The sequence below is a fragment of the Homo sapiens genome, chromosome 18 (assembly GCF_000001405.40).
Source record: "Homo sapiens chromosome 18, GRCh38.p14 Primary Assembly".
NCBI lineage: Eukaryota > Metazoa > Chordata > Mammalia > Primates > Hominidae > Homo > Homo sapiens.
This window is the reverse complement of record NC_000018.10, coordinates 51,134,238-51,277,189: the sequence shown is the minus strand read 5'-3', so window position 1 is coordinate 51,277,189 and position 142,952 is coordinate 51,134,238. Positions and strand designations below refer to the sequence as shown.

Here is a 142,952-nt window from a genome sequence, read left to right as displayed (position 1 = left end):
AATTGACACTGGCAAAATGAGTGATGTTCAAGGAATAAGGTTGCCATAAAAATTATCCAGGCCCCTTGAAAACATTAATGCTAAATAAGCCAGACACAAAGGGACAAATATTACATGATTCAACTCATACGAGGTAGTTGGAATAGTCAAATTCATAGAGACAAAAAGTAGAATGGTGGTTTCCCAGGGCTGGGAGTAAGGGAGAAAGGAGAGTTATTTTCTAATGGATATAGAGTTTCAGTTTGGGAAAATAAAAAAGTTTTGGAAATGCATGGTGGTGCTGGTTGCACAACATGATGAATGTACTTAATGTCACAAAACTGTATAGTTTAAAACCGTTCAAATAGTAAATTTTATGTATATTTTATCACAATGAGAAAAATTTACGCAGACCCTCCCATGCCTACATGAATGAAGTGCAAGGAACAGGCAAGCCCAGGATCTAATACCGTTGGAGAAAACATTAGAGAAAGTGTCTGTCCCCACAATTTAGGGACTCCAACCAATATCTCATGTTAACATTTTAATCCAAAGTGGCTGCAATGATGTACGATAGCCAGGATGGCCAATCTTAGGCTCTGGGATTGACTTGACTTCAAAGTCATCAGAAATCATAGCATCCACCTCTAAGTAACCCTTTGATGAAGTCAGTGAGAGGGGCCTCCCCTGAGTTTAAGGAGCACAATGTGTGACTATTTTTATGCTTGTATATCTGGCAGAATTCTGTCAAAAATGTGCTTTCACTGTAACATCCCACCATTGGCCAGGTTGTGGAGAACGTTTCCCCCCTAATCTCCAGAGGCTGCTACTCTTCTAACCAAGGAACCTGACAATTGCTGAACAGGCCAGATTCGCCTAAGCCACTATCCAAGTTCAGAAGAAACTCAGCCTGGCCTTCAGCCAAGAATGCAGCAAAACAGACAGTAGCTCAGGCCTCCAGCCTGGCCCCAGCTGAGCCGACAGCTGCCCAAAAACTTCACCCTGATGGGATTGCTTTGACTTGGAGAAAAGCCACAGGATTTTTGAAGTCCCATCTTGTCTCCACCCAGACTCAATAAGAGAAACTGTAGCCACACCAAGACCAGTTGCTGGGCAATATAAGGGAAAAAAGGAAAAAGACTACTTAATTAAGGAGCTAACTCAGTTATCTATCAGGAAAGCTAAGTGCATGCTGCAGGATAGATAAATATAGACCTTAAATGTAAAATATTACACCGTATCATAACTAAGTTAAAGCTCATAAAGATTAGAAAATTGTTAATTCTCAAATTTCAGGAACATTGCATCATAAAAGAACAAGGAGTGAGAAACTGAAACCGTCAACACAAGGTCCACCAACCCAAATGAACTTCAGATATGAATTAGTTAGCTCTTTCAGTTACCAGTAAATATTTACTGAATGCGTCCAATATACCAGACAGCTCTGAGATAGCATGCAGGAATAACAGTGGTATGGTCTTTTTTTTTTTTCCTATTTCCGTAGGAGCTTATGGTTATTAAAAGGAAGGCAGAAACACAAAAAAAATAAGTTAGTGGTTAAAGGTTTTTTTTTTTTTCTGCAATACTTTGGTGTCAGAAACAAATATGAGGATTTTCCATACTAACAGTCAATTCTCCAACACAAACTAGGTGGCCTACAACTCAACTCAATTCAATGCTGACATTAACTACCCGGACTCCACAGGTTTAAGGGCTGAGATCCACAACACTGTCCCCACCTCAGGCGCCAATTGCAAGTATTGGGTTTCCAGGTTACCCACACTTCTGTCCAACTCGGCAACAAAGTTCCAGGTTCCCATAAGCCCATTTAATAATGTGCCAGAACAGTGGGCAGAACTCAGGAAAGCAATTTGCTTACATTTACCAAGATACAACTCAGGAACAGCCAAATGGAGGAGATGCATAGAGCAGGATAGGAAGGGGGCGGCAGGGGTGATGCACAGAGCTTCCATGCCCTCTTCAGGTGCGCCACCCTCCCGGCACCTTGATGAGTCCACCACCCAGAAGCTCTCTGGATTGTTCAGTAGTGTTTATAGAGCTCAATCTCCAGCACTCACCTCTTCCCTTCCCAAAGTCGGTAGGTGAGGCTGAAAGTTCCAACCCTCTAATCACTTGCTCTTTCTGGTGACCAGCCCCATCCTGAGGCTACCTAGGGGTCCCACTGTAAGTCACCTCCTTAGCATAAACTCAGGTGTGATGGAAAGGGGTTTGTTATGAATAACAAAAGACACTCCCCTCACTCAGAAAATGCCAAGGGTTTTAGTGGCTCCGTGCCAGGAACTGGGGACAAAAACCAAATATACTTTTGTATTAATCCACAGTGGTCAAATAAAATATTCAGGGTGGGTTCTGTGGGGGTGCAAAGAAGAACGAGATAATTTTATTGAGGGTGATGAGTTGGAAAAAGCCTCAGACAGGAGGCTGTGACTATGTTTTAAAAGGCAATAGGTGTTCACTGGGCAGACAATGGAAGGAATGGCAAATGGACCAAGAAGAAGGAAATGGCCCAGTGCCGCACACTCGAACTCCTGACCTCGTGATCCGCCCGCCTTGGCCTCCCAAAGTGCTAGGATTACAGGCATGAGCCACCACGCCCAGCTAGCCAGAGGAACTTTTAAAAACTATATCAAATGAGCTGAGTGTGGTGGCTCATGCCTGTAATCCCAGCACTTTGGGAGGTGAAGCAGGCAGAGCATTTGAGGTCAAGAGTTGGAGACCACCCTGGGCAACACGGTGAAACCCCGTCTCTACTAAAAATACAAAAATTAGCCAGGAGTAGTGGCAGGCGCCTGTAATTTCAGTTACGCAGGAGGCTGAGGGAGAAGAATCACTTGAACCCATCAGGCAGAGGTTGCAGTGAGCAGAGATCACGCCACTGTACTCCAGCCTGGGCAACAGAGGAAGACTCTGCTTCAAGAAAAAAAAAAAAAAAAAAAAAAAAAACTGTCAAATGGCCGGGCACAGTGGCTCACATGGTGGAAGGATGATCACTGAAGGCCAGGAGTTCAAGACCAGCCTGGACAACATACTGAGTCTCCCAACTCTACAAAAAAAAAGATTTTTTTAAAAATTTTTTTACTTAAAAAAAAAAAGCTATAACAAATTTTATCACTCTTCTGCTTTCAACCCTCCAAGGATTTTCCATCCCACATTAAATAAACTCCAAACTCTTTACCCTGGTCAGCAAGCCCCTATGATCTTCCCCCTGCCTATTTCTCTGTCATAAAGTAACTATGTTTTTTCCCTTTGTTGGCTCTGTGAAAGATGCAGATACCAGGATGAAATTGCGTTTGTCAGACCCAGGCAAAATAGGGCCAGGAAGAGAAGGTATGAAGGAGAGGACTCCCGTTTACACATCTGAGATAAGAACTCTTTCCAAGGACTTTCTAAAAACCCCATAAGAAACCCTTTCACATCCTTTATGCATCTCCTGATTTGATAAAGTTTATCACTAGACACTCTGAAGGACTGCAGTAATTCAGATAAGATGTTCTCTGAAGAACACTTGCCCAGTAACAGGATCTCTACCAATAAACTGACAACTCTGGCTTTGAACCTCAGGAACCAATGAACTCTGTTTCTAAGCAGCTTATGTAAATCTCTTTTTGCTAATAAAAGCTCCTCTTATCCTTCCCTCAATGCACTGGTGGTTTGCCATTCCATGCATTCTGAATTATAATCCTTATTTCTTATTCCTGATTAAACTCAACATATTTAGGGATAATTTTCTCATGTCTTTTTTTAGGTTGACAGCTCCATTCTAGCTTAATTGGGCCTCATGACTGTTCCTCAAACGCGCCATGCATTTTCCCATCTCACTGTCTTTGTGCTTACAGTACCCCCAGTTAGCAGTGGAGGACCTTGTCAATGGCACAAGAAGTTTGGAGGCAGGATAATGAAGTGGTTGACAGCACAGACTCTGATTTCAGATTTCCTTGGTGCAAGGCCTCGCTCTTCCTCTTATTAGCTGTGAGAAATTATTTAACTTCTCTTTGTCTTGCTTTCCTCGTCTGTAGGATAGAGACGCTAAACAAAAATAGCATTTACATCACAAGGTTATTGAAAAAATCAGATAAGTTAATTCATGCAAAGCATTTAATATAATGTCTGGAACATAACATAGATGTTAGATTACTTCTTTTTCTACAGGTGAAGGTGGAACACATTGAAAAATTTTGTTTCATTGCTGTTGTTGTTTTGGTTTAGTTTTGGCTTTTTAATTCTTTTTAATTTTTTGAAATAGAGTCTCACTCCATTGCCCAGGCTGGAGTGCAGTGGTGCAATCTTGGCTCACTGCAACCTTCGCCTCCCTGGTTCAGGCGATTTTCATGCCTCAGCCTCCCAAGTAGCTGGAACTACAGGCATGCACCACCAGGCCTGGCTAATTTTTGTATTTTTAGTAGAGATGGGGTTTCGCCATGTTGGCCAGGCTGGTCTTGAACTCCTGACCTCAAGTGATCCACCTGCATGGGCCTCCCAAAGTGCTGTGATTACAGGCATGAGCCACTGCGCCTGACCTCTCAATTTTTAATTTTTGTGGGCACATAGTAGGCACATATATTTATGGGGTACATGAGAGTTTTGATATAGGCATGCAATGTGAAATAAGCACGTCATAGAGAATGGGTATCCATTCTCCCAAGCATTCATCCTTTAAGTTACAAACAATCCAAATACACTCTTCTAGTTATTTTTAAATGTACAGTTAAGTTATTATTAACTGTAGTCACATCGTTGTGCTATCAAATAGTATGTCTTATTCATTCTTTCTATTTTTTTTTTTTTACCCATTAATCATCCCCATCTTTCCCCAGCCCCCCACAACCCTTCCCAGCCTCTGGTAACCATCCTTCTACTCTCTATGTCCATGAGTTCAATAGTTTTGATTTTTATATCCTACAAATAACTGACAACATGTGATGTTTGTCTTTCTGTGCCTAGCTTATTTCACTCAATGATCTCCAGTTCCATCTATGTTGTTGCAAATGACTGGATCTCATTCTTTTCTGTGGCTGAATCACACTCCATTGTGTATATGTACCACATTTTCCTTATCAATTAATCTGTTGATGAACACTTAGGCTACTTCCAACTCTTAGCTATAATAAACAGTGCTGCAACAAACATAGGAGTGCAGATACCTCTTCCATATACTGATTTCCTTTCTTTTGGGTATATACCCAACAGTGGGATTGCTGGGTCATATGATAGCCCAATTTTTAGTTTTTTGAGAAACCTCCAAACTGTTCTCCATAGTGGTTGTACTAATTTACATTCCCACCAACAGTATATGAAGTTTCCCTTTTCTCCACATCCTCACCAGCACTTGTTATTGCCTGTTTTTTGGATATAAGCCATTTTAACTTGAGTGAGATGATATCTCATTGTAGTTTTGATTTACATTTATCTGATGGTCAGTGATGTTGAGCACTTTTTCACGTGCCTGTTTGCCATTTGTATGTCTTCTTTTGAGAAATATCTATCCCAATCTTTTGCCCATTTTTTATTGAATTATTAGATTCTTTCCTGTAGAGTTGTTTGAGCTCCTTATATATTCTGATTATTAATCTCTTGTCAGATGAGTAGTTTGAAAATATTTTCTCCCATTCTATGGGTTGTCTCTTCATTTTGTTCATTGTTTCCTTTGCTGTGCAGAAGCTTTTTAACTTGATGTGATCCCATTTGTTCATTTTTGCTTTGGTTGCCCATGCTTGTGGGGTATTACTCAAGAAATTTCTGCCCAGACAAACATCCTGGAGATTTTTCCCCAATGTTTTCTTGAGTAGTTTCATAGTATGAGGTCTTAAAGTCTTTAATCCATTTTGATTTTATTTTTGTACATGGCTAGGGATAGGGGTCGAGTTTCATTCTTCTATGGATATCCTGTCATCCCAGCCATGGTTTATTGAAGAGACTGTCCTTTCCCCCAATATAAGTTCTTGGCACCTTTGTAGAAAGTGAGTTCACACATTGAAGCATTCTGAACAAGAGTAAAATAAGGTCAATTTTCCACTTTATTATGTCTGTGATTTAGAGTGGAGGGAATGGAGGATAGATTTGAATAATAAGGAGTTTTTGTATTCCTTTATTCAGCAAACTGATTCCAGGCAATGTGCTAGACGCTGGGAGAGTTACTGTTATGGTTTTGGATTCAGGTTCAAGTACCAAGCATGAACAGTTTCCCTGCACCTGTTAAAACTGCATTCAAAATCGGCCCCTCCAAGTAGATAGGCCAAATTCTAGGCCTGGGTTCTTCTTAATTAAAAAGTGGAAAAGGATATTCAATTGGAAGTTGAGACCTAGATTCTGATCTTCATCTGAAAACGGGTGATATGGTTTGGCTATGTCCCCACCCAAATCTCATCTTGAATTGTAGCTCCCATAATCCCCACATGTCATGGGTGGGACCCAGTGGGAGGTAACTGAATCATGGGGGTGGGTCTTTCCCATGCTGTTCTCATCACAGTGAATAAGTCTTGTGAGATCTGATGGTTTTCTAAAGGGCAGTTCTCCTAGACACAGTCTCTTGCCTGCCACCATGTAAGACATGCCTTTTCTCCTCCTTCACCTTCTGCCATGATTGTGAGGCCTTCCCAGTCACATGGAACTGTGATTTCATTAAACCTCTTTTTCTTTATAAATTACCCAGTCTCAGGTATTTGTATTTCTACATCACAGTATGAAAATGAACTAATACGGCCGGGCGCAGTGACTCAAGCCTGTAATCCTAGCACTTTGGGAGGCCAAGGCAGGCAGATCACGTGGTCAGTAGTTCAAGACCAGCCTGGCCAATATGGTGAAACCCCGTCTCTACTAAAAATACAAAAATTAGCCGGGCATAGTGGAGCACGCCTGTAGTCCCAGCTACTCAGGAGGCTGAGGCAGGAGAATCACTTGAACCCGGGAGGCAGAGGTTGTGATGAGCCGAGATTGTGCCACTGCTCTGCAGCCTGGGAAACAGAGGGAGATTCTGTCTCACAAAAAAAGTAAGAGAAAATGAACTAATACAAGAGGGATGGTCATACCTTCCCTAATGACCTCACAGAATTGCTGTGTATATAAAATAAGATACTTGACATGGAGGCCCAAGGAAAGACTTCATTCTTATCCTGGATAAGTTGCTGTTATTTTGGGGTTTTTTAAATAAAAGGAGTATATCCTCATGGACAAAAACTCAAATAGTGTAATAAGGTAAAAAATCAGAAATTAAAGTCTTCTTTTTCCTGCTCAACCCATCCTTAACCCATGTTTTCTCTACCCAAAAAGTAGTCATACTTTAACAGGTTTTTTGTTTTTTGTTTTTTGCTTTTTGTTTGTTTGTTTGTTTTTGAGATGGAGTTTCGCTCTTGTTGCCCAGGCTGGAGTGCAATGGCACGACCTCAGCTCACCACAAGCTCCACCTCTCAGGTTCAAGCGATTCTCCTGCCTCAGCCTCCCGAGTAGCTGGGATTACAGGCATGCACCACTATGCCTGGCTAATTTTGTATTTTTAGTAGAGATGGGGTTTCTGCATGTTGGTCAGGCTGGTCTCAAACTCCCGACCTCAGGTAATCCGCCCACCTCAGCCTCCCAAAGGGCTGGGATTATAGGCATGAGCCACCATGCCTGGACCCACTTCAACAGTTTTTTCTGCAGCCTCTCTGGAAGAAAAAAAAAATCTTGCACATATCTGTACTTTACATGTGTGTGCCTTTAAATTTTTACATACCTGGGATTGCGGAGGTTTTAAAACATAAACCCTAAATTATTTGACACTCTTTGTATCAAGAGGCAAAGTCTAAATTCCCTCCCCTTGAGTCTGGGCTCACTGACTGCTTAACTCAAGTTCAAATAGAATATAGTACAAGCGATGCTGTGCCAAGTGTTTGGACCAAGACCTCAAAAACTGGTAGCTTCCATTTCCTGTGCCTTAAGATGTTTGTTCTCAGAACTCAGCCACATGCTGTAAGCAAGCGGGACAACCACATAAGGATGCCCCATTCAAGGCAACAGCCAACATCAACTACAAGATATGTGAACAAGAAAGCCTTCACATGATTCCATCTCTAAACATTAGGTCGCCCCCAACCTCTAAGCCATCCTGCTAACTCCAGGTGGAATAAGACAAGCTGCTCCTGCCAAGCTCTCCCAATTTGCAGGTTTGCAAGCATAATTAATAACTGTAGTTTGAAGTCACTAAGTTTGGGATGATTTTTATGCAGCAATAGACAACTGGAGCAGTGATCATATTTTACCCACTGCTCTGAATATTACATTTTTGTTTTTAATAAAATACCTTGGAGATCTTTCAGTAATAACACATACATATCTAAATAGCTTATTTTAATAACCTAGCCTTCCATTGCATGGATGTTCCATATTAAATCAATCAATATTCTATTAATGAGCAGTTAGATTATTTTCAGGGTTTTAGCATTACAAACAACACTGAAATGAGCATTTTAACGTATTTTGGAATATATCTGTAGGATAAATTTCTAATAGTTAAATGCTGGGTCAAAAGGAATAAGCATTTAAAATTTTGATAGCTATGAGCAAATTCCATATCCCTCTCCCCAAAAATAATAAAGGTTGCATCAGTTTATGCTCCTACTTATTTTTCTATGTCTTTAGCACTGGATTTATCAGATTTTTGAATTTTTGCAAATCTAATATTTTTTAGAAAGTTACCTAATTATTGTTTTGTTTGCATTCCTTTAATTATGGTTGAGAATATTCTGGTTCAAATTCTCTGAAGAAGCACAAACCAAATTCAGTTTTAGTTCATTTGGAGGTTCTTTCGGTTTGTTTGTTTGTTTGTTTGTTTGTTTGTTTTTAGAGACAGGGTCTCACTATGTTGGCCAGGTGGGGTTTTGTTTGTTTGTTTGTTTGTTTTGTTTTTGAGATGGAGTCCTGCTCTGTTGCTCAGGCTGCAGTGCAGTGGTGAGATCTCGGCTCACTGCAACCTCTGCCTCCCGGATTCAAGCGATTCTCCTGCCTCAGCCTCCTGAGTAGCTGGGATTACAGGCAGATGACACCATGCCCGGCTAATTTTTGTATTTTTAGTAGAGACGGAGTTTCACTAAGTTGGTCAGGCTGGTCTCGATCTCCTGACCTCGTGATCTGCCCGCCTCGGCCTCCCAAAGTGCTGGGATTACAGGTGTGAGCCACTGCGCCCAGCCTGCCAGGTGGGTTTTGAACTCCTGGCCTCAACTGATCCTCTCCCTGCTTGGCCTTTCAAAGTGCTGGGATTACAGGCATGAGTCACTGCTCCTGGCCTTAATTTTGGAAAAACAGCCATATACTACTTGAGGCTTGGAGGAGATAGGATTGCCCCAAAGGAACCCTAAAGGCTTCTCCTCTTCTTCCTTCCTCAGAGAACCCCAATTTGTTCAGGTATTGGGGAACCTTGTGTTTCAGGGGAAGCTGGGCTTATACCTACCCAGAAACTGACCTTTGATTACCCTAAGCCAGATGTTCTCAAACTTTTTGATCTCCACATCCCTTTAAACGCTTAAAAATCATTGAACATCTCCAAAGCACTTTTATGTGGATTATACCTATTGATATTTACTGTACAAGAAATTAAAACTGAGAAATTTTAAAGCATTTAATTCATTAAAAATAACAGTAATAAACAAATTACATGCTAAAATATTTTATGAAAAATAACTATAATTTTCTGAAGAAAAAATGTAGCAAGAAAACAGACATTGTTTTACATTTTTGCAAATTAATATCTGGCTTAATAGAAGACACCTGGATTCTCTGCTTCTGCATTCAATCTGTTGCAATATTGTTTTTGTTGAAATAAAGAGAATCTAGCTTAATTCAAATGTAGAGTGTTTTAATAGTTTTTAAATAATTGTGGATATTCTTCCCTAATACTACACTAAAATTTAATAAGTAATATATTCTTTTTTTGCCTTAAACAACATTTATTTTCTCAGAGTTCTGGAGGCTGGAGGTCCGAGATCAAGGTGCTGCAGAGCTGGTTTCTGGAGGGGCTCTCTTTCCAGTCTGCAGATGACTTCTCACTGTGACCTCACCGGGCTTTTCCTCCCTACACACTGGACAGCAAGAGCCCAAGAAGTGATTTATTCTTAGCAGTTAGTAGTGATGTTGAATCAGAAACCAAATCACTAAGCTTTTCATATGTGTTACATTAAAATCTACTGCTCTGTCCTGAACTTTGAAATTTTTATCCATGCATGTCTGTGTAACATCACGCTTTGGTCATTCAAGACATCAGCTTACTGAATGACTCAGATCTAATGTTGATGTGTTTCATTACACAATATCAAAAAAACCACAATTTACTTACATCACTACTATTCTAAACATAGGTCTTTCAGGTTTGGGAAGTTGTCAAGAATACAGCGGCAGCTATAAGTTTTTTGAAATTTTTTTTTTTTTTTTTTTTGAGACAGACTCTCGCCATGTCACTTAGGCTGGAGTGCAGTGGCATGATCACAGCTCACTGCAGTCTTAACCACCCCCCAAGCTCAGGTGATTCTCCCACCTCAGCCTCCCTAGTAGCTGGGACCACAGGCACACACTACCATGACCAGCTAATTTTTTTTATTATTTCTGTAGAGACAGGGTCTCCATATGTTGCCCAGGCTGATCTCAAACTTCTGGGCTCAAGTGATCTTCTCACCTCTCAAAGGGCTGGGATTATAGGCATGAGCCACCACACCTGGTCTTGAAATTCTAATTGTTGCTTAGAAGTCTAATTCTTGGCCAGGCACGGTGGCTCATGCCTGTAATCCCAGCAGTTTGGGAAGCCAAGGTGGGCAGATCACTTGAGCCCAGGAGTTTGAGACCAACCTGGGCAACATGGAGAAACCATGTCTCTACTAAAAATACAAAAACTAGCTGGGCGTGATGGTGCACGCCTGTAGTCCCAGCTGCTCAAGAAGCTGACGTGGGAGGATCACCTGAGCCCAGGATGTGGAGGCTGCAGTGAGCTGAGATCACACCAGGTCACTGCACTCCAGCTTGGGCCACAGAGTGAGATCCTGTCTCAAGAAAAACCCTCTAATTTTCATTGACAATATATATTTTTAGTTGTTTGCCTCTTAATTAATTGTATTGTGTATATTTAAGGTATACCACACAATGTTATAAGATACATATGTAGTAAAATGGTGACTACAGTGAAAGAAGTTAACATAGCCATCACCTTCCATAGTTAACCTTTTTCTTTTCCCTGTGGCCAGAACAACAATAATCTACTCCTTTAGCCAAAAATCTGGATACAATACACTATTATTAATTATAGTCCTCATGTTGTACATTAGATCTTTAAACTTGTTCTTTCTACATAGGTGCTATTTTGTATCCTTTACTTACATCTTCCTATTTCCTGTCCTCCATCCTGCCCCTGATAACCACTGTTTTATTCTCTATATCTGCATATTTGACAGTTTTTTTAGATTCCACATCCATGTGAGATTATGCAATATTTTTCTTTCTGTGGCTGTCTTATTTCACTTACTATAATGTTCTCTAGGTTCATTCATGTTGTTGCAAATGGTAGGATCTCCTTATTTATTTATTTATTTAATCTTTTTTTTTTTTTTTTTTTTTTTTTTGAGACGGAGTCTCACTCTGTCACCCAGGCTGGAGTGTAGTGGTGCAATCTCAGCTCACTGCCACTTCCACCCCCTGGGTTCAAGCAATTTCCTGCCTCAACCTCCTAAGTAGCTGGAATTACAGGTGCCCACCACTATGTCCAGATAATTTTTGTATTTTGTTTCACCATGTTGGCCAGGCTGGTCTCAAACTCCTGACCTCATAACTCTCCAGCCTCAGCCTCCCAAAGTGCTGCGATTACAGACGTGAGCCACCGCGCTCAGCCTAATCTTTTTTTTAATAGAGATGGGGGTCTCAGTATGTTGCCCAGCTTGTCTTTAACTCCTGGGTTCAAGTGATTCTCCCACCTCATCCTCCCAAATTGCTAGGATTGCAGATGTGAGCCACCATGCCCGGCCTCCTCCACTTTAAAACTGAATAATATATGCCTCAGTTTCTTTGTCTATGACAGACACTTATGTTGTTACCACATCTTGGCTGTTGAGAATAACGCTGCAATGAACATGAGCATGCAGAAATCTTTACAAGGTGGTCATTTCATTTTCTTTGGGTATATACTTAGAAAACGGGGTTCTGAGACAAATGTTAATTCTATTTTTAATTTCTTTAGGTACCCCATAGTGTTTTCCATAATGGATGCACCAATCTACATTCCCACCAAGAGTGTACGAAGGTTCTCTTTTCACTCCAGCCTTGCCAACACCTGTTCTCTCTTACCTTTTTGATAACAGCCATTTTAACAGGTGTGAGGTGATAGCTCATAGTGGTTTTCACTTCCATTTCCCTGACAGTGATGTTGAGAATCTTTTCATACGTGTACCTGTTAGCTATTTGTATATCTTCTTTGGAGAAACAGCTATTCAGATCCTTTGGCCATTTTTTAATCTGGTCATGTGTTTTCTTGTACTTGAGTTATACAAGTTCTTTATAAAGTTTGGATATATTAACCCCTTATCAGATATATGATGTGAAAGTAATTTTTCCCAATCTGTAAGATGCCTTTTCATTTTGTTGATTAGTTAGTTATTTTCCTTGAAGTGACAGGCTGACTTTGTTCATTTTTAAGAAAATATCTGCCAAATGCCCAAGTCTGAATAGCCATAGTTTGTCTGACATTTGTTCTTTCCAGTAAAAATGGTGTTCCAGGAAAAAACAAACAAACAAAAAACAATGGCTAGTCTAGCTGGTGACTCAAACAAATGCAAAAGTGCTCTTTCTTGAGACAATCACCACACAGGTTGTTCTGTCTTGGTTTGCAGCAGAAGTGCTGTAATGTTTAATATTTAAAATATGTGTGTGTTCAAAGGTTGTAATTTATTAAAATTAGAGTTTTTGCCACTTCATCAAGGAATTCATAGGTGGAATTGGCTTTTTTAAAACTGATATAGCTTGAGGCCACTACCTTGACTCATGATAAGGTACCAGCTTTATCCACCATTGATTTTGAACCACCAGCAATAGTCAATACAGTGGAAAAGTCATATTATAATGGAAAAGACAAAATAATATATTGTGAAAAATTTTGTACATTGCAGATCCCCTAAAATTGTCTTGGGATCCCCAGAGGTATGCAGACCACTGATCTAAGCCAATCACAGTAGATCACTTTGCCTTGCTACTGATTTGTGCAATTCCAGCCAATGAGATGTGAAAAGAAATCTGGGGATTCTGGGAAAGTTCTCCATACTCTTTCCATGCGGTTCTTCTTTCTTCCTTCCACGTGGTTTTGATGGGACTGCCAATCAAAAAATGGTCTCAAGAATGGGTTGGGGGTAGGTTCTATTCCAGCCTTTGGTTGATGGTGTGTGCAGATGAAATGCTTAAAGCCATCTTGAAATCATGAGAGGGCAAACCTGAGGTCAAATTTCAACACTTCAAGAATAGCAGAGCAAAAAGAGAATAATGGAAGAGACTGAAACTTTTATAACATTACTGAAATTCTAATCAATCCTAGAGCCTCATTACCTCCAGTCTTACTATGTAAGATAACAAATTTTTTTGTTTGATAAATATTAATTGTGCTCTTCTGTTACTTGTAGCTAATACCAAGAGGAAAGCATCAGAAGGGCACATGATGGGCTAGGCCCCTCATTCATGATGGGATCTTGGAAAGTCATTTCATTGCTCTTCCACTGTTCAAGGTGGAAGTTGGATTAAATAATATCAAGGGACCCTTCCTATGGCTTTTAACAGGTTTGCCATTACTTCAGCTAGAGATTTGGTAACTTAGAGACTTGCAACGTACTTATCTAAGCTAGCCTTTTTTGGCTAAGTCAATAAGGGAGTTATTCCTGTTAGATTTAGGTAGTTTTTCTTCCTGCCACTGATGTTCCTTGAAACTGCTCTGAGGATTGACCTGCTTTAGAAGGCTTGAGATAACAGGTGTGGCTACCTCATGTCAGAGTGTAGGTTATGTTATTAAAAGGCCTGTTCCAGAACTGATAAAAGCTGCCTCTCCACAAGAAATCTCAGAACTTCTGTGAGTTATAGCCCTTTATCTTCCTATAGGGAAAGTTCTCAGACCTAAAGTGTTGAAGGCTATAGCAAGCAGAGTGCTTGAAACATATGCTTGGGGAGGCGTGTGCATGGGTTAGGCAACAGTAAAATAGTTAAAGGATTGTAGACCTTAGAGAAAATGGTCCTTTATTACTAGAACAAACTACTCAGGTCAACTTCACTCTAAATCACTTTTGTTTTTCAGTAGGAAATAAGTTTGCTTAGCCGTGATTGCCTTTGGTTAGTGTTATTATAAACCATATTCTTTCATTTTTATCTCTCAAGCAGGTGGTCCCTGGAAAATTTCTAAATTGAATATGAATTCCAGAAGATGATGTCTCGTGGAACATTGGCCAAGGCCATTGAAGTTCTATAGGAGGGCACTTGGTTGAGAACAGCATTTAAGAAGCAAGATCGATCAAACAATTGGAGCATTATAAATGCTTGGTGGTTGACAAGCTTAGTGCATTTTGCTAAGAAATTCTCCTAGCAAATCAGGAATGATTGACTCTTGAACTTCTGGACATAGCAGTTCATTCTTGCAGTCTAGCACATGAGAGGTGATTAAGAGATTTCTTAATCAGAGAATCCTTGGAATTTTTATAATCTTCCCTTACCAGAGGGAAGCTTTGTCTGAATAGATGTTCAGTATCTCTTTGAGCTGTCTTCTCCCCATTCCCCCACACCTCCCACCCAGACTTTACCAGAAGGGCAGAAGGACAGCTAATTAGCTTTGTTGTGGCTGGAATCAGAAGGAATGAAGACGATTCTTATTTTCATGGTAGCTCCCAGCTTCTTTGGAAATACATAAAGAATTCTATTTTTAAAGTTCCTGCAGTTGGGCTATTCTAATAATATAAGATCTTAAAAGCTGATTCCTACCTTAATTGTCTACTTGTCTATCTCCTCCACCATATTGAGTTACTGAATGAGAGAAACTACCTTTTATTTCTATGACTGGAAGTATTTGGTCATAACAGAGAATCAATAGATTTTTTTGAATAAATAACTGTGTCTGAATGAATTAATGAATTAAAAAGCTAATCAGTTTCTTTTTCTAGAGACAGCTCTCATTTTCTTGTGCCTAGCATTTTCTCTTTATTTCAGTAGCAGCAGCCCTCTTTCTTCCTTCCATGTGGTTCCGATGGGGCTGCCAATCAAAATACCCTACTCTCCAACACTACCACAGGGGTGCACATCATCCCCTCTGGGTAATCATGCTATTCCCTGTCACTAACCACAGAAATTGGTCCAAGGAACAGGTAGATGACTCAAGTAGGACCAATTAATTCCCCAGTGTATGGATCGTGGGAGAAAGATTCTGTTCCTTGCTACTGAGGCTCCTAGATTACTTATCCTTGGGAATGCCGGTGTTCATGTTTTCCTCCATATAAAAGCAGCCTATCCAGAGTAGAAGAAAACGTGGAAAGCACAGAAAGAATCAAACAGGTGGAGGGGAGAAGATGAGAATAAGAAAGGGGGAGAGAATGAGAAGGAAAGAGAACCAATCATATTTCTTGTAACCCTGACCCCCTCCCACCCCATCCATCCCATGTCTTGCATCCGGTTTTTCCCTTTATAGTAGTCAGTGTTGGAGTCTCGACTAATATGCTCCCAAGAATTACACCCTCTCTTTACAGCATCAGAAGCTTTTCTCTAAAAAGATAGATTACACCGCATAGCTGTTATGGGTTGGCTCTATTCTGATTCACAGAAGAAAACAATGAGTACATGGCATAGCCCTTAGCTTTCATTCATTAGACTTTTGTAGAAATCACACTTCTTGGCCAGGAATGGTGGCTCATGCCTAGAATCCCAGCACTTTGGGAGGCCGAGGCGGGCAGATCACCTGAGGTCAGGAGTTTGAGACCAGCCTGGCCAACATGGCCAAACCCCGTCTCTACTAAAAATACAAAAATTAGCCGGGCGTGGTGGCGGGCGCCTGTAATCCCAGGTACTTGGGAGGGTGAGGCAGGAGAATCACTTGAACCCAAGACGTGGAGGTTGCAGTGAGCCGAGATTGTGCCATGGCACTCCAGCCTGGGTGACAAGAGTGAAACTCCGTCTCCAAAACAAAACACACTTCTTTCCACCTTAGAGACAGGCCAAAATCACCTTTCATGCGACTCTGAGCCATGGTAGAATCACACTGCCTGCCAGTCCCCAGTTCTATCTCTAAACACTTCAGTCTGTGTCTACACAGCAATGTTTCAGTGCTTGTTTGGATTTTTTAACGTCTATAATTTTCTAATGACTTGATTAAGACCAAGTTCTAATCCTTGTGTAGAAACAGAATATAATCCGAACAAAGGTGAGAACTGTTAGCTGTGCTTAAAATGGTGACTAAGAGAAAAACTTTATGTCCCATTAGGGGTAAAAAAAGAATAAAATTAAAGAGCATCCATCCTACATGCCACAAAGCCAGAGCTGGCTGCCACGGTGGCAGTAAAGACACAGGTGAGTAAACACAGGCACAGCCCCTGCCTCAGTTTATCTGTAGTCCAGTGCTAGAGACAAATATTAATGAAACAATCACACTGTGGCAGATGCTGCAAAGGAAAGGACCATGGTGCCAGGTGTGCTGATTATGAGGGTACTGACTACCTCAGGGAGGTCTGGGGGTGCTTCTTGGAAGAGGTGCTGAACTGAGATCGGAGAATGGGTAGGAATTAACTATTAGATGAAGAAGGGGTGCGTGGTGAAGCAGATGCTACCAGTCCCCTGCTCAGTTCCCCTATCACCACATTCCTGGGCAGTAGGATAGCTTCCTACTGCAAACACATGTTTTCCCCAAGGGCTTTCTCTGGCCATGGGAGTGGCCTCAGCCCATGCACAGGACAGGCCAGAAGTACCAGGAAAATGGCAATCCCAGGAGTAGTCATCAACCTATAGTCAATAGGAATTAGAGTACAAATAACTCACCTTCTCACCCCTCAGGATGGACAACTCAGAGGCATGTTCTGTGCCATTTCCCAGAAGGCCTTAGTGAGTCTCAGCCTCAACTGCCCTCTCTAGGACTCTGCTCATTACTGTACCTGTGCTGGCTTCCCCTTTTTCCTGACTCACTGTCCCCACTCCCTCAGCAGTGCTTTCTGGATCACCTTTCCAATAAATTACACAAACTCAAGTCCCAGTCTCAAAGTCTGCTTCTGGGAAAACCCAGTCTAAGACAGGGAGGTAGGAGTAAGGATAGTGAGAGCATTCAGGCTGGAGGAAAGGTCTGTGCAAAGGCACTGTGGTAGAAAGGAGCATGAAAAGTTCCAGGGACTGAAAGATGCTACTGTCATTGGAGTAGAAAAAATGAGGAACAGGTGGGATGAGATGTATTTGGAGAACTTGAGTGGGTAGGAGGACAGGAGGATGAGGGTGGGGAGGGAGGTAGATCATAGACCATGTAAAGCAGTTTTGCCTTTATCCTCAGCAGAGTGAAAAGCCATTGAAGAGTTTCATCCAAGGGCCTGATGTGATCTAATTTGTGTTTTGAGACAGTGACTTATATTGTATTTCAATGTGAAGAGTAGAGTGGAGGGGACCAGGGTAGATGGGTTTGGAGTGGTTAAGTGTACATGACAGTGGTCCAGGACAAGGTGACAGTGACTTGGACTGCAGTTATTGAAAGAGGTTGAGTTAAGGGGTAGATCCGCAGAATATTTCAGAGGCAAAATTGATAGGATTTGGAGATGGATTAGGTATGAGAGATGAGAGAGAGGAAGGTTATCAGAGATAACACCTAGGTTCCGTCTTTCCTGTTTGGATACCAGCTATATTTCTAGCATAGACACGCAAGAAATAAATGATTAAAGATTGTGTCTTAAATGCTAGGTATACATTAGAGATGTTATGCTTTTGTTTCTCTGGGACTAAAACCTACCTGAGCAGTTATGCTGCTGTTTTACTTTTGCATGTGAAACTTCTGTACAAGATGGAGACTGTTGGAATATGAAAGAATAAGAAACAAAATCTGACAGTGGCTCAAAACTTAAACTAAAAACTAAACATCACCTTATTTTAATACTGAACAGTAGTCCACCCTTCCCCAGTCCCCAGCTTACATAATTGGCAGGGAAGTGTTCTCACATGGACTCAAAACAAGATGAAAGCCGTCTGGCAGCAAAGGCCTAGGCCGATTAAATGTCTTTCTCCTTCAAACCAGCCTGATGCCACCCAGAATTTAAACCTTGTTAAAATGTATATGCCTCTTAAATTTGTCCCGGGTCATGATGAGACAGGGAAAGAAGAGGACAAAGAATGCAAGCTTGGGAAGAACAAACTATAGGACAAGGAAGAAATTAAATAAGCTCTTTACAGTTTTATCTTAGGCCCAAGCCCACGAGAGAGTGAAGGGCAAAAGTGATGAGATGGAAGGAGTTGTGGCATTTTATAGATGGTAGAAAACTTAGAAATCTAAGATTTCTCAATGTCACCACTATTGACATTAGGTCCAGAAAATTCTTTCGAGAACTTGGAGGGTGAGGGAGGGACGGTTCTATGCATGGTATGATGTTCAGCAGGAACCCTGGCTTCTCCCCATTCGATGCCAGTCACACCCTCCCCTGCTAGGACAACCAAAAATGTGTTCAGACATTGCCAAAGGTCCACTGAAAAGCAAAATTGCCCTTGTTGAGAACCACCCAACTAGTCTAATGCCTGCATTCTACAGATGAGGAAACTCAGAGCCATCATGGGAAAGACTTGCCCAAGGCTGCACAAAGTCAAGACAAGAATCTAGATTGTTCCAAAATAGTATGATCTTTCCATTTAAAAAAATGTTTGCAGACAAAGACTTCTGTTGTTTATAAGCCTGACTATAACTTAAAATCATTAAAGAAAAATCATTAAAGAATAATCAAGCAATATTGGGAACACATCCAAAGGTAAAGAAAGCCATCTTTAGATGCTAGTGGGTGCAAGGCAAATCTGCCCAAAGAGTTTTTGCATTGTTGAGGGCACCATGAATTAGAGCAGCAATGGGTGTTGAGACAAAATACATGAATTTTAATTTTATTTGTATCAAACTCAGAAAAATTCTATTTAGAATACAAATCAAGGAATATTATTCAGCCTTAAAAAAGAGATAAATCCTGTCAAAGTTGGACACTATGCTAAGTGAAATAAACCCATCATAGAAGAAGAAATACATACTACATGATTTCACTTATATGAGGTATCTAAAGTAGTCAAACTCATAAAAGCATAAAGTAGAATCGTGGTTTCCAGGGGCTGAAAGGGAAGGAGAAATGGGGAATTGCTATGCAATGGATATAAAGTTTTGGTTATGCAAGATGAAAATGTTCTAGAGATCTGCTATACAACCTCATGCCTATAGTTAACAATACTGTACTGTACACTTAAAATTTTGCTAGTAGGATAGATTTCAATGTTATGATTTTTTAACCACCAAAAAAAAGAAAAAAGAAAAAAAAGAGCACAAGTCAAGGACTGTTACTATTCTTCTCCCCATTTCCTGCAGAGTCAACTCTTATCTGGAAATGTTTCCAGTGTTTGATTGACGACAACCTGAGAAAGGCTGGTCCCAAATCCCAGTCCTCATTTATAAAGCTCAAGTAACCACAAAGTTGCAGAATACAAAACGCCTTTTAAATCCAGTGTTAATTATCACCAAAGACCCATATTTTCAAACACAAGTGCAAATCTCACTTTTTATAGAAAGCTGGTTTTTAGAAATGTCATAGAATGTTAATGCCTAGACGGCATGTTGGCCAAATCCTTCTTGTTAGAGATAAGGGCCTGAACACTCTGAGTAGCTGTGATTTGCCCAAGGTCATCCAGCCAGTTAGCGATAAAATCCTGCTTGAAAACCCAGGTCTCCCAAACTCAGATCCAAGGCTTCCTCCACTTTACCAAACTGCTTTCCTGCTCCTCCAGGGACTCCAACTCCCCAAACCCATTAATATGAATTATTGAAATGTTACCGTCATCTCAGAGAGGAATGAAAGAACACCTAGGTTTTTCAAACTGTCAAGCAATGTCAAAGCAGAGAGAGATGTGATGAAAAAAAAAAGCAAAAACTGCAAAATTTGTTAAAAAGAAAGAAAATTCAAAAGATAGAGAAGAAAAATACCAGAGAAAAAAACAGCCCCCAACCCCTGCCCCAAAAAAAGACATTCACAAAGATATGCTTCTAGTTATTTTTGGTGCCCTGAGAAGTGTTTGAACTGCTGCCAAAATTGCTTTTGACCTAAATGGAGAATAAAAACTATTTTCTTTATCTATTGAGAGTAAAATCAAATTTCATGTTAGGAAGCATTCGTTTGGATGAGGTAAGTTAAAATGTTAAGAAATAGAGTATTCTTATCCAAACCTCACAAACGTGGGGCACTCAAGAAATGTTTGTTGCTTAAAAGAATATCCAGAGTTTACTAATTTATATGAGGATAGCACTGAACATGAAGTTTATTATTTTAATCTTGCTCCTAAATAAACCTCCTCATGACCCTCCTCCCCCCACCACCACATTTGTACACACAGTCACTATGAGTTTCCTTTAGCTTTGGGCTTTTACACACACACATACACGAACTCTTTTTCTAATTTGTTTATTTTATATGGTTACAGATACATAATAATTGTACATAATACTATTGTTATGATTATTATTATTTATTATATTAATATTAATAATAGTATTATGTAGAATTGTTATGTATATCCACATATATAGAGTACATATGATATTTTGATACAAGCATACAATGTGTAATAATCAAATCAGGCACTTGAGATAGCCATCACCTCAAACATTTATCATTTGTGTTAAGAACATTTCAGATCAACTCTTCTAGCTCTTGTGAAATAGATAATAAATTATTGTTAGTTATAGTTACCTTATTATAACTTTTTAAAACTTTTTAAAAATTATTATGGATACATATTTATGAGACCAATCCTTACCCTCTCCCTTCTTTCAGTCATTCCCCCTTATACACCACCCAAGTTGAAATAAACTGTAGAAAAATCATTTCCACTCCTACATCTATTTCCTTTGTTGGTATATGTATTAGGTACGGTGCTCTTGGTTGCAAGGAAATGCAATCCCAAATAAAATTATCTTTGAAGAATAGCTACATTTATTATTCCCCATAACAAGAAGTCCTGAGATAGCATCATCACCAAGCACAGCAAATATTTGTTGACTTGGATTGACCTGCAGCACTTTCTCCGGAGAGGATTTAAAAGATATATAAACTGTGGTTCCAGGAGCTTGTAGTCCAGCTGGGAGACACATGTTCACAACCCAAAAACAAGGCAGTATAATACACACTGAGTAATTGCTAGGCTATGCACGGTCTTGCAAGTGCTGAAAGGGAGGAGAGCTCTCTAGCTGGAATGGAGAAAATTCACACACAGAGGATGTGAATGTGCATGAGGTTTTTAAGATTGGGGCAGATTCTGATAGGTGGAGATGTTGGTATAAAGGAGCATTCAAGGTGGAGGAAACTGTTGAAAGAAGAAGAGAAGGTTGATTTTTGAAGCATGCATGTAAACTGGTTTGATTGGAGCAAAGAATTTGTTCCTCCAGGCATGGAGAGAGGTGAAAGGTGGTAATGTCCATATCCAGCCATGAAGACCAGGATCACAACAAGTGAGAATCTCTAAATAGAGTGGAATTGGGAAGGCCATGCCCTCACGTGGTCCAAGGAGGCCCTGTTGAGTGGGAGGCAGACTCTCTCCTAAAGGAAGCCAAAATTCCTCATGGGACGCCCAGACTCTGTCAAGCCTGAATTGCTACATAAACAGAAAATAGAGAACAAGAACTGAAGTCCTTGCCCAGAAGAGTCTAGAGCTAGGTGGAAGGAGCTGTGAGTATGAGTCAAGAGAACACTTCCAGGGCATTGAGATGCTACCTTTCTGGAGTGTCCATTGGCCTTGTAGAAGCAGAAACCCTACTGCAGAGGCCCACAAAGGGAAGGAATGAGGAGCAAGTCCAGGATACAGTGGGGAGACTTGAGCTTTTCCGTAGTTTTAACTCTCGTCTCCATTTCCTGAGGGGGCAGGCAGCTGAGGGAAGGAGGCCCGATTCAGTCAAAGAGCAGCTATTGGCCACATGCAGCGGCTCACACCTGTAATCCCAACACTTTGGGAGGCCGAGGCGTGCAGATCACTTAAGGTCAGGAGTTCGAGACCAGCCTGGCCAACATGGCGAAACCTCATCTCTACTAAAAATACAAAAATTAGCTGGGCATGATGGCAGGGGCCTGTAATCCCAGCTACTGAGTCAGGAGGCTGAGGCAGAAGAATCACTTGAACCCAGGAGGAGGAGGCTGCAGTGAGCCAAGATGGCGCCACTGCACTCCAGCCTGGGCAACAGAGCAAGACTCCATCTCAAAAAAAAAAAAAAAGAAACAAAGAACAGCTATTGTATCGGTCAGCATGCAAGTAATGGAAGACTTAAGTAATTGTGAATTTGTAAGTTTATTATTTAGTCATTTGTTATAGATTACCATATAATATATTTATATTTTATATAACAATAAGTCCAGCTGTGGAAAGTTCCAGCGCTGGTTGATCTGGGTTGGTGATATCTGGCCTGTGGGGCAGCTTCTCTGGGATTCTTTGGCCTTCTCCCTCAGGACTGCGAGATAACTGCAGCAGCTTCATTACCAAGTGCTCATGCCACGTCCTCCGAAACCAGGAAGAAGGTGGAAGGGCCTCTCTATGTACATCCCTCTATTTTAGAAGGAGAAAAACCAAAGCTACCTCTATCCCCCACAGTAGGTGTCCATGGGCATCATCCTGACGGGCAGTGCTGGCTCACAACCCTATGCTCTGGGTTCAACTGAATGGGAAAAGAGAGCATTTAGCCTTTGCAACCTCTCTAATAGGTTTTGGGCTCTGCCAGACAGAAGAGGAGGGTCAGGAATGCATGTGAGCAGGCAAGCCACAGTGCCCTGTCTGTCGGGGCATGGAAGAGGGACGGGAGATGACATCAGAGCAGGCTCCACTTGGATCACAAAGCAAGGGACCTGCAGTGCCTTGCTGAGGAGTTTAGAGTTTATTTTATTACTCTGAGAACCCAGCATAAATTTCTGTGGTGGGGAGGAAGGCCCTGATTGGCACTGACTTTTGGAAAAATAACCCTGGAGGCAAAGGTGGGAGAAGATTGGGAAGGGGTTGGGCAGTTCAGGGTAGGGCATGGATTGGGCTGACTGGGACACTCTGGGACTCTTGGGGGAATTAGTAGACTTTCCCCGAACCTAGGAACATTTAGGTAGATTGTTCAGGAATAACCAGTGTGCAGAGAGTCAGGAAACTCGATTCTAGGCCCGGCGGTTCCATTAAATGGTTACTGCACATGAGGTCACTGCCCCTCCCTGAGCCTTAGTTTCCTCATCTCTAAAATGAGATCACTGGACTAAATTCTCCACATCTCTCCCTCCTTCAACAATCAACAACCCAAGGGTGGCTCTTTGTTTATTTAAGCAGATGCTGTCTACGCACTTTATAAACAAAAAAGCTGGGCTGATCTGGGCTGGATTGTTTGCACACTGCCATCAGCTGAGTGTGATCATGGCTTTTCCCTCCAACATCTGCAACATCATCAGTAGTGTCTATACTTCCAAATACAATGGGGTTTATTATCATTAATGATAGTTATTGTTATTGAAGAACCAGAGAACTTTAGTCTCATACTGATATTTTGTTTCATGTCTCACTGAATCTCCTCTTCCTAACACATCTCTATTTGTTTTTTTTTTTTTGAGACATCATCTCTCTCTGTTGCCCAGGCTGGAGTGTAGTGCAATGATCACTGCTTACTGCAGCCTTGAACTCCTAGGCTCAAGGGAAACTCCCGCCTCAGGCTCCTGAGTAGCTGGGACCACAAGTGCATGCCTCCATGCCCAGCTAATTTTTTTTTTTCTGTAGAGACAGGGGTGTCCCTGTGTTGCTCAGGCTGGTCTCAACCTCCTGGGCTCAAGTGATCCTCCTGCCCTGGCCTCCCAAAGTGCTGGGATTACAGGAATGAATCACCACACCCAGCCTCTTTTACATTTTAAGATGAATATAGGCTGGGCACGGTAGTTCACACCTGTAATCCCAGCACTTTGGGCGGCCACCGTGGGCAGATCATGTAAGCTCATGAGTTCAAGACCAGCCTGTGCGACATGGCGAAAACCTGCCTCTATAAAAAATACAAAAATTAGCCAACTTGGTGGTGCACACCTGTAGTCCCAGCTACTCAGGAGGCTGAGGTGGAAGGATAGCTTGAGTCTGGGAGGTGGAGGTTGCAGTGAGATGGCACCACTGCACTCCAGCCTGGGCGATAGAGCAAGACTCTGTCTCAAAAAATAAATAAATAAAAGAAAATAAAAAAATTAAAAAAGCCGGGCGCGATGGCTCACGCCTGTAATCCTAGCACTTTGGGAGGCCAAAGTGGGTGGAACATTTGAGGTCAGGAGTTCGAGACCAGCCTGGCCAACATGGTGAAACCTCGTCTCTACTAAAAATACAAAAAAAAAAAAAAAAATTAGCTAGGCGTGGTGGCGCATGCCTGTGATCCCAGCTACTCAGCAAGCTGAGACAGAAGAATACTTTGAACCCGGGAGGTGGAGGTTGCGGTAAGCCGAGATCACACCATTGCACTCCAGTCTGGGCAACAAGAGTGAAACTCCACCTCAAAAAAATAAAAAATAAAAATAAATAAGTAAATAAATAAATAAAATCACATGAGGTTTTTTCAAAAGGCAGATTCAAGAACCCCAGTCTAGATTAGAGCATCTGTATTTCTAGGGCTGGAGCCTGGCAATGTATACATTGAAAACCCTACCCAGGGAGATTCTGATGGGCCCCCTAAATTCTCTTTATTCATATTGGTCAATAGACATTTATTCAAGACCTACTGTGGGCCAAGACTGAAAGGTCTAGAATATATAGAAATAAAAAATTTTGTTCGTGCCCTCAAGGAATTCAGCAAATTATGGGGAAAGATAACCATGAAAACAGACATTGACTAAACAGTATAAACTCTTTGAAAGACAGAGGTACTAAATGTGATAGGAACACAGATGAGGGGCTTCCAAGCATGCCAGGCAAGAAGCCTTCCCAGAGGAGGTAGCACTTGAATTAAGCTTTAAAGACCATCAAAAGTTTCACAAGGTGGGAAGAGGGAAGCCACAGGGAAAGGCCAGGACTTCAGAAACATAGATCTTACAAGTAAGGTACAGAGACTGAGCAGGCAGAGACCAGGTAAGGGGTAAGGGGAAGTGAAAGGGGAATTAATAACAACAGAAACTCCTCCCTGCCTCAAGCACCCCTTGCATCTGTGTCTGCAGACTGCCCCTATCTTTCTCTTGACTTGCTGTGCCAACCCTGGGGAATCACAGACAGAACTGGCTGTTGGTTCAGGGGTGTGAAGTTGAGGAAGTTGAGAAGATGCTACTGCAAGAGCCAGATGGGGCCAGGCACTGTAGCTCATTCCTGTAATCCCAGCCCTTGGGGAGGCCAAAGCAGGGGGATCCCTTAAGTCCAGGAGTTCGAGACCAGCCTGGGTAACATGGAGAGATCTCATCTCTACAAAATTTTTTTTAAAATAGCTGGGCGTGGTGGCACATGCTTGTAGTCTCAGCTACTTGGGAGGCTGAGGTGGGAGGATTGCTTGAGCCTGGGAGGTTGAGGCTGCAGTGAGCTGTGATTGTGCCACTGCATTCCAGCCTGGGTTACAGAATAAGACCCTGTCTCAAAACAAATAAACAAGCCAAATAAACAAAAAGAACCAGATGAGTTGGGAGGGAGTGCTACTCTGAGCTTTTACTGAAAATATGTGAAACCGCCCCTACAGAAATTAGCAACTAAAAAAGCAGAGGGCTGGGCTCCGCAGCTGGGTCTGGGATCTTCCTCCCTAGCCTCTCCCCACATACCCCTTAAGCTGCACTTGGCCTTGGAAGAAGTATCATCCCAATTTCCCTTCTTTCAAGGCTGGCCCTGGATGCACAGACCGATGACACCTCATTGGCAAATATATTGATTATGGGGATGGGGATGAAACTCGCAATATGCCTGCAACCTATCCCTTGAGGGTAGCCAAATCTATTTAAATTGACCTGAGTGGTGCTCTTTTCTGAAGAGAAACTGACTATACAATCCACAGTTTTCCCTCTCTCAAAAGTGTACCCTTGGCAGTTACCTGGCTCTGTGGATTCATTTCATTCAGCTTCCATTTTGTTGAACACACTTCAAAATCCTGCTGCTTCTATCCCTAATGCTCTATTTAACAGGCGCCACAGTGCACCAGCCCCTCACAGTGAAGGCTCGCCTAATCCTGACACACGTAGCCTAGAGCAAAGATGAGACCTGTTAAGAGTTTAGACTAAGATAGTCTTCATTTAATGATTTACAGAGTCTCCCTGTCTCTCAGAAAAAAGTTTAGAGAAAATGCTTTTTATGTGAGTCAAACATCAATCTCTCCCAGAGCTTCAAGACACTCATTAAGCACCACTGTTTACAAGGTAGCCAGCATGAAGATATTCAAGGCCAGGGCAAATACAGACAAATAGAAATGCTTGCCTGAGGCTGCTGAAGTTTCTAGAATACAATATTCAGGGTAACCCATAATGAAGAGGCTGCTGAGCCTGCTGTGGTCTGTTTCCCAGACCTCAGCTTACAAACAGCAAAGGGCAGCCCCTTTGTGTTCTACTGTCCAGATTCCTTTGAAGGAAGAGTTTGCTTTCAGGAAGAGAATTCAAAAAGGTCAATAAGGCGAGATTGAGAAAACCTAGGGTAGCCTAGGCAGGGAAAAGATGTGTTTTCTTTCCTGTGTGGCTAAAAGCTGATACCATCGGTTATTTGCGTGGGTGAAGGCTAACAGTTGCTTGCCTATCCTGGCATATCACAGCTGGAAGGAATTCCAGAGACCACTAGCCCAGCCCCATCACTGACAGATGATGGGAAACCCTTAGGCTCAGAGAGTGAAGTGGTTTTCCTGAAGTTACACAAGTTAGCCGACTAGAACTAGGTTCTGGGTCTCTCCTAGGGATTGAATGCTTGTGCCCCTCTCCCCTCAAAATTCACATGTTGAAACCTAATTCCTAATGTGATGGTATTTTGAGGTCAGGACTTTGGGAGGTGATTAAATGATGAATATGGTCATGAATGGGATCAGTGGCCTTATAAAAGAGACCCAAGGGGCCAGCTGCCGTGGTTCACGCCTGTAATCCCAGCACTTTGGGAGGCCAAGGCAGGCAAATCACTTGAGGCCAGGAGTTCGAGACAAGCCTGGCCAACATAGCAAACCCCATCTCTACTAAGAATACAAAAAAAAAATTGCTGGGCACGGTGGCGCATGCCCGTAATCCCAGCTACTCAGGAGGCTGAGGCAGGAGAATTGCTTCTACCCAGGTGGTGGAGGTTGCAGTGAGCTGAGTTTGTTCCACTGCACTCCAACCTGGGCAACAGAGCGAGACTTTGTCTCAAAGAAAAAAATAAAAGTAATAAAATAAAAGAGACCCAAGGGAGCTCATTCCACCATATGAAGACATAGCAAGAAGGAGCCATCGATGAGAAAGTGAGCCCTTACCAGACAATAAATTTGCCTAAGCCTTGATCTTGGACTTCCCAGCCTCCAGAACTGTGAGAAATAAATTTCTGTTGTTTATAAGTCACCCAGTCTATGGTATTTTGTTGTAGCAGCCCAAACAGATTAAGACAGACCCCAAGCCCATTGCACCACACTGTGTCCCTCCCTACACCACATCCTTGAAAACCGACCCTGTTTTCAGCCAAAGAAATTGCTGGTGCTGGATGTTACAAAATAAACCTTCTATTGAAAAATATTTTTCTTCGTTTTCCAAAAACCTCAAGTTTGCCCGTGTGTGTGCTGACACCTACGTGTAGTATAAACTCACCTGTCTCTGAGAGGGGAGAGATTTAAAGAGATCATCTTGCCAGGTCTACAATTGCAGGCCAGGTAGGTTAAATGATGGCCACAGCTAGGAGCTAAAGAGGAGATCAGAGGACTCTGACATTTCTTTCAACCTTGAGTATTCCTGTTTTCCCACTTCCACTCTGGGAAAAACAGTGAACTGAATCACTATGGAGTTGATATCCTGCTGTGTTTGGCTGCAGACCCTCCAATTCCAGATAAATGCACTCTCAGTCCTGCCCATCTTCCAGTAAACAGAGAAGCAAGAGCAGAGCTCTGCTGACAAAACACCTCTAGGCTGCGGCCATGTTCCATCTGCTCTGGGGAGTGGCCAGAAGGCAAGACCAGAGTCCAAGGTGACTCTGCAGTTGGGATGGGGGGAAAGGAGAGTCAGGAAGGGCTGCTGGAGTAACAGCTGGGAATGCTGACTGACAAGCAGTGGGATAAACCATGTTGGAGAAGGGCAGTTGGGAAGGAAGAATGTGATATGGTTTGGCACTGCGTCCCCACCCAAATCTCATCTCAAATTGTAATCCCCAGGTGTTGAGGGAGGGACCTGGTGGGAGGTGACTGGATCATGGGGGCAGTTTCCCCCATGCTGTTCTCATGATAGGGAGTGAGTTCCCATGAGATCTGATGGTTTTATAAGGGGATCTTCCCCCTTCACTTCCTTCACATGCTGTCTCGCCTGCTGCCATGTAAGACTTCCCTGCTTCCCCTCTGCCATGATTACAAGTTTCCTGAGGATCAGCCATGCAGAACTGTGAGTCAATTAAACCTCTTTTCTTTATAAATTACCCAGTCTTAGGCAGTTTTTTGGTTTTTTTGTTGTTGGTGGTGGTTTTTTTTTTTTTTTTTTTGAGGCAGAGTCTCACTTTCTCACCCAGGTTGGAGTGCAGTAGCGTGATCTCGGCTCACTGCCAATCTCTGCCTCCCGGTTTCAATAAATTCTCCCACCTCAGCCTCCCAAGTAGCTGGAATTACAGGCATGCACCACCGCACCTGGCTAATTTTTGTATTTTTAGTAGAGATGGAGTTTTGCCATGTTGGCCAGGCTGGTCTCGAACTCCTAACCTCAGGTGACCCACCTGCCTCGGCCTCCCAAAGTGCTGGGATTACAGGCATGAGCCACTGGGCCCAGCCAGGCAGTTCTTTATAGCAGTGTGAGAACAGACTAATATGGGGTATGAACCAAGCTATTTGGAATGAGAGTCATGAAGGAACAGTACCCAGCCCAAGGCAGTGGTACTGGGATTAAATTGGACAATTAAGAGATAGCAGCAGTACTAAAGACAGGAATCCAGGTAAAGGAACATGGGACAGAAATATAGATGAAAATGAACTCAACATTAAGAGCCTGTTTAGTCCATCATCCCATCTTCAGGCAAGACTACAGAACACGGCTTTCATGAGGGGGCAGATTATGTTGGGATGGTTTAGCAACACCAAGGTTAAGGCCCAGAAATGTCAGCATGTGCAATTGGCTACAACACAGCCTGTCGGCATTCTATGTGTTCAGCCTCGAGTGAAGATGGTTCTTACACAAGGGACTCTTACACAAGGGTCTAGTTGCAGCCCCTGATTTGCTAGATCCTGGGAACCCCTTGGGAAATTTTTTTTCACTTGGGCAATTTTTTGAGTCCAACCAGTATGAAGGATTCACATATGTGTGGATCTGCTGGCCTGAGACACCCAGTAGAAGCCAGAACACAAGGACACAGAGGCCCGAGAGAAAAATCTCACTGGATAGGGTAGAAGTCTAGAATGTTGGCAGGGTGGGGCAGTGGGGGCGGGGACCAGACTGAGCAGTGAGTGCTGAATGGGAGTGATGGGTTCTATACAATATGAGGTCATTCTCCTTCTTCACCTCCTCGGCCCCCATTCCTCTTGCTCCAGAGTGCATGTGCCTTAGGAAGAAGACACCTGAATGGTAAAACTCAAGACCTGGATCACCATGGGCTTCAGCCCCTATGCCTGAGGATCCCTATAGTGAGTGGCTTCTACCCTTCACCCATCCCTCAGAAAATAGACCTGGGCAATTTGCAGAGAAAGACACTTGAATCAGAGAAAAAGCAAAACAGAAAGATTTACATGAACTAGAGAGAGATGGTGGCAAACCCCAGAAAGCACCAAAGAGCAAACCCCAGAGACTGAGGTCCACTTAGTACCACCACAAGGACAATTAGCAACATGCAGTTTAGAGTGAAACAGAGATGGAGTTCTAGCTCCTCCAATCACCACCTCTAATTAGTCAGGGTTCTCCAGAGAAACAGAACCAATATGATATTGTCTTAGTCCATTTTCTGTTGCTTATAACAGAGTACCTGAAACTGGGTAATTTATAAAGAAAAAAGATTTATCTCTTATACTTATGGAGGCCAAGAAGTTCAAGTTCTAAGGGCTGCATCTGGTGACGGCCTTCCTGCTGATGAGGACTCTGCAGGGTCTTAAGGCAGGGCAGGGCATCACATGGCGAAGGGACTGAGTGTGCTAGTTCAGATCTCTTGGTCTCTCTTCCACTTCTTTCTTCTTCTTATTATTATTGTTATTTTTTTTTTAGATGGAGTCTCCCTCTGTCACCCAGGTGGGAGTGCAATGGTGCGATTTTGGCTCACTGCAACCTCCACCTCCCTGGCCCAAGCAATTCCCCAGCCTCAGCCTCCTGAGTAGCTGGGATTACAGGCACTCGCCACCACATCTATCTATTTTTTTTTTTTTTTCAGTAGAGATGGGGTTTCACCATGTTGGCCAAACTAGTCTCGAACTCCTGACCTCAGGCAATCCGCCGGCCTCGGCCTCCCAAAGTGCTGGGATTACAGGCATAAGCCACCGTGCCCGGCCTTCCTCTTCTTATAAAGCTACCAGTCCCATTCCCATGATAACCCATTAATCTATTAATCCATTAATTTATTAATCCATTTATCCATGAATGGCTTAATCACTTCTTAAAGACCCCACCTCTCAATACCAACACACTGGAGAGTAAATGAGTCTTGGAGGGGACATGAGTTTTGGAGGGGATAAATATTCAAACCATAGCAGATACATAGAGATACATGAGAGAAAATTTATTATAGAAATTGGTGTACATGATTATGGAGGCCAATACATCCACAATATGCTGTCTGCAAGCTGGAGAACCAGGGAAGCCAGTGGTGTAAACTCTCAGTCCAAGGTAAAAGGCCTGAGAACTTGGAGAAACCACTGATGTTAAGTTCCTGGGTCCACAGGCCCACCGATCGGGGAAGCTTTGATGTCCCAGGGCAAGAAAAGATAGATGTCCCAGCTCCAGAAGAGAGCAAATTCACCTTTGCCTTTTTGTTCCATCCTGGCTCTCAATGGATTGGATGATGTCTGTCCATACTGGTGGGGGCAATCTTCTTTTCTCAGTCTACCAATGCAAATGCTAATCTCTTCTGGGAACATCCTCACAGACACACCCAGAAATAATGTTTTACCAGCTATATGGGTATCCCTTAACTCAGTCAAGTGGACATCTAAAATTAACCATCACACTACCCATCTGCCCTCGGGAAATTTATCTAACCTCTCTGAGCTTCAATTTATTCATCTATTCGTCTATAAAATCAGGCTCTTATAAAGGCTTAATGAGATCATTTCTGCAAAACACTTAGCACAGTGCTTGATGCATACTACACTCTCAAAGAGGTGGTAGACTACATCATTATGGTTGGCTAAACAAAGGACTAGCAGCATTGAGAGTAGGTGACCAGAAGGAAATGAAAGTATGGAACTCTAGATGGGGCTGGATGGCAACAGATACCCAAGAAAGTCAGAGGTGAAAACTGGGTCAGTACAATGGAGGCTGGTGGCCAGAGTGATCAACTGGCTATGGCATTTGTCCATTAGCAGTCTGAGACAAGTGAGTTTAGTAAGGGAGAAGAAATAGCAGGAGCAAAGAATGACAGAAGGATGTGCAGGGGCTGAGATTCCCTCTGTTCAGGGGGAGTTCTTACAGAGCGACAAAAAGGGGGAACTCTTGTCCAATCATTCAATAAACATCATTAAAAGGAAAGAAGGCAGGGTCCACCCCATTGGCAGGAAGCTACTAACATAGCTCATCTAGGGACAAGCTAGCCCTTTCCTAGGTTCAGAAGGCCCAGAGGACATTAAAAATACTAATGGGTTGGGCCAGGAGCGGTGGCTTATGCCTCTAATCCCAGCAATTTAGGAGGCTGAGGCAGGCAGATCACCTGCGGTCAGGATTTCGAGACCAGACTGGCCAATATGGCGAAACCCCGACTCTACTAAAAATACAAAAGTTAGCCAGGCATGGTGGCACATGCCTGTAGTCCCAGCTACTTGGGAGGCTGAGGCAAGAGAATCACTTGAACTTAGAAGGTGGAGGTTGCAGTGAGCCAAGATCGCACCACTGCACTCCAGCATGGGTGACAGAGTGAGACCCTGTCTCAAAAATAAATAAATAAGTAAATAGTAATGGCTCTTGAACATATGAAAATATATTCAACCACACTGTAAAAAGAAAAGTGCAGGAAGCTATTATTTATACATCAGAAGTACAAAAACCAGCAAGTTTAAGAACACAAGAACAAAACTGGCCAAGTGTGGTGGCATATGCCTGTAATCCCAGCTACTCTGGAGACTGAAGCACAAGAATCGCTTGAAGCAGGGAGGCAGAGGTTGCAGTGAGCCGAGATTTCACCACTGAACTCCAGCCTGGGTGACAGAGTGAGATTCCATCTCAAAAAAAAAAAAAGAAAAAGAAAAAAAGAAAAGTAAAAGAACACAAGAACAGTCCTGTACATAGTTTGTGGGAGGTTTGCATTATCTATCAAAATTACAAATCCACATACCGCCAGACCCCACAATTCCACCTCTAGGAATTTATTCTTGAAGTGGAATTTGTACTTATCACTTCTGTTCGAAATGATGTATGCCCATGGTTTTTCACTGAAGCATTATTTCATAGAAAAAGAATGGGGGCTGGGTGCAGTGGCTCATGCCTGTAATCCCCACACTTTGGGAGGCCAAGGTGGGAGGCTCACTTGAGGTCAGGAGTTCGAGGCCAGCCTGGCCAACATGGTGAAACCCCATCTCTACTAAAAATACAAAAATTAGCCAGGCATAGTGGCGGGTGCCTGTAATCCCAGCTACTCGGGAAGCTGAGGCACCAGAATCACGTGAACCTAGTAGGCGGAGGTTGCACTAAGCAGAGATCATGCCACTGCACTCCAACCAGGGCAACAGAGCGAGACGCCATCTCAAAAACAAAACAAAACAAAACAAGAATGGGGAAAAATAAACTTAAATGCTAAGTAAACAAATTAAGCTACATTCATTAAAATAGAATACTGTATAGCCACTAAAAAGAATAACAAGATGTTCTATATGTTCTGATACAGAATGATCTCCAAGGAAAAAGTAGAAATTGTGAAAAGGAGAGGGGAAAGTTGGCCACACACACACACACACACAAATTCCATCTAGTAACTCAATCTACACTATAGCAGCTGGCACAGAAAGAACAATGATTGACCAGTACCCTAGTGCCACCATTTTCCTCTGAGGCCTTGAACATTCAGTTCTCTAAGCTCCAGCCTGTGAAATGCGTTTACACATGTAAACTTATGTGTTTTTACATTACATGGTATTATTATGTTAAATTCTTGTTAGAGAAGATCAATAATAGATGGCCAGTATCTCCTGTATGACAACCATTTAAAACATTAACTATGTAATTCTTCACTTAAAAAAAAAAGCCAATTTAGGAGAATCACTTGAACCCGGGAGGCAGAGGTTGCAGTGAGCAAAGATCATGCCCACTGTACTCCAGCCTGGGTGACACAGCAAGACTCTTTCTCAAAAAAAAAAAAAAAAAAAAAAAAAAAAAGCCAGGCAGCATAGCAAGACCCCATCTCTACCAAAAAAAAATAAATTTAAAAAAAAAAAAAAACAACACTGGGCACGGTGGCTCATGCCTGTAATCCCAGCAATTTTAGAGGCTGAGGTGGGCAGATCACCTGAGGTCAGGAGTTCAAGACCAGCCTGCCAACATGGTGAAACCCCATCTCTACTAAAAATACAAAAATTGGCCGGGCATAGTAGTGGGTGCCTGTAATCCCAGCTACTCGAGAGGCTGATGCAAGAGAATCCCTTGAACCCAGGAGGCGGAGAATTGCAGTGAGCCGAGATTGTGCCACTGCACTCCAGCCTGCACCACGGAGTAAGACTCCACCTCAAGAAAAAAAAAAAAAAGCTATTTTAATGGCCCTTCTTTTTTAAAAAACCAAATACAATTATTTGTCTTTCTATTTTTCTCAACACTATCTTTTTCATTGCATGGCTGTACGCTTAGATCAAGTTTTCAACCTGCAAAGATGCTAGAATTATGTAGATAATATGGCATTTGGGAGAGAAAAATACTAGTAAGACATGGGAAAAAAACCACATCAGGGAAGGCAGTGATCAGTATTCTATAAAAATAGGATCTAGGAAAACATCCATGCAATGTCACCAACTCAGGTGTTGGCACGAGAAGAGGGAGTCTAGCCGATTTTGTTCCTGATTACAAATATACTCCCTAGGCTGATGAGGACCAAAAGTAACAAGAAACATTAAGATGATCAGGCTCATTTTCAGTGATTAGTTTTCCCATGGGAGTCAACCTTCCAGAAGCACCTGGCCCATCACAACAAACAGCCGCTTAGGGCCTTGAATACTGGTAAAGTCAGGTTACCTGGGAGTAGCAGCTGTCTCCATTCCTCTCATTTACAACATTGCTGGGGAATGGGGGTTCTTTAAAGAAAAAAGTTAAAATGGGAGACAGCATGATCTATTTTCAGGCCTTTTCCCCCAGGAACTAGTCCACTGCCAACATTTTGCCTGTCACTTCTAGGTTGTTGACTCTTATAGTCAAATCCTGTCTTCTTTCCTGCCTAGGATATGTTTCTGTATGAATTGCACTCTTTTCTTAAAATGAATGTTTTCTTAAAAAACACATTATCATCTTCCAAAATAGCTTCCTCACCAGGCTTCCCGTGTCCATCAATTTTTATTATTTTTCTCTCCCTCTTTTCCCAATCATGCAAGCTCCTAACACCGGAGTCTGAACAATCACAACAGCCATCTACATGATCATCCTGCCTCTGGTCCCACCCACCCTTTAATGAATCCTGCATACAACAGCCAGATTAATCCTCCTAAACATGACCTTCATCATCCTCTCTACTCAAAAACCTTCACTGGCTTTCTAATGGCCTGTAGAATAGTCCAAAATACTTGTGGGACATTAAAGGCGTACTATAAGGTGTGCTCCTCCTCCTCCAAATCTATTTCTCACTGTCTCTTTACAGCAGCATTTCTCAACCTCAGCTGGACATTTTGGACCTGACAATTATGGACATTCTGGACCCGACAATTTATTGTCGGCGGCTCTCAGGGATGTGGTAGAACTTTTGGCAACATCCCTGGCCTCTACTCACTACATGCCAGTAGCACCCCCTGTATCCCAATTATGACAAAAATGTCTTCCAACATTGCCAAATGTCCCCTCTGAGGGGCAAAATCACCCCAGCTGAGAGCCACCACTCTATAGGAAGCTCAACTCTGTTCTCCCACCCCAAAAATAATAATAAAAATAGACATTCATTCATTCATTCATTTGTAGATGTATGATTGTGCCTCTTTGTTTTGCCATATTACTTATCCTACTAGAAGGCTTTAAAAAGCTTAAAACCCTTGCAGGAATGGGAATCTTAAGTATTAGAGAGATAAAGACCAAACAGATCTCTAACTTTGGTACACAAAGCCCTCCAGCATCTGGCCCCAGGCTTATCTCTTCCCCATCATCTTCCACCAGCTCACCCTCACAGTCTTTACTCCATGCAAAAAGTTTCCCTGGAAAACACTGGTTTCTCAGCTTCCAGCCTCCCGCAGGTTACTCCCTCTGCCTCTCTTCACAGCTCGGGGGCCACAGATTCTCTTAGTCTGGGCCTCAGGGTCCTGAGTACCTGCTCCGTCTGCACAGCCTGTGGCCCTGTGCACACCTCTGTCAATATCCTTAGCACACTGTATTGGCATGTACATCTATTTCTCTGACTCCCCAACTAGACTATGAGCAATTTAAGGGTTAACTCTGTATAATACTTACCATTGTTTCTACAAAGCCAAGCACAATGCTCTGACATGTAGTCAAAATAAAGATAGCTCACATGTATTGAGTGATAACTGTATTGAGTGTTGTTCAAAGCACTTAGCATGTTTTTATTAACTCAATTATGCTTCAAAAAACCCATAAAATATACATATCATTATCCTCATTTTACAGATGAGAAAACTGAAGCTTATACTAGAAAATAAACCTAGATAGGCTGGTTTCAAAGCCTAAACTTTTAATCCACCACACTAATAGATAACTAATGAATTTTTTTCTTGAATGAATGAATGATATTACATCTCAGTGAGAATATCAATATATACTGGGCTTTGTATCAGTCAGCATTTTCCAGAGAGAACCTCTGGATTTCAAGACCAGCCTGGGCAACAAAGCAAGACCTTATCACTAAAAAATAAAACTTTTTTTTTAATTAGCAGACACAGTAGCATGCACCTGTAGTTCTAGCTACTCAAGAGGCTGAGGCATGAGGATTGCTTGAGCCCATGTTTCATATATATGCTTTTGGGTCTGTTCTCTGGAAGAACACTGACCTAGATTTTTTTTTTGAGACAGAGTCTCACTCCATCACTCAGGCTAGAGTACAGTGGCATGATCTTGGGTCACTGCCACCTTCATCTCCCAGGTTCAAGTGATTCTCTTGTCTCAGCCTCCTAAGTAGCTGGGATTACAGGCATGATCCACCATGCTCAGCTAATTTTTGTATTTTTAGTAGAGACAGGGTTTTCCCATGTTGATCAGGCTGGTCTCAAACTCCTGACCTCAAGTGATCCACCCGCTTCAGCCTCCTGAAGTCCTGGGATTACAGGCCACCATGAGCTACCTGACTCGGCCTGACTGAGAATATTTTTAGATATATATATCTAGAGAGAGATATTTATCTTAAGGAATTGGTTCTTGCGATTGTGGAGGCTGGCAAGTCAAAAATCTGCAAGGCAGGCCAACAGGCTAGAGCCCCAGGGAAGATTTGATATCACAGTCTTGAGTCTGAAGACAGTCTGGAGACAGAATGCCTTCCCCTTCGAAGGTTCTTTTCTCTGAAAGCGTGCAACTGATTGAATGAGGCCCATCCACATTATAGAAGGTAATCTGCTCAACACAAAGCCTACTGAATTACATGTTAATCACATCTCTAAAATACATTCACAGCAACATCTAGACTAGCGTTTGACCAAACAACTGGGTATCATAACCTGGTCAAATTGACACATAAAATTAATCATCACAGGCTTACCACAGATGAGCAAATCTGGGGCAAATGAGAACTGGTATATTCCACAGCAATCATCCCTCCCCTGCGCTCAATAGCAATAGTTATCTATTCTACCCATTGAGGTATATTATACATTGACTTGCTTTATTGTTTATTTTTTATTTCCATTTGTCTTGTCTCACCAACTAGACTAAAAACTCTTTCAGGCAGGAAGCATGTCTTCTAATTCTGTAGAATCACAATGGAGATAAGCACACAGCAGGTACTCACAATGTGTTAGATAAAAGAATAAGTTTTAAGAATGATGATAAAAATAAATAAGCTAAGAAAACCCTCTGGATAGATAAATCAATAGTGTTAACCTCACTGCCCTGACTGAACAAGGTTTGATCAACTGCCAGAGATCCCTTCTTTTAAACACAAAAGTAAACATCTTCATCTTCTGCCCTCTTGAGTTTAAGTTTGTACTCCCTAGAACCACTTAAGGTTTTTGAACATTGTCAAAGGGATGTTTCTATTTGGAGGATCTGAGAGTGGAAGCCATGTTGGATGAAGCAGAGAAGTCTAAGGTGGTTTGAGGCCCAGAAGGTATCAACAAACTAGGAAGAGTGATGGAGATTATGTATTTATGTATTTATGTATTTATTTATTTATTTATTTATTTATTTATTTATTTATTGTTGGAGACCAGGTCTTGCTCTATCACCCAGGCTAGGCTGGAGTGCACTGACACCACCATAGCTCACTGCAGCTTCAAACATATGGGCTCAAGCAATCCTCCTGCTTCAGCTTCCCAAGTAGCTAGAACTACAGGAGCATGCTACATGCCTAGCTATTTTTTTTTGTGGTGATAGGGTCTTGCTGTGTTGCCCAGGCTGGTCTCAAACTCCTGGATTCAGGCAATCCTCCTGCTTTGGCCTCCCAAAGTGCTGGTATTACAGGCGTGAGCCACCATGCCCAACCAGTAGCCATATTTTAAAGAAAAACAAAGTCAAAGCTATTTGAAGTATTCCAGAGTATTTTTTCAAATGTATGGCAGGGGGAATGTTCTAAATTATATTTTAAAGCTAGCATAACAGTGATAACAAAGCCAAACAAAGATGTCATGACAAAACTTTACACCAATCTCACTTTCAGTATCAATTCAAAAACTTAAATATAATAAATACAATAGCAAACAAAATCAAGCAGCTCATAAAAGAATAATACGCCATGACTAAATGGGGTTTATTGCAGAAATGCAAGGCTATTTTTCTATTAGGAAATGTAATATATAATTTACCATGTCTGGCAATGAAAAGAGAAAAGTCATATGATTATTTCCATGACTGCTGAAAAGAGATATGATATTTGATAAAATTGCAGTGTTTATTCTAAATAAAATCTGTTACTAAATAGCTTCTTTTATTTTTTATTTATTTTTGAGACAGGGTCTCTCTCTGTCACCAGGGTGGAGTGCAGTGGCAAGATCTCTGCTCACTGCAACCTCCACCTCCTGGGTTCAAGGGATTCTCTTGCCTCAGCCTCCCAAGTAGCTGGGACTATAGGTGCATGCCACCGTGCACGGCTAATTTTTGTTTAGTAGAGATGAGGTTTCACCATGTTGGCAAGGCTGGTTTCAAATTCCTGGCCTCATGTGATCCACCTGCCTTGGCTTCCCAAAGTGCTGGAATTATAGGCGTGAGCCACCGCACCAGGCCAAAAATAGTTTTTTAAATTCAATTAAACAAAAATTTATTAAACATTTACTGTATGCCAGGGAGAGTTCTAGGCCCTCAGGCTATGGCAGTGAATAAAACAGACAAATATCTCTGTACTCTTGAGGCTTAAATTTTAGTGCTGGACACGCACAATAAACACATGTCATGATTAAGTAAATTGTAAGAAGACAATAAGTCATATGGAAAATAAAGTAGAATGGATAGGAAAATGAGGAGAGCTCAGAGTGGGAGGCAAGAGTCATTTTAAATTGGGTGGTCAGGCCAGGCACAGTGGCTCACACCTGTAATCCCAGCACTTTGGGAGGCCGAGGCTGGTGGATAACTTGAGGTCAGGAGTTCAAGGCCAGCCTGACCAACATGGCAAAACCCCATCTCTACTAAAAATACCAAAAAAATTAACTGGGCATGGTGGCAGGCACCTGTAATCCCAGCTACTCAGGAGGCTGAGGCATGAGAATTGCTTGAACCGAAAAGATGCAGGTTGCAGTGAGCCAAGATCACACCATTGCACTCCAGCCTGGGTGACAAAAGCAAAACTCCATCTAAAAAATAAAATAAAATAAAATAAAAAATAAAAATAAATTGGGTGGTCAGCATAGGCTCAGTGAGAAGGTGGCACTCAGCAGATAGTTGAAGGAGATGAGGGAATGAGCCAGGCAGATTTCTGGGGGAAGAGTTTTTCTGAGCAGAAAGAACATGCCAGTTAAGTTGAAGAAACAGCAAGGAGGCCAGTGTGGCTGAAGTTTATTTTAGTATAAGGAGGGAGGTCGGGTGTAATGTTTGAAGTTATGACAATGACATGTTCACAGAACTACATCAAAAGGCAGAAAGGACAGCATCTTGTACCATGTTTCTTCTTATCAGAGAGGAAAGTATGTCCTGAAGCTCTATAGCAGACTTCATAAAACTGTCAATTCTCCCCAAATTCATCTATACATTTGATGCAATCTCATTTGTTAAAACCAACAGAATTTTTTAATGTGTAAGCTGATTTCTCAAGTTTATATAGGAGAGAAAGAAGAAAATACCAAGACAAAAACTCCAAAATTGAAGGACAAATAAGGGAAATACAACTTATCTGCTAGTAAAATAACTGGACAGTCATCTGAAAGAAAATAAAGTTGAATCCCTACCTCACATCTTAAACTAAAATAAATTCCAGATTGGCCAAAGAGGGAAGAGACTTTAGAGAAAACATTGAATAGAAGACTAACTTTCCACTGTAAACTTTCTGTCATTTAAATTGCATAGTGTATGCATTGTCAATTTAAAAATCATTGTATTTAAAACATACTCAGATTCTTACATAAGCAATATAGCATACTAGAAAGCCACAGACCTGAGAATCTAGTTGTGTTTTCTAGTCCTAAATTTGCACTAATAAAGTTACAACCTTGGACAATTCATCTTCTTTTCATCTCTAAAGTGTATTAGGTCAGACGGATTCCTGTGTCTTTGGCTCTAAAACTCTCTAACACGTTAAATTTAAGCTTATAAACTGACCTATGAGTACTTTTTCTACTGTAACTGGTTTTAGTGGTTTTCCTAATAAACAACAGATCCTTTGTTGTGGAATTTAGCTTCAAACATTATTCAGTGCCCACTCCAGTCACACCATTACCACCAATGAAGACAGCAGGCAAAGTGCATTTTAGGGCTCAGCCAGGAGTTTCTGGCCTGTCAGTGGTTGGCCCTCTCTCATACTATACAAATAGATAAGGAAAGGATTGCCTCATGGGATTGAATGCCTTGGGTGGTGAAGCCTGTGACTCATACCAGAGATTGCCGAAGGGACTCTACGGTCCATAGCCAATCAGCTTCCATGATTCAGAGGCCCATTGTCTGGTTTGAGGCTTATTTGGATCTTTAGCTTTTTTCTGTGCCCCACCTTTTGACTATCCTACAAAATACCTCCACCAAAAAAGGAAAAGAATAAAAACATAAATCAATCTACTACTTGTTAACAACTTTACCAAAATAATAGCAATTGTTAGCTACCATAGCCAACAGGCAAATAATTTTATGTGTTTCAAGAAACTTAAAAACTGAAAAGCATCTTAGCCATCATCTAGTCTAAACCACACATTTTACAGATGAGAAAAGTGAGGTTTAGTGAGGTGAAAATGACTTGCTTAAGGTACACAGCCAGTTCCTGGAAAATCCAACCCCAAAAAGTTCATGTGTTCCAGCACCTGGTCTGAAGCTGTTTCCACCTGTTATCTTTCATCCTTAAATTATTTTCAAAACTGTGCTGATATGCTTGTGTAAGAACATCATCAGCCTAATAAAAGTATGTATTTTTTTCCTAATAATGGTTTGGCTTCATCTGCTCTATCCGGACTCTGATATTGTTTAGACCTATGACCTTGGGAGTAGAGCTTCTAAGCAGAAAACTGAGGGAAGAGACTGAAATCTAAGAAAATCTAAATGCCAGTTTAGAACTGCCCTGGAGGGTGTATTTCTTACCCAGCCCTCCCTGCCACCATCAGTTTCCAGTCACATCCCCAGGAACACTTGTCGTCAGACTTTTTTTTTTTTTTTTGGTAACATTCTGTCCCTCCCTTTCCACTCCCATCTGCAGCCAAAATGATTCTTAGAGCTTATCTCAGACACATGCCCAACCTAATTCTACCCAGGAAATAGCTGTCAGCAAATTTCCTTGGGGGTTTGTAATTCCCTTTAACTTAAGTAGGTCGTTGCACTAAAGGAAGTATAAAGATGGAATGAATGAGAATAAGCTGCTGGATGGGGCTTGTGTGAGATCTGTGAAAATGGAGGGAAGATGGGCAGAGTGGCAGGGTGAGGCCAGCAAGGGAAGTCCCCCTGGGAGCTTTTGGATGACTCAGACCTCACAGCCTTACTAGTCAGACAGGCTGACAGAGTCAGAAAGAGTGAATGTTTAAGGGACCCTAATCCTAACGACGTGGAGTCACTGTTCTGCCTGCGTCTATACATATTTCTTCTCAAAGAAAGAAGGGCTCCGAAGAGCACAAGAGACAAGCTATATGGGAAGATGCCATTTTGCAAGTTGAGAAGAGGTGCTTGGGGCTGAAAAGGTGGAGATGGATGACCTGCAATGCAGAGGTCTTATTAACATAGTTGACTTGCTTCCAACAAAAACCAAATGATCCCTTTCTCACCAAGCTGCCCGATCTCCCTTTGAAAAGTCCATTCGGATAAGTAGAGACCTAAAATCCACAAAATAAACATCCCCGGTTGGATGCAGTGTCTTGGGTAAGACACCTTGTGGGGTTAGGCTGAGTAACACCAGAGTAAAATGATAAGGATTATCTTTCAGGGAGAAGGAGGGAGGAGTCACCAGGGGGAAGAAACATTGTGGGAAAGTGAATATTGCTGACAGGCACAACCCTGGCATATTCTTACATGAGTGCCCTGAGACTCTCTGACATAGATGGCCTTGACCTTCTCTCAAAACCTCCTAGAAGCCTGCTTCCTGTCAAGTGCAGCAAAGCCTACCCCACCACCCCCAGCACACACCCCACCTCATCACAGGATATGGTCTTGTTTGCCATTGCTTAGCCACGGCAACTGTACCTACCAGGCTATAGGTATTTTACCTGTGAAGAGATAGAAACAAGCTGTCTCATTAAACGTGGGTTTACCACTGTTGCCCCTAAAATTTTGACTCTTAGGATACATGGTGACATACGCTAGAAATCTATTGATAAGGTGAGGTTGCTCCCTAAGACTCCTCTGCTCTGTAGTACACACACATCCAGGCATTCATTCATGTATTAAAAATTGTGCAGTGCTTATTAAGCAACAGGCAGTGCAAGCAGGAATATACAAGGGTGAGAAAACTGCCCTCTTGAACCACATACTGCAGTCAGGAGAAGCACTGTCCCGGAGAAATAACAACGTGAGTCATACATGTAATTTTTTTTTCTTTTTTTGAGATGGAGTCTCACTCTGTTGCCCAGGCTAGAGTGCAGTGCCACGATCTCGGCTCACTGCAACCTCCACCTCCCAGGTTCAAGCGATCTCATGCCTCAGCCTCCCAAGTAGCTGGGATTACAGGCACCCACTGCTATGCCTGGCTAATTTTTGTATTTTTAGTAGAGACGGGGTTTCACCATGTTGGCCAGGCTGGTCTCGAACTCCCGGCCTCATGTGATCCACCCTCCTTGGCCTGCCAAAGTGCTGGGATTACAGGCATGAGCCACGCACACCCAGCCTAGTAGCCATGTTTTAAAAGGATAGAAAGAAACAACTGAAATTGATCCTAACAATATATTTTAGTTAATACAATATACCCAAATTATTATTGTGTCAACATGTAATCTATATTTTAAAGTTATTAATGAGACAGATTACATTCTGTTTTGTACTGAGTCTTTGAAATCCAGGGTATATTTAATATTTTTACTTAACAGCCTGTGACAGTTACTATTAGGTGTCGACTTGACTGGATTGAAGGATGCCTGGATGGCTGGGGAAGTATTATTCCTGGGTGTGTCTGTGAGGGTGTTGTCAGAGGAGACTGACATTTGAATCCGTGGACTGGGAGAGGGAGACCCATCCTCAGTATAGGCGGGCACCATCCAATCGGCTGCCAGCGCGTCTAGAACAAAACGGGCAGAAAAGGGGAAGAAACAGCTTCCTGAATCCTCTCCCACACTCTCTCTTCCTGTGCAGGATGCTTGCTTCCTTTCCTCCTGCCCTTGGACATCAGACTCCAGGTTCTTAAGGCTTTGGACTTCGGGACCTGCCTGCACCAGCAAACTTCTGGGGGCTCTCAGGCCTTCAGCCTCAGCCAGGAGGCTGCCCTGTTGGCTTTGCTAATTTTGAGGCTTTCAGACTTGGATTGAGCCATTCTCCCAGCTCCTCTCTTTCCCCAGCTTGCAGATGACCTACTGTTGGACTTCACATTGTAATCCTGTGAGCCAGTTCTCCCTGATAAACTCCCTTTTATTATATACCTCTGTCCTATTGGTTCTGTCCCTAATACAGATTTTGGCACCAGGTGTGGTTCTAAAGGAATAGAATTTTAAGGATGAATTTCCTTCATTGGTTTGGGGTTTCTGGAGTTGGCTATCGAATCAAATTAAACCCAAAAATGCTAAAGACTCTCATTTCTAATAGTACAGACAGCACTGATAGTTATTGGTGTAAGCTGTTTAGAGTTATACAAAATAAATGCATTTGATATTCCTGATTCCCTGCTCCTGAGAGGCAAGGAGTTTAGTGACTCTATAAGTGATACCTTTGAACATTTGTGGAGAACCAAGGAATATAGTGAAGTTGGTTGATTGCTCCTAAGTTCACTGGGCAAAATGATGAAAGAAAAGGATAAGCTCAGGGATTCTATCTCCAGGCTCCAGAAGCACACACTGAGCTCAAATCTTCTAAGACTGCCCTGGGTGAGAGTCTGCTCTTCTGTAAACAGACGGCTGAAATTGCTGAAAATCAGACACAAGCTGTTACTATGCAAGTGATTGACCTGCAACGAAAGGTACATGCTCAGCCTCACTGGATGTCTACTGTTAAAGGGAGGACATTGATTGGAAAAGAGTGGGACCCTGAAAGTTGAGATGGGGACACGTAGAGGGGCCCTAATGAAGCTGGGAATACTGAGATAATAAATTCTGATGAGCCTTTTTAGCAAGAGGGAATCGCCTCCCCACCCCCAGTGGTAGAAACATGCCCTTGCCCATCTACTGCAGTACCAGGCTTTCCGTCTTTGAGATTAACCCTGCATTACCCAGGGAAACAGTGATGGCCTCCCCTAAGGCAGATGCCAGGAAAGACAATGCTGGTTCTCCCCCCACCTGTTTGCCTCTGTACTCTAACTGGACTCCAGACCCAGCAGGACCCTAGAGGTAGGATTCAGGGTGTGACCTATGAGAAGGCATGCTACACTGAAAAAGGTCTACTGAGTTTTCTAATTTATATAAGCAGAAATTCGGGGAACAGGTATGGGAATGGATATTAAGGGTGTGGGATAGTGGAGAAAGGGCCATAAAGTTGGATCAGGCTGAATAAATTGCTATGGGCCCTCTAAGCAGAGACTGCCTTTAATGTTGCAGCTCGGGGAGTTAAAAAAGGTTGTAATAGTTTATTTATTTGCTTGGTTAGCTGAAACATGGGTCAAAAGATGGCCCACTGTGAGTGAACTGGCGATGCCTGATTTCCCTTGGTTTAATATAGAGGAAGGATCCAAAGGCTTAGGGAGATTGGAATGCTAGAATGAATTTGTCACTGAGGACCTACTCATCCCAAGTGGGAGGGTCCAGAATACACAACTTTCACCAGTATCTTGCAAAATAGATTTGTGAAGAGAGCACCAGCATCCTTGAAGACCTCTGTGATTGTTCTTTTCTGTATGCCAGATCTTACAGTGGGAACCACAGCCACCCAACTGGAAAACTTAAATGCAATGGGAATAATTGGATCCTGAGATGACAGAGGCCAAGTAGCAGCACTCATCCGTCAAAGGCAAGGTGGGCATAGTTAGTAGTGGACAGCAGAGGCAAAGTAGCAATCAGAATAGTCTGACACCTGTAAAGCTCTAGGATTGGCTAATTAATCATGGTGTTCCTAGAAGGGAAATCAACAGGAAGCTTACCACCTTCTTACTTGATCTATATAAGCAGAAAACTTCCAGGTCAAGTGACCAAAAGTCTAATTTGAATTATGAAAACAGAGAATCATGGCCCTTCAATCAATTTCCAGACTGGAGCCAGCTTACAGATCCAAAACCCCTTGAATGAAGGGGAGGCTGGGTCCTCTTGAGGAAGGACCCCACTACACTACTGAAATTTCATACTGTTAATCATTCTCCCAACCTTCGTCTGGCCTTTTAGCAGGGTAACTGTGCATGGAGGAAAGGAAATTAATCAGAACTTTTGGGAACTACTGGATACTGCCTCTGAGCCGACATTGATTCCAGGGGACCCAAAATACCATTGTGGCCCTCCAGTTAGAGTAGGAGCTTATAGGTGTCAGGTAATTAATGGAGTTTTATCTCAGATCTGTCTTACAGTGGGTCCAGTGCGTCCCTGGACCCATGCTGTGGTCATTTCTCCAGTGCCAGAATGCATAATCAGAATAGACATACTTAACAGCTGTCAAGGTCCCCACATTGGTTTCCTGGCCTGTGGGGTGAGGGCTACAATGGTGGGAAAGGCCAAATGGAAGCTGTTAGAACTGCCTATATCTATGAAAATAGTAAATAAAAAATAATATTGCATTCCTAGAGAAATTGCAGAGATTAGTGCCACCATCAAGGACTTGAAAGATACAGGGGTGGTGATTCCCACCACATCTCCATTCAGCTCTCCTATTTGGCCTGTGCAGAAGACATAGATCTTGGAGAATGACAGTAGATTATCATTAGCTTAACCAAGTGATAACTCCAGTTTCAGCTGTTCTACTAGATGTGGTTTCATTGCTTGAGCAAATTAAAACATCTCCTGTTACCTGGTATGCAGCTATTGATCTGGCAAATGCCTTTTTCTCCATCCCAGTCCATAAGCCCCACCCAGCAGCAATTTGTCTTCATCTGGCAAGGCCAGCAATATACCTCAGGGATATTCAACTCTCCAGCTTTGTGTCATAATCTTGTTTGCAAAAATCTTGATCGCTTTTCCCTTCCACAAGATATCACACTGGTCCATTACATTGAGGACATTATGCTGATTGGACGCAGTAAGCGAGAAGCAAGTACTCTGGACTTACTGTGAGACATTTGCATGTCAGGGGATGGGAAATAAACCTGACTAAAATTCAGGGGCCTTCCACCTCAAAATTTCTAGGGGTCCAATGGTGTGGGACCTGTCGAGATATTCCATCTAAGGTGAAGGATAAGCTGTTGCATCTGGCCCTTCCTACAACCAAGAAAGTGGCTGATATTGTTTGCCCATGTCCCCACCCAAATCTCACCTTGAATTGTAATAATCCCCATGAGTCAATGGCGGGGCCAGGCAGAGATAATTGAATCATGCAGGTGGCTTCTCCCGTACTGTTCTTGTGGTAGTGAATAAGTCTCATGAGATCCGAGGATTTTCTAAATGGGAGTTCCCCTGCACATGTTCTCTTGCCTGCCACCATGTAAGACATGACTTGGCTCCTCACTTGCCTTCCACCATGATCGTGAGGCCTCCCCAGCCATGTGGAACTGTGAGTCAATTAAACCTTTTTCCTTTATAAATTACCCAGTCTTGGGTATGCCTTCATTAGTCGCAGGAGAACAGACTAACACCTAGTGAGCCTATTTGGATTTCCAAGGCAACACACTCCTCATTTGGGTATGTTACTTCAGCCCATTTATTGAGTGGCCCGAAAGGCTGCTAGTTTTGAGTGGGACCCAGGACAGGATAAGACTACACAACAGGTCCAGGCTGCTGTGAAAGCTGCTCTGCCACTTATGCCATGTGATCCAGCAGATCCAGTGGTACTTGAGGTGTCACTGGCTCCAGATAGAGATGCTGTCTGGAGCCTCTAGCGGGCCCTCCTAGGTGAATTACAGCAGAGGCCTCTAGGATTTTGAAGCACAGCCTTACCATCTTCTGCAGGTAACTAATCTCCTTTCGAAAGATAGCTCTTGGTCTGCTACTGGGCCTTGGTGGAAACTGAACATTTGACTATGAGTCACCAAGTTATCAGGCAATCTGAGCTGCCTATCATGACCTGGGTGCTTTCTGACCCATTTAGCCGTGAAGTTGGGCCTACACAGCAGTATTTCATCATCAAATGGAAGTGGAATATATGTCAGTGGTCTCAAGCAGGTCCTGATGGCACAAGTAACTTACCCGAAGAAGTGGCCCAAATGCCATGGTCCTCACTTCTGCTACCCAGCCTTCTCTCTCCCAAGCTGTACCTATGGCTTCATGGGGAGTTCCCTATGATCAGTTGGCAGAGGAAGAGAAGAGAAGATGGTTTGCAGATGGTTCTGCGTGATACCACCTGAAAGTGGACAGCTGTAGCACTACAGCCCCTTTCTGGAACATCCCCCAAGGACAATGATGAAGGGAAATCTTCCCAGTGGGCAGAACTTCTAACAATATACCTGGTTGTGCACTTTGCATGGAAGGAGAAATGGCCAAATGTGCATTTACATAATGATTAATGAGCTGTAGCCAATGGTTTGGCTGGATTGTCAGGGACTTGGAAGGATCATGATTGGAAAACTGGTGACAAATGTGGGGAAGAGGTATGTTAATGGACCTTTCTGAGTGATCAAAAACTGAAGGTATTTGTGTCACACATAAATGCTCATTAAAAGTTGCCCTCAGCACAGGAAGATTTTAATAATCAAGTGGATAGGATGACCCAGTCTGTGGACACCACTCAGCCCCTTTCCCCAGCTACCCCTGTTATCGCCCAATAGGCTCATGAACAAAGTGGTCACGGTGGCACTGATGGACATTGGCTCAGCCATATGCTCAGCACATGAACTTACACTCACCAAGGCTGACCTGGCTACAGCCACTGCTGAGTGCCCAATCATCACCAGCAGAGACCAATACTGAGCCCTCGATATGGCACCATTCCTCAGGGTGATCATCCAGCTACCTGGTGGCAGGTTGATTATACTGGACCACTCCCATCATGGAAAGGGCAGTGGTTTCTCCTTATTGGAATAGATTCTTACTTCCGATATGGATTTGCCTTTCCTGCACACAATGCTTCTGCTAAGGCTGGACTCATAGAATGCCTTATCCACAGCCATGGTATTCCACACAGCATTGCTTCTGACCAAGGAACTCACTTCACAGCCAAAGAAGTACAGCAATGGGCTCACACTCATGGCATTCACTGGTTTTACCATATTCCCCATCATCCTGAAGCAGCTGGCTTGATAGAACAGTAGAATGGCCTTTTGAAGTTGCAATTATAATGCCAACTAGGTGACAATACTTTGCGGGATCAGGACAAAGTTCTCCAGAAGGCTGTATATGCTCTGAATCTGCGTTCAGTATATGGTACTGTTTCTCCCATAGCCAGGATTCATGGGTCCAGGAACCAAGGGATGAAAGTAGAAATGGCACCACTCATCATCATCCCTAGTCACCCACTAGCAAAATTTTTGCTTCCTGTTCCTGGGACATTATGTTCTGCTGCCTAGAGGTCTTAGTTCCAGGGGAGAAATGCTGCCACCAGGAGACACAATACAATTCTGTCCAACTGGAAGTTAAGACTGCCACTGGCTACTTTACTCCTCATGCCTCTAAGTCGACAGGTTAAGAAGAGAGTTACAATTTGGCTGGGGTGATTGACCCAGACTGTCAAGATGAAATCAGACTACCACTTCACAATGGAGATAAGGAAGAATGCCTGGAATTTAGGTTATCCCTTAGGGTGTCTCTTAGTATCACCCTGCCCTATAATTAAAGCCAATGGGAAACCACAACAACCCAATCCTAGGAAGACTACAAATGGCCCAGACCCTTCAGAAATGAAGGCTTGGGTCACTCCATCAGGTTAAAAACCATGACCAGCTGAGGTGCTTGCTGAAGGCAAAGGAAATATAGAATGGGTAGTAGAAGAAGGTAGTTTTCAATACCAGCTACAATCATGTGACTAGTTACAGAAAAGAGGACTGTAATTATTATGAGTATTTCCTTCTTACTTTGATAAGAATAAATTTGTGCATATATATAGTTGTATTAAGCAGGTATCTTTGTTTTATTTCCTTTCTTATTCCTTTATCATGTAACATAAGATTTATTGACTTCATATCAGCATTTAAGTGTTAATTCTATGTAATAGTACTTAAGGATTAGTGCAAGTTTGGTTGTACAAAGGATAGTTGTATTATGTTAGGCATAATTGTGACCTTATTATGATCTTTATTGGAGATAAGTATGATTCAAGGACATATGTATGGGTGCCATGTTGACAAAGGGTAGACTTGTGATGGTTAATATAGGTGTCAGCTTGACTGGATTGAGGGATGCCTAGATGGCTGGGGAAGAATTGTTCTTGGGTGCGTCTGTGGTGGTGTTGCCAGAGGAGACTGACATTTGAGTCAGAGGACTGGGAAAGGCAGATCCACCCTCAATGTGGGTGGGCACCATCCAATTGGCTGCCAGCATGGCCAGAATAGAGCAGGTGGAAGAAGGTGGGATAGGTTTGCTGGCTGAGTCTTTTAGCTCTCTCTTCTCATGCCAGATGGTTGCTTCCCCTCCTCCTGCCCTTGGACATCAGACTCTAGGTTCTTCAGCCTTTGGACTCTGGGACCTGCATCAGCTGCCTCTTGGGGGTTCTCGGGCCTTGGGCCACAGACTGAAGGCTGCACTGTCAGCTTTCCTGGTTTTGAGGTTTTCAGACTTGGACTGAGACATGCTACTTGCCTCTCTCTTTCCCTAGCTTGCAGTCAGCTTATCATGGGACTTCGCCTTTTAATCGTGTGAGTCAATTCTTCTGAATAAACTCCCTTTCATATATACATATATTCTATTAGTTCTGTCCCTTTGGAAAGCCCTGACTAATACACAGCCCATCTCTATTTAGACACTGAATTTCATCAGAAATATTTGGCCTGTATCTAGATTTCATAAATTTTACAGTTGACAAAGTAGATTCACATCCCCAAGTAGTTCCAAGCATGCTTACAAATTTTCCAAAAACGTTATTAGTTCTTAAATTTAAATTAATAAAAAATAAGTAAAATTTAACATTCAGTTCCTCAGATATGTTAGCCCCATTCCAAGTGCTCAGCACCCATGTGTGCCTGGCGGCTACTCTATAGAATAATGCAGCTTTAGAGGAGACGACACACAAGAATCAAACGCTCTCATTAACAGCTCTACAGCTAAAATTATAATAAGTAACAGGAAGTATAGATACATAGTGTTAAGAGGTTGTAGAATACCTGACTTTGCCTGAGGGTAAGTGCTACTTAAGAATTCTGAAGATTAATTCTTCAGAAGGAGAGCACACTTGGGAAGAAGGGCTTTCCTGGCACAGGAAGAAGCATTTTCAAAGGTCCGAGGCAGAAGGGAATTAGTCATCATCTTGTGGGGAATCAGATGGCCCTTTCAAACTGGGTAATTGTACTGGTGTTCAATAAAGGACTATTTAACAACAAGAGGCCAAGCCATAGGGAAAATAGTACAAGATAGTGCAGTACCCTAGGCTAGCAACAGCAAGGAGCCATTAACCACCACACCACCCAGCTTAAAGGAGGAAGGGGATAAAACAGTTATCAGAATGTGGAATGGGTGTGGTGAGGGCCTTCTAATAGGAGCTGTGGCCTTCACAATGGATATGCTTCCAGTCCACAGAGTTCCAGCAGGATGGTAGCAGGGGAAACAAATAGCCCAACTTCACTTTCCTTCCATCCCCCAATGTCCTACATGTGCCTCCCTTTGGCCAAGTCCAATCAGGACCAGAAGGGAAGAGAGCCCACTGATGCAAAACACACAGGTCATCCTTGAGCAGGAGGAGTAGAGAGTCAGCCTCTACTCTTAGGGAAGAAGGGCAAGCTGAAGATACTCAGCTCAATCGTTTGTGTATTAGCTTCCTATTGCTGCTGTAACAAGTTACTGCAAACTTAGTAGCTTGAAACAGAAATTAATTATCTTGCAGTTCTAAAGTCCTAAAATCAAGGTGTTGCAGAGCTTCATTCATTCTGGAAGCTGTAGAAGAGGATTTATTTCCTTGCCTTTTCTAGCTATTAGAGGCCTCCCACATTCGTTGGCTCACAGCCTTCTCCTCCCATCACTCTGCCCCCTGCTTCTGTCATCACATCACTTTCTCTGCCTTAGACCCTCCTGACTTCCTCTTATGAGGACCCTTGTGATTACACTGGGCCCAGCTGGATATTCCAGAATAATCTCTCCATTTCAAGGTTCCTAACTTCATCACATCTGCAAAATACCTTTTGCCATATAAAGTAACATATTCAGAGGTTTCAGTGATTAAGTTGTGGACATTTGTCATGGAGGGGGTGAACTGGCCATTATTCCATCTACAAGGTGTGTCAAGAAAGTGAACTAAGGCCACTGTGGTGGAACACAAAGGGTAAAGAGGGGATATGGAGAGTTACAGTGTTGATGGGGTAAGAAGGAGCCCTATCAGCAAAGTCTTGTAGACCATGATAGAAATCTTGTTCTATATCTTAAGACCAGTGGAAAGTCATTGAATTTGCATTTTGAAAAAAATGCACTCTAACTATAAAATGGAAAATAGATTGGAAGAAGGAGGAAACACATTGAAGATGAGGCAGTTGTATGATTGAAAATAATGGCTCAGACTAAGGAGGTAGAGAGAGGTCAGAGGATTTGAGAAATATTGAGAAAGTAAAGTTTGTAGGACTTTCAGAACAGCTAAGCAATGAGGAGTGAGGGCTGGAACAGGTTAAAGATGAGGCTTAGGTTTCTAACTTGCAGAACTGGATCGATAGTGGTACAATTCACTGCAAGGAGAAACACTGTACTCAGCACAAGTTTATTTGGGGATATGGTTTTGAACATGTTGAGTTTGAAGTGACTTTTAAAAAAACTAAGTAGAAAAATCAAATGGGCAATTGGGGACAGAAGTATAGAGTGCAGAATTTCCTCTGGTTGCACAGGAAATTTTAAACGCTTGGTTTTGAGGTGATCATTAAAGCCTCACGGATGAATGAAATCACCTAGGAGGGAATTCAGTTAGGAGAGTGCCTAGGACTCAGCCTTGAGAGACTGGAACATTTAATGACCAGAGAAAAGAGATAATGACCTGAAAAAGAAGAGACAAGTCTGAGGCATCGTAAAAGCAAAAAAAAACCCTATTATTTAAATAATAATAATAATAATAAGATTATAGTCAACAAGGTTGATTGCTCCTGAGAGTTCAACATAAGTGATGTCTGGAAGATCAATATCAACTCCACCCATACAATCATATCATGAGATTCTGATAGAGAATTAAACACCCTTGATGCTAGGGGCTGTCTACCCTGCCTCCCCACCAATTTTAAGTAGATAATGGCCATGTTGATTGGTTTAGGGATGGGCACATAACCACTGAGAGCCAATGAGAGGCACTGACAGCCTTCCAGGAAAGAGTATCTTTCCTGCTCTCTTGAAATGTAAGATATAGGGCCTGGAGCTATTGCAACTCTGTTGCTATCACATGAAGCCTAGGACTAAAGGCAACACTTGAAAAGCAGAAGAGAAAGATAATGAAAAACCAAATATTTATGCTATCTTTTGAGCTCTAACTCAGCTGTGCCTGAAGTTTGATCTAGCCCCACACTTTCAGTTTAGGTGAGTTGATAAATTCTTTTTTTGCATAGGCCAAGTACTTTGTCACTTACAATGAAAAGAATACTAAATTCTAGGGGAGGATAAAAATGTAAACAGTGTCCAAGATCTTTAGAAGAAAAACACCTCATAAATCAAGATGATCAAGAGGTTAACTAAAATTCTCATCAAAATTGTAGTAAAGCCATGAAAAAAGATAAGAGAGGTTTGTTTTGTTCTGTTTTTGAGACAGAATCTTGCTCTGTCTCTCAGGCTGGAGTGCAGTGGTGCAATCTCAGCCCACTGCAACCTCCACCTCCCAAGCTCAAGTGATCCTCCCACCTCAGCCTCTCCAGTAGCTGGGACTACAGGCGTGCACCACCATGCCTAGCTAATTTTTCTATTTTTTTGTAGAGACAGGGTTTCACCATATTGCCCAGGCTGGTCTCAAACTCCCAGCTCAAGAGATCCTCCCGCCTTGGCTTCCCAGTGCTGGGATTACAGATGTGAGCCAGCATGCCCAGCCAAGATGGTCTTGAGAGCAGAAAAATAAAATAGACAGAAATACTAGAAGAGTATCTATGTTTATAAGCTCCAATTTAAGATGAAATACACAGAAATAAATAGGAATATATGTAAAGATAATTAAAAATTATAATCCCAGACCATCTTCAAGTAACTTCTTTATTATAACCAGAAATCTGGTTCCAAGGTTTTCATTGTATCTTTCATGAGCCCTGAAATGGCAATTTTACAGATGCATAAATTATGGTGTTCAAGATTTCCACAGCATTGTAACTGTACTCAGTAATTATAATTTTTTATTGACACAAAAGTTAGACTCCTGGGCCTGTCTCAGTAGAACTTAAGACTATTGCTCAGCATCTCACAAAAGTGATTATCCCCTTTGTGGGAATTAAGGAATTTGACCTCGAAATAACTTTTACATTTGGAAGTTAAAAAAATTTACTGGCCTTGTCTTCTCTGAACCCATTTGTTAAAAACTCACCAAAATGTGGTGCTACCACTACCATGACCTAAGAGAAGAAAATGGATCCAATGGAACAGCAGTCCCCAACCTTTTTGGCACCAGGGACCAGTTTCATGGAAGACCATTTTTTCTTGGAAGCAGGGGATGATTTCAGGATGAAATAGTCCCACCTGAGATCACCAGGCGTTAGATTCTCATAAGGAGCACTCAACCTAGATCCCTCCCATGTGCAGTTCACAATAGGGTTCGTGCTCCTATGAGAATCTAATGCCACCACTGAACAGACAGGAGGCGGGGCTCAGGTGATAACGCTTCCCTGCCCTCCAGTCACTTCCTGCTGTGCAGCCCCATTCCTAGCAGGCCACAGACCTGCACCCATCTACAGCCCAGGGGTTGGGGACCCCTGCATTAGAAGAAAATCCACGAACATCTAATGAGGACCCATCATATACAAGACAGCATGCTAGGCTCACTCAGTGGTGTGAGGCATGATCCTTGCCCTCACAGAGCTTGGAGACCTGTGGCAGAGGTAAGACATACTCACGAAGAGTCAAATATCAATATAAAGCTCTATGTAATAAGTGATAAAAAGAGTAAGACAAACACTAAGAACTTAGAGGCTGGAAGAGCAAGAAATCAGTAGAGATTGGAATGCTTCAGAGTAGGTATAAGTAAACGGACAGGAAAGAAGCGCAGGGCTCTGCAGGCAGAAAGATCTGTATAAACAACTATCCAGGGGAGGAAAGAGTGTGGTAAGTAACTGTAATTATTATAGAATATTCTGACTGAAGCAATGATTCTTAGAGAGTTTTAGTTGGGGGGAAAGGGGTTGAAAAATTAGGGAGAAAATTAAATAACAAGCTAAAAACTTAGGCTTCTTGTTATATGAAATGAAGTGCTGAAGACTGTTGAAAATTAAGTCAATGGAAATAGACCATCTCTTTTCTTCAGTATCAAAGCCATCAAAGCCACTGATCTAAGAGCTTGCACTTGGTTTGTGTGTGAAATAATAAGCTTTTGAACACAGGAGACTTCAATCTAGGTTGAGTGCCCCTTATGAGACTCTAATGCCTGATGATCTCAGGTGGGACTATTTCATCCTGAAATCATCCCCTGCTTCCAAGAAAAAATGGTCTTCCATGAAACTGACAATCAAGCATTATATTATATGAAAAGTGAGAAATTTGGAGAGGGTGGGAATGAGTCATGGGAAACAGGCATCATACTGATAAGGTGAGGTTTGCATTTCAGGTATCTTGCTGTAGCTGCTACTTGGAGGATGGATTTAACAACGATGAGATTGGAAGGAGCCCAGGTAGAAGGCTATTGCAAAACTCCAGGCAAGAGTTAATGAAGGCCTGTACTGAGCTATTGACAACAGGGATGGAGACGAGAAGAATGCAAGGCATATTTAGGATGCATCATTGGGACTTGATGATTATCACTGACTATTGAGCGGGGTGATGAGAAGGAGGAATTCTAGACTGACCCACAAGCTTCTGACCTGGGGGATGCTATAAACTGAATTCTGTGCCCCACTCCCTACCCAGTTTCGTATGTTGAAGCTTTAACCCTTAATGTGATGGTATTTGGAGATGGGGTGTTTGGAAGTTAAATGTATTTATTTAAATTTTTTATTTCCATAGGTTATTGGGGAACAGGTAGTGTTTAGTTACATGAGTAAGCTCTTTAGTGGTGATTTGTGAGATTTTGGTGCGCCCATCACCTGAGCAGTGTACACTGCACCAATCTGTAGTCTTTTATCTCTCACCCACTTCCCCTCCTTTTCCTCTGACTCCCCAAAGTCCATTGTGTCATTCTTATGCCTTTGCATCCTCATAGCTTAGCTCCCACTTATGAGTGAGAACACACGATATTTGGTTTTCCATTCCTGAGTTAGGAAGTTAATTAGATTTAGAAGAGGTCATGAGGTTGAGGCCCTCATGATGTGATTAGTGCCCTTATAAGAAGAGACACCAGAGTTTGTTTCCTCTCTCTCTCTCTTCACCTTGTGAGGGCACAGGAAGAAAGTGGCCATCTGCAAGAAAAAGGCCCTTACTAGGGAAAAGAATTGGCTGGTGCCTTGATCTTGGACTTCTCAGCCCACAGAACTGTAATAAATAAATTCCTCTTGTTTAACCCACTCAGGCTCCAGTATTTTGTTTGGCAGCTGGAGCTGACTAACACAGGAGACTAGGTAGAGAGTACTATTAACCAGGATACAGAAGGAGGTTCTTTTGGGAGAGGAAGATGGTGAGTTCAGTGTTAACACTGTATAAATCAGGACTCTTTGGCTGCCAAGTCATGGAAATCCATATCAAACTACTTTAGGGAACTTCATAAATTCACCAAATGGTGGAAAGTAGGGGTTGAGAAAACTTCTTCAAAACTGAACTCCAAAAGCACCAGGATTAGCTCTCTGTCCTGACCTCTGTCTCTCTCTTTCCCTCTCACCCTTTGGCTTCACCTGTATTTGGGCTCATTCTCTCAAAGCCCTTCAAGTGGCAAGGGATATTCCACCAGCAGTTCTGGAATCCAAGAAGAAAGAGAGCTACTCCTTCCTTGCAACTTTGAAAAATTCCTGGAAAGAGATCCCACAGGAATCAGAAAAATGAATGAGATAGTCTAAGTCCCTTCTTTTGAGGAATTATAGTCAAAAAAACACAAAAACTTGAAGACACCTCTGATATTTCCAAAGAGCGGACCCCAATCCTGGCATGTAATAAGAGCTCAATAAATATTAAATCAAAGGACAATGAAAGGACACTTTCCATAAGATAATTTGGCATTTATGAAGTACCTTCATGGCATACATTTTCATCTATTATAGAGTCTCTCCTTCGGCCCTGGCCTCAACTCATATGTCAAACAGTAACAAGTAGGTTGAAGTTTTTGGACAGAAGAGCCAAATTCTGCAGTCACACTTCACTCAAAACTCCTGGGAGACCAAGCAACAGGAGGCAAAAGCTGGAAAACACATTACACTTCGCATAAAGAATTTCTCCCCACCCCCACCCACCACCATCACACCATTTAAATTGTCCCGCCAACTCACCAACACAGCAGTACCCACTGCACCATGTGTTAGGAGAGGAGGCTCAGAGCCCTAGCGAACCGCTTCTAAAGACTATAAAACCAGCTTTACACTATCACAGTGAACACTGGTTTCTCTTCATAATTCTACTGAGCTTCTCTAAAGACAAAGATTGGATGGGCATGTTTAACAGCGATATTCATAAATGACAAAGACTAAAATCAGATTTCAAAACTGCACAGTGCATCTTCAGTATTACAGCACACAATGTTTTTTGCCTTTTGTCTGAACCTCAATATATTTAGTTTTATTATATACTAATTTTATTTTATTTTATTTTATTTAGGCTGCCAGTAACATTTATTGAGGGCTCCCTCATGCATGACCCTGAACTATGTACCAAGAGAAAGATAAAAGCAGCTAAGTTTCCCCAGGGCACAATCAAAAGAGTATCAAGAACATTATTTATTTGATAAGTCTAGATTAGACCCCTCTTTCTCAATCTCTGAATCCCAGTCCCCCAGAAACCTCTTTGTTCTGATCCTATGGGACTCCACACAGACTCATAAGTGGTCATGACCATTCTTTCCCCTACCTTATTGGTGGCCTCCAGTTCTTTCACCATTTCCCTGCTGCCACTGTCACAGCCCTGTCATCACCAGCTGGGTATCGCCTTGACTGTAGCCAAGGAACATTTATTTGTTCCAGCTGAATGATCTACTTATCTATTGAGTGGGGTGATGAGAAGGAACAATTCTAGACTGACCCACAGGTTTCTGATGTGAGAGATGCCATAAACTGAATTGCATGCCCCACTCCATACCCAATTTCATATGTTGAAGCCTTAACCCCCAATGTGATGGTACTTGGAGATGGGGTGTGCATGTGTCCACACACGTGCACACACACACACACACACAACCCCGTGATGTATTCCATTACTCATCACAAGATAACTCTACCCTGGCCTCCATTACTTAAAGAACTCTAAAGATATAGTTCGCTCCACTTGCTTTTCATTACAACCCTCCTGCCAACAACCCTGGCACAAGTCTACAGGGACTAGCTTAACAATATAACACTGTTAACATCTCTAGCGGTTAGGCCAAAAGGCCTTCTGGAAACCTCCACCCTCACCAGCCCTTAGCCTCCTGTTCTTCCTGCCTCCAGCGAAGGTCTTACATCAAGCTCATGTGCATCCTCTCCTCCCTCAGGTCTGTATTTCCCTTCTGGGTGCTCACTCAGAGGGGACTCCTGGTTACCCTAATGACTCAGGAGTCTTGGGCTTGGAGTGGGCGTCCTGTGAGCGAAGCCACTCAAAGGGGCCCACACACCTATCAGAGTCCATAGCAGAGAAACATTCTAGACCTATGCCCCTGGGGCTCCCTCTACACAAAGATGATTTATGGTCAATTGTTTGGAACTCAGAGCCATTTTCCTCCCTAAACAAACTAAAGAGTGGTGGGTAGGTGCTCAGGAGAACTCACAAAACTCTATTTGACCAACAGACCTCATCTGGAGTTCTACACATATGATAGAACCTACCTAACAATATCCTGCGGTTCTATGGTTGCCATGGGGAAGTGAGTTCTAAGTTCCAGCCAGGATCACAACTCTGCCACTGCCATCAGCAGGAACAACCCAGCTTTCACCTTCCACTGCTTGCCATCCCAAAGGTAGGGAATTGCCTGAAGCCTAGAGAGTGTTTGTTTGTTTGTTTGTTTGTTTGTTTGTTTTTTAACGGACAGGGGCAGCCACTTTGAGGGCTGAGGTAAGAGGATCACTTGAGCCCAAGAAGTAGAGGCTGCAGTGAGCTGTGATCACACCACTGTACTCTAGTCTGGACTACAGAGTGAAACCCTGTCAAAAATGAAATGAGGCTGGGTGCAATGGTTCATTCACACCTGTAATCCCAGCACTTTGGGAGGCCCAGGCAGGTAGAGCATCTGAGGTCAGGAGTTCGACACCACCCTGGCCAAGATGGTGAAATCCCATCTCTACTAAAAATACAAAAATAAGCAGGGTGTGGTGGCATGCACATGTAATCCTAGCTACTGGGGAGGCTGAGACAGGAGAATCACTTGAACCGGGGAGGCAGAGGCTGCAGTGAACCAAGATCGTGCCACCGCACTCCAGCCTGGGAAAGACAGAGAAAGATTCTGTCTCAAAAAAACCACAAAAGAACAAAAATGAAATTAAAAGGGATGAGGGAAACAGAAAGATGTGACTCTGGGAGATGAAGCAGGCTGTACAGGCAGGGGAGTTCAGAAGGGCTGCCTCAGGGTTTTGGGCTCCTCCAGAGACTCAGGCTGCTCCCCTGTGTGTCAACTCAGAAGACAGGCCTTGATGGCATGTTCAGCCCGGATAGGACTCCCATCACAGAGTCTACACTACTGCACTGATGCTGCAGAGAGCAATGGATTTGGGGGTTCTAATGGAAGAGAAGGTGGGAACTAAGAAAAGTCTGTCAGGTTTCTGGGTGAGGTCAAATAAGGAATTTTTAAAAAACGATTAACAACTAAAGCTAGATCAGTATTTGATCAGTATTGTACTTAATGAGGTCAAATCCAATTTAATACACTATTATTATGGAATTCTGAATACAAATATTGAATGTTTGTCAATCCTATTAGATAGGGCCCTTTTGTAGATTTGAGAGACCCCTCGGCCTTTGTCTATGTCTAATCTGTCTCTCTTATTTGCACTTTAATTAATACTTGGCTTGTGTAGAGTCAGATAAACTTACTTATAAGTTAAGAAAGCTAAATGTAAAGAAAACAAGTATTAACCTCTATTATATTTCCCTGGATCTGTTCAGAAAGGTAAAAAATATATATATATATATATATTTTTTTTTTTTTTTCTAGATGGTGGAGTAGGAGGAGGTGTGAAAAAGTTTTCTATATTTTTAATAACCTTTGTTCAGAGACCCAAAAAGTAATTTTTTAAATGGCAGTAATAATATGAAAATGTTTCTTTTCATTGCAAATATGAATGGATTTAAACGACTTTTATCTAAGTCTACTGTCTTATTCTGCTCTCATCTAAGTCTATACTCTCATTTTATTTAAGATATTATGGTGTCAAATTACTTTCACCTGACCACGTACCTGAAGTGGAAAAAAGGGAAATGATGATTTAGAAAGTTTACCAGATTCAGGAAAGGAACTGAAGGGCTATTTTAAATTCCACAATCCTGGTAGCTTTGGTGTTCTGTATTAACAGATTAAATAGTTCCATGAGAATTATTTAGATGCAATCAATTCAATGGTATTTTCTGAAACTATTATGTGCTAAACAATGCATTGTAGTGTGTCACACGAGGATCTACACACAAAAGCACACAGCATGGTACCTTCATTGATGGAACTTATAATTATTTACATATGTGAAAAGCCAGAGAACTCTGTTTAACATGTAACCAACTACTAAACCCAGTGCCTATTGCTTTCTTAAATAAGAGAAGATGAGGGACCCAAGGTAGCTCCAGCAAACAAGTTACAATTTAAATAGACTGACAAATCCTTTGAATGTTGGAAATTAACAAGAGCCCAAGTAAGGTTAAGCTTGGCCTTTTATAAGAAAGTATGGGCCAGGCTGGGTGGCTCACTCCTGTAATTCCAGCACATAGGGAGGCCGAGGTTAGCGGATCACCTGAGGTCGGGAGTTCGAGACCAGCCTGGCCAACACAATGAAACCCCGTCTCCACTAGAAATACAAAAATTAGCCAGGTGTGGTGGCACGTGCCTGTAGTCCCAGCTATTCAGGAGGCTGAGGTAGGAGAATTGTTTGAACCCGGGAGGCAGAGGTTGCAGTGAGCCAAGATTGTGCCACTGTACTCCAGCCTGGGCAACAGAGTGAGACTCCATCTCAAAAAAAAAGAGAGAGAGAGTATGAAGAAACTGGGCTGGGCACAGTGGCTCATGCCTGTAATCCCAGCACTTTGGAAGGCTGGGCAGGCAAATTGCTTGAGCCTAGGAGTTTGAGACCAGCTTAGGCAACATGGCAAAACCTTGTCTCTACGAAAAATAAAAAAATTTAGCTGGGCGTGGTGGTACATGCCTGTGGTCCCAGCTACTGGGGAGGCTGACGTGGGAGAATCACCTGAGCCCGAGGGGAAGGCTGCAGTGAGCCATGATCACACCCACTGCACTCCAGCCTGGACGACAGAGTGAGATCCTGTCTCAAAAAAAAAGAAAAGGAAAGGAAAAAAACTGGCCTGAAGTGGGAAAGTTACTTTGGAACACATGGGAAGAGATAAGAGAGAGGAGAACGTGTTTTGAGAAGATGAGCTTGTCAGTGGTGTGGAGGTGCATAAGAGGAAAATATATCAATTATGAGGTCACTGCAGTCTTCTAAGGGGAATGTGGCCAGAGTTAGCACTAGTGTGGACGTATGAAAATGAAAAGGGAGAAAGACAAAAGGTATTTCAGCAGAAATACAGACACAACGTGTGCATCATTAGAGTAGGAGACAATTCTTGTTCCTTTTAAAATTTTCATCTTGGTTCTTTCCTTTTGTCTGGATCCATTTCCTCTATGTCTTTTATTTTTTTGTCTTGTTTTTTGTTGGTGGTGATTGGGTTTAAATTTTTTTTAATTTTTTTAATTTGTGTTTTAAATTATACAAGCATACATGTTAGTTTTGGAAATTTTGAAAAATATACAGGAAAAGTATAAAGACATTAAAAAACACCTGTACTCCCACCACTCAGATGATTTCAGATAACATTTTTTTCCAATCTTGATGGATGCATTTAGGAGTGATTATTAAACAAGATGGGCTGGGTGGAGTCCATAGATGAAGCAGCTTGATGGCTTCCTTCCCACCATGGCCTTGGAGCATACTTCATCAGTTCCCCATTCTCTGCCCTGAGCCACGGTTCAGGAAGATCCCATAGCTTTCCTGTCATTTTCAGGTATTGGCACTGAGTCACGTGCCGGCATTAAAAGTCCATATCTAAGTCAAATCAATACTTCCGCCTCCCTGAGCTCAGGATCTGCAGTTTAGGGGCTTGGAGTGGAACAGGTCATGGTCTGCTTTGTCATTCTTGTCACCCCATCCTATTCACACTGTGAGAAAATCCATATACCCTTACTCCAAGGGTGGAAGTGAGGCTTGTGCCTACTGGTGCTCGCTCTCTCTTTGCCCTGACTTTGTGGACTACTCTAGCCAACTTCCCACTTTCGGATATTGCCACAGCTGTCTCAGGCACCAGGGTCTATGCCACAAAGCACTCTCTACCCCCATAAATTCACTTCAATTGTCCTTTCTGAGAAATCTCTTATATAGGCTGCTGCTGGTGATAACGGTGAGCACTAGGCTTTTCTTTTTTAAATTTACAGTAAATATTGTGAAGCTCTGTCTAACCCCTTTTTTGAGAATATGAGGATATTTGTTATCAATTACTCTTAGCTTTGGGCTTTGGCCAAAAGTTCAAGACGATAGAAAAAGTCCATTTCACATCCTAATACATATACACACACACATACACACAAAATAATAATACTTAGGCCATGCACAGTGGCTCATGCCCGTAATCTCAACGCTTTGGGAGGTCAAGATGGGAGGACTGCTTGAAGCCAGGAGTTCAAGGCCAGCCTGGCCAACATAGTGAGACCCCATTTCTTTTTCTAGGAAAAAAAAGAAATAATAATAATAATTGAGACCACATCACATCATTTGCATCATACTTATTTTCCACTAGCATTATAGAGTGAGCATTTCCTGTGTCACAAAACTATATTCCAAAAACATGAATTTTTTCTTTTTTTTTTTGTTAATAACTGCATCGTATAATGGCAGTAATACAATTATAGGATTAAGAGACCACAGGAGAAAAGGCAGGTGATGTTTCTGGAAGATAGATATGGAGTACAAAAAGGGAGTGGAAGAGTCATGTGACAATCATTGTAAAAATACAGTACAAGGCCGGGTGCGGTGGCTCACACCTGTAATCCCAACACTTTGGGAGGCCGAGGCTGGTGGATCACCTGACGTCGGGAGTTCAAGACCAGCCTGACCAGCATGGAGAAACCCTATCTCTACTAAAAACACAAAATTAGCCAGGTATGGTGGCTCATGCCTGTAATCCCAGCTATTCGGGAGGCTGAGGCAGGAGAATCACTTGAACCCGGGAGGCGGAGGTTGCAGTGAACTGAGATTGCACCACTACACTCCAGCCTGGGCAACAAGTGTGAAACTCAGTTTCAAAAAAAAAAAATACAGTACAAAAACATGATTTTTTTTAAACATGATGTTTATTGGCTTATAATTTTTCATCATATGACTGTTCATTTCTCATTATCTATTCAGCCATCACCCAATTACACATTTATAATTTTGCTAACATAAATGTCATTGCAATAAATATCCTTGTATGCAAATCTTTGTGCACATCTTTGTTTATATTCTTAGGATAATCCTAGAAATAGAATGTTTCAATCAAAGGTTATGGACATTTTTAAGGCTCTTAATACCACAAGAAAACCCCTCAAGAAAAGTGGAATAACCACTCAGTGTGTGGAAGAACACACACATTGTACCCAAATATTATTACCAGATTTTTTACATTTACAATTCGATTAGTGAAGTATCATACTTTCCTGTCATGGTTTATATTTCTTTGTTATTGAGGCAGACTCTTATTTACTCTGTATTTTTTCTTCGGCAAATGGTCTGTTCATGACCTCTGCTTATTTTTCTCTTGGAATCTTAATGTTTTCTTATTGATTTAGAAACTCTGTCCATGTAATAAGAATAGTTATCCTTTTTATCATATTGTATTTGTTGCAAATGTTTCCCAATTTGTTCAACTTGATTTTGCAGTAATCAGGGCAACTCTGTGGGCCTTAGGTAATAAAATTATCATCAACTTTTACCAAGCTTCTAAATCTTTCTGTTTCTCCTTTAATCTCTTGTGGTCTCCATTTGGCTTCATATGCTTCTGCCAGCAGCTTTCTCCAGATTGACAACCTTCTAGCTTCTATATCCAGGGAGGCCAAAAAGATTTAATGTCAGGTAGAAAAACTCAGAGCAGGCTGACCGGCCCAGCTTTATAACATGCTCACCTCCACACCAATCACTGGTGCCAAGAAAAGCAAGTGCTCTGATTTGCCAGATTAAGACATGTTGTTAAAGTGAGACGAGAGCCCCTAAACAAAGGAAAGAGCTGGATAAACTGGTCAGACAAAGCAAAACAAAACAGAAACAAACACAAATACTAACATAGGTCTTCATTAGTATTTCCTTCTACTAGTGTGATACTTCTTTCTTTAACCCAAAATTAATACATTTTTCTTCTGGATTTTTTTATTATTATTATTATTGAGACAGAGTCTCACTCCATCACCCAGGCTGGAGTGCAATGGCACGATCTCAGCTCAGTGCAACCTCCGCCTCCTGGGTTCAAGCAATTCTCCTGCCTCAGCTTCCCAAGTAGCTGGGATTACAGGCGTCTGCCACCACGCCCCAGCTAATTTTTTTTTTTAATTTTATTTTTAGTAGAGACAGGGTTTCACCATGTTGGCCAGCCTAGTCTCGAACTCCTGACTTCAGGTGATCCACCCGCCTCAGCCTCCCAAAGTGCTGGGATTACAGACATGAGCCACCGCACAGGGCCTGGATTCTATTTTTTACATCTAGCTTATCTTCTCCAAATCCCTTTGTGTCCTGTCCTCTAAGGTTCACTTTGTTTTCGCTTTGTTTGTTTGTTTGTTTGTTTGTTTGTTTGTTTTTTAAGAGGCAGGGTCTCTGTCACCCAAGGCTGGAGTGCAGTGGCACCATCATAGTTCATTTTAGGATCAAACTCCTGGGCTCAAGCAATCCTTCAGCCTCAGCCTCTTGAGTACCTAGGATTACAGGTGTGCACCACCATGCCCAGCTGGCTTCATCATTTCTGCTGGCTTGGTCATAGCCAGTACAGCCAGTTCCAGCCCCGGTTCTTCCTGGGTGGTCTAATGTTCCCTTCACCTCCAACACACACACACTCCCTTTCTTCAGTTCATTCTGCACACCATCACAAAATTAACAGTCCCCAAACCTCACATCTATCCCTTCAATGATGTCATTTTCCTCTTCACAAGCCCTTAGTGTGGCCTCCCTGCCCCACCCACTTACCACAGAGAGGAAGTGACCACTAATGTCATGACCACTCACTTGGCTAGATCACAATGAACTGTTATTTCACACAGCTTTCACAACTCTGCTCGCAGATATAATCTCCCTTGTACGGAAGGGAAACTGAAGTTCAAAGAAGTTAAATCATTAAGTAATGCATTGTTCATATGTAGCGAGGCTGGGACTTAACCGCTACTCTGCCTGAATCTTTACACAAGAAACCAACCCATCCACAGTAGATGGGCCTCCAAGCAGAGTCTAAACCCCTTAGCCTTTTCAAATTTCCAGGTTTTGCTTCCTCTTGTTGCCATATATCAATCCCTCATTGTAATCAGATGTGTCTACTCACCTCCCAATCCCACCCCTGAGGCTCCCAAGTCTGTGGGCTTCTCTTTTGCCTCTGTGTCTTTACTTGTGGTAATTCTCACCAAGAAACTGCCTTTCCCCCTCTTTTTTACCCATTTAGAGTCCACCTCCCCTAAATGTCTGCTTAATTTCACTACTTCCGTCAAGACTTTACTATCTTTTTTTTTTAATTATATCTTCTCAAAATGCCTACAATATGTTTCTCTGGCATCCACTGAATTATTAGATCCTTGCCTTCCATGCCCTCGTGCATTCTAACTTTCAACCATTCTGCCACCTAGATTATGAGTCTTTTGTGGTCTAGTGCATGACTTATATTTCCTTGTATTCCCCATATGTTTGGTACAATAACTTGTAAGAAGTTAGTCAATATTTGTTGATCCGTGTCTTTCTCCTCCAAGGGGCTGTATTACCAACAGGGTCTCACTCTGTCACCCAGGCTGGAGTGCAATGATGTGAACACAGTTCACCGCAGCCTCAACCTCTTGGGCTTCAGCAATCCTCCTGCCTCAGCCCCCCAAGTAGCTGGGACTACAGGCACACACCACCATGCCCAGCTAATTTTTTTTTATTTTTGGAAGAGGTGGGGTTTCACCATATTGCCTAGGCTGGTCTCAAACTCCTGGGCTCAGGCGATCTGCCCACCTTGGCCTCCCATCGTGCTGGGATTACAGGTGTGAGCCACCATACCATGCCAAGTCATAATAATTCTTGAAAAGCTTTTCCCCTTTGGCAAAATATTAATTTGATCTTAAGACTCAAATATTTGGACATTCCTATTACATTGGTAATTTTCAAGAGTCAAGATCATAACAGTTGTAAAATGCTGAGAGTATAGATAAATTATTGGGAAATTTACACTAGCAAATATTTAGTTTACCTCCTAATAAACCGCTAATAAACACGCATAGAGAATTTACTACCAAATACCACTATATGGAATGTTTTATTGATGTACCTTAATAGTAGTTCATAGCATCTAAAGAGACGCGAAATCAATTTTAGAGGACCTTAAACTTATTAAACATTACTATTTACTTTCTACCAGATTTTACAATGTTACTTTATATAATAAATAGAAGTTACAGGAAAACAAAATATGTTTGGGGAATATGGAAAATGATCTAAAGATTGTTTTATATTGGAGGTTAGAGTACCTGTTTTAACTAGCAAGGCTTTGAAAATTGCATGAAACTTAGGAGATGATAAATGTTTACAATTTGCATCCACATTGTTACTAACACAATAGCCTGTTAAATCCCTTGGCAGGAATATGAGCAGACTGCAGGCCATCCACATTATTCATCTAGGGGGAAAAAACATTATTCACAAATTTTAATTGCTCCTGTGACACCAACAGTCTGAAAATGAAACATAAAAATGTAGCCTTTGGGAAGTTTTACTGTGCAACGACTTTATGCAACCCTGACCAGAGGGATCGATGTCTCTATCACAATTACACAAAGACCTGAATAAAATAAGTTAATAGTTTCAACTCGGGTCCTAGTGAACCGTTGACATATTTTAAAATTCATTCTATCCACTGTAAACTCAACAAGTCCTACACCTGACCCAAAATAAATAAGTCACCACCTCCCCTAAGAACCAGTGCCCTGAGGGAGAGGTTTTAGCAGAGAGATTTACATTTAGGCTCTCCAGGTAAAGGGAACCAGCCGTTGCCTGCCTAGAGAATTAGGTTGACCTTCCACCTCTAAAGCTAAGACTTAGAGGGTTGCAAAGAAAAAGAGGAGGATTGGCAGGAGAGATGGTGAGAAACACCAAATCAGAGAAGTGACCTTTAGATTCAAGCTACAACAGAAGCCACCGACTGTCATGAAACCCTTGAAACCCTAGAAACATTTACCCCAGACTCACTCTACCTGCAGCCCTCCCCATTAAGAGCAACAGCATCTTCTGCTTGCACAGGCCAAAAACCTTGGAGTTTGCTGGCACTGTCTTCAAAAGTGTGTCCCAAATCCCACTGTTTCTTGTCACTCTGCTCCTCTTTGTGTCATCTACACTCAATTCTCAACATGTTTATATATAAGTATCACTTTTTTTTCCTTTTTGGTACCAATTCCTTGCTTAAAACTCAGCAATGCCTTCTCATTTCCCACAGAGTAAGGCTGAAATCCTTTAATTTTTTACTTTTTTTCTAACAGAGACAGGGTCTCACTCTGTGAGTGCAGTAGCTGGAGTGCAGTAGCACCACCTCAGCTCACTGCAGTGCTGGGCTCAAGCAATTCCTCCACCTCAGCCTCTCCCATACCTCCAACTATAGGTGTGCACCACCAGGCACAACTAATGAAGTCCTTTAAATGGCCTAAAAGTTCTGCATGCTCCACTCCTAATTTAGCCTTCACTCTAGATGTGTGGCTCTTCCTGGAACACTTTTTCCCCAAATACCCCCTTGGCTAACTCCTTAACCTGCAAATCTTTGCTCAGACATGACCCTCTCAATCAGGCCTACCCTGACCCACCATCGTGGGTCAGGATCCTGCCCAAGACCCCTGTAGTTGATATCCTCCTTACCATATTGCACTCTTGTTTATATATATACAGATGTGTGTGTGTGTGTATATATATATATATATGTGTGTGTGTATATATATATATATATGTGTGTATATATATATGTATATATATTTATTTTAAGATGGAGTCTCGCTCTGTTGCCCAGTCAGGTTGGAGTGCAGTGGCACAATCTCAGCTCACTGCAACCTCTCCTTCCCAGGTTTAAGTGATTCTCCTGCCTCAGCCTCCTGAGTAACTGGACCACAGGCACATGCCACCACACCCAGCTAATTTTTGTATTTTTAGTAGAGACAGGGTTTCGCTATGTTGGCCAGGCTGGTCTCAAACTCCTGACCTCAAGTGATTGCCTGCCTCAGCCTATATGACTGGTATTACAGGTATGAGCCACTGCTCCGGGCCTTTGTTTTTCATATAGCATTATCACCTTCTAACATGCTGTACAATTTATTTTGTTATATATTGTTGTTTAACTTTTGTGCCCCACCCCCCTTATAGAATGTGTAGGTTCTGCAGAAGAAGGGATCTTTTTTGTTGTTGTTCACGAATGTGTTCCAGATACTTAGAACAGTGCCTGGGACATAGTAGAGGCTATGTAATTATCTGTTAGATAAATAAATGAATTCATGTTTTATCTGTGAAGAAAATGAGGCACTAACAGGATAAGTGATTTTTAAGCTAAAAAGCAGCCAACTCCCCTTTACTGCATGTCCCCCACGGTCTCTGGAAGATGTATTCCATAGGTTAGGTTATAATGGCAAATTGACATTTTTGTCAGTGTTAGAATACAGTGGTAGAGAAGTTCAGTTCTACATCAATGAATCTTAGAAGTTAAGAAAACGATCATTTCACATTAACTCCTTTTTTTTCCTATCTTTCTTTCTTTCTTTTTCCCTTTTTTTTTTTTTTTTTTTGAGACAAGAGTCTTGCTCTGTGGCCCAGGCTGGAGTGCAGTGGCGTGATCTCGGCTCACTGCAAACTCCACCTCCTGGGTTCAAGCAATTCTCCTGTCTCAGCCTCCTGAGTAGCTGGGACCGCAGGCGTGCGCCACCATGTCCGGCTAATTTTTGTATTTTTAGTAGAGACAGGGTTTCAATATATTGGTCAGGCTGGTCTCAAACTCCTGACCTCAGGTGATCCACCCACCTCGGCCTCCCAAAGTGCTGGGATTACAGGCATGAGCCACTGGCACCCAGCCTTCCAGCCTTTTTTTCATTTTTCTTTTTTTCCTGACCATTAGATCATCAGGAATCATGTTATCTGAAACTATCGCAGAGTGGTGAGAGTACAGGCACTTTTTAATGTCTTCTTTATCTTTAGTAGAACTCTAGATTTCTTTTTTGGAAGCTTTTCAGTTATGAGTTTAATTTCCTTATCATTATAGGAATATTTAGGTTGTTTAATCTTGGTTGAATTTTGGTACTATATAGTTTTCAAAACGTTGGTCCATTTCTTCCAAGTTGTTGAATTTATGAACATAAAGTTGTTTGTGGTAGTCTCCTTTTATGCTTTTAATGGCTTCAGGATCTATAGTGGGATCCCATTTCATTGCCAATGTTGATAATTTGTGTCTTCTTTCTTATTTTTCTCAGTTTTGCTAAATGTTTAGCAATTTTATTGATGTTTTTAAGGATCCATATGTTACATGGAGTTTCTCTACTATTTCCATATTTTCAATTTTATTGATTTCTGCTCTTAACTTTATTAGTTTCTTTTTTTCTGCTTGTTTGGGTTTATTTTGTTCTTTTTCTAGTTTCTTCAGGTGGGGATTTAGGTTATTGATTTGAACCCTTTCCTTTTTTTCTAATATATTTTAGTGCCATAAATTTCTCAGGTGTGCTTTAGCTGTGTCCCACAAGTTTTCTGGGTTTTTTCTCTTTCTTTTTTTTTTTTTTTTTTTTTGAGATGGGGTCTCGCTGTCACCTAGTCTAGAGTGGCGCAATCTCGGCTCACTGAAGCCTCCGCCTCCCGGGTTCAAGCAATTCTCCCATCTCAGCCTCCTGAGTAGCTGAGTAGCTGAGTAGTAGTAGTAGGTGTACGCCACCACACCCAGCTAATTGTTGCATTTTTAGTAAAGATGGGGTTTTACCATGTTGGCCAGGCTGGTCTCAAACTCATGACCTCAGGTGATCCACCTGCCTTGGCCTCCCAAAGTGTTGTGATTACAGGCATGAGCTACTGTGCTTGGCCATCCCACACGTTTTCATATATTATATTTTAATTTTCATTCAGATCAATGTATTTTTTTATTTTCCCTGAAAGATTTCATTGACTCATGGATTATGTGTTGTGTAATCTTCATGTATTGAGGTTTTCTTGTTTTCTTCATGTTATTGATTTCTAGTTCAATTTTTTTATAGTCATAGTGCATACTTCATATAGCTTCAATTATTTTGAATTTGTTGACGTCTGCTTTATAATCCAGGATATGGCCTATGTATACAACTGTTGCATGGGCACTTGGAAAAAAGTTATATTCTGCTGTTGTTAAGTGGAGTCATCTATAAACATCAATTACATCCTCTTGGCTAATGGTGTTATGTAGTTCTACTTTTTTGCTTTCTGTTTACTAATACTTCTATTAATTACTGACAGGGAGTGTTGAGGTCCCCAACTATAATTGTGGATTTGTAGTTCTCCTTTCAGCTTTATTGTTTTCACATTGTTTGGTTTTGTTTGTTTTCCATGTTTTTGTTTTTGTTTTCAATTTTTTAGACACACCCAGGCTGGAGTACAGTGGCACGTTCTTGGCTCACTGAAACCTCTGCCTCCAGGGTTCAAGTGATTTCCCCTGCCTCAGCCTCCTGAGTAGCTGGGACTACAGGCATGCACCACCAGCCTGGCTAATTTTTGTATTTTTAGTAGAGACGTGGTTTCTCCATGTTGGCCAGGCTGCTTTTGAACTCCCAAACTCAGGTGCTCCACCCACCTTGGCCTACCAAAGTGCTGGGATTACAGGCGTGAGCCACCGCACCTGGCCTTTTTTCCATATATTTTGAAGCCTTATTGTTGGAGCATGCACATTTAGAGCTGCTGTGTTATCTGGGTAGATTGATCCTCATGTAAATAAATATGTATTATCAGGCTCTGTGCTATAAAGTGAAATAGTCTTGGGCAGTTTGTGATTAGAGCATATAAGTAGCTTAAACTATGTATTTTAAATGTGTTGGCCAGGTATGGTGGCTCGTGTCTCTAATCCCAGCACTTTGGGAGGCCAAGGTGGGAGCATCACTTGAGCCCACGAGTTTGAGACTAGTCTGGGCAACATAGTGAGACCCCCATCTCTACAAAAAAAAAAAAATTAATTATAAATGTGTAAACCAGGGTTTTGTTGTGTTTTTTGTTTTTGTTTTTGTTTTCAGTAGATTTCATTTTCTAAAGCGGTTTTAGTTCACAGCAAAATTAAGCAGAAAGTACAGAGAGTTCCTATGTACCCCCTCTCCACACAGACACACAGCCACCCCATTATCAACATCCAGTACCACAGTGGAACATTTGTTAGAATTCTTGAACCTACAAACCTACATTGACTCATCATTACCACCCAAAGTCCATAGTCTACATTAGGATTCAGTCTTGGTTCTGTACACTTTATGGGTTTTGACAAATGTATAAAGATGTGTATCTACCATTATAGTATTAAAAATGGTAGTTTCACTGCCCTAAAAATTCTCTAAGCTCCACCTATCTATTCCTCCCTTCCTCCAACCCCTGGCAACCACTAAGCTTTTTACTATCTTCTTACAAACCAGGGGTTTTTAACTTGGTGTTTTATGTTAGTTAAGACAGGCTAACTGGGATGGCTGGGCCTTGGTGTGGACCTGCACCTCCCTTAGCAAAAATTTATAAAATTAAAAAAAAAAAAGATAGGCTAACTGCTATAACCAATGTATACAAAAATATATTTCAAACTCCTTAAAAATCTTTTTTTTTTCCACTCATATAAAGTATGAAACAGGTACATCTGATTGGAGGGCACCTCTGCTCCATGTGGTGACTCAAGCTCCTTTTATCTTGCGGCTCTGTCATCTTTAACATGTGGCTTCCAAGTTCATCATACTCATTTACATCCACAGATAGAGGAGGAACAAGGATGATAATATGAGGGACTCTTGAAGGAAATTCTGTACACTTGGCTAAAACTCAGTCTTCCCAACCACAGTGGAGGCCAGGAAATGTAGTCTAGCTGTGTGCTCAGGAAGAGGAGGAAACAGATTTAGTGAACATCTAGCCAGTCTGTTTCATAGGCCTACAGAACCCCAAGAGATCCATGGGTAGACTTTAAGGGGTCGTTTAAGCATACAGAAATATACGAGAAATGTTGCCTTCATATGTATTTTCCTGGGGAGAGGAAGGGAAGGACTAGCCCTGATTCTATTGACTAGGAATGTAGGTTGGAAGAAGTCAAATGTAAGCTGAGGATTAAAAATGTGTGGAGATGGGGAAGGTGGGATAGAAGGTCAGGGCAATCTGAGCAGAAAAACAACACTAGCAAAGGCACAAAGATGGGATAGTACAATGCATATTTCAAAAACGGCCAAAGGTTCAGATTAGCTGTTGAACTGAGTTTATTTGAAATAATATCCATTTAGTTGGTCAGTCAGCAAGGACATACTGGCCCCTCCTAGGTACCAAGTGCTATGGTAAAGCTGGCTTTATAAAGAAGAGAAGAAGAGAGACAATTCCAGAACAAAGAATGCAAAGTGTTGCTAGGGACATAGAGGACACCATAAGAGCCAATTGCAGGACATCTACCTTACCTAATAGGTTAGGGAAGACACCCTAGAGGAAGTGATGTTTAAGCTGAGCTCTGAAGGACAACTTGTATTGACGTTAGCTTAGCTAAGAGTGAAAGGAGAGGCCAGGTGCCATGGCTCACACCTGTAATCCCAGCACTCTGGGAGGCCGAGGCGGGTGGATCACGTGAGGTCAGGAGTTCAAGACCAGCCTGGCCAACATGGTGAAACCCCTTCTCTACTAAAAAATACAAAAATTAGCATGGTGTGGTGGTGGGTGCCTGTAATCCCAGCTACTCAGGAGGCTGAGGCAGGAGAATTGCTTGAACCTGGGAGGTGGAGGTTGCAGTGAGCTGAGATTGCACCACTGCACTACAGCCTGGGCCACAGAGCAAGACTCCGTCTCCAAAAAAAAAAAAAAAAAAAAAAGACTGAAGGCAGAAGAGCCCTATTCCAGGCCTGGAGGCATAAGAAGAATATGTAGAATATATGAACACTTGCCAGAAGGCCTTTATGGTAAGAACAACAATGTAAAAGGAAGCCTAGCATGAACAAGGATAAGAGGTAGACATAGCCCAGATGCAGAAGACCTTGTATGTTAGGAAATGTGGATATTATCCTAAGGACGACAAAAAGGGTTTTAAGAGAAGTAGAAGAAGTAATCCTGAATTAAAATTATTCCAGCTGCAGCATGGACAATGAATTAGAGTGGTGCAAGACTAGATGTAAGAATATTTGTCTTGGGGACTCCTGTTCATCATCTAGACTGTGGTAATGATGGTTCTGAACAGTTTTAGTCTCAGCACTTCTAACACCAAATGTATGGGGTTTTGTCTCCAAATCAAACAATGCTCCAACTTTCTGGACATCGAGTGGGTGTCTCAAAATTCAATTCAGTTCTGGCACTAACTACTTGGAGTTAACATAGATCCCATAGGTTAAGGGCTCAGCCCCACAAGACTGCCCCACTGCAGATGCCAACACAAGTTTTGAGTATCCAGGGTACCCAACCTTCTATCCAATTTGGCTACAAAGTCAGGGGTTCCCAGGGACACAAATATTTGCTAGAGTGGCTCACAGAACTCAGAAAAGCATCTTACTATTACTGGTTGAGTATAAAGGATCCGAACGAACAGCCAGGTGAAGAGGTACACAGGGTGAGATCTGGAAGGATCCTGTGCTCAGGAGCTTCTGTCCTAGTAGAGTTGGAGCACACTACCCTCCTGGTATGTGTGTGCCTTCACTAACCCAGAAGCTCTCCAAGGGTTTTTTTTTAATGGAGGTTTTATCATACATGCATGTTTATTAACTCAATCTCCTATCACCACCAATTATTCAGGAAATTACAAGAGTTTTAGGAGCTCTGTACCACAAATTATGGATAAAGATCAAAGATAAATTTCTTATTCTATCACAGTGGTAGAGATGCAGAAAGATGGATGGATTTGAGAATTGGTATGACCCTTAGAACCTGATCTTTGACTGGCTATGGGAGTTAAAGAAGAAGTCAAGAATGTCCACCAGGCTTTTGTCAAAAGAATGGAGTAGACAATGGTGCTATCTAGCACACTATTAAGCTGAAAATCAATTTTACCTGAGAAGATTTGTTTGAGAAATTGAGTTTAAACTGAGGTTGAATTTGAATTGCCAATTCCAGGTATCCATAAAACAGTGGGACTTGTGGGTCTGGAACTCAATGGAGAGATAAGAAATGGCAATATGTACTTGGGAACTGTCAACAAGGTAATAGAAGCCTTGGAAATGGATAAAAGTTTAGGTGGAGAGTATACAGTAAGCAAAAGCAGGCCTGACTGAGACTGATCTTTGATGGATGCCATATGTGAGTGATAGGAACACAGAGCCTTCTATGGAGACCAGGGCATGACCATGGAAGTAAGAAAAGCAGAGCTCAAGGAAGGGAAAGGAAGAGGTTGCTTTAAAGAGCAGTCAATAGTGTCAAATCCTGCCATGGAAAGGTTAAGCTGGATAAGGATAAAAAGCGCTCAATGGATTTACTGACAAGGTGAGAATAATTTCAGTGAAGCAGCAAGAGCCATGGCTGCATTGCAGTGCTTGGTAAAGAAATGGGCAGTGAGTGCAGACAGCTGATTGGAGAAGCTGATTGAAAGTAAAGAGGGTGGTGACAAGAGGGGGATGTGCTGTCAAGGAGGAGTTTCTGTTAATATGGGAGAGATCTGAGCATGCTTATGTGACAGTTTTGAGCACCTGAAAGAATGATACCAAAATGTGGAAGGCCTGGAATTCCATGTAGAAGATTTTCTTGCAAGGCAGTGAGCCATTCAAGGCAAGAGAATGACATGTTCATGGTCCTGGGTAGGAAGAAATATCGTGGAGCTGGGTATTACTACTTCTGAGGAACATCCTACCCTAAAAAACTCGTCCTGCTTTATAAAGGAAGTATGTGCTTAGTTCTGGCTTCTGTCTGAGGGTCTCAGCAGAATCTTTCACCATGTTTTTTTTCTGGCAGTCTTTACAGCATTGCGTCAAAATTATTGTCTAATTATCTCAATTTTCTTACTAGGACAAACATCTTGTTAAGCTTTGTTTACTCTGCAATTATTCCAACCTTAATATTACAATTGGATAGATTTTTAGTTCAGCAGCCAGCCTGCGATTTGATAAAGGGCAGGGCCAATGCTGTAGGTTTTTTGTCCTATGATCCTTAAAGCAACTCTTCTTCCTCACCACCCTCCATGTGTCAAACTCTGTCATAAACAACACCATAGGAATAAAAGGGAAACCCTCTTCAGGTGCAAATTAGTGCGTGGTGTGACTGAGGGAGATAGAAGGGACTGGGAAGTTTGATATATTAAAATGAAAGAATCCCAGTCATTATATTTAGAGAAAAAGCAAATCTCAAAGTTGCTTCATAAACAAGATTTAATACAAGACGATAAATTTAGACCCAAATGGGAAGGTCTGTGAGCTTTAATATCTCCTGCCTTATTCATAAATCGCAACATTGACCAAATATAAATTAATGCATGAATGTATATATTTGTGTACAGGAACTCATGAAACCTCATTTATTATGTGAGAATGAAGTAGAAAGCAATTTTATATTATAAACATCTACATTAAAGCATTTGGCATTTTTATTTTATTTTATTTTATTTTAAGACAGAGTCTCGATCTGTCACCCAGGCTGGAGTGCAGTGGCGCGATCTCAGCTCACTGCAACCTCCACTTCCCAGGTTCAAGCGATTCTCCTGCCTCAGCCTCCCGAGTAGCTGGGACTACAGGTGCGTGCCACCGTGCCTGGCTAGTCTTTGTATTTTTAGTAGAGACAGGGTTTTGCCATGTTGGCCAGACTGGTCTCAAATTCCTGACCTCGGATGATCCACCCGCCTCGGCCTCCCAAAGTGCTGGGATTACAGGCGTGAGCCCGGCCAAGCATTTAGCATCTTAAAAAATCCTAGCCAAGTGGATCTTTGTGAAACTTATGTACATGAATCTATTTCTTACATCTCCCCCTCTCAAAAGAAAAATGTGCGGTGAACTATCACTCCTGCTACAGCTTTTGCTTTGGGTTCTTGGGAAGAGAACTGGGAAGACTAAGGAGTGAGCATTATATGATAATTCATGAAAAGAGGTGGAGAGAAGGACTTTCAAGTTTCATTTGTATTTCCTTCCAATGACCAACATATCCTGGGGTGACTGCTGTATATTTTATTTGGCTTTCTCCCTTGATTGGATTTGATTTTTAGAAGTTCTTCCCTTCAAATAATATTGTTTAAACTTAAATATCAGACAGCAAACATTTTGCATATTCTATAAGTAAATGTCTAATTGTATAAGCTATTCATTGATACATTAAAAAAGATTTAGTACCTTTTATCAAAATATCATGAAATGTGTCCTTAAGGCATATCTCGAAAAGGGTGTCAATGTAGTAAATCAGTGAAAATTGTGCGTAATTGGGAAGGTAGGGAAGGAAAAGATCACTTTTCACTATGGGTAAGGGCAAGATTTCTTCTATAAACCCACCTCCTCCAGAGCTTACTGCTACAATTGTGTTGTTAGAGAAGCAAGACACAGGGTTCTAGGAGGGCTGGGGAAATCTAGGAGTAGTAACAGGAAAGGTTTAGTGTTAGCTAAAAGTCTCTAGGTCTTTGATCAGAGGGGTGAGGTAGGACTGTGCAAATGTCCTATGGGCACAAAATAGCAAATGCAAGTCACAGTTTAGCCTTCTCCGTCTTGGTAACAGCCTAGACAATTTAGAAAAGTATATGTTCAATTAAAGTTGACTCTTAAGAAACGAGTTTAAGGCAATTAGGTATAATAAATTAATCCAATATAGAAAGTGTCCCGTTATAATTTTAAAATCAAGAAATTTAGAGTACTTACTGAGTAGTACTTGAAATGCAGTTAGTGTGAAAAGAACTTCTGGAAGTGTAAAACACACCCTGGTTTCAAAGGCTTAATGCAAAAGAACTGTAAACATTATCAGTAATTTTATATGGCTTACATGTTGAAATACTATTTTGGACATATTGAACTAAGTGTATTTATTAAAACTATGTTTCTTCTTGCTTTAAAGGGGTCATTTAGAAATTTTAAAATTACATTGTTACATTGTATCTGTAGGTATAGGACCAAGCTGCTGGCTAAGATTAACCTGGCAGGACTTAGTACTAAAGGGATAGACGGGCTAGTCACAGCCTAAGACAGAGGAAAGTTAAGAAGCATAATTTTTAACAAGCCATTTAAAAATACCCCCTAGAGGCCAGGCGCGGTGGCTCACGCCTGTGATCCCAGCACTTTGAGAGGCCCAGGTGGAAGGATCGCTTGAGCCCAGGAGTTTGAGACCAGCCTGGGCAACAGGGTAAGAACCCAGTCTCTACAAAAGATAAACAAAATTAGCCACGTGTGGTGATGCGCGCCGGGCGTGGTGATGCACTGGGGAGGCTGAGGCGGGATGATCACTTGAGCCTAGGAGGTCAAGGCAGCAGTGAGCTGTGATCATGTCACTGCACTCCAGCCTAGGCGACAGAGTGAGACTCTTGTCTCAACAAAAACAGAAATAATAACCTCTAGAAAAGATAGCCACTGCGTGAGATCACCTGAGCAATACTGTGGGAAGAGTGTCTAGGGAGGAGGAAACGGGGATTCATTTTCTTAAAAAGCACCAAAGAGCTGGGCGAGGTGGCTCACGCCTGTAATGCCAGCACTTTGGGAGGGCGAGGCGGGCGTATCACTTGAGGTCAGGAGTTCGAGACCAGCCTGGCCAACATGGTGAAACCCCGTCTCTACTAAAAATACAAAAGTTAGCTGGGCGTGGTGGCACGTGCCTGTAATCCCAGCTACTCGGGAGGCTGAGACAGGAGAAACTCTTTTTTTTTTTTTTTTTTTTTTGAGACGCAGTTTCGCTCTGTCGCCCAGGCTGGAGTGCAGTGGCATGATCTTGGCTCACTGCAACCTCCACCTCCCGGGTTCAAGCGATTCTCCTGCCTCCGCCTCCCGAGTAGTTGGGATTACAGGCGTGCGCCACCATGCCCGGCTAATTTCTGTATTTTTAGTAGAGACGGGGTTTCACCATGTTGATCAGGCTGGTCTCGAACTCCTGACCTGACCTCGTGATCCGCCCGCCTGAGCCTCTCAAAGTGCTGGCATTACAGGCGTGAGCCACTGCAAGGGGAAGCTCTTGAGCCCGGGAGGCGGAGGTTGCAGTGAGCCAAGATCGCACCACTGCACTCCAGCCTGGGCGACAGAGCTGGACTCCGTTTAAAAAAAAAAAACAAAAAACCCCGAAGAGCTAAACTTCAGCACCTCCAGGCTGCTGATGTAACCATCCTGCCGGCAGAGAAGCCGGGCCAGCGGGGCGTGGGAGGAGCATTCCCGAGTCCGAGAGGGAAGGCCCGGGAGCCACGCGGCTCAGGAAACCGCCCCCGCGAGGGGATAGGAGGATACTGCGTGGCCCCTCCTTCCGTGACTCTTCTTAAGGCCCTTCCTCTGAAGGGGGCGATCTCTTCCTCAACCCAAGGAAACAATGCTCTCGAACCTATGCCTGCAGCTCTGCTCCAGGCCGCTCACACAGTGCCTTCCCTAAAAGAACTCAGCCACATGGGCTACAGGGATGAAGGGTTGGGGGGAAACAAATCCAGGTGTGCGCTTCGACCGCACGCGCCTGCGCCAAAACCCCGCTTGGCCCTTAGTTTCAGCCTCTGCTGCAGCGCCTTCGTCCGCCTCCTTTTTCCCGCCCCCGCCGGGGACGTCACAAAGAGTGACGTGTAAAGTGAACAATCACAGTCCCTCTCCGCGCGTGCCGGGAGGAATGAGAGGGAGGTGGGCGGGGAGAGGACGGAAGGAGTAGGCTTCGGGAACTGGCTGGTCCCGGTCACCCAATCAGAGAGCTCTGGGGAGGGGAGGGGCGGGGCCCGAAGGAGGGTGGGGGGTGGGGCTGGGGAAAGGAGTTGGAAGGCTGCGGGAGGAGAAGGCGGGCTCCCAGAGATTAAAAGCACCCAATCAGAGCGCGCCGGCTTCATTCGGAGAGCGGCGTGGGGCGTAGCCGCCGCCGCCGCGCGCGCCGGGGGCTGGTTAAGGCCATGAAACAAAAGAAACACTGAGAGGGGAGCCGCTGCCACCTCCACCAGCCCGCCCCGCCGCCGTCCCCACCCACCCACCTAGTTACCTACCTCTGCCTCCTTCCCCTGCCCCTCCACCCCGCCCTCTCCGGTCTCCGGGCGGCCCTGGCGCTCCTCGGCCCGGGTCCCCAGCCCCGCCGCCTCCCCAGAGGAAAGGTGTTTGCGAGCTGAGCAGGGCCCTGGCCCTGTCCGCCATGGGGCTCGCCGCCTGCCGCGCCTGACCCGGCCGCCGCCGCCGCCATTGACAGCGCGCCGCCGCGATGCCCAGCGGCAGCTCCGCGGCCCTGGCCCTGGCGGCGGCCCCGGCCCCCCTGCCGCAGCCGCCCCCGCCGCCGCCGCCGCCACCGCCGCCTCTGCCGCCGCCCTCGGGCGGCCCGGAGCTCGAGGGGGACGGGCTCCTGCTGAGGGAGCGCTTGGCCGCGCTAGGCCTCGACGACCCCAGCCCGGCGGAGCCCGGCGCCCCGGCGCTTCGGGCCCCGGCAGCGGCGGCGCAGGGCCAGGCCCGGCGGGCGGCGGAGCTGTCTCCAGAGGAGCGGGCTCCGCCCGGCCGGCCCGGGGCCCCGGAGGCGGCCGAGCTGGAGCTGGAAGAGGACGAGGAGGAGGGGGAGGAAGCGGAGCTGGACGGAGACCTGCTGGAGGAGGAGGAGCTGGAGGAAGCAGAGGAGGAGGACCGGTCGTCGCTGCTGCTGCTGTCGCCGCCCGCGGCCACCGCCTCTCAGACCCAGCAGATCCCGGGCGGGTCCCTGGGGTCTGTGCTGCTGCCAGCCGCCAGGTTCGATGCCCGGGAGGCGGCGGCCGCGGCGGCGGCGGCGGGGGTGCTGTACGGAGGGGACGATGCCCAGGGCATGATGGCGGCGATGCTGTCCCACGCCTACGGCCCCGGCGGTTGTGGGGCGGCGGCGGCCGCCCTGAACGGGGAGCAGGCGGCCCTGCTCCGGAGAAAGAGCGTCAACACCACCGAGTGCGTCCCGGTGCCCAGCTCCGAGCACGTCGCCGAGATCGTCGGCCGCCAGGGTGAGTGCAGGGGTGGGGAGGTCCAGCTGGGCATGGCCCCGGGCGTGGGTGGGGAGACGAGAGAAAGGAGCGTGGGACGGAAAAGGCGAACCCGGCGAGGCCCCCAAGTCCACCGCGAAGGGGTCTGGGAGGAGCCGAGGGTCGACCAGATGTGAAGATGGGTCACCTTGCGAAAACCCACGCTTTTCCGCCCGTCTTGCCTGGTAAAAAGTGTGAAGTTTCTCGGGCGACCCAGTCCGGTGGTGTTCACGTTACTTGGGCTGTATTCGTGGAACACCAGGCTGGCGTGGCACCAGAAACCTCAGTGAGGTGGTAAAAGGTCGGGCTCGAGGAGTTGTGGGTTCGCTGTTGGGTACGGAAAGCTTCGAGATTGCAAGTTTGCGCCGCCGAGTGTCTTCTAAAAGCGTTCAGCCTCCCTTACAAGAACTTGTTCAGATGGAGAAAAGAACAGAAATGGAGGCCTGTAGACAGAGCTCACTGGGGAGGGAAGGGGTGTTCAAATGGTCGGTATCACCGCCATCCCCTGCCCCTCCGCTGTTGAGAAACTTAGCTTTGGAAAAGCAGCCCAACTCACTGCCGCCTATCTTAACTGTATTTCTCTCGGTACGTTTCAACTCTCGGAAAGACACACTGACACACTGGCTGTCTTTTAAAACTGTTCAGTGTGCAGGATGAAGAAAAAATGGACACTAAGGTAATTAAGAAACTTCATCGGTTTATACAGTTTTCAGTTAATTCTCCTCTTCACTTGCCAGCACACCAGTACTGCAGACAGACTCCTCCCACATTGTTCAGACAAAGGACCTGTGTCTCAGATTCCAGGAGTAGATTTGTGAAGGTGGGGGAAGGGGATGCCTGGGGTACCTCTGTATCCGACATTTTTAGGGAAGGTCCTAAGTTCTTTATGGTAGCATTTCCCCTTTATGAAAGGGGCAGATGTTACCTGCTGCCACCGCATGACAATGTGGTTTAGCCTGGTTGTTGCATGCCTCTTTACTGTTAGGTTGAGAGCATTGTTGGGGTCAAATAAAGAGAGATGATGGCGCTGCCGCTTAAATGATCTCATCTTTCCCAGGTGGTCTAAAGTACACATAAATAAGAGCTCTGTCGAAATGGTGGTTTCACATATCAGACTTGGCTTATTTCTTTCCTATCTGTAGGATTTTAATAAAAACTCATCTGAAATCTGGATAAAGGAGATAGCTTAGTTCAGACTGCCTGATGATTGGCACTTACAGACACTGTTCAAAGCTGGACCTTTCAATTGAAAGGTAGCTTATGCTTGTCGTTCTTCTGGTTAATGAGTTTCAGATTCCTGGATTGTTTGGTTTTGGCGATACTTAGAGTAATAATCCAGGAGAAAACTTTTGTTTACATGGGATAAAATTACAACATCTCAATTTGGATCAGAATGAGTTGACCATTCATGTAAGAACACTGAGGAATCGCTATGTACCAAGCTTGTATTTTGCCAGGTTTTGAGTTTGTGGTATTGAGAATGTGAAGTTAATTCAGACTTTCTGCCCTTAAGAAGATAACAGTCTAATAAACAGTAGAATGGCACTAACTATAGTGTATTTAGTATGACAAAGTCTCAGGTAAGAGAACATCTATGGAGAGGGCCTTGGAAAATGGGTAGGAAGGAGTCTAACAAATGGAGATTGAAAAACTGTGGAGGAACAATGTGAGGAGGGGTGTGGAGGACTAGCCTAGGTATAATTGCCAAGTAGTGTTGTTTTGATACTTGAGGTCTGTAAAGGGGAGTGGTGGAAAAGGGGGAAGGCAGGCGTTCACACCAGAATGTGAAGAAGCCTGAATGCCATATGAAGATGCCACTTCTCAGGACAAGTTGCTTCCGTGTGCTTATGGTAACAGTCTAGGGTAACAAAGGAAGAAAACATTTACGTGCCAGTTTTACTGAAGGACAAGATAACATATTTTATAGATTTAGTTTAATACAAACTTTAGTCCTTCATTATAGTAGACACCCCTTAAAGCACTGCTAAATGGCCCTTACTTGTGTATGTTGTTAATCTTTATAGAAATCAGTTTTTTAAAAGTAAAGTGAATTCCAAGTTTTTATTTTGTACCAGCTATTACGTGATAGGAAATGAGATAAAGCCTTAGTTTTTCTTTTGAGGGCTGTGTTTATTTGGTTAATAAGGAAATGTTGAATTTAATTATGTCTTAGATCATGGAGACAAATTGCTGGCTCTTCCATTTAAACCTTGTATTTTCCCAGAGTTGACAATACTGTTAAAAGTATGTCATCATCCTCTATCTTAAAAGCAGAAAATCTGGTCCTTTTGCTGTTCTGAACCATACAACTTGTGGATCATTGACCCCTTTGCCACCCCCATGTCCCAGCAGCATAGTAATAAACCTGTAAAGTGTTTGCTCACTCGTATGGAGAACGAAGTGACTTCTAATGTTCACATTCTTTTACAGTATTATATTTCCCCACGGGAGAGAATCTGTCCTAAGTAAGTAAAACAGGGCAAATCATTTCATTTTCTTGTTTGCTTTGAAGGAGCTAAACTTTCATCCTTAAGATTAAATTATCCATTTCTGCCATTTTATGTATTACCTGAAGCCATAATTTTCTATTTGACATCTCTTAATTGATTTTGGAAATAATTATGTCACAGATGGAGACATTTATGACTTCAGCTCTGAAGCAAAGAGCAGGACAAATGGAATTCTGAGTCACATAGACTAGCAACTCATGTAGATGGCCTCTGAGTTCCAGTGTTTTTCTAAAACACAAACTACCGCTTTTGATACTGATGAAAGTTGGCAGAGTGTTTGACCTCGAATTTATACTCCCCAGTAGCATATGGTCATTTGTAAATGTTAAATTGGCCTTGTTTTTTAAAGCATTGCATCTGTTGTGAAACAACAATACTGTAAAATAAAGCCAGGAACTGAAGAGGCTTGTTGATATAATCAAAGAAGTTTTAGAATATGGACATCAAAAATAAACCTGACAACAGATTTTAAGACCTAATTTTATAAACTTAGAACGTCTCTGTTTTTAAGTATAGTACCTGCAAGACATATTAACAGTGATTAACAGGTCTAATTTTAGTCAGCAGGTTTTGTTCCAATTTGTACAGTCATTTATATCCATTTAGACTAAAAAGTGAATTAAAATAGAACTGTATACCCATTCTTAATACATTATAAATTAATACTAAATGTCATAAATTCAGTTGTTTAGAGACTTGTAACCCAAGATTTTGTATTACTATTAGGATAAATGTGTATCTTTCATTAGACTTTAATTAATGGTCTATGTGTGTTCTCTAGCCACATAGTCTAGAAAAGTCGTCTCTAGCTTCTTTTTATTGTACACCCTGTCCAAAAAAAATGTGCATACTCCCAATATCTGGATATTTATGTATGAATAGTAAGTGTGCTTAATATATTACACATTATAAAACAAAATTCTTTATTAACAATTAATACTTTACACTGTTTCAATTTGTCTTCCCAATTTCTTAGGGTGGAACCACCCTTCAAGCTCTAACACAACTGAAATAGGGTTTATACGTCTGTGACCAGGAGAAAAAGAGAAAGCTTGGTCTTGCTGTACATAAATTTTCTCTTCAAGGAGAAGTACATATTTCATGAGAATAAATAGTTTCAGAATGATGCTACAGCACAGTGTCTTTTTCTTTTATGGGGATGAGGGTGCATTGTTGGACTTCTCTTTGCTTAGTACTATGTTAGGTGCTTCACCAGTGCCGTTTAACCCTGCTAGGTGGTTACTGCCGTTTAGAGAGGTAGAAACAGAGGTTCTGAGAGCTAACTTGCTCAAATAGTTGAGATTGGATTTAGCATAGTTTGACATCAGAAATAAAATTCTTTGTACTCTACATTGCCACTTCAGTATTGAAGCATTCTGCTCTGGAAGGTTAGTATTTTGGATTAACTTGTGCCCTAATCGTAGGATACTGAATTTCTAATATGCATAATTTAAAATACCACTATCCAAATTAGTTTACTTGATAAAATTTTGGTGTCTGTACTACCCACAAGGCACAGTTTTAATTGTAATATAGTTCTAATGTGTCCAGCTAAAAATTTACTGTCATTTGTAGTACAGAAAGTTAATTTGCGTATATATATAGACACTAGCTTTAAAAATTAAATATTACAATTTTTCTAGGCTTTAAAATTTAAATTTCGTTAATAATGGTTTGTATTAGTTCTGGGACCCTTGAGAAGGGTTCAGTTACTGTAATTGTTTTTGCAAATGGGTGGGGAATCTACTGCCTTTCTTCCTGCCTTATTCAGCTAATGAACTATTCTGATTCACTAGGGAGGAAATGGGAAATGAAGTGGTAATTCAAGGGTGTATTTTGTACCCCTTGGTTACCAACAACCTGAAAATGATCCAGGGAACCAAGTATTTGTGTTAGTCTGTTAGAGATTTCTATCTAGAAAATTTTCAAACAATGTTTATAGGTTGGAATTCTAGGTGGTTCTTTACAGCGTAAGTTTTTAAGGAAAGGTAGCATTTAGTTATAAGGGAATGCTTAATATATTGCTGATTTGGTTTTGAATACTTTTGCCTTAAACATAAAAATGTTTTAGTATGTGTATTTTAATATCGTAGCTTATACAATATGTAAAAATACCTATTGTAGCTACACCAAACTGCCTGTGACAGTCTCTGTTCAGCTGTGGTATATTGGAAAGAACCAAATCAGAAATAGATATTCCTGTGCCAATAACTCACTGTGTAATCTTGAACAAGTCACTTAAACTCCCTAGGCTTCAGATTCCTCTTTTGCACCTGGGCATAATCATATCTACAATTCCTGTAGAGACTCTGGAAGATAAAGAAATCGACATATATGAAACTGTAAGTGCTAAGCACATTACTTTTGTTAAGGTAAATCTGAAATTAATTTGGAACCACCGTTTAATCATGTCCACCTTTTTTGGCTTTAGCAGATAGTTTGACTCATTATATTCTTCCAATGTAATAGAACTAGAACCAACGGATATCTGAATGCCTTTTAGATACTTGGCACTTCTGTCAAGATGGGCTTGTTATGCTGTGGTTAACAAAGAACTCTGACACCTCAGTGTTAAAACAACTATGGTTTATTTCTTGTTCATAGGGGCTCTGCTCATTTTAGTCATTCAGGGACACAGGCCAACAGCAGCCACCATCTCCAGTGTTACTGATCTTCTGTTGTGCCAGAAGATGAAAGACTACAGCATAGCACATACTGGTCTTAAAATGTTAGATCCGGAAGTAATGCTTATCACATCTGCTCATATTTCATTAAAGCAAATCATCTGGCCACACCTAACTTCAAAAGGCTGAGAAAGTATATGACAACTATGTGCCCACAAGGAGAGCCATGATGACTACTACAGTACTATTTTATAATTTATAGGATTGTTATAGAATTCTAAACAGTGTCATTCCTGCCATGTAGAATTTGTAACCAAACTCAAGATGAGAAAGTAGATAATGTTCATAAGATACTAAAGGAGTGTATTTGCACTTAAAAATAAAAAAAGCTTTTTAAGAAGCTCCAAGTAGATCATGGATAGTTATGTTTAAATCTCCATTGATATTCAGGTGATCCTTAAGTGATACCTTTTTTATTAAACTGCATTCTTAATGCTTCCCAAGTAGCTTATATGCCATAATTTGTGGATTTACTTTTAACATTTTCCCCATGCTACCATTAGTTACTATATAGAGACTTACAAAGATTAAATCTGATATTTAAGCCTTGAAAATAATTTTCTAATGTTAGGATTACCAAACCCAGATATACTAAATTGAATGTATGCATAGTCTAATACTGTTTGAGTAGTTCAAGTCTTTATTCTATAACTGACTTTGAGAATTTTAAGTTACACTAACTATAGGACCTCTTCCATGCCAGTGTTTGAGATGTAAGGACACTTCAAGTGTTTGTTGCCCTTGTCCGGTAAGTACGGACTACAATTCCTCATTGCATGCAGAGAAGCCTGGTTTGGTCACAAGTAAAGTCTATCATGGAATAATAAGACTAAGCCTTAAAATAATAAAAGAAAATCCTTTAATGAAAACTGCAGATGTAGTTGAAGGTAAGCATAAGTAATTTGGTCTTGAACATGATTGAAGGGGAAGTGGGGAGGGAATGGCTTCAAACAACTAGAAAAGATCTCCCAAAATGGTTACCAATGTAAAAGTATATATTTGCATTTGGGGCTGACCTTTTTATTATTATTTCCCTTCTCTGTGCCTCCCTTTCCCTTTGCCTTCTCTTCTGCCTTTCTACCAGTGCCATTTAGTATAATGCAGGAAAGGACATTGGACTTGGAGTTAGAAACCTTGTGTTTTGCACTTGCTGCCTGTGACCTTGGATAAATCACTTAACCTCTCTGAGCCTGTTTTCTCTTCTGGAAAAAACCTACTTCATCTACTTGTTCTTCCAGGTTTCTCTCTCCCCTCTCCCTCATTTGTTGTGAGGATCAAGTCTGAGAAGATAGCATTAGTAGAAATTGACAGTACAATTGAAAGTACAGAGATGATAAATTATATATCAGATAAGGTAAATTTTTACTGCTAAATTTCTTTTATACTCTGAACAAATGCTAGTTAAAGCCAAAAAATGTCATTTTAGTAAGTTTTTCGTAGGCTATACCAATAAATTATGTAAGTTATATTTTTTAAATTTATAATATGTCTTAAAATTTATTTAAAATCAGAGCTTTGGAAATGTATTTCCTGGCAAAGAACTAAGCAAGTCTGGAAGAGAATCATTTACAAATGAATCTAATTCCATTGTATGGTACCCAGACAGATAATTCTAAGGTTTCTGTTAACATTCTCCAAAGAGCATGAACATAATTTCAAGCTCCCCAGTTAGGAAAACTTCTGCCTTTCATCTCTAATTTACACCCTCTTCTGGTTTTTTCTTTCAGGTTTACTGAAAGGCCAAATAATAAAACTTTTCATTAAATATTTTTTATTGTCTTGTCTAAAATAAGTGAAAAAAGAGGGGTTTTAGATTTAATTTAACTTCTGTTTTTTAAAATACCTTGTACATGCAGGGAATTCTTCTCCACTCCTAAAAATACACTAGAAATATTCTTATTGGGATTTAGGAAAATAAGGCAGCTTGAGAGAACATTGGTTTAGGGGTCACTAGTTTATAACTGGACAATTTTAGGCTTCGGTTTTCCTCATGTCTAAAATGAGATTTAACTAGGTGGTCTGTCACATTTCTTATATTCTGATTTTTGTCCAAAGAGAGTCCCTAAAATGAGGTAAAAGTAAACCAGATTTCATATTACCAGTTAGATTGACTTTGCAAAATCTTCTCAATTTTGCAAAGTTTATGATATGTTTTATCTTTAGGAGTTTCTTTAAATGTTTTTAACTCCCTATAAAAATCAGTTCACTTGTCTTTTAATAACAACAAACTTGTGTCAGGCACTGTGCAAAAACTACATGTGTCATCTCATTTAATCCATTCTTAATTCCACCGAACAGATAAACAAGTCTATGGAGTTACAAACAACTTATCCAAGGTCTCAAGCCATTATTGTTTGAGACTTCAACGTGCCTATCTCAGTAAGTGGTAGAACAAGTAGACAAAAATCAGCAAGGATATTGTAGAAGATCTGACTACTGTCACCAACCAACAGTATAAGAAAAGAAAATAGGTCACTATGTGTACATGAACATGTATCACTAAATACTTTCAGTGCTTGAAGTTAATACAAGTCAGTGAAGGTAGAACTGAATCTTAGTCATCTTTGCATTATTAATATTGGTTAAAGTACCTAAAACAAAGTGGAATACTTCCTTTTTATTTTATTGAACTAAATTTTTTTCTTATAAACTTGCCATTTTATTGTTTATATCATTGTACTTTCCATATTGTTTTAATTGGGGTTTTCTTCCCTCTTGCCTTTATTCCCAGCATTTTTTTTAATTTTTTTTTTTTTTGAGACAGGGTCTCACTCTGTCGCCCAGGCTGGAGTGCAGTAGAGCAATCTCAGCTCATTGCAACCTCCGCCTCCCAGGCTCAAGTGATCCCCAGTAGCTGGGACGGTAAGTGCACACCACCACGCCTGGCTAGTTTTTTGTATTTTTGGTAGAGACGGGGTTTTACTATGTTGCCCAGGCTGGTCTTGAACTTCTGAGCTGAAGCTGAGCTCAAGCAGTCCACCCACCTCGGCCTCCCAAAGTGCTGGGATTACAGGCATAAGTCACCACAACTGGCCAAACAGCTTTTTATGTAAGGACCCAGTCAACCTCAAGTTGTTTGGCACTTTTGTTTGAAGTACAGTAGATGCTACTTGATTGAAGGCATTAAATGTTTATATGAATACTGATAATGAAACTAAAATCACATAAATGAAGGTGTTTGAAGTATTGTCATAGTAATCCCTAAAGTGAGACAAACAGTATTCTTGCCTTAAAATAGCTACAAGGAGGCCACTTGAACCCTAGAAAGGAAAGCTATTAGTTTTATATTATGCATTTAGGAATACATTGCATTCTTAAATTATTACTTAAAATGTTGAATTAATGTTGTGTACATGAAACATTCTTACTGGGATTTAGTTGATACTCATTAGTCTTTGAAGATAGAATACTAGAATTGATTAATAGAACTAATGGCAATTCCATATTTACTGTAACACCTTAATACAGTATTTTATGTGTTTCTATAAAATGAAAGGAGCTTTTGAATATTCTGTCTAGACTATTCCAAGGGGAAAGGGACCTTATTTTGTATAAAATTATTAATACAACCCCTTCATTCATTCTTATATATCATGAAACGTGAGATGATTTAGGGTTTTTGTTTGTTTTTGTTTTTGTTTTTTTTGAGACGGAGTTTCGCTCTTATTGCCCAGGCTGGAGTGCAGTAGTGTGATCTCTGCTGACCTCAACCTCCGCCTCCCGGGTTCGAGCGATTCTTCTGTCTCAGCCTCCCAAAATGATGTGTTTTTAGGGGAAAATAGTGTGATGAAAGGAGTGTGGACTTAAGACAACTTGGGCTAAGCACTTAATAACAGGCATTGTAGTAAGCATTTTTAATACATTATTTCATTTAATCTTTGCAAAAAACAAACGAAGGAAGTATCTTTAATCATAGTTTGCCCTAACGTTGAAACAGCAGGTTCCGAGTCCTGCAGATAGTCAGTTTTTTGCTGCTTATATTGTTTCCCTTGAACTGGACCTTAATGGATTCATACATGATAGCTATAATAATGAGTTGTGCCTATGTTTGTATTATTCTTAAGTTCGTGGAGCCTTTCACACATACAGTTTTATCTTTTCCAAATGGCCATGTTTGTTATTCAGATAACTCAGGGAGGAAAAGGAATACTAGGAGGGTTTTCCAGATTATGTAAGGAAATACCCGAGCAGAGATAGAAGAGGAACAAGACATGTTTGGGGGATGAAGTCTGGGAGAAGGTGGGTTGTGGCCACTTAATATGCAGAAGGGGTGGGGACTTAATTTCAGGCCAAAGAGTTTTATTTTTCTTGAAGGTAAGAAGAGCTACTCAAGATGTTTAACTCCCCTCTCTCTTTACCCTTCAAAACAAAACCTCTTGGGAAATTTTTGAAGAAAAACCCCAAGGACTGCCAAAAGTGAAAATATACACATAATGCAGTTGTGATGTTTGCTTGTAAGGGTTTGAGCTTTCTTTAGTCACCTTGTATTTGTAGCTAATGTATGAAATGAATGGAAAACATAATGCGTTTAGTTTCTAGAAAACAAGTTCCTTTTTGCAAAATCTACAACACAAGTACTTGATGTTCATAACAGTGGTCATACATAGCCCCAGCCTTGCATTCTGTCCTTTGTTCTCAGCATTTTTCTGTTCATTATTGTGATAGGCCTTGTGGTGAGTCCCCCGTCTTGTCTCTTTTGCATCTTTTATGCACCCACTAGTCTTAACATGCATATCTGTTTATGTTACTGTCTATCTCCAGTTTTTTCTACTACACGATAAAGTCGAAATTCCCTTGCCTGACATCAGAGACTTCTGTCTCCCCATCCAGCTTTATCCCTGCCATTCTATCCTCCAGTGACGTGAAGCTCTCACACTGCTGAACCCAGTTGTCTGACTGTGCCATCCTGTACTCTTGATTCCTTGCTTTTGCACTTGCAGTTCCCTCTGCTCTCCTTCCCATCTGGCAAAACCATTTTCTTTAAGCCTCAGTTCAGATGCCTTTAAAGCTTTCTTTTATTTACTGTAAGTAGTAAAGTCATCTCCTTTTGTATGTACCTACTGCTTTGTAGGTACCTTTAAACCGGTTACTGTATTCAGTGTTGCTTTACTTTTTTCCCTCTAGACTAAGCTTGAGAGCAGAAATGATGCTGGTTCATTTATACCACCTGGAAGTAGCACTAGCATCTTTATAGGGAATTTAACATGTGAATGGGTAAGTTCAGGTATTAGGCTGCACTTTATCTCACAATTGATAAAATGCTCTTAGAGTTCACCCAAGCAGTGATTTTGCTGGGAACGCCTAGGATAAGTGGAAGCCACTTTTACTGTGTATCACGTACCAAACCACTAATCTCCCAACATAAACATAATCTCCTAGTAAAAGTCATTGTAAACACTTGGCTTCTATATTTTCTCCCTATTTGATATTTTTATTTTAATATTATTTGTTTATTATAGAGAGGGGGGGGTCTCACTATGTTGCCCAGGCTGGTCTCGAACTTCTGGCCTCAAGCAATCCTCCCACCTCTGCCTCCCAAAGTGTTGGGATTACGGACATGAGCCACCACACTCAGCCCTTACTTGATTTTTAGATTTATCCCTTCACCTATTCCAATGCCCGTGATTCCTCAAACCTTTCCTGACCCTACCTTATGTCTATTCGCTGCCCTGGCCTTTGGGTTACTATTCCTGAATTGGGATTTAAAAGCTAGGTACTTGGAAGAAAAGGAAAATAATTGAAGGAAAGGAGAAAGGTAATGTCATAGGCAGAGTAATCCCACCCACCCAACAAGTCCATATCCGAATTCCCCAGGAACTCTGAATATGTCACCTCATTTGGCAAAAGGGATGTTGCAGGTGTTTATGCAGACGTGATTGAGGGTATGGACCTTGCTTTGGGGAGCTTGAGATCATCTGGATGATCATCTGGGTATAATCACATGAGACCCTAAAAGCAGAAAACCTTTCCCAGTTGGGTCTGAGATCTGAAAAAGAAGATGTGAAGCATGAGAAGGACTCAGCCTCCATTGCTCGCTCTGAAGATGAGTCACAAGCCAGGGAATGTAGGTGGCCTCTAGAAGCTGGGAATGACCCTCAGCTGACAGCCAGCAAGGACACTCAGTCCTTTCACTGCAAGCAATCAAATTCTGCCAACAACCTGCATGTGCAAGGAACTGGATCCCTCAAGCTTCTTGCAAGGAACATAGCCCTTGCAAACACCTTGATTTTAGCCCTGTTGAGACCCATATCAGATGTCTGACCCACCAAACTGTAAAATAACAAATATATGTAAAAACAATAAATTTTTGTCATTAAAGCCACTGTGGTAACTTGTTAAGGCAGCATTAGGAAACTAAAGCAGGTAATAGGGAATTAAAGGACAGAAATATTTTTGGACTTTAATTGAACTATTGGCAATTCCATATTTACTGTAACACCTTAATACAGTATTTTATGTTGAAAACTGCTTCTTAATTTTTTTTTTTCTTTTCTTTGGGTCAGGGTCTCACTCTGTTGCCCAGGCTTGAATGCAGTGGCACGATCTCGGATCTCTGCAGCCTTGACATCCTAGGCTTAGGTGATCCTCCCAACCTCAGCCTCCCAAGTAGCTAGGACCACAGGTGTGCACCACCACGCCCAGATAGTTTTTTATATTTTTTGTAGAGATGGGGTTTTGCCATGTTGCCTAGGCTGGTTTCAAACTCCTGAACTCAAGTGATCCTCCCACCTCAGCTCCCCAAAGCGTTGAGATTACAGGCTTGAGGCATCACACACAGCCAAAAGCTACTTCTTACAATAATTCTTGAGAGACTTCCAGAATGTCTTGTAGGGTATTGAATAAGAATGTAATATATCTAACATTTTAGTCTCTCCTCTCTTGGGGCAGTGATTGTGGAGTTTTTAAGGGCTCTGAGAATCTCTAGTAGTTTTTATTACTTTGTAACAGTTACTGCTAATTTAGCAGCTTACAACAACACAAATTTATTATCTCCATTTCTGTAGGTCAGAAGTCTAGGCATGGTGTGTCTGTTCAGGGTCTCACTGTGTTCAAATCAAGGTATTGGGCAGGACTGCAGTGCTTATCTGCGGCTCATGTCCTCACCCAAGCTTGCTGGTTTTTGATAAAATTCATTTTGAGTAGGGAGTGGGAGGTGGGTGTTGCAGGATGATGACCTCTACCTCCATTTTCCTTCTAGCTCACAGCTCCTAGAAGACACCTGAAGTTCCTTGCCTTGGGGTCACCATAGGCAATTTACAACATACATTGTTTGCTTTCTTCTTCCAGGTTAGCCAGAGCACATCTCTCTGACTTCTCTTCTGAGTCATGCTAGGAAAAAAAAAAATTTTTTTAAGAGACAGGGTCTCACTCTGTTGCCCAGGCTGGAGTGCATTGGTGTGATCATAACCCACTGCAGCCATGACCTCCTGGACACAAGCAATTCTTCACCTTATTAGCCTCCCATATAGCTAGGACTCCAGGGACACACCACCATACATGGCTAATTTTTTTTGTTGTTTTTATTTTTGTTTGTTTTTTTGTAGAAACAGCGTCCTGCTATGTTGCTCAGCCTGTCATTAACTCTTGGCTTCAAGCAGTCCTCTGGCCTCAGCCTCCAAAGTGCTAGGATTACAGGCATGAGCCACCACAATCAGCCAAAACCTCTGCTTTTAAAAAACTTATGATTAGGTCAGGCCCACCCAGATAATCTGGATAATTTTACTATTTTAAGCTGAACTGATTTGGATTGTAATTATATTTGCAAAGTCCCTTCACAGGGGCCACCTAGGTTAGTGTTTGTTTAACTGAAAGTATGTGTACATACTAGGCCCAGGAATCTTGAGGAGCCATCTTAGGATTCTGCCTATCATACTGTCTACTATAGCTTTTTAAAGGATTTAGTGGTGAATGATGAACAGCTCCATGGACTTTCATTTTCTGCTTAATTGTACACTACTGGTGACCTAAATATTAACTCAATTCTTTATCACATGGTGCTTTTTCTGTTGGGAAGTGGGAACAAATGGTATGGATAGGCCATGTGGTCTTTTTGCTGCCATCTAAATGAACCGTGGTTTAAAAACAAAAACAAAACTTGAAAAATCCTGCTCTGAGTATCCAAGATATGTTGCTGGTGGCTAGAAAATAAATAATGGGTTTTTAAAAATTTGGTGTTACAAATATGTCTGAGCTGTCTGGCCTCCACAAGCTACTTTAGGTGACCATAGAGCAGAACTATAGTATTACCATTTTCAACTGTATGGAAATTTCATCTGTAAAGTCAGATCTTAAACCCAGGTTTTCTCAATAATGCCACACTCCCTCCTTTTCACTATCACTGTACTGGTTCTTAGTTGTAAGTACATCATTTCACATGTGTTAATGGAACTAGAAAGTGGCCTTAAAGGTGATGTTGTCTAGTGGTTTTAAACTTTTCTGACAGGAAAAAGAACATTTTATTTTGCAGCCCATTATATATTTCACTGAAACATTTGGAACATATTGAGTTCTTTTTTTAAATGCTGACTGCACCTACTGAATTGATACTGCAACCCATGGTTTGAAAAACACTGAAGATTACCTTCATTTTAATTTCTTTTCTTTCAACCCCTTTCCCAGCGGCAGAGGACCTCCCCGTCTTAATTTCTAAGGCTAGGAAAAGCTCTCTTTATTTACCCTGGAGAAGCAAGGCAGAATCCTTTGCTGTATTAGGGAGTGAGAGGACCAGAGTTCTAGCTGCAGCTAAAGGGTTTTAAGGTGAAACATAGCCCCAGCAACAGTGATGTAGGAAAGGAAAATGGGTTCCTACACCAGTGAGGTTAAGTTGGAGACTCTTTTTTTAGGGAATTTACTTCCAAATCAAGATAAAATTAGTTCTTGACCTCTAAACAGTCTAGTCTAGACTTCTGCCCATTGATTACCTTGAATACAACTTGCCATATGTGGATTTTTATCTGTAGCTATAAGAAGTGTAGTCCTCACATTTTTAAATTTCAAAACTTTGTTCAACTTTGAGGCTACGAAATCATTTACCCTGCTGTTTGTACAGTAGTCCCCCCCTTATCCAACAGGGATGCCTTCCCAAGACCTTAAGTGGATGCTTGAAACCGCAGAGTACCAAACCCTATATATACATACTATGTTTTTTCCTATATGTACATACCTGTGATAACATTTGATTTATAAACAAGACAGAGTAAGAGATTAACAATAATAAAATAGAAGACTTATAACAATATACTGTAATAAAAGTTGGTGAACGTGGTCTTACTCACTCTCAAATATCTTTTTATTCTGTACTGTACCCACCTGCATTTGGACTATGGTTGACTGAAAGGAGCTGAAATGATAGAAAGTGAAACTGCAGATAAGGGAGGGGGGCTACTGTAATTTAAAATAATATCAGTAGCACTAACCAAACGTCTAATCAATATGCTAAGACTAGTAAAGTGTATCATTTCTGTATATTTAATTTGTTTTTCTTTTCTAACTTAATCATATTTATTTGAAAAAGTAATGTGTATGTATGACTCAAAATTTATTAAAAAAAATAAATAAGAATATACAGTGAAAACTGCCTCCCTCCTTCCCTGTCCCCCTAGGTCAACCACTTTTATGAGTGTATAGCATTCCATTATATAGCTGTACCAGCCTCATGCTAATTCAAACAATAATTATAAAATACAGAAGTTATTTTGCACTTGTGCACATATTTCTACAGGATCAATTGTACAAGAAGATTGTAGAAGCGTAAGAATATATGGGCTTATAACTGTGATAGCTCTTAGAGGGCAGTTTATACTCTCACAGCTAAATATGAGAGTTCTTTTCCCCACTCTTTACTAGCATTGTTGTAAGGTTTTTGTTATTTGACAATCTTATAGGTAGAAAATAATAGGTCAGTTCCCTTGAAAATGGGAATTTCCATCTTCAGAGCCATTTGTATATTTACTTTGATGTTAGCTGTTTCTTTCACCCTTTTATTGGGTTTTTGTTGTTTTGATTTGTAGGGGAGAGATGTGTGTGTGCATGCGTGTATGTGTGTGTTTGTGTGTGTGTAAGAAAGTGAGAAATTAGCCATTTCTAATAATGTTATAAATATTTTAGGTTTTTTTACTTTGTTTTTGGTGACTTGTGCCATGTAGCAACTTAAAAAATACAGGCTAATATATCATAATACGGCTTCTGAATTTTATTTCACTCTGAGATTATAAATTCTATTATTTTTAAAAATATCTTCGAGTTTTCAAATAAAAACTCAAAGTACTCAAAAAAGCTAATACCTTCGTCACCTGCAAAATTACAAAACAAGATTGTTTTTCTCCTTTAGTTTGTGTCACCTTTTAAAAAGTATCTATTCGAGTAGTCCCCAACATTAGAATGTATTTGTAGTTGAGAAATCATGTTAGTTGTTTGGAACTCAGAATATGTGTTCCTACAGAAACAGTGGTATGATTGGTGAGCTTCCCTATAATCCCTAATCTGAGTTTAGGATACTATAATCAAAAGATTTAGGGAAGTGAAGAAATAGTTTCCTCTGTCTTTATTGGCAGTGGCTTAAACTGGGTTGGTGGCCAGGCACGATGGCTCACGCCCGTAATCCCAGCACTTTGGGAGGCCAACGCGGGCAGATCACCTGAGTTCAGGAGTTTGAGACTAGCCTGGCCAACATGGTGAAAACCCGTCTCTACTAAGAATATATTTTAAAAATTACCCGGGTGTGGTGGTGGGCACCTGTAATCCCAGCTACTCGGGAGGCTGAGGCAGGAGAATTGCTTGAACCCAGGAGACGGAAGTTGCAGTGAGCCGATATGGTGCCACTGCACTCCAACCTGGGCGACAGAGACTCCATCTCAAAAAACAACAACAAAAAAAAACCAGGGTTGGCTTTGCTGTCTTCCTTTTACTTTTTTCCCTGATCTGCAAAACCTAATAAACACATGACCCTTTTGGGTGTAGACCAGGCCTGTCTTTCTCCCCTGTCTCAAGAGTGGCCCATGCTCAAACCATTTGTCTTCTCTGTACCCAATGAACCATACATTAAACACCTATTTATTAATACCAACCATAGGCTAGATAGTGTTCTGTGGACCCTCAAGCATATTTCCTCAGTTAATAATATACCTGTTAGGTATTTAACAGAAAATATTCTACTAAGGGTGTGACTGACAGTTGCTTATAGTATCAAAAGTATTTGATTAAGGGATTTTTACATAGTTTTCTTTTTTCTCTTTTATTTCTGTTTTCCTTTTTTTTCTTTTATTTATTTTCAGTTTTCTAATGGTCAATATTAGTAAGGGATGAAAGGGACCAACCCTAGACCCTTAGACTAATTCTCCCTTTGTCCTTAATGCAATTTGCCCAGTGTTTTTCTGCAGAATATTGTCTGTCTCTTGTTAGGAATGTAACTGTGGCTGACTGCCTTCTTGCCACCTTGTCAAGTTGTAGCCCACTGTGAACTTACATATCCAAATAGTAACTCCCCTGAGTATAGAATATGACCAGTTCTGTGTTTATACACCCCTTTCAGAATTTCTTAAGCATCAATAGAAAGTGATCTCAATTCTGCACACCAAACTGCACCTGCTGCACTAAATGAGGGAATCTCCTGGACATTTAGCCTGTATAAATGATACGTAGATGTGGAAGTTTCATTGTACTCTCTGTTCTTCTAACTGATTTTCTGTTGTAGAACAAAAGCACATACAGGCTGAACACTTCTAATCCGAAAATGTGAAATCCTAAATGCTCAAAAAGCCTCCGATTTTGTTTTAGAGCTCCAAAATCTGAGGCTTTTTGAGCACCAGCATAATGCTCAAAGAAAATACTCACTGGAGCATTTCAGATTTTCAGAGTAGGGATGCCCAACTGGCAGGTATGATGCAAATACTCCAAAATCTCAAACATTCCTGGTCCCATGTGTTTTTGGATAGGGGATAACTCAACCTGTGTAGTCAACACCTAGTGGCTTGGGAATGCTTTGGAAGGGCAAACAAACAAGTTCCACTTTGTGCAAAAAAGTGATCAGGTCATGTGCTTTATTAGAAAGCATCGGCCAGGTGCGGTGGCTCCCGCCTGTAATCCAGCACTTTGGGAGGCCGAGGCAGGCAGATTACTAGGTCAGGAGTTCAAGACCAGCCTGACCAACGTGGTGAAACCCCATCTCTACTAAAAATACAAAAAATTATCCAGGTGTGGTTGTGCATGCCTGTAGTCCCAGCTACTCGGGTGGCTGGGGCAGGAGAATCACTGGAACCCGGGAGGTGGAGGTTGCGGTCAGCCGAGAACACATCACTGCACTCCAGCCTGGGTGACAGAGCGAGACTCTGTCTCAAAAAGAAAAAAAGCATCATCTGACTAAAGTGATATAGGAATATTAATTTATTGAGGACAAAAAAGGAAGGGAGCATTTAAGAAAAAGACATGCTCAGATTGTGACACTTCAGTAGCACCTAGCTTCTTTTTTTGTTTGTTTGTTTGGTTTTTTTTTTTTTGAGATGGAGTTTCACTCTTGTTGCCCAGGCTGGAGTGCAGTGGGACAATCTCGGCTCACTGCAACCTCTGTCCCCCGGGTTCGAGCAATTCTTCTGCCTCAGCCTCTCAAGGAGCTGGGATTACAGGCATGCACCACCACGCCCAGCTAATTTTTGTGTATTTAGTAAAGACGGGGTTTCACCATGTTCACCATGTTAGTCAGCCTGGTCTTGAACTCCTGACCTCAGGTTATCCACCTGCCTCACCCTCCCAAAGTGCTGGGATTACAGCACCTAGCTTCTTTATTTTGACAAACTAAGAATAGTATGATATATTCATGAGAACACATCTATGCTGGCAAGCTCAAGTTAGGGTCTTTGAAAAGTATAACCCCAGAGTTTTATTCCTTGGTTGTGTACTTGACATTTTAAGTTACAGTTTGAAGCCCTCTAATCTTCACATAGTTGGCACTAGTAATCTGTGATTACTCAAAAAAAAAAAAAAAAGTTGGTTAAAGTGGAGAATTACGTAAAGTTATACATATGTGTCTTAGATGTTTTATTTTAACTTAAATATACTTAGGATTTGGGGTCATGGCCTTTTATTTGAAATTGTGTCTGTCAATCAGAGCAGTCCTTGAATAAAACCACACCCAGCACCCACATTCCATACAATCTGCAGTATCTGTTTCTTTTAAATGGAGCAGGACTTTACAATGATTACAAAATCATTCTATATTACTTTTTTTTTTATTCCAGCCCTTTACAGCTGTCTCACCTATTCATAATTCAGTAGCAGCTTTTTCTTTAAGATACTCATCTTTTTTGCATTCATGTTTCACTAGTTTATGCAGTAATTTAGATAATTTAGTTACTAGCGTGAGTACACCTACCACAAACAACATGGGAATAAACAAAACTGAATCATAGCAGGCCTAGAATTTAACTGGTGGGAGCAGAAGTGAGATGACCTACTAGCCATGAGCACGGTGTTTTTGTCATCAATTGAGTTTTACAGAGGAAAGAGTAATGTTAAGTTAAAGTGGTAAGATAATTAGGTGGAAGTCAGTTTAATAACTTCTGTCAGATAATTGTGAAAATCGAGGTTCTTGGACTAGCAAAAAGACCACAGATTTTAAGTCAAACTAGGTTTACTTCTGGCTCTGCCACTTCCTAGCTATGTGAAAAACTCTAAAACTTAACCCATAACCAGATATTTAGCTTAAAAGGTGCATTCTGTGATTTGTCTTTATATATATCATTGAAGTAGATGTTGATTCTTATGAAATGTTTTCTTTCTAACAGGTTGTAAAATTAAAGCACTGAGAGCCAAGACAAACACGTATATCAAGACTCCTGTTCGTGGTGAAGAGCCCATTTTTGTTGTCACTGGAAGGAAAGAAGATGTTGCCATGGCCAAAAGAGAGATCCTCTCAGCTGCAGAGCACTTCTCCATGATTCGTGCATCTCGAAACAAAAATGGGCCTGCCCTGGGAGGATTATCATGTAGTCCTAATCTGCCCGGTCAAACCACCGTCCAAGTCAGGGTCCCTTATCGTGTGGTAGGATTAGTGGTTGGACCCAAAGGAGCAACTATTAAAAGAATTCAGCAGCAGACCCACACCTACATAGTAACTCCGAGCAGAGATAAGGAACCTGTCTTTGAAGTGACAGGGATGCCTGAAAATGTTGACCGAGCACGGGAAGAAATAGAAATGCATATTGCCATGCGTACAGGAAACTATATAGAGCTCAATGAAGAGAATGATTTCCATTACAATGGTACCGATGTAAGCTTTGAAGGTGGCACTCTTGGCTCTGCGTGGCTCTCCTCCAATCCTGTTCCTCCTAGCCGCGCAAGAATGATATCCAATTATCGAAATGATAGTTCCAGTTCTCTAGGAAGTGGCTCTACAGATTCCTACTTTGGAAGCAATAGGCTGGCTGACTTTAGTCCAACAAGCCCATTTAGCACAGGAAACTTCTGGTTTGGAGATACACTACCATCTGTAGGCTCAGAAGACCTAGCAGTTGACTCTCCTGCCTTTGACTCTTTACCAACATCTGCTCAAACTATCTGGACTCCATTTGAACCAGTTAACCCACTCTCTGGCTTTGGGAGTGATCCTTCTGGTAACATGAAGACTCAGCGCAGAGGAAGTCAGCCATCTACTCCTCGTCTGTCTCCTACATTTCCTGAGAGCATAGAACATCCACTTGCTCGGAGGGTTAGGAGCGACCCACCTAGTACAGGCAACCATGTTGGCCTTCCAATATATATCCCTGCTTTTTCTAATGGTACCAATAGTTACTCCTCTTCCAATGGTGGTTCCACCTCTAGCTCACCTCCAGAATCAAGACGAAAGCACGACTGTGTGATTTGCTTTGAGAATGAGGTTATTGCTGCCCTAGTTCCATGTGGCCACAACCTCTTCTGCATGGAATGTGCCAACAAGATCTGTGAAAAGAGAACGCCATCATGTCCAGTTTGCCAGACAGCTGTTACTCAGGCAATCCAAATTCACTCTTAACTATATATATATACATAAATACTATATCTCTATATGGACTCGTAAAGGCATGGGTATAATGGTACCCCCCAGTAAACTTCCTAATGATTTCTTATGACTGTTATCAGGCTTTATTGGGATTAGGCTAAAGTTGTTAGTAAACTTATAAAAGGCTGCTATGGTAACACTAAACCTAAGTGGTCTCTTGTCTATTAGTTTGGTTTGAATTATTAGTACTATCCTGTAGACCCAGAGACATAGTTTATATAAGAATTGCTAAAGCTGAAGTTCAACTTGGCTGAGTGAAGATAATCATAGGTTGTGTGAGCCTATGAAAAAGTGTATACGTCTAAGATTTCAAAACAATGGGTCCCAAAGCCTAACCACTTTAAGAGTTTATGGAGGGTACTTGGCATTACAGACGATTCATACACTTCCAGTGCTGCCTTCTTTACACTGCCAGTTTTGACAAAACAGGTTTGTTTTTTATTTTACAACAACATATGCCTAATTCTGCAGGATTGCAAGTAACTTTTTAATGCATTGTGATTACTTATTGGTAATGATAGGGCTGATGGCAGTTTACTAGATCACTGGTTATAATTTGGGACAAAAACTGCTACATCAACTTTCATCTCGCCCAGAGTGCTCAAGGCTGGTATGATCAGTGGATCAGGAATGCAATTGTGAATTCCTGCCCATTGCCTCTCTTGGTGAATGTGGAAATGGCCACCTGGGTTTTCCCATATCAGGAAGGGCTTTGGGATGGCACCTATATTGGCTGATAATTGAGGATGCAAACATTCCATTCATTAGTGTGATCGAGCTGTTAATTTTTAGACTATAGATCAAAATGTGAAACATTTTATGTTCAATCCATATTTGTCTTGCACATTATAAATATATTTTTATTTTTTAGTAATTTAGGGGAGGGAGGAGGGAGAAAGGGATAATGATGCCCTTGGCATAATTCACAAAAGCAGCTGTGACAACCTCCAATCAGTTTACTTCATTTCAAAACTATTTCCAATCACAAGGAAAGATTTATTTAAAATATACTCGTACATTTCACCTGTGGATGTCTATAACTTCATCCTCAGTATGTTCCCAAATCTGTGCTGGCATTGAAAGGACAAAACATTATACTAGTGGGTTTTTCTACTAATTATTTTTTGAAGCATTATTTTCCCAACACAAAAGAGCTTTTTTCTCGGTATAATGAAAATTGAAATCCTATGTGTATTCAATAGTAAATAGACAAATTTTATTTTTTATTTCCACTTGAAGAGTTACATTTCGTATAAAAGTTTACAAATAACGGTTTTTATTTTGATTTTTTCAGTATAAAAAAAGTTGCCTTGATGGCATATTATGATGTAATGCTAATTGCTTGTAGGATAGTAAATGGTCAGTATTGAAACCTAATCTCTAGCTGCCGTCTTGTAGATATGAACGAATGTTCACCAAGCATGTATTTTGTATTTTGTTGCATTGTACACTGCAACTAATAAGCCAAGGAATCGACATATATTAGGTGCGTGTACTGTTTCTAAAAACCACAAACTAAGAATGATAAATTATCAATATAGTTTAGTATTTGCTAATTTTACTACACTCTTTTGTTATGTATATGTAGGGAAGTCATAGGGATTATAAATTCAATTTGAGTAAAATTTAAAACCATATATTTTATGATAAAGGGCCTTTAACTTAAGATGGCCAAAGCACTGATATTATATATTTGCTGTAAAGAGAATTATAAGAGTTTTATTTTTCTGATATTAAAAGTTACTTAATAAAGACTTGTTTCCATTAACTTGAATGTATTCTCCTTGGTGTTTTTCATATAATCATCAGTTTATACTAGAAGATTAGTTAACAGAATCGAAAATTTTCTTTTATAGACTCCCTATTCCCCAACCAGCTATCTGTGCTCACTCTTGTAGTTATTTTGTGTGTGTGTGCTCTTGGTTTTGAATGTGTCGCTTATGTTCCTGTCCAAGTTTAGTTTTTTCTTTAAATGAGTGTTAAATTACAGTAAACTGGAAATTTGGCTGGTTGTAGATTTAGTTGCATATTTGTGTAGTTGACCACAAACCACTACTGATCTAATTGTAAATAGTTAATGACTTTTTTTATACATTATTACTTGAAATCCTGAATTCAACTTAAATTCTACTTGGTTTGCATCCTTTGTTTATGGATTTTTGTCTTTTTATCACCAAATCTGTAAAACAAGTTCTTTTCTAATACAAAAGCACCAGTTTACCTTTCAGTAAAAACTACCTTCTGAAAAATTGACAAAAATATTTCTCCATTTATGAAATTGATTTGATACAGATTGGAATAAATCATTGACTTTTTTTTTTGAAAGCGAGAATAAAGACATTTCTAAGAAAGATCATTTTAAAGAAACTGAAATTCTTCTTTTTTTTTTTTTTTCTTGAGATGGAGTCTCGTTCTGTCACCTGGCCTGAAGTGCAGTAGCTCGATCTCGGCTTACTGCAGCCTCTGCCCCTCAGGTTCAAATCAGCCTCCCGAGTAGCTGGGATTACAAGCACACGCCACCACACCCAACTAACAATTTTTGTATTTTTAGTAGAGACGGGGTTTCACCATGTTGACCAGGCTGGTCTCGAATTCCTGACCTTAAGTAATCCGCCCACCTTGGCCTCCCAAAGTGCTGGGATTAATAGGCGTGAGCCACTGTGCCCTGGCTCTATTTATTCTTAATACTTAGAGGTATCACATATCCATACCAAGGCTTCATTGTGGGTTTTGGACAAATTCTTAGGCTGTGGTAGCCTTGCAAACATAGATTCAATGATGGGCAAGATCATCGTTCTAGAATTGTTGGGCAGAATTACTTTGTCAACTTTAGGATTAGCCTCCGGAAGTATTAGTAGTCTAATTATTTGGATATGTTACAGTATTTGTACAATTCCTGTTTAGATTGGATGACTTGTGAATTAACTTTTACCTAATGCTTGGTCAAAATCTTTCAGGGGGCCTTGAAAATAATCTCTATTTTAGAAGCTTTCCTTGTCCCAGAGTAAGCCAAAACTTGTATGGAACCAATGTTAGCAAAACTGATAAGCACTTAACTTTGGTTCTAAGTCTGGATCTGCCTTTCCCTGTGTGCCTGTGTTGTTTTTCTTGTTTACTTAAGTACTGGGGAAGAGAGACCTCAGGAAATCTGTGGGCCTATGTTACACGAAGTAGCCATACCACACTGGATAATCTGCAATGTGAATAACCAAGAATTAGGCAAACCTATTGTGAGACCTTTACCTTATTCCATTTTCACAACCTGGAAAGGTGGATGCTAAACTGAAAACAGGTTTGGCTAGCTGCTCAGTTATTGTAGTGTTCTATAATTCTTCCTGTAAAAGACTTTATATCAAAGGAATCCCTTTGCAAAGTAGACTTAGCAAGAATGGAGGCTAGAATAATAAAAAACAGGTATAAAATAGGGGTAGTAAACGTGTTTTTACAGATTATTCAGTGAATCTGTTAGCCCAAAACCAGACACTCGTTCTCAGTCTGCTACCTGCCCCTTCTATCCCTTAAATTTCTACTTTTCTCATTCTAAAACTTTTTATAAATAATGGAGATTGGGGATGTTTGTTTATAATACACTGTGAACATCTTTTCCTTGTCAGTATACTTCTACAACGTAATTTAATGGTAGCAGTAATATTCTCTTTTCTGGCTATCTCGTAACTTAACCATTTGCTCTTAGTGACTAATCGAAGTAACTATGGGCAGTGGAGCCCTGATGAAATACAGGGAAGGACATTGAGATGCCTCAGGAGGAGATTCAATTTAGTAAAGATTTAAAATAGCTGTTCTCTTTAAAGTGGCATACCTTCCCCCTCGGGTATATCAGAGTAACTCTTCCTATTAAGTTTCTTCAGCTGATTGTATGGAATAATTGAAAATTGTGAAAGAAATGTTCCCGCCATTGAGATTTTCTACTGCCTCCATATTCATTTATCTGCATTTTAAAGGATAGCATTTGTACACCAGTCAGGAAAACTTCATAAGGAGGATAAGTGATTAGATATTTTAAATAGTAAATGGAGTTCACTGGTCAGAGATTGGAATTGGGAGGGAAAATGGCTGAAGAGAAACCACACATTTCTAAGCCCTTGGGGTGAGTTTAGATCCTCATTAGTCTCATGGAAAATGGGGATATTTGTAACTTGATTACTAAATGAGCTGTAAAAATAGACTTCCTGCTGCCTTTGAATGTGTTTTAAATGATAAATCTTCAATCTCTAAAAGCATGTGCGTAAGTACTTTCCTTTTGTAATGTGGAAGTTTTAAGAAGGAACTACAGTATTCAGCTGAGTTTAAAACAAAAACTGAAAAGAACTGGCTTAGTAAGAAGAGGCTTGCTAGTTTAAGAAGAGGCAGTAAATGAGAATCAAGATTATATAAATCTGCTCAATTCCTACCAGTAACATTTCAGTTTACCCAAAGCTGCTAGCAGTGTTATGCATAATTTACTGCATATATTAATATGGAGCATGAGGATGGGACAAATCAGTCACACCATCTTCAGGGCTGCACAAAACTTAAGGATACAAACATGACCTGTACCATAAAGTAAGTCAGATGGTGGTTCTTCTAAATTAGAATCTTCTTGGATAAGTCAGCAATAGTTTGCCTGTATTCAAAATGGAAAATCTGAGGGTTTCTGATTTAATCCTGAAACTGAGTGTAATTACTTAAAATTTGGAAATAAAATGTAGATATTCCCCTATATTAAAGCATTAAGGCTTTTATATCTGTTTCATGACATTTTCAAGATCAGAAACACTGAGTGGAACTTTTGACATGATCTGTTTCTGCAATTTCAGGGAAATTACCAAAGTATCACAAGGGACATGAATGGGTAGTGGTTTCAAGTCTACTTGAGTCAGATGTGAAGTGCTAGGCATTATACCTTAACGATAAAACTAGGGCTAGGTGCAGTGGCTGATTGATGCCTATAATCCCAGCACTTCGGAAGGCCGAGGCTGGAGGATCACTTCAGCCCAGGAGTTCAAGAGCAGCCTGGGTAACAGGGAGACCCTGTCTCTAGAAAGCTAAAATTTCAAAAAGGATTGAGGGAATACTTGATAATTTGTGGATTTGGCTAATGCCCAACATGTGTAAATTAGCCAGGTTTATTAGGTGACAGGAGAATGTGATCATAGAGTTAATAAATAGCAATACCTATTGAAAAATTATTAGTATTGTTGAAGTAAAATTTTCTGAAAGACCATTTAAAACAACAGAGAAATACTGGACAGATAGACTGTGTTGCCCAGGCTGGCCTCAAGCGATCCTCCAGCTTCGGCCTCCCAGAGTGCTAGGATTACAAACATGAGCCACTGTGCCCAGCCTACTTAGGATGTTTTTTAAAAAATCCTGGAAGCTCTAGTTATCTAGAGGCTAGGCAGATCTTTCTAAGTTTGTGTCATCAGTGGATGGGTGAAGGTTCTCAGAATTCATATTCTGAGAGCTGCCATCTCATTTGAATTTGAGAAAGCAAACTCCAAAATCTGCTTCTCTTGGACTGTTCCCAGTGGCTTTTCTTGAACCACACATAATCCAATGAAAAGATCTTATTCTCATGACTAGAAACTTGTGAGAACTCTTGAGTCAGTCGTCTTTTATGTTTTCCTAAGCAGGTGATTCCAAGTGCTTTTTCAAAAATGCATCCTTATGTTGAAGATTGTATTTGTGGTCAAGGATTTCAGAAATGGTCCCTTTTCTTTGCTAGTAGGCAAGCTTTTTTGATGTTCCTATTACTTTAGATGGTGCCCTTATCTTTTTAACTTTCCCCAGGAATAGCATCCTTCTGCCATCCCTTCCACCGTCACCACTACTTAGACACCCTTAGGTGCCACCCCTTCCCGAGAAAAGATAGAATCAGGACTCCACACCTCTCTCCCCCTGGGGTCTTAAAATCCAAGTAGACCAATGAAGGGAATTTAGTGTGTCACCTTTTAGAGTACATCTGATTTTTCAGTCATTTCCTATGCTTTCCAAATCCTGGTCATTACACCTAGAAACTGCTCCTGGGCTAGCCCTACAAAGGTGTCAAGGCATGGGAGTTGTAGAATTTCACTGTAGTCTCCAACTTGGGCTTCCATTTCAAGTTCCCTTATTTTCTGGCTTTGTCAGAGGGTACTTAATCCCATATTTTGCAGATTAATATTTTGCATCTCATTTTCCTTATCTGTAAAATGGAAATAATTGCCTCTGAGAACTGCCTGAAACCTAAGTATGAAACTAAGGCATAGAAATGCTTGCTGTGAAGTACATAATTTACTTTCATAGGTAGCATCCTCTTGTTCTGATTCTTTTAAAAATCCAGCATGACCCTGAAAATACTGTTGAAGTGCTCTGGAAGAGCAGTGTAAAGTAAAAGTGAAAAGCCTTTGGGGTTTGAAGCACTACCTTTAGTTGTGTGGCCCAGTTAGTACAAAGTGAACTCAGGTGCATAGTTTCACATAATCTTTACCATAGCCCTAGAGGTGGAAGTATTATCTCCATTTTTCAGAGAATAAAGCTGAGGCTTAAGAGTAAAAATTAATAAAGAGTAAAAAATAAGTAACAGGCTTAAGGTAAAAATTCCCAAGTCTAAAGGCATTTTCAGAAGATTCCATGGAAAATGCCTCAGTTGCTTGCAAATGTGAGCATTTTTTATTTAACTGGGCATGCCAATCAAAATATTTCAGTGGCCCTTTTTAATGATAGGATTAATTCATATCCTCAGACTGTCATGATCATGAAGAGCTTGAGCTAGTTAAGGCACAAATAATTGTTTCAGAATCGATTTGTTGATCCAGTGAGCACTTGCCTTGCCAAGCAAATGAAATGTCAAAATCAGTCAAAGCTTTGGTGGAGTCAGAATTTTTACTTTTAGTTTCATCTTTGATGCCATAGCATGAGCAGATAGTGGCCCAGCCAGATAACTTTGTTGACTTTTTGAAGGATTGGTCTTTTTCTAGAATAATGCAAATCCATTGACTTAAGTGTTTGTAGTTCTGAGTATGTAGTTTGCCTTGTCCTAGAGAGAAAAATCAAGAATGGGGGATGGACCTCATATTTTATTACTATGTGATGCTTTTTTTTTTTCTTCCTGGACCACATTTGTTTTTTTGTTTTTGCTTTTGCTTTTTTTTGAGACAAAGTCTCACTTGCTCTGTCACCCAGGCTAGAGTGCAGTGGTGTGATCTCGGCTCATGGCAACCTCTGCTTCCTGGATTCAAGTGATTCCCCTGCCTCAGCCTCCCGATTAGCTGGGATTACAGGCGGCCGCCACCACCCCTGGCTAATTTTTGTATTTTTATTAGAGAGAGACGGGGTTTCACTATGTTGGCCAGGCTGGTCTCAAACTCCTGACTTCAAGTGACCTGGACCACATTTCAACCCCTAGCTTCTTTTCTGTTCTGGCCCATTTTCTATTGCTTTTTCACATCTTTCCAAAAGGCTATTTAAATCAGTCCACTGACCTATGAGTCTTCATTCTGATCCCAGTGTCTCTAACATACCCTTGACTTATAGCTGCTAAAAGTGTACCAATTGAGAAGAGGGTTGGTTCTGCTTCCGGGGACGGCTGCAGGAGTTTAAAGTTGCTGCCAGATCCGACACTTGTAAGCCTGTTTCCTACCCACCTCCCCTTGTATGGGTGGGCTAACCTCAACTTCTCCCTTTAGCTCAGGGGTACTCAACCTTAGTACTATTGACATTTTGGGGTGAATAATTTGTTGGGGGGTAGGAGGCTGTCCTGTGCACTATGGGGTGTTTACCAGCATCCCTGGCCTCCACCCACTAGATGTCAGTAGTACACACACACACACACACACACACACACACACACAGTTGTGACCATCACAAATGCCTTCTGACATTGAAAGCCAAACCCTCATTAGCCAGTCCAAGGCTTAAGCAAGTTCTAGGTTGAGTACTTGAGTTAAGCATGCTCCTAAATGTTTCATATACAATGACACTTAATCCTTAAACTCTATGAGGGAAGTAGTACCCCCTCCTACAGATGAGAGCCCCATCTCAGAGATGAATGAACTTGCCCAGGGTTACACAATGAGACAAAGAATGGCATTCGGCCATTCTGATGTGCATGTTCTTCACCCCTGCTGGGTGCTGCTTCCTCACATTCCAATTGAAATGCCACAGTCGGGGTTCCTAAGCCCGAGGACCCCTTTACAAAGCTGTCTCTTGCACTTCCCAGGTTTTCTCTAGAGATCTTGCTGCCAGGCAGCCAGACCACTGTGTCCTGAGGGCCTGCTTTACAGTCACCCAGGCCCGGGCCTGCTGCACTTCCCACCTCAGACAGTGCCTATTACCAGCAGCCCCATCAAGTTGCCTCAGAATCTATTTGGTGAAAGATAGGTTGTGCATGGAACAAACAAGAATTAAGCTGCCTGAATCCATTTTCTTAGGCTTCAAGTAAGATTTTATTTGAAAACTTAGGATGCCTGCACTTTTCTTGGAAGTCTCATTTTTCTGTGGTTTTCCTATTTGACCCTTGTTCCAGGAAGGAACCAGAGGACTTCAGAACCATCACCTTCAGGCCTTAGAAAGGGTTGTGGGGATGCTGTCTCACGGGGCTTTGGAGACTCCTCTTGGCTAAGTCCTGAAAGGGCTTAGAGGGACATCCTTAGTTTACTCTTCCATTAACAACATAGAAAGACACCTAAGTATGAGTCCTTGGTCTTCTTTCCCAGATCTGGATCCACTTTCTAAGGGTGTTCTAAGGGCGCGCTAAGACCACTTGGAGCTAAACCCAGTGGACCTGTGTAGGGCTTTGATGTCACACTGGTTTGATCCAGCAAGCTCCACAATGGATTTGTCACTGTATCACTCAGATCTTGAAGAAGTCGCTTTATCTCATCTACAAAGGGACCAGAAACCAGTGCTGAGGGAGTGTGCTCCAGACCTGTCCACCTCCTACCTGGGTTTCAAGGGCAAACACAGCCTTGAGACGGTGCTGCTTAATCTCACCTGAACCTTAGAGTCACCTGGGAGCCTTTTAAAGGTGCACAAGAAGATGTTTATTACATGTATCACATAGCTCCTGGAGGTATTGCTTTAGTTTGAGGCAGGTAAGCACTTTAAGAACACAGCATTCTCTCACAGTCTACGAAGCTGTGAAGATGTGTCAGGAGAGGAAATTGTCCAGCTTCGCAATGGACCATTTTCCTTGGGCTTTTGGATACTGCTTTTTCATTTAAATCAGTGCCTGGGTGTGGGCTTAGATTTTTCAGGGGCTTCATAGGCTACATAGTTGCAGTTGCCTTTAGAGACATAAAGAGGAACAAAAAGCTCTGTGCTTGAATAACAGTCTGTTTTGACCAGGAAAAAAGGCACAGATGGAGGAAAACCCTGAAGGTACAGCAGGGATCCCAAGGCCCAAGGCAGGGAGAGAATCTTCTCCGCCTCCTTGAGTCCTCAGACCTGCAGGCTTCTGGTGCTCCCACTTAGATGCCTCGCTGTCTTTTTATTTCATTCCAGAAAGAATTCCATATATTATATTTGACCCTTCCGCCAATCCTATGAAGTCGGACAGCTACCTGATTTTACAGATGAGGGGAAGGGGGCTGAGCAGGGCTGCCAGAACTGGGAACCAGGAGGCCATGATGCCAGAGTAACAACTGGGGAGGCTGAGCCCACACGTGCCCATTTGGTTTGAACAACCTCCAGGTGCCAACCTGGAACCCACCTCTTCTCAGAATGCTTTCAGCATTTAAAGCTCTCTAAATTGGCTGGGTGCAGTGGCTCATGCCTATAATCCCAGCACTTTGGGAGGCCGAGGTGGGTAGATCACTTCAGGCCAGGAGTTCGAGACCAGCCTGGCCAACATGGTGAAACCCATCACTACTAAAAAATACAAAAAAATACAAAAAAAAAAAAAAAAAAAAAAAACAATTAGCCAGGTGTGGTGGTGCATGCCTGTAGTCCCAGCTACTAGGGAGGCTGAGGCATAAAAATCGCCTGAACCCAGAAGGCAGAGTTTGCAGTGAGTAAGATAGTGAGATCTTGCCACACTGCAGCCTGGGTGACAGAGCAAGACTCTGTCTCAAAAAAAAAAAAAAAAAAATGGCTGGGTGGTGGCTCACGCCTGTAATCCCAGCACTTTGGGAAGCCGAGGCAGGCAGATCACTTGAGGTCAGGATGTTTGAGACCAGCCTGGCCAACATGGTGAAACCCCATCTTTATTAAAAAACACAAAAATTAGCTGGGCATGGTAGCACAGGCCTGTAATCCCAGCTGAGTCAGGAGAATTGCTTGAACCCGGGAGGTGGAGATTGCAGTGAGCTGAGATCGTGCCACTGCATTCCAGCCTGGAAGACAGAGCAAGACTGTCTCAAAAAAAAAAAAAAATCCTAAATTCACAGTTTATATTAACAATGGTAAAACAAAGTCCTCTGGGTGTGAAATATTTCATTCATAAAAAAATACCTGCCTCTTCTGGGTTGTTCTTAGTAATCAGACTGCCCTGGCCACTCAAGTATTTGTTATTCTACATTACTGAGCACCTAGAACATGCAGGTGGCACTGTACTAGAGGCTTACCTATGACACCTATTATTTGAGGGGCCAGCCTTGCCCCTTAGCAGGTATAATACAGCATAGGACTTTTTTTTAGGATGGACTTGATCCCACACCAATGCTTCCATGAGATGCCCTGTGCCTTGACACCCTAGAGGCCTTGTGAGGGACTTCAAACCCTAACCTATCCCTGGGTCCTATAGGAGAACACTCCATTCTGACTAGCTGGCATGAGAAGGCACCTGAGGTATGGCACTGTGCAAAACTGGAAGGCAGGTTGGCAAATAACCCAGGGCGTGGGCTGGCCACATGGAGTTATCAGCATGCAGGGCATCCGGCCCAGCCCAGCCCAAACCCTGGGTGAGTTTAGAGTGGACAGAACCTCCATGCTGTTTCAGAAGAGGAGAGGGGACTAGCAGAGGAAAAATGTATTAATTCTGAGACTGACCAGGGAGAAACATCACAGAAAAAAGGTGACTATCAGCCCAGAAGTCCAGATACTTGACAGGAGGGTCCAATACAGAGAGCAGCTTGACCAGATAAGACTTATAGCCAAGGATGGAGTGCTGGCAAGGACAGGGTGATGACTTTCTGCCAGGGCCAACTGGACCTGGCCAAGCAGGCAGGCGGAGCTCTGGAGGTGGCGGCTGAAAACTCTGGGCCTGGATGGATCCTCAGGAAGTGCTTCCACCCCCTCCTCATCCCCAGGCCCTTCCCAGGCCTCTCATTGCCATCCAGCCACCCTCTTCCATTGTTCCCTCCCACTAACATTCATCAGTTGGGCCCAGCATTCTGCTTGGGGAAACAGACACATAAAAAGGACTCTGTCCTTAGCTAGCTGGGTCCTTCCCTCCCACTCAGCTCTCCCCTGGGGTTTAGGAAACAGGACTTCAATGCATTCTTCTGATGCTGATTGAATTCCTTCCTTCTGGGCAGCTTTGTGTGCCCTTGGCACAAAATGGGAAAGGGAGCAGGAAGGGTTTAAAATAGCATACAACTGGCCAATTTGCACACCAACATAGGCTAGCTATTACAAACCCCAAAATCCAGGTGATGCAATTTGTTCCAGCTGTCTTTGGCATGGGCTCTAGCGTGGGTTTGCATTTTTAAGAGCAACGGAAATAAACATACCAAGTGCAAATTCTGTTTCTGTTGCATGTGTTGGCGCCATTGCAAGGTGTGGTTGCAATTCAGATTGCAACTTGCTTTGGTGTCCGAATAAAATGTGGTTGTTATCCATTCTTGGCCACAGCTTCCCTCAGATGACTTGTGGTCATCAGGTGCTGTTGGAATCAGCAACTTCTAGGAACCAGAAACTGAGACTGCCATGAAAGGAAGCCACTTCTGGGCGCGGTATTTAAAGATATGTTAGACAGCTTCTAGAAATGGTCACCACAGGCCAGAGTCCCTGATTGCAAATAAATACTTTTAACGTAAAACACGTCACTCATGGAGAGTCCCTCCTTAGACATTTGAGAGGGCCAGCGTCATGAATACAGAGCGTTTATTTACAAAGGATGTTTTAAGTCACTTTATTAGTTACTATGTCTGTCATAACCAGGAAAGAACAGCCAGCCATCCTGGGATGTCGGTACTGGGCCATCCACTACATACACTAGGTTCACTTAGTAGCAGCTGAGTAACTCAGATTTGTGCCTAGGCAAAATAACAAATATATAGGTCGGGGACCTTCTGGGTGGCTTGGGAATGACTGTGTCTCAGTTGCACAAATGCCAAGGGCCTATAATAGACTTGTTGTCAAGCTAAGGGTTTTGAGGAGCATAGGGTCACTACACCTATAGATATTTTGTTTCCCTTCTTTGAAAGGAAGAAAGGCCGGGCGTGGTGGCCCACACCTGTGAGCCCAACAGTTTGGGAGGCTGAGGCAGACGGATGGCTTGAGCCCAGGTGTTTGAGACCAGCCTGGGCAACATGGCAAACCCCAACTCTACAAAAAATACAAAAATTAGCCAGACGTGGTGGCACATGCCTGTAGTCTCAGCTACTTGGAGGGCTGAGGCAAGAGGATCGCTTGAGCCTGGGAGGTAGAGGCTGGAGTAAGCTATGTTGGTGACACTGCACTTCAGCCTGGATGACAAAGCAAGACCCTATCTCAAAAAATTTAAAAAAAAAAAAGGGAAGAAATATCAGATATTTCAGATATCAAAAAAGGGAAGAAATATCAGATATCACCTTATCAGAATGTTCTAGAATTGCCTAATTTTTTTTTCCTCCTAATCTTTGATTTGAATGACTTTTTTTTAGGTCTCAAAGCATTTCACAGCTATTGTCTTCCTTTTTAAGGGCAGGAGAGGAGATCCTGGGTAAGGAAAGTGGCTGGGACATGAAAAGCCTTTTTGCTCAAAATCACATAATTATTCATCAGTTGAAAGTGGAATTAGAAACCAGGATTCCTACTGCCTAGTAAAATTTCTATTTTACATCCTGCTGCCTCTGTTACTTGGCTCTAATTTTCCTCCTACTTCCCCCTAGAAACGTCAACCTGTCACAGATACACACCTGAAATTCCACCATTAGAGCTTCATCTGTTTTGCTTAAGGGATGAATGTGAATTAAATTGCAACTCCTCCTAGAAGGAAGGTATCTTTAACTCAGGGATCAGCCAACCTTTTCTGCAAAGGACCAGATAATATTTTAGGTTTTGCAGACCATACAGTCTGTCGCAAGTATGCAACCTGCCTTTGTAGCACAAAAGCAGCCATAAACCATACAAGTGAACAAAACATTATTTATGGACACTGACATTTGAGTGTCATATGATTTCCACATATCACAAAATATTCTACTGAGTTTTTTTCAACCGTTTAAAAATGGAAAAATCATTCTTAGTTCATAGGCTGTACACAAACAGGCAGTGGGGCGCATTGGTGCAAAGGCTGTGTGGTTTACTAGTCCTTGCTCTAAGGTGTCCTTGGTCATTGGCTGTGCTTTGTGGGTAAAAGTTCTATTGAAAAGACTGGGTGAGAAAACTGAGTGAACAGGAAGCCACCAAGCACCCTAAGCAGGAGGTGGGGAGTGCAGACAGGTCACCACCATCTGCAGTGTGGCCACTGCTGTCTTGAAGCTGTACCTTGAGCCCATCTACAAGGCAGCAGCTGCCCACTGGACCGTCTGTGCAGCCACTGCATTTGGGGCACCCACTGGAGCCATTCAGACCCACTGTCCACCTAAGGGTAAGCCAGATGTTCCTACACGCTGCAGCTCAGCTGCTCCAATGTTCAGCTCCTTTCCTCCAACTCCCCCATCTGTCTGTTAGGATCCTTGCCTCGCCATAAAGAGGCTGAAAGGTCATTGTTCCATGTTGCTGTTAAATGCAAGAGACTTTGTTTCTGTTTTAAAATACAAAAACCATTCGAGGAGGAGGTTGTTGCTATAGACTGCCACATGGTAGACACTGGGCATAAGGTGCTATCATCTTGAAAGCACTTGCTCTTACTATCTCATTTGGTTCTCCTGGGCAGAGTAAATAAGAAGATGCAATTATCACCATTTTACACATGGAGAAACTAAGGCTCAGAAGTTAAAGTGACTTTCCTGAGGCGGAGCAGAGGAGGAGGGTCTGCATTTAGGTCTGACTCCAAAGCCCTGACTTCCAAAGCTTGCAGTGCACTGGGATGACTCCAGGAGGGCAGGTGTACAGAGAGTAGCTCCTGTAGAGCCCAGCCTCCTCCCACCCTCCCACCTGGATGAAGAGCTGGCTGAGCACTCATGGCCCAAAAAGGTGGCTGGCCACTCCCTGCAGCCTCAGACTCCCCCGGGTCTCACTGTGGGCCCTTCAGCCTGGCAGTTCCTCCATGGTCTTCTGCCACTTTGCCTGGGATGGAAAAGGGCTTCCATCCACTGGCAGTGCCCACTGCCTGCCCCATTCTCCCCTGCCCAGCAGCTCAGTCTCCAGGGAGCTCTGCCAGAGCCTCAAGGCCCTACTGGGTGAATAGCCCTCCCAGAAAAGCTTTTGTTCTTAGCTATTTACTAGCTTATTGTATGACATGCAGTCAGTACTCTGTATAAATTTGTTGCGTGGATACATGAATGAATTAACCTTCAGGTGCCCCAGAAATCCCACCATAAGATTCCCTGAGTTTAGCTCAGTGGCATAACCCACAGGGTTTTTTAGAATTTAGTCCAATTGGGCCAGGCGCGGTGGCTCATGCCTGTAATCCCAGCACTTTGGAAGGCCGAGGCGGGCGGATCACGAGGTCAGGAGATCCAGACCATCCTGGCTAACAAAATGAAACCCCGTCTCTACTAAAAATACAAAAAAATCAGCCGGGCATGGTGGCGGGCACCTGTAATCCCAGCTACTCGGGAGGCTGAGGCAGGAGAATGGCGTGAACCCGGGAGGCGGAGCTTGCAGTGAGCCAAGATCGCGCCACTGCACTCCAGCCTGGGCAACAGAGTGAGACTCCGTCTCAAAAAAAAAAAAAAAAGAATTTAGTCCAATTGGGTAAGCCTATTGTAAGGACACAGGGAGCATCCACTGGGCCTTGCTCTTCACACACATTCACTTCATCCTCATGGCTGTCTGCAGTCAGCACCCTCATCACCCTATTTTACAGAGCAAGGGACTGGGGCTCCGTAACATTGAGGAACTTGCTCAAGGTCACCCAGGTGGCCAGGGATGGGGTGAGGATTGGACCCTCTGAGGCCTGTTGTCTCCACACAGTTCTCACCGGCCTTTTATAGGCACTAACTCATGCAGGTAAAGGAGGCTCTAGAATTACATCAAAGGCAAATGGGTGCATGAGCCGTGCTGAAAAAGGAGGGAGCTCAGAGGCTCCCCCATGCCAGCCCCAACCAGTAGCACCAGGCACAGATAGGCTACGCTGGAACTTTGTGGAGCTGCATAGAGCTTGCTCCCTTTTCCCTGCAGGATGCATGCTGGAGGCTGGAATTCCAGTGCCAACACGGGCAGGTCCAGAAACCTGGTATCACAGCAGGCCTTTCTGCAGAAGCGAGTGGCCTGGATGTGCATGGATATGACTTGGCCCAATCTGAAGGACACTGACTCTCTCCTGGCCTGTGCTGTGCAGGAAATCCTGCCATAAAGTCACATGCCTTGGTGTGTCACTGCTTCTGGTTTTCAGGAATCCCTTATAAAAATGCATATTTAAAAAATAAAGAGGCCGGGTGTGGTGGCTCACACCTGTAATCCCAGCATTTTGGGAGGCCAAGGCAGGGGGATCACTTGAAGTCAGGAGTTCAAGACCAGCCTGGCCAACGTGGTGAAACCCCATCTCTACTAAAAATACAAAAATTAGTGAGGCATGGTGGCACATTCCTGTAATCCAAGCTATTCGGGAGGCTGAGGCAGAAGAATCATTTGAACCCAGAAGGTGGAGGTTGCAGTGAGCCAAGATCGCACCACTGCACTCCAGCCTGAGCAACAGAGCAAGACTCTATCTCAAAAATATAAAGAAAGAAAGAAAAATAGCTATGTGAGGTGAAAGGAGTCCTGGGGCAGAGGGGGACAGAAAAGGTCCTGATATCTAATTTACAACTTTGCCCTACCAGGCACGTGGCCTGCACCAGGCCTTCCTCACACCCACCAGGATGTGGACTCAGCCTCCCGGGACGTGCCCCATAGAGGATGATGGTGGCATGTGGGGCCAGAGGAACAGGGTGGGCTGCACCCCCCATAGCTCACAGCTTCCTTCTCATAGGTCTCCTCCGTGCTTTCTCACTGGCCACAGCTTCCTCCTTCTTCCTTTACGCAGCAGCCTCCCACTCCCCAGCTCCTGCTACCAGCTCCTCCATGCTTACATGCCCACAACCCGTGCTGAGCCCAGCAGACAAGAGCCTTCAGCTACCAAGACCCACCCTTCTTAGAAGGCAGGAAGAGAATTAGAAATAATAAGGTCTTTTTCTTGAGATTTGAAGTCAAAAGCTAGCTAGCGGCTGCATAGGGAATCCAGCTCAGCTCTCTCTGACATCAGAGCCTGAGGCTTCCAAGCCTGTGCCCTCGGCAGTGAGGCTGGTAGGTGGGATCACAAACCCCTCCTCCTCCCCGTCCCTGCCCTCTGCATCCCTGCTCGCCGCTCGCTAACACTGCTTCTAGTTTCTAGAGGCAGTTGCAGAGCCAAGTTTAAGGCTAAGGAGTCCAAAGGAGTCCGGCACTGAGGGTGAATTTCAGGCATGTGGCAGGCTGTGGGGAGAGATCATCAGTCTTCAGGTGACAGCCTTGTCTCCACCTGTGAGCAAGGTTGACAAGGGCAGAGGTAGCCTCACTGCCTTCAGCTTGTCTTCATTCAGGCTGTGGTCATTTCTATAGACTAGTGGTACCCAGACCATCAGCATGATCATCATCTAGGAACTTGTTAGAAATACGAATTTCTAACAGCAGAGCTATGGACAGTTTGCCTGGTCTGTTAGGGCCTCCGGCCTGGACTCACGCCACCATCATGTCCCACTACCTGCACACTCCTCCAAAACATGTCTCTGTCCATCAGGAACGTGGCCAATGACACCAGGTCTGCAGATAGACAGGATAAATTTGGTCATGATGGTCCTACAGGAAATGTTTATGTTCCACTTGATTTCCACACCCACCGTCCAAGAGGATTTGCTTGTGTTCAATTTGAGGATGTTTGTGATGCTGAAGATGCTTTGCATAATTTGGACAGGAAATAGATTTGTGGACATCAAGTTGAAATACAGTTTACACAGGGGGATCAGAAGACACCAAATCAGATGAAATCCAAGGAACAGAGGAATGTGTACAGCTCTTCACGCCATGATGGTTATGACAGATACAGAAGTTCTAGAAGCCAAAGTTATGAAAGGAGATCCAGAAGTCAGTCTTTTGATTACAATTATAGAAGATCTTACAGTCCTAGAAATCAACCAACTGGAAAACCACGGAGTAGCAGAAGCCATTCCGACAATGGTGGATTCAAACACCAAAATCCATCTTTTTCAAGATCTACATCTCATTCAAGGCAGCCCAAGGAAGAAGTGAAGGCTAAATCACATTCTAGGTCTGCATCTCACACCAGAACTAGAGGCACCTCTAAAACAGATTCCATGCTGGGTGCAGTGACTCACACCTTTAATCCCAGCAGTTTGAGAGGCTGAGGCTGGAAGATCACTTGAGCTCAGGAGTTTGAAACCAGCCTGGGCAATATGGCAAAATGCCATCTCTACAAAAAAAAAAAAAAAAAAAAAAAAAAAATTAGCCAGGCATGGTGGTGCATGCCTGTAGTCCCAGCTACTTGGGAGGCTGAGGTGGGAGGATTGCTTGAGACTGGGAGGTCAAGGCTGCAGTGAGCCTTGATTGTGCCACTACACTCCAGCCTGGGTGACAAAGCAAGACCCTGTCTCAAAAAGTAAGTAAAAATAAATAAATAAATAAGATTCCAAAGCATATTAAATAAGTCTGGCTCAAGATATGAAAAGGAATCAAAGAAAAAAAACTACTTATATCCAAATGTCAGTCAAGATCAAAGTCTAGTTCTAGATCAAAATCTACATCAAGGTATTGGACTGCTCCTAAATCCAATGGCCACTGATAATATAAACTATGGTTGTTTTTAGGCACATATCATTCATTTATTTATAGTTTGGTTTACTTAAATTATCAGGAATTGGCCAGGCATGGTGGCTCACCCTATAATCCTAGCACTTTGGGAGGCTGAGGTGGGCAGATCTCTTGAGCCCGGGAGTTTGGGACCAGCTTGGGCAACATGGTGAAACCCCTATCTCTACCAAAAATTAAAATATTAGCTGGGCATGGTGGTGTGCGCCTGTAGTACCAGATACTTGGGGCTGAAACAGGAGTATTGCTTGAGCCAAGGAGATCGAGGCTACAGTGAACCGAGATCACACCACTGCACTCCAGCCTGGGTGACAAAGTTAGACCCTGTCTCAAAAAAAAAAAAAAATCAGGAATACAATGTTGTAACAATACTTTAAAAACACTGTACCAGGCAATGGTAATAATTCAAATGATATGCTGTGGAGAAGCCACTTTTAAGAGTCAGTTTGTAACCCCGTCTCTACTAAACAAAATACAAAAATTAACCAGGTGTGGTGGCGGGCGCCTGTAGTCCCAGCTACTTGGGAGGCTGAGGCAGGAGAATGGCATGAACCCGGGTGGTGGAGCTTGCAGTGAGCCAAGATCGCAGCACCGCACTCCAGACTGGGAGACAGAGTGAGACTCCATCTCAAAAAAAAAAAAGAAGAGTCCAGTTTGTTTAATGTTATAGGTAACCACCAATTTGTGGTGTCCCTGTATATTTTTGTAAAGATTCTTTTTTTTGTGTTTGAAGTTTGTGGCAAAAAGATGTTGGTTGACCATAATTTGCAACATTTTTTTTTAAAAAAAAACAGGCTGTCTTGCTTTGTCACCCAGGCTAGAGTGCAGTGATGCAATCAAAGGTCATTGCAACCTCTAATTCTTGGGCTCAAGTGATCCTCCCACCACAACATCTCAAGTAGTTTGACTACAGGTGCACGCCACCATTCTTGGCTCATTTTAAAATTTTTTGTAGAGATGGGGTCTCGCCATGTTGTCCAGGCTGGTCTCAAAATCCTGGGCTCAAGCAAATCACCTGCTATGGCTTTCCAAAGTGTTGGGATTGCAGGTGTGAGCCACTGTGCCCGGCCTCACATTGTCTTATTAAAAATAAACTTTCATATTCATATTTGGTAGAACTGTTAACTTAGAAATGTAGCTTGCTAATAAGATAGAATGATACAAAAGTGAAGTTGTAACCACAGTAAAGCACTACTGCTCAGACACATTTAGGTTCAGGCTGGGCCTGGTTGTCCTGACAAGATGTCTAGGCCTGTGATAATCATTTGTCTATCATGCAATGGGGAATAGTTCTTTTGTTAACCCCACTGTTTTAGGGAATGATGCCAGCTGGATTATGCAGTATTTTCAGGGAGATTGAGTTTTGACTGAAACGTGGAGTCTTCACTAGTTCTTTTGGTTTCTATGAAGATTTGGACATAGAAAACATGAGAAAAACTTACCTTAAAATTTGAGCAGGTCAGTGATGGCAGAAATAATTTTAAGGGGAACAGAATGTCCCTATGCAATTATTCTAAGATTTAAGGAGCACTGGTGACCATAGTATTTCTTTGTTTTCATACTGCTGTTAGAAGCAAGTAAATTGTTTCAAAGTAGGTTTTGCACGTGCATATGTAAAAGTACTGAATTTTAGGCTGGGTGCAGTGGCTCACAGCTGTAATCCCAGCACTTTGGGAGGCCAAGGAAGGCGGATCACCTGAGGTCAGGAGTTCAAGACCAGCGTGGCCAACATGGTGAAACCCCGTCTCTACTAAAAATACGAAAATTAGCCAGACGTGGTGGCACATGCCTGTAATCCCAGCTACTTGGGAGACTGAGGCAGAAGAATCACTTGAACTCGGAAGGCGGAGGTTGCAGTGAGCCGAGATCACGCCATTGCACTCCAGCCTGGGTGACAGAGTGAGACTTCATCTCAAAAAAGTAAAAAATAAAAGTACTAAATTTTGATGCTTGCAGTACATGGCGTGTGCGTTTGTAGACAAATTTGCCTACCTCTTTATGAGGGAGGCTTGCTCTTCACGCCTCAGTTTATTTAATGTGAGCTAAGATGAAAGACAGCACTTCATTCTAGATGATTCTGTTGTTCCATGAAATTCAAAGTAATTTTGGAAAAAGAATTAGTCAACTTTCAGCAAGTCACATCTCTGAGTTTTTGGTTATCAATGTAATGCCTGACTAAAAATGGAGTAATACGCTTCATTTATTATACCCTTCATTCAATATATCATTTATAATTTAAAGCATTTCTCTGAAAGATTGTTTTGGGGGCAAAAGTGACTTGACATGTCCAATCTCATTTCAGAATAGAAAGCTAGCATCTTTTAAAATCTGACATGCTTGCTTACATATTTAAGTACGAATTATCTTAGGGAAACAATTCCTTTGAAAGGATTACTTTTTTCCATTTTGGTTTTAGTAATCTAGGTTTTGCCTGTAAAGAACAAAAACATGGCTTTTAAATATTGTTTGTGGAATGTGTTTATAAAGGATTGATTCTAGAACCTTTGTATATTTGATAGTGTTTCTAACTTTCATTTCTTTACCATTTGCAGTTAATGTCCAAGTTCTGCTATGCATCATTTACGTGCACGTTTCTATAATTTTTTAAGATTGTCCTGGATGTCTGGTTAAACAACAAAAAGTCTATTTAAAACTGTAGCAATAGTTTGAACTTGTAGCAAAGAGGAAAATTGTGGGGTTAAACTTCGTATTTTCTTTCTTATAGAAGCTTCTAAAAAGGTACTTTTATGTATTCTTTTTAGGAAATATTGTGTACAGCTTTTAAAACATCAATGTTTGGATCAAAACAAGACCCAGCTTATTTTCTGCTTGCTGTAAAATAAGCAAACGTGCTATAATGAAAACAAAATGAAGGAAATAATGGTTAACTGGAAAGAAAGAAAAAAAAAAAAAAGAAAGGCAAATTCTCTGTTCCATTCCAGGCCCAATGGATCAGAAACTTTGTGGGTGGGCCTGAGATCCACTTGGCTGGATCAGGGGTCCCTGAGTTTTTGTATTGCCTGCCCTGACCACAGGACAAAAAGTTGTTCATGTACCCAAACATTCTGATTATTTAATTTTATAAATTACTTCTGCATACTTCCGTGTGACATTGCACTATCATGCTATTATTTTTTAACATCCAAAAAAGAAGAGTAAAAAGGATGAGATAAAGGTGAAATTAAAAATATTTTAAATGTCTTATTACCCTCTCTTGGCACAATACGCACTTCAGACAACATCCAACCAGAATGATTATGGATGTAAAGCCGTATTTCAAATAGTCTTCTGGATGATTGCAATTTCAGCCAACTCTTCAAGGTCTGAGGAAAGTGCTGCTGTTTTCATTTCATAACGTGGCTGGGGGCAGAGGAGGGAGGGTCAGCTCTGCCATGTGGGGGCTGCGTGGTATGATTTCATATTAGTGTTATCTTCAGTCCAAGATTTCTTTTCAACATTGTTTTAAAGCCACTTATCCTTTTTGGGAGCCTTAGTTGACTTAAAAATAGATAATAGAATATCTAAATTCCCTTTGGTGGGCACTATGTAAGTTGCAATTTGATGAAATCCCCGCTCTTCCTCCCACAAAGTACTCCTCCTACACAGCCGTCTAAGGCACGTGAGTCCCTCAACGTTCAAAATTACTAACATTGCACAGCTTTTTCTTTCATGTTGGAAGCAAAATGTTAATCTGAGTAGATGCACTATTATTTTTCTTTCCTTAAGCCCTCTGGGATGTATGTACTCCACTTTGGAGACCCCTGCTCCAGACTGAACACATCACCCCTCCACTTCCCTTGAAAGCCCTGTGGAGTCCCTCAAGAGATTTCATCAATCCAGAGGCTCAGCCAACAGCTGCACAGTTTGCCTAAGGAAGGCTCAGTCCAGGGGGCTCGCAGGAGACCACATATCCCCCTTTCCTCCGTGACTAGTCCACCCTGAGTTTCTGTTACCACTCAAGAGGCTCAGACACAGGAGTGTGGAGTCTCGCCCGCAGCCAGCATGGCAGGGGCAGCTGCTAGACAGCCCCAGGCAGGCGGCACTGGGCCCTGACCCCACATGCCAGGCCCTATCCAGCGGCTACCACAGGCAGTGGGCCAAGGGGCTTTCCCTGTGGGCAGCCCCAGCTGGCGGGCGAAGGCTGGGGGAATACGAGGTAGGGGCAGCTGCGACACCAGCTTCTTGTGGCATTTCTGAAATCTCATTTCCTGCCATAATTCTGAAGCAGGTGTTTCTGTTTTTTAGAGCGTCTTCAGTTGCTATTCTGGTCGTGTGAGTCGCTAGTTTTTTCCAAAGACTGAACTGCTATTTTTTCCTCTGGTGGAGGCATGGTGAGCAGCTGGTCCCCCCACCAGGATCAGTTGGGTAGCAGGCCAGCCCCCCTCGGCCAGCCCTGGCCTGGGGGCATGGGGACCCTTCACAGACTGAGTTGAGGAGCCACAGGGGAGCAGGGAGTACCGTCCGCTGAGCGGCCACCCAGCACTTTGTGTTTCAGTTCGCACTGAGCATGTAGTGTGCACCTGCCTTGCCCAGGAGAAGCAAAACAAAAACAAGCCAGGTCCCCAGCGCCTGTCTGGGGGACCTCAGCCCCACAGGGCATTGGGAGTGGCTGGAGTCAAACCCAGGCCTAGGGAGAGGCAGGTAAAGAGCTTCTTAAGTGAAATACCAGGGTCTCAAATCCAAGAATTTTAGATCTGGAGTTTCCAAACACCCTGAGACTCATACCAGACACATTCAGTAGGTCCTCTCTACAAGACTTTTAGTTTTCATTTGAATTAAAGTCTTAAAAATTAATGTAAACACATCTGACATCAGATGATCATCTCACAACTCTCACAACTAAGTATGTCTAGAGATCTCAGAGCCAAATAGTAGTAATTTTATAGGACGGAGCAGAGGATTTCATTTGTAAACGCCACAATAGTGTTCTGTATAGTGAAATGTTGCAATTTTTCCAATAGAGGCAAGATTTGGAAGAGCCCCATCATCAGACCACACAGCCTGGGTATCACTGAGTGCAGCATTCATGGTGTTTGAGTTCAGAAAAACAACATAGCAAGTCACATTAATGTGCTAACAAGTTCGGGTGGTTTTTCAGGAACTTTTGGTGTTTTCTTTGTACACTGATTTTGGTTTTAGAATTACTTAAGAGCCATTAAAATATATAGAAGTTAAATAATTTTATGGCTGGGTGCGGTGGCTCACACCTGTAATCCCAGCACTTTGGGAGGCCAAGGCGGGCGGATCACGAGGTCAGGAAATCGAGACCATCCTGGCTAATACGGTGAAACACCGTCTCTACTAAAAATATAAACAATTAGCCAGGCATTGGGGTGCATGCCTGTAATCCCAGCTACTGGGGAGGCTGAGGCAGGAGAATGGCGTGAACCCAGGAGGCGCAGTTTGCGGTGAGCCGAGATCGCGCCACTGCACTCCAGCCTGGGCGACAAAGCAAGACACCTTCTCAAAAAATAAAAATAAAAAATTATGTTCGTACTTATTTAAGTAATATGATAAACAAAATAATTTCAGTCATCCCTAGGGAATCATACGATTTCTGGTTTCCTTTGTGTAACAGAGGTTTGTACCTGACTCCGATGTAAAAACCATTACTCTCATGTTTGAATCAGATAGCTAGAATTATCTACAACAAAGGCTCATGCTGGAAGAATTAAAGCGAGGTCTTTCAGGGCTTAGGACTAGCAAAGATAGGGGGCCCTAGGGAAGCCTGTTGTCCCTAGCGTGTTTACTGGGAGCTGAGGTTAAGCAGACGCGGAAGAGGTAAAAAAAAAAAAAATAAAAAATAAGAGGCGAGGCTAACATCTAGGGAAGAAACAGCAAGCCTGTCTGCGGGGGCCACCAGAGGGCATGTTCACTACCAGCAACACACACACGCGCGCACACACACACCCACACACGCCCACACAGCCCCGGAGGCCACGGGAGACAGGTGAGGCCATCGCCCTGGGAGTGACAAAGTGACTCCTCACCTGCTCCACTGCCTTGGGGGCAGGGGAGTGTATGACACTTCAAGCGCTCACTGACTGTTCCTTGCCAGTGGATTGGGGGGTCCCAGTGATTAGGTCTGGGCTGTCATGGTCAGGAGGGCCACAGCTTTCCTCAGGTTGTTCCTCAGACATCTCAGAAACCACACTGACCACAGGAGCAAAACAAGAAGCACAGCTGTGCAAGAGGTATACAGCCAGAAGTGGCCAAATTTATGCCAGCCAATAAAGAAGCCCATAATGCGGCAAGGCTCTAGTCCTGCCACCCGCGGTGTGGGGACACGACGAAGGAGCAAGTCCAATCAACAGTCCTCCGCGTCCCTCCAGCAGTTGAGTCAGGAAGTCAGGTGCCAGGTCCTCTCGGGACAGAAACTCCAGAGATCTGGGTTTTCTGCCCTCTGAGACTGGACCTGCGAGAATCTTCTTATTTGGAAGGAGGTGGTTGGTAAAGGAAGACAAAATAAGGCTGGAAACAGACCCAGACACATTTAGAAACAAACGGAGCAAATGAAGCACTGGGGAGAGTCACTTTCTGAAAGCCAGACACCTCAGGACCATGTGGGTGGGGTGTTTCCAGGGAGGACGGAAACTTTCACCATCACCTTCCTGTCAACTGAGTGTCTGACCCCACCCCAAGTGTACTTGTGTGCTAGGACCGCCGTAATAAAATACCACACTGGGCAGTGTCAACAACAGACATTCATTTTCTCACAGTTCTAGAGGCTGGAAGTCCAAAATGGAGGTGTTGCAGGGCTGGTTTCTCTTGCTGCTCCTCTCCTCAGCTCGCAGCTGGCCGCCTTCTGCAGTGCCTTCACATGGTGCCCACCTTCTGCAGTGCCCAGCTTCTGCAGTGCCTGCCTTCTGCAGTGCCCACCTTCTCCAGTGCCCGCCTTCTGCAGTGCCTGCCTTCTCCAGTGCCTGCCTTCTCCAGTGCCTGCCATCAGCAGTGCTCACCTTCTGCAGTGCCTTCACATGGGCTTTGCTCTGTGACCGTGCATACGTGGCATCTCCTCCTCCTCTTATTGTAAGGACACTGTGCCACCATAGGAGGGGGGCCAGACCTTTATGACCTCACTTAACCTTAATTACCTCTTTAAAGGTCTGATTTCCAGGCCAGGCAATACCAGCACTTTGGGAGGCAGAGATGGGTTGATCAACTGAGGTCAGGGGTTTGGGACCAGCCTGGCCAACATGGCAAAAACCCGTCTCTACTAAAAATATAAAAATTAGCCAGCCATGGTGGCAGGCACCTATAATCCCAGCTACTGGGGAGGCTGAGGCAGGAGAATCAATTGAACATGGGAGGCGAAGGTTGCAGTGAGCCAAGAGCACACCACTGCATGCTAGCCTGGGCGACACAGTAAGACTGTGTCTCAAAATAAATAAATAAATAAATAAAGGTCTGATTTCCAAATACGGTTACATGCTGAGGTATTGGGGGTTAGGATTTCAATATAGGAATTTTGCGGGGAGACAATTCAGTCCATAACAACGATAAAATCGCATTGTGCAAGGTGTGGAGGTCCTGGGCTGGAGCTCTGTCCTTACTGAGCCCCTACCTGCAGTGGCAGCTTCATTCACCTTCATGAGAAGATGAAGCAGTAGCTCCAGGAGTGGCCCATCTCTCACCCTTCCTCAGCCCCTGGCAAGGATGAGGTAACACCGACCTTTGGCCCAGACTCCTGTCTTTGAACTACAGGGCACTGAACCCACACCGAGAGCTCACTGTGTCTATCATGGTGAAGGTGGAACAGAGACTATTTTCTAGGTAGACCTCCACGGCACTGGGCCCTGGGCACAGATCCAAAATCTCAGCACAGCATGGGCTGCCTCAGGTGCCCTTTTGGATGAAGAGACACCATTACTGGGACAGCTAAGCAATACATAGAGCTCCCAGGCCTGGCTAGAACACACCTCTGACTCCAGATGCAACATCACATGCTGGGCCATGAGTCACCTCTCTCAGACACTGCAGATTCCGAGGAGCTATGGGACTTAGACTGCTTTGCTGGCAGCTATACTCTATGCCTGCTCAATGGGTCTTCATCAAGTATAGTTAGTAGTATCGAGCTTCTACTTCCGCTAATGTCAGAATAGGTAAACCAGAACAATTGTCCCACCAAGAACAACTAGAAAAGCTGGACTAATATGAAAATTATTGAAGGCATCAAAGAGCCCAGATGAGAGTGAAAAATTACTGAGCCAAGATCTCTGGAGAGCAGAAACTCAAGCAGATAAGGCAGGTTTCTGGGGCCTAGATGCATTTACTGATTGTACAGACAGCTGATAAGACTGAGCATGGCTTTTGAAAGCTTCATAGGCTGCTGGGCGTGGCTGTGCAACAGCAGTAGCATATAAATCAGAAGTGGAGTGGATGGAATTAATGTCTTTCTGAGGCACTCATATTGTCTGAGAAGAGGTAAAGGTACTAATTCCTTCTGGAATTTGATAACTCAAGTATGTTGCAATATCTGTTTGACCAACAAAGATCTTATTTTTAAAAATATGTAACTACTGGCTGGGCGCGGTGGCACATGCCTGTAATCTCAGCACTTTGGGAGGCCGAGGCAGGTGGATCACCTGAGGTCAGGAGTTAAAGACCAGGCTGACCAACGTGGAAAAACACCGTCTCTTCTAAAATTACAAAATTAGATAGGCATGGTGGTGCATGCCTGTAATCCCAGCTACTTGGGAGGCTGAGGCAGGAGAATTGCTTGAACCCGGGAGGCAGAGGTGGCAGTGAGCCAAGATCATGCCATTGCACTCCAGCCTGGGCAACAAGACCGAAACTCCATCTCAAAAAAAAAAAAAAAAAGTAACTATCAAGTTAAGAGATGAGAAAATTGAATAATTTTTTAAAAGACAACAAAGAAAAGAGAACATAGACTAACTGGGGCAAAGAGAGAGTAAATAATAACATTTACACTCAAGTGAATCAGTAATTACATTAAATATAAATGGGCTAAATGCTCTAATTAAAATATAAAAATTGTCTGGCTTAATTAAAAAAAACAAAACCCAATTATAAGGTGCTTGCAGGAAGCATGCTTAAGAAACACAGAATGGTAAAATTAAAGTATGAAAAAAGATACAGCAATCAAAAACCTAAAGAAAGTTGGGGTAGCAATATTAATATCAGAAAAAAATAGATTTAAAAGCAAGAAACATTACTAGAGGTAAAGAGGTCTTTTATAATAATGATAGCTTTAATTTACCAGAAAGAGCTAGCAAATCTATATTTGCATGTATATAACAGCATTGACTCAAAAATGTAGAAAGTAACTAGAACTAAAAGAAAAAATAGACAAATCCAAAATTATAGTTAGGAAACCGTAATGCATTTTTTTCCCAAAACTTTGAGGAAAACAAACAAAAATTCTGAAAGGAATCTAAAGGACACACCATAACTGGAGAAACTGACCCCAAATAGCCAATACCAAGACATATTCTAGTAAAATATTAGACTTTAGAAAAAAAAGGAAAAAGTCTTTTGGATACATAGGCAAAAACACCAAGTAACTTACAGGAGAAAGAAAATGTGCTTGTCAAAAAACATTTCGATAGCAACATTTTATGTCAGAAGAAAATGAGTAAGCTATTTAAGATACTCAAGGAAAGAAGATAAAGGCCAAGATTTTTTGTTTATCTAGCCAAGTTAACTTCTTATTTGTTTGTTTGAGACGGAGTCTCTCTCTGTCGCCCAGGCTGGAGTGCAGTGGTGCAATCTCAGCTCACTGCAACCTCCGCCTCCCAGGTTCAAGCAATTCTCCTGCCTCAGCCTTTCAAGTAGCTGGGATTACAGGCGCCCGCCACCACGCCCAGCTAATTTTTTATATTTTTAGTAGAGACGGGGTTTCGCCATGTTGGACAGGCTGGTCTCAAACTCCTGACCTCAGGTGATCCACCCGCCTCGGCCTCCCAAAGTGCTGGGATTACAAGCATGAGCCACCGCGCCCGGCCAATTTTTTGTATTTTTTGTAGAGACAGGTTTTCACCATGTTAGCCAGGCTGGTCTCGAACTCCTGACCTCAAGTAATCCGCCTGCCTCAGCCTGCCAAAGTGCTGGGATTACAAGTGTGAGCCACCACACCCGGCCCAAATTAACTTTCAATATGAATATTGCAGAAGAATTACATGCAAAACATTAAAAAGGATATTAATTCTATAGCCTTTTCTTAGGAAACTGCTAAGGAATGGCATTTTGATGTGTGTGTGTGTAAAACTTGAGACTGCATGAAGGATATAAAAGAAAAAGTACACGTATGATACTAACTGTATGCTCCCTAGAAGAGGAAGAGCAAGAGCAGGGCGAAGTAGAATGGGGCGAGAATACACACACAAAATAATCTTTCCAACTGTTTTCAGTAACCAAATTTGGATAGTAGTATATCATTTTCCACTAAAAGAAACCACTGCTTCAGGGAAAAATGTCTGGGACAAGAATTGTACAAGATGAGCCTGGAGCATCTCGTTTTACCAGATGGAAAAGAAGCTTTCAGAAACACAGGAGCCAACTAGCACTCCAACTGCCCAAATATGGGACAATTTGAACATCCAGGGTAATTACTGCAATGGATGAAACACATCAAATGTGTTTAAATCCATTGGTTCATTAGAACACACACACACAAAAATTCAAATTGGTTACCCTTGGAGGATTGCTGAGAAACCAAGTCTCTATTTGGAAAACTGGTAGGGAAAGGGAAATAATTAAGCATTTATCTTGCCTTTTCTATTGAACTGTACAATTGGGAATTAAATAGTAGATGAGGTAAATTTTCTCTTTCTAGAAGTATTCTAGCAAATGAATGAAGGAGGAATGATAGAACTATAATATCACTATTTTGCAACCTTGAATGAATTGATGCACCTAGACATTGAACACCAATACCTTCTAAATCTCATAAAGAGGGAATTCCAGACATTTGGTGCCTCCTTATAGAAAAAAACAAAAACCAAGCAACTATTCATGAAGACTTGTCAAAAAACAACAACAAAACCAACATAATTCTGATTAGTCCTCTACCGTCAATTACTAATCTACAAGAAATACAGAGGATAGAGGAATATGTTAAATTATGCCATGGAAATGTAATCAGCAAAATTCAGAATATGGCCGGGTGTGGTGGCTCACGCCTATAATCCTAGCACCCTTGGAGGCTGAGGCAGGCAGATTGCTTCAGCCCAGGACTTCAAGACCAGCCTGGGCAACATGGTGAAGGCCTGTCTCCAAAATAAAACAAAAATCAGCTGGGCATGGTGGTGCGCCTGTAGTCCCAGCTACTCAGGAGGCAAAGGGGGATCACCTGAGCCCAGGAGGTTGAGGCTGCAGTGAGCCAAGATTGCACCACGGCATTCCAGCCTGAGTGACAGAGCCTGTCTCAAAAAAAAAAAAAAAAAAAATGAAAAAAGAAAAGTCCAGAATAAGAGAAACTCTACCAATGACCTGGTTTTTTAAAACAAATTATGAGAGAGACAGAAGAAGAGGAAAACTACAAATTAAGAGACATATAAAAACAGTTTTTAAAAAGTCAAAATTAAACTGTAGTGTTTAGGTATTTATACTTGGATGACAAAATCATGAAGACAAGAAGATAATTACCATAAAAGTCAGAATAGTAGATATTCGGGTGGGGTAAGATGATGGCTATGATTAGCAGAGGGCACTTGCTTGCAAGCTTCTATCTTCTTACATGAGTGGTGGTTGCAAAAATATTCACCTTATAAAAATTCATTAAGCAGTACATTGTTTTATGTGATTTTCTGAAGGTGTGTTATATTTAAAAATAAAAAGTTTTTTGAAAGTCAAAATCATAAAAACATGATTCACAAATTTGACCTGACATATATATAGAACACTGAACCCAACAACTACAGAACACATATTTGTTTTAAGGACACAGACAATTTACAAACATATATCAGGTTTGGGGCCATTAATTTGCAACAAATGCCAAAAAAAAATGAAGTCACAGAATATATTCTTTGACCACTGTAGAAATGAAATTTTAACCAATTAAAAGATCCTATAAAATCTCCATATGTTTGGAAATTCATAAACTTCTAAGTAACACTTAGATCAAAGACAGTATCAAAAAGTAACTTAGAACCAAATATTTATTTTCTTTCTTTTTTTTTTTTGACGTGGAGTTTCTCTCTTGTTGCCCAGGCTGGAGTGCAATGGCACGATCTCGGCTCACCGCAAGCTCTGCCTCCCAGGTTCAAGCAATTCTCCTGCCTCAGTCTCCCGAGTAGCTGGGATTATAGGCATGTGCCACCACGCCCAGATAATTTTGTATTTTTAGTAGAGACAGGGTTTCTCCATGTTGATCAGGCTGATCTCGAACTCCCGATCTCAGGTGATCCTCCTGTCTCAGCCTCCCAAAGTGCTGAGATTACAGGAGTGAGCCACCATGCCCGGCCAGAACCAAATATTTCTGAACCAAGTAATAATATGTAATATAAATCTCTAAACCTGTGGCATGCATCCAACACTATGCCTAGAGAGACATATATACCTTTAATTGCACAACTGAAAAGGAGAAATACTAAAAGTTGACGATCTAAGCATTCTTCTAAAAAAAACTTTTTTTTCAAAGAAGGCAAATTAACCCCCCAAAAAAGTAGAAGGTAAGAAATAGTAATGATAAAAACAAAACGAATAAAATACAAAACAAATAAAATAGAGAATTCAACAATGCTGAAAATTGGTTATTTGTTCAAAAAAACCAATCAATGGCCAGGCACAGTGGCTCACGCCTGTAATCCCAGTACTTTGGGAGGCCGAAGGGGGTGGATCACCTGAGGTTGGGAGTTTGAGTCCAGCCTGGCTAACATGGTGAAACCCCATCTCTACTAAAAATACAAAATTAGCTGGGTGTGGTGGCACGCACCTGTAATTCCAGCTACTCAGGAGGCTGAGGCAGGAGCATCACTTGAACCCAGGAGGTGGAGGCAGAGGTTGCAGTGAGCTGGGATCACGCCACTGCACTCCAGTCTGGGTGACAGAATGAGACTCCATTTCAAAAAAACAAGAAGAAGAAAGAAAGAAATCAATCAATAAGCTGCTGAGTAATTTAGAAAGGGTGAAATCCAAACAACCAACATGAGGAATGAAATAGAAGCCATCACTGCAGATACCACACATATTCAAAAGATAATAAGGGAGCTGGGCGTGGTGGCTCATGACTGTAATCCCAGCACTTTGGGAGGCCAAAGTGGGCGGATCACTTGAGGCCAGAAGTTCCAGACCAGCCTGGCCAACATGGTGAAACCTCATTTCTACTAAAAATACAAAAATTGGCCAGATGTGGTGGTGCACACCTGTAATCCCAGCTACTGGGGAGGCTGAGGCACAAGAATCACTTGAACCATGGAGGCAGAGATTGCAGTGAGCCAAGATCCTGCCACTGCACTCCAGCCTGAGTGACAGAGAGAGACTATCTCACAGAAAAAAGAAAAGACACTTTGGGAGGCCGAGGTAGGGGGATCACAAGGTCAAGAGATCGAGACCATCCTGGCCAACATGGTGAAACCCTGTCTCTATTAAAAATACAAAAATTAGCTGAGTGTGGTGGCTCGTGCCTGTAGTCCCAGCTAGGCAGGAGAATCGCTTGAACCTGGGAGGCGGAGGTTGCAGTGAGCCAAGATCATGCCACTGCACTCCAGCCTGGCAACAGAGCGAGACTCCATCTCAGAAAAAAAAAGAAAAAGAAAGAAAGAAAAGAAAAAAGATGATAAGGGGATATTATGACAACTTTGGGCATTACACTGGAAAATTGACAATGAACAACTTCTTAACAAAAATACCCCTTAATCAAAACTGACACAAGAATAGAAAATCTAAATAGTCCATATATATCAAGGAGATTAAATTTCTTATTAAATCCTTCCCCACAAAGAACACTTCACTTCCAGACAGCTTCAGTGGTAAGTTTTTACTTTTAGGGAAACCCTTTCACTACTGTTACACAACTTTTCCAGAGAATAGAAAAAGAGGAATAATTCCAAACTTATTTTTTATTTTTATCTATTTATTGAGATGGAATCTCGCTCTGTCTCCCAGGCTGGAATGCAGTGAGCAGCATGAGCTCTGCTCACTGCAACCTCTGCCTCCCGGGTTCAAGCGATTCTCGTGCCTCAGCCTCCTGAGTAGCTGGGATTACCAGCATTCGCCACCACGCCCAGCTAATTTTTGTACTTTTAGTAGAGATGGAGTTTTGCCAAGTTGGCCAGCCTGTTCTCGAACTCCTGACCTCAGGTGATCCTCCTACCTCAGCCTCCCAAAGTACTGGGATTATAGGCATGAGCCACTGTACGAAACTTATTTTTTTAAAACATAGCCTTGATACCAAACCTGACAGCAAAATTACAAAAAGGGAAAATGTTAAGTCCAGTGTCATTAATATCAATTTTTGAAATCCTTTAAAAAATTAGCAAACCAAATCCAATGATATATAATATAAAAAGGATAATGTATCATGGCTAAGTGGAGCTTATTTCCAGACTGCAAGAGTGACAGCTTTGGAAAATCAATCATTATAATCTACCACACTTTCATAATGAAAGTGAAAAATCATATTATCTCAATAAATGCAGAAAGGACCAGTATAGCAAGATTTTGAAATACAAGATCAGTATAAAAATCAGTTGCATCTCTAGGGTCCAGCAGTAGTTTGGAAATTAAATTTTAAAACAGCATCAAAAAAATTAAATACCTAGGAATAATTCTAACAAAAGATGTTCAAGATGCCTATGTTTAAAACTATAAAAACATTACTGAAAAAAAGATCTAACTAAATAAAGAATGATATCATGCTCAGAAATTGGAAGACTCAATATTGTAAAGATATAAATTCTTCCAAAACCAATCTACAGATTCAGTGCAAGTCCAATCAAAGTTCCCTTTTTGTGGTAACAGGCAAGGTGATTTTTTTTTTTTTTTTTTGAAATGGCGTCTCGCTCTTGTAGCCCAGGCTGGAGTGCAGTGGTGCGATCTCAGCTCACTGCAACCTCCACCTCCAAGGTTCAAGCGATTCTCCTGCCTCAGCCTCCCAAGTAGCTGGGATTACAGGCTCCTATCACCATGCCTGGCTAATTTTTGTATTTGTAGTACAGATGGGGTTTCACCATGTTGGCCAGGCTGGTCTCAAACTCCTGACCTCAGGCGATCTACCCACCGCTGCCTCCCAAAGTGCTGGGATTACAGGTGTGAGCCACCACACCAGGCCCAGATAAGGTGATTTTGCAATTCAAAAGGAGATCGGGTGCAGTGGCTCACGCCTGTAATCCCAACACTTTGGGAGGCTGAGGTGGGCTGATCACAAGGTCAGGAGATCAAGACCATACTGGCTAACATGGTGAAACCCCGTCTAATAAAAATACAAAAAATTAGCCAGGTGTGGTGGCACGTGCATGTAGCCTCAGCTACTCAGGAGCTGAGGCAGGAGAATCACTTGAACCCAGGAGGTGGAGGTTGCAGTGAGCCGAGATCGCGCCACTGCACTCCAGCCTGGGCAACAGAGTGAGACTCTGTCCCAAAAAACAAAAACAAAACAAAACAAAAAATTCATAAGGAACTGCAAAAGTTCAAGAGTAGCTAACATCATCTTGAAGAAGATCTCCTCTGTCAGGAAGCAAGATTCATTAGAAAGCTAAAATAAGACATTATACTGTTATACTGTATAACAAACATAGACAGACCAATTGATATGGTTTGGCTCCGTGTTCCCACCCAAATCTCACATCAAATTGTAATTCCCAATGTGGGGAGGGACCTGGTGGGAGGTGATTGGATCATGGGGGCAGATTTCCCCCTTGCTGTTCTTGTGATAGTAAGTGAGTTCTCACGAGATCTGGTTGTTGAAAAGTGTGTGGCATATCCCCCTTTGCTCTCTCTTTCCTGCTTTACTATGGTAAGATGTGCTTGCTTCCCCTTCACCTTCTGCCATGATTTTTTCTGAGGCCTCCCCAACCATGCTTCCTGTACAGCCTGTGGAGCTGAGTCAATTAAACTTCTTTTCTTTGTAAACTACTCAGTCTCGGGAAGTTTTTTATAGCAATGTGAGAACAGACTCATACACCAATGGGATAGAGATGGATCTATGGCACATGCACACTTATGGAAAAGGCAGTACTGCAGGACAGTGGGAAAAGGGTACTTATTTCTATTCAATAGCTCCATGGATATCCACATGAAAAAGGAAAAGAAATGTGACCCTACCACACAACATACACAAAAATCAATCTAGATGGTAGATCTAAAGATGAAAGGCAAAACAAGATTGCTTCCAGAAAATAATATAGGAAAATATCTTCATGCTGTCAGGGTAGGGAAACAAACAGAACACAAAAAGTACTGAACATAAAGGAAATGATTGCTAAGTTTGACTGCATTACATTTAGGAACTCCTGTTCATCAAAAGACACCACGAAGAGAATGAAAAGGCAAGCCGAGGAATTGGCGGTAATCGTTGCTGCACATACTAAAGGTCCCATCTCTAGGATGTAGAAAGCATTACCAAAAACTGACATCAAAAACCCAGTAGAAAAATAGACTAAAGTATTGAACATGTTTTCAGTTTTAGCACCAGAGGACAAACAGAAAAAAAAAATTAAATCGACAGGCACTTCAGAAAAGATTTCCAAATGGCCAATAAACATGAAAATGTGCTAAACCTCATTGGTAATCAGCAAAATGCAAATTACAACTACAATGAGACACTATTACTCACCCACCCAGCAGCTAAAATTAAGAAGTCTAACAAGAATTGCTGAGTGTTGATGAGGAAGAGGATCAATGGAAGCTTCCAAAGACTGTGGTGGGAGTATAAATTTATACAACCACTTTGGAAGACTGACATCATCTAGTAAAGTTAAATATGTACATACTCTATGACCAGAAATTCCTCTCTCAGATATTTTTCTCAATGGCAATGTGTAACACTATGAGACTTATACAAAAATGTTCATAATAGCCTCACTTGTAATATTAAAAAAAGAAAACTGTAAACAATGCAGCTGTCCAACAATGATAAAATAGTTAAATACATTATAATATATTCATACAATGGAATACTATATAGCACTGAAAACAATCTGTACTCACTGAAAATGAATGAACTATATGCAACAATATAGATTAATCTCCCAAGTTGCAGAAAAGTACTTAGAGTATATTTCCATTTATTGAAAATGTAAAAATGCAAAAATGCAAAATGAAACAAGCTCGTCCAGGCTGCAAACATATGTGGTAAAACTAAAAGAAAAGTAGACTGATCAATACAGAATTCAGGGACATGGTTACCTCTGAAGGCTAAGGGGCAGGGATGGCACTGGGGAGGGCTAACAGGGGACTTCAGAGGAAATAGTACTGTGTTCTATTTCTTTGCCCAGGTGGTGAGTATATGAGTGTCTATTGTATCATAACTCTTCATACCTTACTTACATTTTATTGATATTCTTTTATACATACTCAATATTTTATTTTGAAAATATTTTTTGAATAAGCTGTAAGCATTCACAAAAGGTGAAAATTGCCTATAATGACATTTTGGCCCTACCCCAGGATTAAACACTCTTCATGATCTGGCAGTTCTCCAAATTTTGTTCTCTGTGCTTGACTAACTCATATATGTGTGTGTGTGCGTGTCTGTGTGTGTATTGGGTAAACTATACATTCATTTTCGCACAGGCAAACAAATGAGCATTCCCCAGATTTGGAGAACTAATGATAAGCATGTCCCTATTAGGCACTTTTGGAAACAGAAACCCTACCCCAGAACCCTTGCTAGCTGTGCAGGGGAGAACGGGCATATTGGAAGATCAGGAGATTTATGGGGCAGTTCCTACTCGGGGACAAGATGCACATTTTTTTTTTTTTTAGTCTGCTTGCATTGTTCTTGTTTGTTTCATAATGTATTGAGTTGATTGAAAGGGCTCAGAGTCTGGTTGAGGAGATACGCATTTGTAAACAAACATCCAAGAATTCCTAGCAAATGAATGTACTCGTTCACCAATGAATCTTTTTTTTTTTTTTTTTTGAGACGGAGTCTTGCTCTGTCACCCAGGCTGGAGTGCAGTGGCACGATCTCAGCTCACTGCAGCTCCATCTCCCCGGGCTCATGCCATTCTCCTGCCTCAGTCTCCCGAGTAGCTGGGACTACAGGCACATGCCACCATGCCTGGATAATTTTTTGTATTTTTTAGTAGAGACGGGGTTTCACCGTGTTAGCCAGGATGGTCTCGATCTCCTGACCTCGTGATCCGCCCACCTCGGCCTCCCAAAGTGCTGGGATTATAGACGTATGCCACCACACCCGGCCTCACCAATGAATCTTAAAAGACAGCACAGGGCGGGTGCAATAGTTCATGCCTGTAATCCCAGCACTTCAGGAAGCCAAAGCAGGCAGATCACTTGAGGTCAGGAGTTCAAGACCAGCCTGACCAACATGGTGAAACCCAGTCTCTACTAAAGATACAAAAATTAGTTGGGCGTGGTGGCAGGTGCTTGTAATCCCAGACACTTGGGAGGCTGAAGCATGAGAATCACTTGAACCTGTGAGATATTGCACTTCAGCCTGGGTGACAGAGTAAGACTCTGTCTCAAAAAAAAAAAAAAAAAAAAAAGCACAGGCTTTAGGAGTGAAAGAGAGAGGTACCTGTGTGTCTTAGGGCTATAGTAGAATGACCTTGGGATTATAACAGAAAATCTGGATTTACCTCTTAGACCTGTGTGATCCTGGAAGAGTCAGATCCACCTTTCTTTTTTTTTTTTCTTTTTTTTTTTTTGAGATGGAGTCTCACTCTGTTGCCCAGGCTGGAGTGCAGTGGCGTGGTCTTGGCTCACTGCAACCTCCGCCTCCCAGGTTCAAGCAATTCCCCTGCCTCTGCCTCCATATAACTGGGATTACCGGTGTGCGCCACAACACCTGGCTAATTTTTGTATTTTTAGTAGAAATGGGGTTTCACCCATGTTTGCCAGGCTGGTCTCAAACTCCTGATCTCAAGTGACCACCCGCCTCGGCCTCCCAAAGTGCTGAGATTACAGATGTGAGCCACCGTGCCCAGCCCAGACTTATGCTTACTCAGGGGGAGTCCGGCTATAATGCAGCCCTCATTTTCCAAGGTGGGTGACCAGAAAGTATCTTGTTTACTCATCAGCAAGAAGGCCTGGGAGGAGCGGAGGGCAGGGGTCTGGGCACGACAAGAAAGGACAGAGGAACTGTGCTTGAGAGAAATCTACCCAAGAAATAGCCACTCACATCCTAAGAAACACAGGGTAGTTTCACTAAAACCTCATCAGTTTGGCATCTCTCTTCCCTTTCCATTTCTTCCTACTGGGTAGTCCAAACTAGAGTTTGTGCTTTGAGTCCTGGCTGAGCTGCCAAGCAATTTGCCTCCGGAAGCCTCTGCTTCCTCATCTCTGTAATGGGTCTGAATCGCCTATTGCCAAATTATGGACGGAGCAAAGCAAAATCAGGTAAGGAATAGCATTTTGTAAACTCGAAAGTGTTAGGCATTACTAGTTCCTTTTCTTCAGGGTAGCCTTTGCAGAACCACTGGAAAAAGAGTTTGCTAAGCAAATGAAGGGTGTCGCCACCTGGGCAGAGGGAAGGTTTTGCCTAGAAAACTATTCTCTGGCATTTCAAAATAAACATTTGACCGCCATCACAAATGATTCTTAAATCATTCTTCCAGGGCCGGGTGCAGTGGCTCACGCCTGTAATCCCAGCACTTTGGGAGGCCGAAGCGGGCAGACAGCTTGAGCCCAGGAGTCCGAGACCAGCCTGGACAACACGGTGAAATCCCCTCTCTACAAAAAAACACAAAAATTAGCTGGGTCTGGTGGCACGTGCCTGTAGTTCCAGCTACTCTGGAGGCTGAAGTGGGAGTTTGATCCCGGGAGGTTGAGGCTGCAGTGAGCCATGATTGAGCCACTGCACCCCAGCCTGGGCCACCAAGCAAGACCCTGTCTCAAAAAAAAAAAAATCATTCTTCCCCTAAGTCACCCAGGAACCCCTGCATGACAGGGCCTCATTTGACCACACCTGGATTGGAATGTCCCACACGTAGTTGGCTCTGAAGAAATGTAAGGCTGCAGGACTGCTCCAGGGCCTCAGCTGGGAACCCCGCCCATCCCTGCCTTGAATGGAACCTGTAATAAGCCTAGTTTCCTAAAGCTCCCGGGGAGGCAGGATCAGTGGTTGAGAGCCAGGCTTTTGTGGCTGCGTTGAGTACTAGTCACAACTCACCGGCTGTGTGCCCTTGGGCAAGTCACTTCATGGTAGCCTCTGCAAGCCTTCCGTTTCTCATCCATACAACAGGGACGGGGAAAGCCCCTCCTCACAGGGTTGCTGTGAGGATTACATGATTCCAAGCACTGAATAATGCCCAGCATTCAGGGAGTCTTCATAAAGTATTGGCTGTCACGCTCAGGGAAGAAAACCAAATCTAACTATGAAAAGCCAGTTTCCTCGGCGTAGCCTCATTGTGAGCTTTGGTGCCAGAGATGGACTCAACTGAATGGTGGCTTTTCTCCGTGAGCATCCTCTGGGCCTGAGAAAGGACAGCTAGAGGGGCCTTTGGCCTACGCCTCAGCGGACTCAGGTTTCGGCTGATACTCGGTGGCAAGTTCCTGAAGAAGAGCCAGTAAGGCTTGTCACAAAGGTCGATGGTAAGCGAGGCCACCCACCCACACCGCTGAAGCTGCCATGAGCTGTGACCCCAGCTGAGAGACCACAGGCGGACCAGCGAGGTTCCTGCGCATGCGCTATGCTGCTCACTTCCCGGCATTGAGGCGCTGCACCCAGCCTCCCCTCCTGGCGGGGACCCTCAGCCCCAGACACAGCCACTAGCCTAGGCATAATTCAGTGTTCCAGCTTACTTAGGAGAGCCCGGGAGTTCATTTCAAAATGTCAAATGATCCTTGGTGACTAATGGCCCCTGCTGTGCTGAATATCTTCACAGAGGCTGTCCTTCCGCACCCCCAGGGCTCTGCACTCCGGAAACATCTATCTTGGTGTCTGTGGCAAGGAGCTGCCATGTCGTCAGATCGCCCAAAAAAGCCAGGGAGCCACAGAACTGCCTAGATCCTGCTGGGGTGAGCACTGGGGAAGTCTTGGCCAGAAGGCATTCTCTAGGAATGGAGGATGGGAACACATAAATTCAACCACCCAGAAAAAATAAGCAGAACGCTGGACAAGTGGATCTCACAGGGTGTACTCAGAAAACAATTGGATTATTTTATCATTTCCCCCTATAGTTTGCCCATTGAAACCTGCTCTGTGAAGATAGCTCTGATCCCACACATGCGTGAATTTCCAGCAGGTTCTATACCTCTCCTGCTCACTCCCAATTTTAAAAAGTCCTGTAGCCACTGTTTAAAATTTTTCATTGTGGAAATTTTCACACATCACCAGAAAAAAGACAATGGTACGGTGGATTGCCGTGTAACCAATCACAGCCATGTTGTTGTTATATGAATTCCCACCTCACCCCAACACATTTTTTTTTCTGGAATTTTTTTTTTTTTTTAATTGAGATGGAGTCTTGCTCTGTCACCAGGCTGGAGTGCAGTGGCGTGATCTCGGCTCACTGCAACCTCTGCCTCCCGGGTTCAAACGATTCCCCTGCTTCAGCCTCCTGAGTAGCTGGGACTACAGGCGCGCACCACCATGCCTGGCTAATTTTTGGTATTTTAGTAGAGGCAGGGTTTTACCATGTTGGCCAGGATGGTCTTGATCTCCTGACCTCGTGATCCGCCCACCTCGGCCTCCCGAAGTGTCAGGATTACAGGCGTGAGCCACCACGCCCAGCCTCTGGAATGTTTTAAAGCAAACCCTCTGATTAATTTTAGAAACACAAACTGCCTTAGTTCAGTAATGAGTAAATCCACACCAGCAGAATGATCCAGGACTCTCAAAACTTCACTTTCAGCTAAAGCTTATGCTGCAGCCTGGGAGCCTGCCTTTCAGCAGGGGGCCTGGGTGGGTGTTGCCTGTGTTCCCCACCTCAAGTTTCTCTTCCTTGCCCTCACAGCTGCCTATGGCTACTTCAGGGTCAAGAGCAGTGGGATAGTGAAGAGGGGCGATGTTCCCACTGGCCCTGACCGGCTAGAGGCAGTGTCAGCTACGAGTCCCAGAGCGGGCTCTTACTCTGTGCTCCCTGGGTCTTGCCTACTCAGAGCTGGCACAGAGCTGACTGCTGGACTGGACAACAGTGCATGAGCTGAGTAAACTGAGCCCGGGATTAAGAGGGGAGTCTGATCGCTGATGGTGGAAACAGATACTGGAGTCCCTCCTTACCTGCAGGGGATATGTTCCAAGCCCCCTAGTGGATGCTTGAAACCACAGGTAGTATGGAACCCTACCATCCTATATAGGGTAGGGTTACTACCCTACTATCCTATAAGGTTTGTTTTTTCCTACACATACATACCTATGGTGAATGTTAATTTATAAATTAGCCACAGTAAGAGATTAACAATAACAATAATAAAATAGAACATTTATAACAATATGCCAATATCACTACTCTTGCACTTTTGGGAGCATTATTAAGGCAAAGAAGAGTTACTGGGACACAAACACTGTGATTCTGTGACAGTGGATCTGATAACTGAGGCGTCTCTAAGTGACTAACTTGGTGGGGAGTGTCGGCAGCATGGACATGCTGGAAAAGGGATGATTCACATCCCGGGCAGGACAGAGCAGGACAGCACAGTATTTCATCATGCTCATCACGCTACTCAGAACAGCCACGATTTAAAACTTACGAATTGTTTATTAGCAGAATTTCCATTTGGTGTTTTTGGACCGAGGCTGACCTCGGGTAACTGAAACTGTGCGTGGATAAGGGGGACTACTGTACTATCTGATTGCTGGGCTGGACAGCAGTGTGTGCCAGGTAAGCTGAGTATGCTGTGGTCGTCTTTCACTATGAAGTTTTTTTTTTTTTTTTTTTTTTTTTGAGACAGAGTCTCTCGCTTTATCACCCACGCTGGAGTGCAGTGGCACGATCTCGGCTCACTGCAACCTCTGCCTCCTGGGTTCAAGTGACTCTTATGCCTCAGCTCCCAAGTAGCTAGGACTACAGGCGTACGCCACCATGCCAGGCTAATTTTTGTATTTCTAGTAGAGATGGGGTCTCAAATTCCTGACCTCAAGTGATCCACCTTGGCTTCCCAAAGTGTTGGGATTACAGGTGTGAGCCACCACATGTGGCCGATGAAGACATTTTCTCAGTGGAAAGAAAAATGTGGCCGAGGGAAGGCAGGGAGAATATGAACTGCTTTACCTACTGGGGGAGATGCAGGATTCTCTTCCTGCTTAGGTAATCTAGCAACTCTCTTGGGAATGTGGCAGTTGCTGGCACTTCTTGCCTTGGAACTGCGCTTTCCGATTTGGTAGCCACTAGCCACAGGTGGCCATGGAGTGCCTGAAATGTGCTGTGAGTGTAAGACACAGACTGGAGTTCCAAAACTTGGGGTGAAAAAGTAATGTAAGATATCCCATTAATATGTTTATATTGATCACATATTGAACTGATATGTTTATATGTTGCATTAAATGAAATGCATTATTAACATTAACTTTACCTATTTATTTTTAATTTTTATTTTTTTAAAATTTTTAATATATTTTTGAGACAGGGTCTGTCTCTGTCACCCAGGCTGGCGTACAGTGGCGTGATCTAACTCACTGCCACCTCTGCCTGCCAGCCTCAAGCAATCCTCCCACCTCAGCCTCCTGAGTAGCTGGGACTACAGGCACCCACCACCACACCCAGCTAATTTTTAATTTTTTTAATGTGACTACTAGAGATTTAAAATTACCTCTGCAGTGCACTCTTAGAGACTCAGCTAAAACCATGAGTGAAGTTATTACCTTTAGAAAAACTCCTTCCCCACCCCCCAAACTTGGTCTTGGAGCCAGTGAAGGTTTGAGCTGGATGAGTGTCTAGTTGGACCCCTTCACATTACAGATGATAGAACTGAGGACTAGAGACGAA

General features: G+C 42.4%; 1 protein-coding gene and 1 pseudogene across 2 annotated transcripts, besides 18 other annotated features; both read left to right on the top strand.

Moving 5' to 3' along the window:
- Nucleotides 25,222-25,331: a silencer, noted in NCBI's record as "silent region_9469". NCBI's record gives its function as "represses an Ori minimal core promoter by ATAC-STARR-seq in GM12878 lymphoblastoid cells {active_cell/tissue: GM12878}" and the evidence as "EXISTENCE:reporter gene assay evidence [ECO:0000049][PMID:35858748]".
- Nucleotides 65,292-65,391: a silencer, noted in NCBI's record as "silent region_9468". NCBI's record gives its function as "represses an Ori minimal core promoter by ATAC-STARR-seq in GM12878 lymphoblastoid cells {active_cell/tissue: GM12878}" and the evidence as "EXISTENCE:reporter gene assay evidence [ECO:0000049][PMID:35858748]".
- Nucleotides 78,996-79,085: an enhancer, noted in NCBI's record as "active region_13330". NCBI's record gives its function as "activates an Ori minimal core promoter by ATAC-STARR-seq in GM12878 lymphoblastoid cells {active_cell/tissue: GM12878}" and the evidence as "EXISTENCE:reporter gene assay evidence [ECO:0000049][PMID:35858748]".
- Nucleotides 79,286-79,815: a silencer, noted in NCBI's record as "silent region_9467". NCBI's record gives its function as "represses an Ori minimal core promoter by ATAC-STARR-seq in GM12878 lymphoblastoid cells {active_cell/tissue: GM12878}" and the evidence as "EXISTENCE:reporter gene assay evidence [ECO:0000049][PMID:35858748]".
- On the top strand, nucleotides 79,509-102,640 carry MEX3C (mex-3 RNA binding family member C). 2 transcript variants are annotated; one of them, NM_016626.5, is made up of 2 exons: nucleotides 79,509-80,623; nucleotides 99,614-102,640. In NM_016626.5, the coding sequence occupies exons 1-2, from the start codon at nucleotides 79,870-79,872 to the stop codon at nucleotides 100,837-100,839; spliced, it is 1,980 nt and encodes a 659-aa protein (NP_057710.3). In that variant the 5' UTR covers nucleotides 79,509-79,869; the 3' UTR covers nucleotides 100,840-102,640. The 2 variants fall into 2 exon arrangements, with proteins under 2 accessions (NP_057710.3, XP_047293496.1); XM_047437540.1 differs by lacking the exon at nucleotides 99,614-102,640 and adding an exon at nucleotides 84,128-84,284.
- Nucleotides 79,836-79,945: a silencer, noted in NCBI's record as "silent region_9466". NCBI's record gives its function as "represses an Ori minimal core promoter by ATAC-STARR-seq in GM12878 lymphoblastoid cells {active_cell/tissue: GM12878}" and the evidence as "EXISTENCE:reporter gene assay evidence [ECO:0000049][PMID:35858748]".
- Nucleotides 80,086-80,165: a silencer, noted in NCBI's record as "silent region_9465". NCBI's record gives its function as "represses an Ori minimal core promoter by ATAC-STARR-seq in GM12878 lymphoblastoid cells {active_cell/tissue: GM12878}" and the evidence as "EXISTENCE:reporter gene assay evidence [ECO:0000049][PMID:35858748]".
- Nucleotides 80,426-80,475: a silencer, noted in NCBI's record as "silent region_9464". NCBI's record gives its function as "represses an Ori minimal core promoter by ATAC-STARR-seq in GM12878 lymphoblastoid cells {active_cell/tissue: GM12878}" and the evidence as "EXISTENCE:reporter gene assay evidence [ECO:0000049][PMID:35858748]".
- Nucleotides 80,496-80,545: a silencer, noted in NCBI's record as "silent region_9463". NCBI's record gives its function as "represses an Ori minimal core promoter by ATAC-STARR-seq in GM12878 lymphoblastoid cells {active_cell/tissue: GM12878}" and the evidence as "EXISTENCE:reporter gene assay evidence [ECO:0000049][PMID:35858748]".
- Nucleotides 80,884-81,505: an enhancer, noted in NCBI's record as "H3K27ac hESC enhancer chr18:48722055-48722676 (GRCh37/hg19 assembly coordinates)". NCBI's record gives its function as "activates a minimal SCP1, AML or CMV promoter by ChIP-STARR-seq in naive H9 embryonic stem cells {active_cell/tissue: H9 hESC(naive)}" and the evidence as "EXISTENCE:reporter gene assay evidence [ECO:0000049][PMID:30033119]".
- Nucleotides 81,206-81,255: an enhancer, noted in NCBI's record as "active region_13329". NCBI's record gives its function as "activates an Ori minimal core promoter by ATAC-STARR-seq in GM12878 lymphoblastoid cells {active_cell/tissue: GM12878}" and the evidence as "EXISTENCE:reporter gene assay evidence [ECO:0000049][PMID:35858748]".
- Nucleotides 82,197-82,491: a silencer, noted in NCBI's record as "tiled region #125; HepG2 Repressive non-DNase unmatched - State 2:TssF". NCBI's record gives its function as "represses a minimal TATA promoter and a strong SV40 promoter by Sharpr-MPRA in HepG2 cells {active_cell/tissue: HepG2}" and the evidence as "EXISTENCE:reporter gene assay evidence [ECO:0000049][PMID:27701403]".
- Nucleotides 108,454-109,034: an enhancer, noted in NCBI's record as "OCT4-NANOG-H3K27ac hESC enhancer chr18:48694526-48695106 (GRCh37/hg19 assembly coordinates)". NCBI's record gives its function as "activates a minimal SCP1, AML or CMV promoter by ChIP-STARR-seq in primed H9 embryonic stem cells {active_cell/tissue: H9 hESC(primed)}" and the evidence as "EXISTENCE:reporter gene assay evidence [ECO:0000049][PMID:30033119]".
- Nucleotides 112,872-113,371: an enhancer, noted in NCBI's record as "H3K27ac hESC enhancer chr18:48690189-48690688 (GRCh37/hg19 assembly coordinates)". NCBI's record gives its function as "activates a minimal SCP1, AML or CMV promoter by ChIP-STARR-seq in naive H9 embryonic stem cells {active_cell/tissue: H9 hESC(naive)}" and the evidence as "EXISTENCE:reporter gene assay evidence [ECO:0000049][PMID:30033119]".
- SRSF10P1 (serine and arginine rich splicing factor 10 pseudogene 1) lies at nucleotides 117,747-118,988 on the top strand (annotated as a pseudogene).
- Nucleotides 122,855-122,984: an enhancer, noted in NCBI's record as "active region_13328". NCBI's record gives its function as "activates an Ori minimal core promoter by ATAC-STARR-seq in GM12878 lymphoblastoid cells {active_cell/tissue: GM12878}" and the evidence as "EXISTENCE:reporter gene assay evidence [ECO:0000049][PMID:35858748]".
- Nucleotides 125,169-125,218: an enhancer, noted in NCBI's record as "active region_13327". NCBI's record gives its function as "activates an Ori minimal core promoter by ATAC-STARR-seq in GM12878 lymphoblastoid cells {active_cell/tissue: GM12878}" and the evidence as "EXISTENCE:reporter gene assay evidence [ECO:0000049][PMID:35858748]".
- Nucleotides 125,229-125,388: an enhancer, noted in NCBI's record as "active region_13326". NCBI's record gives its function as "activates an Ori minimal core promoter by ATAC-STARR-seq in GM12878 lymphoblastoid cells {active_cell/tissue: GM12878}" and the evidence as "EXISTENCE:reporter gene assay evidence [ECO:0000049][PMID:35858748]".
- Nucleotides 138,299-139,277: an enhancer, noted in NCBI's record as "NANOG-H3K27ac-H3K4me1 hESC enhancer chr18:48664283-48665261 (GRCh37/hg19 assembly coordinates)". NCBI's record gives its function as "activates a minimal SCP1, AML or CMV promoter by ChIP-STARR-seq in primed H9 embryonic stem cells {active_cell/tissue: H9 hESC(primed)}" and the evidence as "EXISTENCE:reporter gene assay evidence [ECO:0000049][PMID:30033119]".
- Nucleotides 139,278-140,257: an enhancer, noted in NCBI's record as "NANOG-H3K27ac-H3K4me1 hESC enhancer chr18:48663303-48664282 (GRCh37/hg19 assembly coordinates)". NCBI's record gives its function as "activates a minimal SCP1, AML or CMV promoter by ChIP-STARR-seq in primed H9 embryonic stem cells {active_cell/tissue: H9 hESC(primed)}" and the evidence as "EXISTENCE:reporter gene assay evidence [ECO:0000049][PMID:30033119]".

Coding starts and splice junctions, on each gene's coding strand:
- MEX3C (NM_016626.5), top strand. CDS start 79,870: ATGCCCAGCGGCAGCTCCGCGGCCCTGGCCCTGGCGGCGGCCCCGGCC. Junction 80,624..99,613: donor CGAGATCGTCGGCCGCCAGG/GTGAGTGCAGGG, acceptor TCTTTCTAACAG/GTTGTAAAATTAAAGCACTG.